This window comes from Rhipicephalus sanguineus, unplaced genomic scaffold (genome assembly GCF_013339695.2).
Source record: "Rhipicephalus sanguineus isolate Rsan-2018 unplaced genomic scaffold, BIME_Rsan_1.4 Seq225, whole genome shotgun sequence".
Classification (NCBI taxonomy): domain Eukaryota; kingdom Metazoa; phylum Arthropoda; class Arachnida; order Ixodida; family Ixodidae; genus Rhipicephalus; species Rhipicephalus sanguineus.
The window spans coordinates 751,779-895,957 of NW_023614810.1; the positions used below are offsets into that span (position 1 = coordinate 751,779).

General features: G+C 47.8%; 1 pseudogene; it reads left to right on the forward strand.

The window, feature by feature from the left end:
- Nucleotides 1–19,951: 19,951 nt before the first annotated feature.
- Nucleotides 19,952–101,313, forward strand: LOC119376788 (cholinephosphotransferase 1-like; annotated as a pseudogene).
- The last annotated feature ends 42,866 nt before the right edge of the window (nucleotides 101,314–144,179 follow it).

A 144,179-nucleotide genomic window follows, 5' to 3' on the forward strand; every position in this document is an offset into this window, starting at 1 on the left:
AGCCGCCTACGTCTGGGCGCTCCCCTGGTCGTCTCCATAACTTCTAATGTACCAAAATTGGCACAGCAGGGGATCAGTGTATGACGAACCCCATTCACTGGTCATGACATGAATAGCGCCAAATACCTGTGGCGTACCACATGAAACCCTTTCTCTCAGTCACGTGTGGTACATACCCGCATACCAGATTTCATGTTATGCGGGTATGTGCCACAGGTGATACAAAGTCTCTGCCAACACCGTACCGCGAACGCACACATTGATACGCAAGGAAAGTGATAATAATTGTTAGGTTTGTGTCCCAAAACCACGAAAGGGCTCCAGAAATTTGGCCACCTGGTATTCTTTAACGTGCACCGAGATCGCACAGTACACGGGCATCTAGCATTCTGCCTCCATAGAAATGTGACCGCCACGGCTGGGATCGAACCCACGACCTTCGTGTCAGCAGCTGAGAACCGTAACCGCTACACCACCGCGGCGGACGCAAGCAAAGTGAGGAAGCTGAAGACATAACACCCCTGGAAGATGCTCAACTACCATGCACTTGTTCACGTGGTCCGCAACGTGGACCACGTTGATTACGCAAAAACTGGGGCCAATGCTTGCTACAATACATGTGCTGAGATAACCAGGCCGCTCATCACTACCAGTGACTTCAACATTGATTTATCAAGACCCAAGAACGCCTGGTCTTTATAGTGCGTGAAAGACGGCTTGAATGTGGACAGGGCATCAAGAAACCTCGCTGCCACGTCCAGGACAGGAGGCATCATAGATCATTTCGTCGTAAGAGGCATCCAGGATTCCACCAGCTGTGCTATATACCTCGCACTTCACTACACTTAGACCCATCGTAGCCGCGATCCCAAACGGATCCGATTAACAAGTCTGGTCCAGCTGCTGGTGCTCACATCCGGTGATGATGAGCTTGTTCAAGAACTGTCCAGGACCCCCTTCTACACATACACACGGGTTCGTGAAACGTGCCTGCGTGTCCGTCATAACGGACAATTAATAAGTATAATCATAACAACTGGAACTGTGTCTGTAACGTACCTGCAGTGCGCCTGCGCGTGCCGCTCGGCTGTGTGTATATCTAGGGAAGCTTTCCTGAATGAAGCTTAGTTGCGAGTAATGGCTGTCCTGTGCACCTCTGTTCCTTCTTTGTCAGCTTACCGCGTCTGGGGTTGTAACACCCATGTTGCATCGTTACGCAACAGTAAACAACTGCTTATATAATACCATGTACTCTTCAACAAATGAGTGTGCGTATACCATTTGTCTAGCGTCATTCCGTAACGTTTCGCTCAACGTGAAAAATTACGCCAGTCACTATCACGCGCATGCTTCGCATAACATCCGATTCCCACGGTACGTGGGATGTGCCAATTTTGCAATTAAAACTGCTTCATTCTTTTGTACGTAAAACTTAATGCAAAAGGTTTGCGTGACCGTGAGATGAAAGTGAAAGCTGGACCAATTCAACCACCAGGCCGGGTATGCATTGCTCTACAAGTGTGTTCCAGATTTGGCATCACGATATATTGAATTATTTTTTACAACACTTAAAACAAACACGCTTTTTTCCCTCGAAAGTATGCATTATCTATTTATGGAAATAACAGTGAGAAACACTTAACGTATCGTCTGTTGCGATGCCAGGTGCGTCTGTCCAAGTGGTCTGTCCCCAACGCATCTCTCGTTTTGTTGTGAAGTCGAGTCAGAGGAGCGTGACGGTCCGTCTACTTAGCTTCGCCGTCGCTTTGCAGCCGATTTGAAGAAAGTTTTGACAAGTAGCACTTATCAAAAAACGTGAACTATATGCAACTTCCTGCCCTGGCACGGGACGCTACATCTATGCGCAGCGGTGAATGCACGGCGCTTTGCTAAAACTGTCAAATACAACCCGTAAAGCTGAAACGTCGCAGGAAACCAAGAGATCTAGCGGTCTTCAGCCTCTTCGAACAACAAAGGCACTGCTTGAGTGCTTTGCAACGCACCCCACTACCCACGCCTCGCGAAGAACGAAACTGAAACCGTAGAAAAATATTCGTAGACAGTTCGCTAGCTAACGCAATCTAATCCGAAGCCCGTACTTTCCATCATTCCATGGGGATTGAACGATCGCAGCGCCAGTTTCCTCTCTAGGTTATTGTATGAAACTCTGTTTCATGCATTAACATGTTTCATACAATAACGTGACGTCACATGATGTCATCATGTGACGTCACGTTGTATGACGCCATAGTGACATGATGACGACGTAAGAAATTTAGCCGATCTGTGATGTCATATGGTGCTGTCATCATCACGTGATGATTTTTTGCGCCACTCGTGTTGACGCCGTTGACGCGGGACGCCGAAGGCAGCGACGCCGATGGTCAATTTTCGTGTTTGAAGGCGTATCTAAGCCTTTAGCCTTTAAAAAAAATTACACCATCCCGCTAAAGGGGACCATGAGGCGATGCGAAGCCGGAGCATTTGCACGATCGCGTTCCGTTGGCGTTCGCTGGGCATGCTACCGACCTCGCGTCGTGGAACGTGAAGAGGAACACTACGCGCGTCGTGTCTTCCCTCTAGCCTGGCCGTTAATTCTCACAGGGCGTGCGGGGAACGTCGACAGGCGCGCGAGAGAGAGGCAGCGTAGGAGAGGAGAGAGGGGGAGGGGACGCGCATGCGCTGGCCCTCATCGCGGCGCTGCGCAGGAGAGAATTTCGGCATGTCGAACCCGCATTTCAGAGGAGCCAACCGAGGCATGCGCTGAACTGAACGCGCTCAGCGCCCTACCACATGAAGGAGAGGAGACTATAGAGGAGGGAGTAGCGTATGCGCCGTGAGAGCAGAAGCGAGAACGCAGGAGAAGCGCAAGCAGGTGCTGGTAGAGAAGTGGAGAGAGTAACGCGCAGCTGTTGGAGAGAGGGAAGGAGGAGAGTCGCGCATGCGTAGTGTGAGTGCGGACCACGAAGCGGCGTGCGGATTACCACGCCGCCTTACATACCCCCGAGCATAGGCGTGCGCACAGGGGGGGGGGGGGGCGGCCGCCCCCCTAATAACCTAAGAGGGGGGCGCTCAGCGCCCTACCACCTAAGAGGGGGGGGGGGCGCAAAATCAGCACCATACATTGACTTAGTAGGGTGGGGGGGACGCTGCGATGAACCTTCGCCCCCCCGCCCCCTGATGCGGAACCCTGCGCACGCCTATGCCCCCGAGCAAGAAATACTTCGCATATAAAAAAACAGGACAAACCAAAGGAAATGGTGCAACATCGTGTATGCCTCGTTTCATATGTTACGAGCGAACGCCCGAAAACAAACGTGATTTTCAGCTGACAGCAGCTGACACACGTCTGCGGGATAAAACAGGCTTACTTGACCCATCTGGTCATCTCTTTATATTTATTTATTTTGTTACGGGGGATTTATTCAGGATTCTACGCGAGCGACGATCGTAGCAGCACGCAGGGCGTAGCCAGAGTGCGAATTGTCGGTGTGTGCACGCCAGCCGATGGCGATGGGCCTCCGTGCTTGCCGATCTTCTTCCTCACAATCAACCCCGGCATGGAGAGGTAGCCATCTTGGCGATCTAGATAGAGGTCAGAGGATGAAGAGGTCAGAAGAATGAAGCTGTGTAGAATAAACGAGGCGACGTCTTTTGCTGTTGAAGCAGGCAAGGCGGCGGTTTCAGCATACCTTGTCAAATGATCTATGGCAACGACAATCCATCGGTTTCCAGCACCAGTGCATGGAAGAGGCCCGTATAAATCGATGCCGACGCGCAGGGGCGTAGCCAGAAATTTTTTCGGGGGGGGGGGGGGTTCAACCATACTTTATGTATGTTCGTGCGCGCGTTTGATGTGTGTGTATATATATACGCAAGCAAAATTGAAAATTCGGCAGATCCCCGTGGGAGTCGATGTTATGCGAAGCATGCGGCGGGTAGGTGACTGTGGCGTAACTTTTTTTACTGAACGACAAGTTACAAAATGGCGCTAGAGATTTGTATAAATTTTATACGCACACATATATATGTTGAAGAGCCGCATATGTCTTATATAAGCAGTTGTTTACGGTTGGGTAACGCTGCGAATGGCAACGTGGGTATTACCTACACCAGAAGCAGTAAGCTGATAGCTGATATGTAGTGCCACGGCCGGTCTGGAGGCGCGCGCTCGCTCCTTCCTTTACGGCCTGCGCACGGGGGCTGTTGCTACCTATGGCCGCAATTTCGTGGGGGCGCTCCGAGCCAACTGTCACTCCCGGCCGTTGCAGAGGCTACTGCGCGCAGGGAGTGCTCGGCTTCCGACTTAGCATGGCGCTTTCTGAAGTTACTCTATATGGTATTCATGGTACCAATGCGATAGAAACATGGTAGCAAGTACATATGATGACTCTGGTAAATTCCGCTTTACAGAAGTGGTGGCGCAGGCCGCTCATAAGCCCGCTTCTGTCGCTCGGCAAAGCATCGACGCGGATACAACAGAGCCTTGTTTTTTTAGGTTTCTGTAACTTCGAGAATAAGTAAGAAGATGAACATTGCATTTGGTTGAGGAAACGGTTTAATCATGGTTTGGGAAATGTTTATTTCAAATGGACGTGCCGGCCGTCGCTGTACTTGAAAATAACAAAATTGCACATTTTTGTTGGAGGCATCTTAATTCGTGCTTTAATATTGAAACAAATACTTCAAAAAAGTGAAAGTCACTGCACAGTGGGGACGGCCACGCTGCAGACGAAGAGGAAACATAAAAAAACTTTCAGAGAATCCTTTCAATGGGAAAAAGAATGTTTTCCTTGGTACTACAACAATATGCGCATGGAGAACTGAAAAAAAAAATCACTGCTGGTAAAACACTGTAGTGACGATCACAGTTTAAAGGAGTCAAGTCTGTCACAGCCTGATATGCTTCCGCGAGGGCTTGTGAATAAAACCGGAAGGCCTGTCATTCTGATCTGTTAACTTTTTTGTGTAGTTCAATAAGAAGAATCCGGAGAAACTTTTCAGAAATAATATGAGCCAGCACTCTCGCGTGACTCTTGTCCACACCTTCAGGACAGTCCAGAAGTGGCGAATCTTCAAGGTATGGCTCAACAGTCAATTGCAAAGTCTCGAGGATTTTCGTTCGAGGAAGATATTTGACTGCTTTCTCGAAGAACGTCACAATTGTGTCCAGCATTGATAGTAATTCCGGCTTTGGGTAGTGTAGATCATAGGCTTCTTGCTGACGGAGAAGATGATACAAAGGACTGCTCGTTTTGTTTGTCGTCACTAGCATGGCGCATGTTTTGCAACCGACATCAGTGATGAGTTTGGCAATGTAACCACCTACATACACCAAGCCTGAATAGGCAACAGAGTTTGGTGGTTTGCGAGGAGGTTCTCGCAGAGCTTCAAGTTCCTCAATAACAACTTCCGGAATAGACACCGCCGCTTCTTCAATGTTTTCGTCGCGAATGCCCATGTCTTTTGAAGGTAGCGCCTTTTCCTTGACAATGTGGGTCAAAGCAGCTGTGGCGGCTCTTGCGTGTAGCACGTCATTGCCCCCGCACATTGCCCTCAATTTTCCAAACAATGCCTCTATAGGATCACTGTTAAATTTCTTCGTGAGCAGGTATATATATATATATATATATATATATATATATATATATATATATATATATATATATATATATATATAGTTTACTCCTTTTCTCAGAAGAAATCGGACTGTCTCCACCGTGGACTTTGTGGTGAAAAGCAGGGCAGTGTACGTCTCGTCTGTAAAGTTTCCAACGCCAGCGGCGACAGAAGAATCCCGGATGCGCTTAATTTAGCCTGAAAATTCATTTTCCAGCCACAGCAATCTATAGCACACGGGCCTCAGGCATTTTCGCCTCCATCGAATATAAGGTGGTCGGGTCTTAAAAAATATTGTTGTTGCTAGTAGCGCTGCGTGTGCGTCTTCTATTGCCAAGTGCCGAGAAAGGCAGACTGTCCCCACACGCACCTGTACTTCCTTCACCGCTTGCTACAACCGATAGAAGTAATTAGCACGAGAAATTGGCCGGGCACAGCTGGTTTACAACACGAAGCGCATGCGGCGAAACGCGCTTTGGGCGGTTGGCTCGCGACGCCCTCACGCGGAGCGCGCCGTCGTGACTGTATAGAAAAAGTTCCATTGTACTCCCGGCAGCTGCACAGGCCGTAAGGGAAGGAGCGAGCGCGCGCCTCTAGACGGCCGTGGTAGTGCTTATACGTGTCCCGAGAACGCACACACGTTTCACGAACCCGTGTACATGTGTGCAGGAAGTTCTTGACAGTTCTTGAACAAGGGCATCATCACCGTGATCAGTGAGCACCAGCAGCTGGTAATGAGTTGTTATAGGATTCGGTCGTAATCGTGATGACGAGGAGTCCATGTGTAGTGAAGTATGTGGTATAGTAAAGCTGTTGGAATTCGTGGATGCCTCGGTCATTTTGTCGACAAATTGTCTGTCGACAGAACCGGCGACATGTCGGAACCTGAAGCCACCCTTCGCGTTGGTGAGGTATAGGCCGTCGAGGCTGGTAGGCCTGGATAGTGCTACGTAGACCAACATCAGTGGATGGTGTTTGTTGTATTCGTAGACTACCTGGGCGCATATGGCCTAAGTAGCCTAGTCTACAAAGCGGTTGTCAATCAATCTGGCATCATCCTCGGTCAGCATGAGGCCATCGCCCCAGCCTCGTAAGAAATGAAGAGGACACAGCGTCGTTCTGGTGGACGAAGTGCACTTTACGGTGCGGTGATGTGGATATCATATGTAACCTTCGTTAATGTATTTCTCCGGTGTCGAGCAATGCTTCAATATAGCTTGCTGAATCATAGGAATACAAACGTAATGTTTATTAGACTGCTATAAAAGCGGAGCCAACACTGGAACTACAGACACTAATCTGATATGACACCTGCATCGTAGGAGTACACATCGTAGGAGTGTCATGTAGCGTTTATTGCTTTCTTGCAAAATTACATAGCCAGCACCACAACCACAATTGGCGTTGCACTGATATTACGCCTGCGTAGGCTGCTTTTTCAAACCAGTTTACAGACCTGGCGTGGCTCAGTGGTAGAATACCTGATTGCCACGCAGAATGCTTGGGTTCGATTCCTGCTGGGATCCTAATTTTCATTCTTTCCATTCGTTGAGTCAATGCTGCCGATGTTGGTTTTCGTTAACGCTCTAACATTTAAGTTAGCACTGTCTGTTCTCGCCGTTGCTGGGTAGATATAAACTGTCAATCACCCGTGGCGCATACCCGTACACCGCAGCCCGTGGTAAACGGGTATGTGCCACACGTGTCTAGTGGAAAGAGTTTGACGACGTACGCGACAATTTTTTAACGTTATTCATATCATGACCCGGCAATCATATTCGTCAAATCTCTTACCTTCCTGTGCAAATTTTGGTCTACACCAAGTTAAGGAGGCGATCATGAGAGCACCCAGACGTAGGCGGCTAGATAGATAGATAGATAGATAGATAGATACGTAGATAGAAACGCTCAAAGTGCCAGGGGTTCGCTAAGAAATGCTTCGCATTTAAAAATTTCGGGGGAGAGGGTTTGAACCCCCCCAACCCCCCTTGGCTACGCCCCTGCCGACGCGGTCAAACGGGAGGGTGGGGCATGCAAGTGGCTGTGCTGCGGAGAGGTGCGAGGCTGGTTTGCATCGTTGGCAGGGGATGCAAGAGCGGACGTACTTGCAGACGGAGTTGTACATGACCCGCCAATAATATCGTCGACTGAGCCGCATGTACGTCGTAGACACTCCACCGTGACCACACACACACTTGGGTCATTTTGAAAAGCGGAGCACAATTCTTGACGAAGATTACGGGGTACGACTAGTAACCATATATGCGGCCGTCGTTGTGGTAGTTGCGGCGGTATAAAAGTCCGTCGCGGATAGCGAAATGCTGTGCCTGCATGGCGTCGCAGTGCGCGAGGTGCCGACGCTGTCGGAGGGCTTGACAAAAAGTTCAAAATGGTGGCGATCCACGGGTCGTTTCGTTGTTCTGAGGCCATGTCCAGGATGTCAAGCGGCGACATATCTTGATCGCGTGTAGAAATGCTGTCGTCTGAGATGAGGGAAAAACGAGAAAGGGCGTCAGCATCAGAGTGTCGGCGGCCAGAGCGATAGACGACGCGGATGTCGTAGTCCTGGATTCGGAGAGCCCAACGAGCGAGGCGGCCTGACGGGTCCTTCACGTTCGACAACCAGCAAAGAGCGTGGTGGTCCGTAACGACGTCAAAGGGACGACCGTAATTTCTAGGGCGAAATTTCTGAAGAGCCCATATGATAGCCAAGCACTTTTTCAGTGACGGAGTAATTGGTCTCAGGTTTCGTGAGCGCACGACTAGCATAGGCGACCATGTATTCGGTGTTGGCGTCCTTGCGTTGTGCGAGCACAGCACCAAGGCCAACACCACTGGCATCATGAATTGTGAATTTCTGTCCGTGCGCTGGGATCGAAGTGGCGCAAGATTGGCGGAGATGTAAGCAGGCGGGGGAGAGTCGTAAACGCGTGATCACAGGCTTCCGACCAGGTAGACAGTTCATTGTCGCCGTGGAGAAGTGCATTCAGGGGTGCGATGACATTAGCGAAATTGCGAAGGAAGCGTCGAAAATAGGAGCATAGGCCAATAAAGCTGCGTATTGCTTTCAGGGTAGTGGGCTTTGGGAAATCGGATACGGCCCGGAGTTTAGCAGAATCGGGGAGAATGTCTTCTTTGGAGGCAACGTGGCCTAATATAGTTAGTTTTCGAGCCGCAAACTGGCACTTCAAGTTAAGCTGGAGGCCAGCATTCTGGAGACAGGTCAAAACTTGATGTAAACGGTGCAGATGAGTCGAAAAATCTGGGGAAAAGACGACAATGTCATCAAGATAGCAGAGATAGGTGCGCCACTTCAGGCCGCGCAGGATGCCGTCCATCATGCGTTCAAAGGTCGCGGGCGCGTTGCAGAGACCGAACGGCATTACAGTGAATTCGTACAATCCGTCTGGTGTTATGAACGCCGTTTTCGAACAGTCAGCGTCAGCCATGGGCACTTGCCAGTAGCCAGAGCGGAGATCCAAGGAAGAAAAGAACTCTGCACTCTGCAAACAGTCCAGCGCGTCATCAATACGGGGCAATGGATACACATCCTTTCGGGTAATCTTGTCAAGCCGTCGATAATCGACGCAAAATCGTATGGTACCATCTTTTTTTCCGAACCAGGACCACAGGCGAGGCCCAGGGACTGTTGGAAGGTTGAATGACACCACGTTGGAGCATGTCTTTCACCTGCTCATCGATAACGCGCCTTTCGCTCACCGATACTTGGTAAGGACGTTGTCGAATGGGCACATGGCTCCCAGTATCGATGGTGTGCGACCATAGGCGTATCTACCGGGGGGGGGGGGGGGCAAGGGGGGCGCTAGCCACCCCCCCCCCCACTTTCGACAATGGTTATTGTCGGCTGCAGACTGGGAAAAACAAGCCATTCAGAGTTTTACTTGGACGCAGCAATGACGTAATTTTGTAATAAAATTTGTCCTACGATTCTGCTCTGACGAATGTTCTCCATGTGTCATGACGACGCAATGTAGGCTACCTGCGGTGCGGGCTGCCTATTCAACGCTTGTGCGTCTTGGGCTCTAGCATTGCAGAGGAGGCTATCGCTCAGCAGGGGCTCTAAAACAATACACCGATCTGTCATGATCTTATTTGTTCTGCCTGGCCTGAAATTTAAGTAATCCGCGACGCAAATATGGCGGGAACCAGTAAACGTTTTATAGCCCGATCAAACGCTCTCCCTTTTCAGGAAATTCAGTTTCTTTGAAAACGAATGGCATTGCCACTGCTCCACATTCAAGCTGCTTGAGTTGATGAGTGTGCAGAAGTGTCCAGTACTTTAGCTGTGGCTAGCCAGGACACAGGCCCGTAGCCAGAAATTTTTTCGGGGGGGGGGGCACTTGCTGAAAGCCTTGACTATTTGAGAAAAACTGCTATTTCATGATTTCTTTTCGATAAAACACCATGTGTCATCAAAATTTCGGGGGGGGGGTGATCCTCTGCCCCCCCTCCCCCCCCACTGGCCACGGGCCTGCCAGGACAGCTGAAATAGATTCCCACTTTAGTATACGATTAGCCTGCTTCACTTGACGTATCATAGCATGCAGCGATCGTAGCGGCTTGTAACAAGGCAGTGGACTCGAGCACATGCAAAAGTCCAGCTTTCAAGTTCGCCCCGTTACTTGATCTATACCTCACCAGGGAGATGATCAGCGTCCACGGTTTTCTGGAATAAGAAGGCTGCCTACTTGAAAAGGATTGTGTCTGTTCCTAATAATGTTTATTTCTCTCTCTACCTCTTTGTCAGCAACGATGAGTTCACAGAGAGTTGTAAACGCGCAAAACAGCTCAGCATCGTTATACAACTGAAAGTATCTATTATACACATATGAATCCATCTTGCCCGCTGCTATAAGCAGCCGCTGCCAATGTGATTGGCGGGCAGCCTTCTTAAATTACGTTCAGAAAGAGACACTGTCTGGCTATTCCGAAAAAAAAATGAGTTATTGCTCAGCACAGTAATGTGCTGCTTATTGTGCACACTTCATTTTAACGCCGCGATTTTTCGCAAACTTGTGACGTCGCGTAATTGGAGGCGATGTTATGGCACATTGAAAAATTTTGACGAATAGCGAAGAACCAATCACAAACAATTCGCCGTATTGAAAAGAGTTCATTATTATTATTTTTTACGCACTCATTCGTGCGTGGTAATTACGCGGTGGATCACTTACGCGTCATTTGCTGCGTCGGTTTACGAGCAGGTGCCGTGAGCATGACCCAGAAAATGTCGACCAATCATTAACAGCTAACGACCTATACGGAAGGAAACAATGCGGGGTAGTTTAACGTTGTAATCGCCCACATTTTTTCAAGGAAAATTTGAGCTTACACTGTTTACGTAGGCTATTTACTTGGAGGAACCGGAGGGGAGGAGTAAAAGGCCACTTCCCCGCTATTCAGTCCCCCCCCCCCCCCCCCCCCCCCCCAAGCTTGGAAAACTAGGAGGGCAAGGAACGACACCTAGGACATAAATTCGTGGTCATTTATAATCTTATAACTATACACAACCAGCTCAATGTGGTTTGCTTAAGTATTAATCGCTGAATTTGGTCTTCTTCTTAAGAAAGACTTTATATTAGAGGGCTCTAACAGTAAAGAAATTGGCACTTGGCTTATCCTGAAGACTTCTGCGAAGTGCCTTGCTTTGTCAGCCACATGTTTTTGTTTAAGAAGGGAGAATTTAAGGTACTAGAGTCATACATAGCAGGTTCTTCGTACTCATCGTATCTACACAACAGAGTAAGACTGGGAAGTTTGCTGATGGAATGCTCAGATGATAAGGTTAAATTTGGGTGTACTTTTTAAACTTCACGGTCATATTTCCAAAATGTTATTAAACACTGCTGTGTCATGGGCAGCCCAGCCTGCACAACCTGTTCGTGCAGATTCTTCCTTGATTTAAAAGGAACAGTTTAGAAAAGCAAGTCATCTGCACCTCTATGAATAAAAAAATCACCTGAAATTACAGTGATATATATATATATATAATATATATATACACAAGGCGGACAGAGTGAGCAACGCCAGCCCCGCCACTCGCGAACGAGTTCGTACGCCACTGTGTGCGACACAGTCGTCGTGCGGCCGAGCGACGTTGCGTGGGAGTCAAACGAGGATGAGAAACCTTCGAGCAAGCGAAGAAGATGGTCGCGCTGCGTCGTCGTAAGGTCGCTGGTGTGAAAGACCGCGGCAGTGACTGAGGAGGCGATGTCTCAAGGGCGGCCAGGTCAGCGGAGTCTTCCATGATGTCGAAAATTGAAGAAGATGGCAGTGGTTCGGCTCTCCCGCTTTCACGGTGGCGCAGGGTGACTGGTGCGGCCGTTGGTTTGACACGTACATCACAGAGGTGCCAGAATTGAACTGAAGGACGGCAAACGGCAGTGGTAGTGATCGGCGGCGAAGTAGAAGGTCAGAGCGTGCGAAAAGCAAGGTGCCGTCGTTGACAGAAGTACAAGAGATTGACAGAGCAGTAGAGCAGGCCGGTATAACGGTGTCTTCGGAAACTGCGATTTTACGACAAGAGTCTGTGTGGTCATTGATAATGTCTGGTGAAAACGGAAACAACTCGATTCGACGCGGGCGCAATTGATGATCGCATGATGCGTGGAGAGAAATCCCAACCTAATATTACGTCGTGAGAACATGACGGCAACACGATGAATTCGATGAGATAGACGACATTCTGTATGACGACACGGCTGTGTAGGCGCCGGACGGCTCGACGTGCTGTGCGTTGGCGGTACGAAGAGATAGTCCAGAATAGTGGTGTCGTCACTTTTACGATTCGGAGGCAAATGCGGGCATCAATTGCTGAAAGAGCAGCGCCAGTGTCGACAAGGGCTAGCGTCCGTATTCCTTCTATGGCGACATCAATAACGTTCTTCGGGAAATTTGAGGCCTTACACATTTCGCTGGCACCGCAGTTCTTGCCTCCTGAACTGCGCTAGTTAGTTTTCCTGGCGCAGAGGGCTCCGCCGTCGTTGCATGGGTGAAAGGGAACGGCGGTGAGGAGAAGGCGAACGGCGGGAGGAGAATGGTGCCTCGGTGACAGATTCGTGGTCGTCCGAATAACTACGGCAGGGCTGACGTGGCGCATATATACGTGACCCATGACGCATATTGTTGGAGACGTTCGAGACGAAAGCGACAGTAACGTGCCACATGCCCAGGAAGACCACAATGAAAACAAATAGGACGGTTGTCTTCTGTGCGCCAAGGATCCTCAGCTCGTGCGTACTGTACTGCTGGTCGGGCGGGTGGAGATACTGGCGGGCGCATATGCGGGCGACGTGGGCCGTAACTTTGTAGCACAGGCCTCGAAGCGACTTCAGCGTACGTCAGGGAGTAGCTATTGGAGCGATGGAGATAAGGTGGAACCTGATCGGCTACCTGATCCCTGATGATGTTCTGGAGAGCGGCGCCAATGGAGAACTCGACTGCCCGTGAACAAGCGGCATCAGCGAAAGCTGACGTGCAACTTCTTCTCGAACAAAATCCTTAACCTGTTGCAGCAGGGACGTATGATCGGGAGCAACAGCCAAGCTTGACATGGAAGTCGCGGGTGGCAGAGATTGGCGGGTGGCTGCACGTTGTTTGCGCAGTTCATCGAAGCTTTGGCAAAGGCTGACTAGGTCAGAGACTGTTGATGGGTTCCTTGACAGCAGCATCTGAAAGGCTCGTCTTCGATTCCTTTCAAGATATGCTGAATCTTCTCGGCATCGGCATTGCTACATCAACGTCTTCTATGTAGCTTGTGAAATTCTCACGCTGTGCTGCGCACGAGCACGCAAACGTTACTCAGCTCGAAGCTTGCGAACGGCGGGGCGCCCGAATACCTCCGTCACGTGAGTTTTGAAGGCAGCCCATGCCGGGAGGTCACGTTGGCGGTTTCGATGCCACACGCTGGCGACACCGCTCAAGTAAAATGACAGGTTAGGCTTTCCTGCGTCGGGGTCCCAGCGCTTTATCGCGGTCGCTCGTTCGTATTCAGCGAGCCAGACTTGCACATCTTGCTCTTCTGCACGTTGAGGGAACGCGCGAATAAAACACGCATGCGCGAATAAAACACGCATGATTGATGAGCTCGCGCATAATGGTTGGGCCATCGAAACATGGTAACCTCGGTGAAGGCTCAACATTAGCTGTAACAAGTACAGCTGTTCAAAAATAGTTTTGTTTTCAGTGCTGCCCAAATAAGCGTTGTTTATCAGAATATTCGCGACTTTTTAAAAGAAAATGACGTAAACTCCGCACAATATCTTCTATTGCAAGGTAAACAAGTCATTTGGGAAGATTGGCTGTTAAAATAGTATGTCTAGCTAAAGGCTTAGCACCGCTAACACGGCAGTCGGCGACGGCATCGGCGATTTCGCTCGTTTGTATCGATGCTAGGAATCATTTAATTTTTCTATCTCTCAAATGAAGAGCAAGCTTTATTGATAAATAAGTGGGCCCACGCGGGTCGCTGTGAAAGCGTGAAACGTTAAACTCGGGGACGGGTTTTTCGAACTTCATAACACATTTTGAACTGTTCCATTGCACTATATGACAGGTTCTGTGAAAGAGCAGTTTTCATCTAATTTTTACGCATGCAGCATTTCTAACAGACGCCTCGTGACGTAACTGCAAGTGCACGAACAGTTCTGCCGGAAATATTAATGCTCCTGCAATTACTTTTTCAGGAAATCGATGAATGAGAGCGTTGCGCCTCCTGAGAAACGTCTTCAACATCTTGCAGCTATGAACACGCTCTCAGCAGCTGTCGATGGTGCTGTTGCACTTCCTGACGTCGGCTGGACAGCATCCATTCGGATAAAACATTGCACTTTTCATTGTCTCTCCTATAATACAGGGAAGCCATCCTATTTTCTGTATTCAACAAAGTTGTTCAATTTATGTGTACACACGATGCTGCAAATTGACACGAGTCGTTGAATAAACTTGGTTGTTTCTTTAGACGTTTTCGTTTTTTTGTCATTAAGCAGACATTTTCGCTGAACGATATAACCAACCGTGTTCTGCACAGTGAGAAGCGAGCAAGTCTGGCACGTCGACGGGAGCATATATGAGAACGTTTATATAACATACATTCATCAAGCGCCCAAATTCGATCGAAACACGCGCGCAGAAAACCAATGCAACGCATTTTACACTTTCATGAACGTGATCACCGAATGGTTGCTTGCGAAACACTGAAGGCTGAAGTCTAATATAAGAATCTTGCTACTTTGACTAACATGGCAGAACGCGCAGCTTCCAGACGGTGCCTGTTCATATATCCCCGGCAATATTCACTCTGCCACATACTGGCGTGTGGTATAGTGGTTAGCGTACGCGACTGCTGATTCAATGGTCACGAGTTCGAATCCTGTGTTTGTTGTGAATTTTCTGTAGTTTACTTCTGAATTTATTTCTGTGTACTAATTCTATATGTCGTCTAATGCGTGTATCAACCTCCAAATTCTCGGTAATTCAACCAGAACTGTAATAAATTGAATTTTTTTTATCGAGAAGGAGCAACTGTTAGTCCCATCAGGGGTAACAGTTCGTCCCTACGCAGCTACCATGCAAAAGAGGAAAAATTCGGCAGATCCCACGTACCGTGGAATCGATGTTATGCGAAGCATGCGCAGAAATTGACTGAGGCGTAATTTTTCACATTGAGCAAAACGTGACGGAATGACGCTAGAGAAATGTGCAAATGGTATAACACACACACACACACACACACATATAAGTTGAAGAGTCGCACATGTGCTATTAACCAGTTGTTTACAGTTGCGCAACGATGCCAACAGCAGCATGGGAAGCTGATATGTAGTGCTTATATTCTTCAATACTGGATAGCACGGATTCGAACAGGACAAAGAAGGAACACAGATGCACAGGACAGGCGCTACGCGCAACTAAGCTTTCTCAGAAAATTTCTCTAAATACATACACAGCCGAGTGGCACGCGCAGGCGCCCTGCACGTACGTTACACCTAGTTACAGTTGTTACAGTTGAGTTTCAGTTGTTATGCTTATACTTGTCCCTTATGACGGACAACACACGCACGTTTCACGACCTCGAGGGCATGTGCGGAAGGGTTTTCGACAGTTCATGAACAAGGTCATCATCACCGTGAGCATGCGCACCAACAGCTCGACAGGACTTGTTATCGAATCCATTCGTGATCGCAGCTACGAGCGGTCTAAGTGTAGTGAAGTGCAAGGTATATAACTGGTGGAAATCGCGGATGCTTCTTACGAAGAAATGATCTATGATACGATGCCTCCTGTCCTGGACCTGGCAAGGAGGTCTTGTGATGCCCTGTTCCCATCTAGCCATCTTTCATGCAGTGTAAGAAGCAGGCGTTGTTAGGTTTTGATAAATCAATGCTCAAGTCCCCGGCAACGATGAGGATTATGGTCCCCTCGTAGAATTATTGTAGAAGCACTGACCCCGATTTTTGCGCATACCACGTGATCCACGTTGCGGACCACGTGAACGAGTCGATGGTAGTCGAGTGTCTTCCAGGACTGTTCGTCTTACGCTCCCTCAATTCATTGCCTCCGCCGCGGTGGTGTAGCGGTTACGGTGCTCGGTTGATGAGCCGAAGGTCGCGGGTTCGATCCAGCCGCGGCGGTTGCATTTCGATGGAGGCGAAATGATAAAGGCCCGTGTGCTGTGCCATGTCATGCACATTAAAGAACACTGGTTAAATTTGGTTATCACTTTCCTCGTGTGTCAGTGTGTATGTTCGTGGTTACTGTGTTGGTGAGACTATCAACTGTGGCACATACCCGCATAACATGAACTCCGGTATTCGGGTATGTACCACATGACAGAGAGAAAGGGTTTCGTGACGTACGCGACAGGTTTTGCGTTATTCATGTCATGACCAGTGAATCGTGTTGTTCATACATTCAGCCTATGCTATGCCAATTTGGTATATTACAACCTGTGGAGACGACCAAGAGAGCGCCCAGGACGTAGGCGGCTAGATAGATAGATACGTAGATAGAAACGGCCAAAGTGCCTGAGGTTCGCTAAGAAATGCTTCGCATTTAATAATCAGTTACTCCCTAACAGGGGTAACTTTTACACCCGATATTTCGTCCCTCAAAACAACTGAGGACTAACAGTTCGTCCCCTGACAGTTACTCCCTAAAGGACGAATCGTTCATCCTTTAGGGAGTAATGGTTGTGGCAGTGCAGTTACCCCCAAAGGACGAACCACAGACCCTTTTCGTCCTTTGCGGCTTAGAGTGAAGATTTGAAAATGCTCTTCACACGCCGTTTCAACACTCCGGAGCTTCAGCACGAAAGCGTGGTGGACGCCATTTTGAGCTCATCCGGAAAAAGCGGGAAGCTGCAGTCGGGTGCCATGTTGACGCGCACTGAATTGCCGAGGAGGAAACAATTGAATTCTATGTAACTACTCGTCTACATTTTTTGTTGTGACGTCTCTGAACCGTGCGGAAGTAACCGCCGAGAACCTTGAAGATATCTGAAGTTGAGAATAGTGGTTTGCATCTGTTTTCATGTCGTATGGTGAAGGCTTGAAGAATTTCATTGAAGCATCTGGCGCAAACGTTTCATGTCGATGTACAGCATCCCTGTAGATAGAACAAGCCCGACGCATGTGGGACCCCAGCTGGCTCCAAAACGTCTAGTCTAGCTCTATAGCTTTTTATTATAATGTTATCTCATGCGACATTTCTCAGGCTAGGGTATAAGAGATCTTTGTATTTGAACAATTTTTTAAAGTGACTGAAACAATACACCTTCACATTAAAATTTCTTACCGTATTTTTGTTCACGCAGCTATTTTTATAACTTTAATGACATCTGCATATTTGTAAAGCATTTTTTAAATATTGCTCCTTTCATGCGCGAAATTGTGGAATAAGGTTTGTTTACCTGGCGTTACTTTTTTTTGAAATGTCTGAATTTAGCACAGTCTTCGCGCCCGTTGAACCTTGTTGCTGTACGCTATCTTAGAAGCGAAATAACAGTACTCTTTCTTTTGTTCCCTTGCGCCTTCTTACCGTGTTCTGTCCACGATAAAGTACTAGTGGAGACTAAAAGTGCTCGAATGAAGACATGCGCATATGGCTCTAAGCCACTGGCGATCGTGAGTGAAAAGCTCGTATAGTGGTGAGCGAAGTGGTCACGTTACACGTAAGTATTGCAGCTGACTGCGCGAATAATTTACGTTTTTTCCGTACTCTTAATTCTTGCATGCATGGTGCTATTGCTGCTTACCCGTGCTAATCAGTTTGTTTTCGTTTTCCTCGTGCATGCTCATTTTGCACGTTTCTGCGCACGCACAGTTCCCCAACTCCAGCACCGGAACTACGCCGCGCGGACACCCATTGACATATGAGTTCATGCATCTCTTGCTGCCCCAAAACTAAAACACTGCTTAACCCTTTGGTGCCCACTGTTGCTCTGGGGCAACAACCCCAAAAATATTTTTTTCAGCAAACGCATCCTGTAGTGTGATACTGCTAGCGCTATCTGTGGAACGAGACAAAGTCTACCAAGCGTCCTAAGCGTAAAACAAATACACACAGATGGTAGCATCGCCTTTTCTTTAGTGCTTTGTTCGAGCGTCTGAGAATTTGCAACGCAAGCTCCGCACACGCGAATAAATTTATCTACTACAACGGAACGGGACGCTACGGCGAGATATTAGACTTAAAATTGCGCATAAGGCGTTGTAGAACATTATGAACAGGCTGAATGGTGTGGCCGCATGTTACGCGTTAGAAATCTTCCCGCCAAAAGCGCTGTCGCTCAGGAGCAACATCGGGCATTTGCGGAGGTCCAAGACGATATAGGGTTTTACGCTTATTGTGTTTCCCTGCTTCACTGAATGTAAAGCCAGGCAATAACGTAATATTTCTACGAAATACGATAAGTTATCGTTATAGGACAATATTCTTGTGTCTCATTGAAGATGACGATGTCAAAAGAAAAAAAATGGGTGACAGATAAATACCGGAGCTACTCTTTCTTCCGGATGGTGAATTGTTCGATGTTGATTTTGAGAGCGACCCGGATGATCCCGAGTATGAAGCTAGAGATGATGACAGACTGATTGATTCCTCTCCGCTCGAAGTTGTGCTAAATCTTTGCGATGAACATCCGCCAGAAGAAGACGACGGAGGAATGCCACAAACCCTGTTGAAGATGTTCCGGAAATATCCCGCCACACGGCTGCACAGCACAGAAAATGAAAGAAAGCGTTCGCAAAAAATGGACAAAAAAAAAAGACTTTATGGTTGATGACAGAGCCTGGAAGGAGGAGCTGCCCCACCGCCCGACAATGTGCTAAGTCCATACCAGTACTCTTGTGCCTTTTCGATGAAGAGATGGTAGACACACTGTGCTATCAATCAAATCTCTATTCTACGAAGAATGGCACCTGTGCAAAGATCACCAAGGAGGAGATGAGGAAAAATCTTTCCATATTAGTGATTCGGGGACAGTCAGGGTGCCTCATTTCCGGATGTTCTTACAGTGTGGAACAAGATGGCAGTGTGAAACAAGTGGACGTGAGGTATGATGGCATGGACCACTGGCCAGAGTACAGCGAAAAAAGAACCGATGCAAGTTCTGCAAGTTCGCCTACACGTTTGTACTGCGCTAAGTGCAACATGCACTCCTGCCTCCTTCCAAGCCGCCGCAACTGCTTCAAGGCATTCCATGTGAATTAGTGTCTCAAGTGCCCAATGTTGCTCAGGAGCAACACCTCATTACTCACCTATAAATACACATAATTTTTTCTGACAACGTAATTGGCATATTACGACATTTCTTTATGCATACCAGAGTTTTCTTTAGGTTGTGCACTGAAATATTGTTTTGGGCATCAAAGGGTTAAAGATGGGTAAGCCCCACGCCGCACCAATTTATTGAAGTTGAATAGACTTCAAGTGCCTTGCGTGGAAACCCAACGCAAGAAACTACAGCGCGCAGCAGACGCCCTCGCTTTCCACGCGCTTCCCGAGCGCGGAAAGTCCACGGGTCCGCGCGGCGCGGCAGTTCACCGCAAAAGACCCACGCGGGAGCCGGCGCTTTGGGCACTCTCCCAGCATTCTAGGTCACTCTAGTTAGTGTAAACCAACGTTTATAGAAACCTGGTTCTACAAACGTTGGGTATATTCTAGCCATTCTAACCAAGTCACAGTCGTAGATTGCCTACGTAAAAAAAAAAAAAAAGAGTCCGAAACCGAAACATAAGGGACCCCGACAGGTGGCTTTGCACACTGCTATCATCATCAGCAAGCACAGCTAATAACGGGAATAACGAGCCTGAGCCTGACCAGCCTGACGTCGTCGGTGTTCCTTGGGGTGCTCGTCGCTAGCTGTTCCGTTCGGGCTGATGCGAATTGCCTGAACGTCTGGAGCACGTCGTTCGCGGGGTGATGGCGCCTGATACTAGGGGCCGTCGAGGCACTCGGTGAGTGCCTGTTGTAGGCGTCGAGTGGCCTGACCGCCACCATGATATTCAGCTCGGCCGACATGCTGAGCCAGCAGCAGCTGAAGCGGCTCTCGGAGCACAAGTACAGCTGCTCGGGCTCGTCGTTCGCGGACCCTTTGATGAACCCTTCTGGAACTGGGTGACCAGCAAGTGCCCGCTCTGGCTGGCACCAAACCTCATGACGCTGTCGGGACTGTTCGTCAACATTGCCACATCGCTGCTGCTCGTGTGGTACAGCCCGACGGCCACGCAAGAGGTGAGCGCTTCTTCCATTCCGTCACCTGGGCTGCAGGGCCCCTCTCTTCCGTTCTCGCTCCCGCCCTTGCATCGGCGACCCGAAATGCTGGTGCCCAAAGCGTATTGCGCAACGGCTCCACCCTTTGCCGCCGCTCTTTCGCAATCTGCGTGCCCCGATATTTCATTTCAGTCCGCTGAATAAACGACGGCCATGTGACGAAGAAGGCTGGCGTGCGCGAGAATGTATGGCCGCGGAAGGTCATCGTTAATCCCCGACCGCTCGCGTGTTGTGCCGAAACACGTGCTCGCCTCTATCGCGGACGGCCTGGCTTCGTGCCGGACTCTGTAATACATGCGTGCGAAAGTAACGTGACTCTGAGAATGTTGTCTGCCAAGGGAACCGGTGAATTGTGATGGCTGAGGAGGCAACGCGGTTGAAACCTTCTAGCCTGAGCTGCATTTTCACCGGAGCCAGAAAGGTCTGGTCAACTGGTCGGCCAATCCTTATTGAAAGCATTCATAGCAGTCAACGACTGCATGGCTGGCTCGCAGTACTTCAATCATTTCTTGGTTTCTCTTCTAAATATGATCAGCCTACTCGTAATGAACCACTCTTTCGATTGTTGCCTTTTTGCGAACTACGGCATCACGTCTGTGTATCGCTTTGTAAGCTGCATAATATGCAGCTTGCATCCACATAAGTACGCCAATATAGATATAAGAATAAAGCAGAAAAAAAAAAACAAGAGCTTGTCATGACCATGCTGTTGAAATGTGCATATAATGTCTTTATCAAAAAGTTTCAACACACTAAAGCAGGCAGTGGCTATGCCACCAATGATGGCCTAGCATTTTGGAGTCGACTACAGCAATAGTTGAAAAAGAAACAAAGCATAAAAGTCAATTTAGAGTTTTGGTGCAAACAGTTTTCATTTATTTGACAACTATGGTTTGTTACTAGGCAAGAAAATTGGGGTGCACATTTTGCCTTCTGTATCTTGCACGCAGGCTGGATGTGCACACGAATATTTTCGCGTATTTTGGTTGCTTAGGTGCAGAGAAGGGTGGTCATTCATGCTGTGAGGTTATTCATGATTGTCGAGAACGTTGCATAAACAAGGCTGGTTTTGTTTGTCAGATGGCATGCATTTATAGCACTGACATCACAAAGAGCACTATTGCAGCCGCAAGTTTTTATTTTTTCTGTGTATGCATTGTTCTAGAAGTGCAGAGAAGCTCATGTCATTCACTTTTGACTTCTCTCGAATGCACTTGCAATCCTTTTCGTTGAACGACTGTGAGCTTGTCCAGAGCAATTTTGCCAACTTGTAGGCATCTAGTTTAGAACGGCATGGCTTCTTTGTTCTAATGGCTTTGCTGGTTTACCAGCTGTTCATGTGTTGGGGAGCCACTTTTTTTGCGTTGTTTTTTTTGTCTGGTGCAGACATGGAATAACCTTGTTTGGCTGCTAAACACTGTAGTGCCGTCACTTGAGGCCTTTTTTTCTTTGGTCATTGTTTGAGTCTCTTGAACTGACTCATCTCATAGTGGCTTATGCGAGCAATTGCGCATAAGCCAGCATGCAATTGAACACACCATGATTGTGAATTGGTCTGCATTTGGTCAATGAAAAACTATGTGGAAGCTGTAAATGGACGTGTGTGCTTTTTTGCATTTCATTTTGGCCAGACCACGCGCCAGTCTTCAGACATTGTGCAGGAATTGCTTGGGCTGCATCTTGAATGATGCAGAAAAATTCACCCGAGCCAGGGAGCGTGACACTGGGCTGGAGTGACCCCTCTTGGGGGTGTCCCCTCCTTCTCATCCTTTGGCATTGCCAGATAGCCCTACTTGTGGCACGAGAAATGACATTTCTCTTCGCAGGAGGTGTGTTCTTTCTGCAGTGGAGGCCTGTTGGGCCCTTGTCAAGAGCTTCCGCCTAGCGTGATCGTCCTTATCTCCGACCACTTGTGCTGCTCACTGGGACCCACGTGGCTTCAGGAAGCGATGCTTGTCTTGGAAGGCAGGGTGTGGCTTGTACGTCAAGCAGCCAAGCAGGACGAGTCTGTGCTGTCAATTTTACATCTCAGCAGCCCCTCGCAATGTACACAAACAGGCACAATATACAGTCTTGGGTCTGCATGAGACCCAGAAAAGCGTTTGGCCAGCTCACCTCGTAGACAAGCTGTAGTAAGCAACAGTCACAGCCTTGGGAAATTGATACCAGTAGGAAACTAATGGACCTACTGCAACACTACCAGTGGCTATTTCTCCACTATGTAATCTCTGCTGCCTGTCAGTGGTTTTATATTTAGATGCACAGCAAACAACTTTGAATGGTTTAAATTAGTATGGGTCTTTTCATTAGTGTGCCTCGTAACCAGATCATCGGTTTGGCAAATAAACCCCCCCCCAAGAAAAAAAATTATTTCAGCTGGAGTTGGGCCGGCAGTAATACTAGAAGTTGCTCGATTATTAATCCCTCTGTACTGTCTGGGCCGCCGAGAGACACGAGCGGCACATCTGGATTCCTCGGCAGCAACTCAGTGGCCGCTCCCATCGTACATATTAGGGCCCACAGTATTCATGGCAGCTATGATAAATGTCCCAGTAGAACGGCATCTGAATATGCTCGTGGCATGTGTCCTCTTCGGTCACCCTGCAAGAATCCTGCATTTCTCTTGTGAGCAGTGTGTGCACTATGATTTGTGTCCATATGATGTGACAGGCAATTTTACAACCATTGTTTAAACATTTTAGCCAATGCTTTCCCCTTACATTCTTGGAGCAGTTCCATAATAACTATGGTGTACTAAAATAATTTTCGTGTCTGGGGACGTGCTTTACGCTCTCTGATGTATGAAGGGTGATTCCACGATAGATAGAACATGCCTGTCCAGTTGATATTCTTGTTTTGCCTGGGTTTTTATATGTTATGTGGGCACATTCAAAGCTCATGGAACCGAAAATTTATTTCTGCGAAACTCTTCCAGCGCGCCAAAAAAAATATTGCAGGTGTCGCGAAGATCCCGAGCCTATGACAGTAGCTTCTGGAGGTAGGCAACAAAAAACAGCAGTGAAAAAAAATTGATGCAACGAAAATGTTTTTCTCAGCAATCTTCTTTTCCTGAACGCCTAAATAATCGGCACAGAATACTCGGACCTAGCCATGGGCCACGCGCATCGCATTAGTGAACAGCTAGATCAAGTCGAAGCATTTATACTGAACAGTACTGCACACGTTCCTCACTTCTGCGCTGCTGTCATGAATGAGTTCCAGAACTGCCCATGGTTTCACATATTATGAGCAGGGGTGCTAAACGCTTTGTGCTGTGATAATTTTGGGCCACTAGTCAAATTCAGGATAATGTTCGTCTTGCGCCACCAGTGACTCTGCTGTTCTCTACGTGGGAAAGCGCTTTAGTAAAGTGCAGACAAAACATCATCAATTGGGCAGCTTCGGCCACTAATGGCTTAAAGGGGTACTGACACAAAATTTCGCGGCCGAGGTAGCCTGCTGGATCGATTCCCATGTACGTGCGTGTACCATCTGCAAAATATCGACAGCGAATAAAGCTTGGAAGGTATTTTATGAATTTTGAAGTTCGCGAGCGTGATCCAGCATTATAGGTCGCACCTGATGCATGACACCCCGGAGGTGACCGAGGTGGACCCCCCTACTTCCCCTACGTAACGTGGAGCCGGTACAAGTTATGATGACGTCGAGCCGCATTTCTGTTTTGACGCGCTTCCCGACGAATCGCTCCTCGCCAGGGGTCAAACCTGAAGTGATTCGCCACATCGAAATTCCTTCCATCCCCGCCGCAAGAAAATCGTTGCCATCAGACGACGATGAGCCCGACGACGACAGACCGTGCGTAAAATGCGTCACTGTTCTGTGTGCTCACGTGACCGAGCGTTTCACTCGCTAGGTGGTGATAGTTGCATCCGGGGCTTGTCGTTTTGGAGCTCTGTCAAACCGAAACTGAGGCTGTGTCGGTAATGAGGAGCTGTAATTAATTATCTGTCGCGCACTGCAGCAACGATGTGCCGTGTTATGACTAACAGGCCCCCAGCAAACACATTGCAGCAAAAAAACGCGGGGCGATGAAATGTTTTGTCAGGACTCCTTTAATCATGCCGCCACCGCACGTTTCCTGGCTGCTGAAACGCTGAGGTAAAGGTCGAGGTGATACAGAAGGACGTATCTGCGAGGTTGAAAACGTGATAGCGGGAAGCGAGATAAACGGTCCGAAATGACTGAGATAACTTTTATCAAATGTTGATTAGGCACTCTGGCATCGATGGGGAAGAGGTTAGAGTGTACAGTACGGTCCATTCTTAGAGGGGAACACGCGAGCGCGTGGCCGGCTGTCGCGGAGCGCTAACTGCTGGCGATTGTAAATGCAGCGCATGCGTATAGATTCATTACGGCGGTTCGTGCCCCGCGTCGTCTGCTGCTTCCATGCGCCAGCGCTCTGCGTGCGCTGATCCTTACCGCTTTTGTTTTCGAAGTTAGAAGCAAGCGATACCAACTCTGCCTTCCGCTTGTTGAATAGGCAGTTACTTTATTGTGAGAAGGGCAAGCTTAGTATATATGTTCGTTGCAGCGTGCTTCAATTGCCTTGTCTTTATCGAAAGTGGCCAGTTGCTGTAGCAGTGTGTGAAAAATGTATAACTGGCTTGAGCAAGCTCTCGGTGCTGTTTTTCTTGAACAAATTGAATTTTTTTTCATTTAAAAGAGTATGGACGTGCACCAATCACACCTTTCCATCCTTCAAAAGTGTTGCTATAGTTCTTGCCCCATATATCCTCTGTCGCAAAAGTATAATAACGAGATGTCTCCTTCAAGTTTACCTCCTGGTATCATTCCGTGCACGCCTTATTTCATTGTGCGCATGTGTTTTGTAACAGAATAATCTTGTTGTAAAAAATAGTCGATCTTAGGAGCTTCTGCGCATGATGCTTCAGCGAGCATAGAAACCAATCCTTTAAACCTTGCGAAAGAGTGCAGCTATAGACAAATGCGGATATTTGTTTTTCTGGGTGTTGAATGCAGAGTGACGGCTAGATAAATAGCACTCCGAAAAACGGAACCGCCTTCTCGCGCTTTCCAGGAATTGCCTGGCGCATGGGCGGAGAAGTAGCAGACGACGCCGGGCGCGCGCCTCCCTTACAAGTGTATGCGCATGCGCCGCATTTACAAATCTCGTCACTAGTCAGCGCCGCGCGAGCTGTCAGCCACACACTCGCGTGTTTCCTCTAAGAGTGGACCGTACTGTACAATGCACGTATTGGAAGGGAAGCAAGCAGGCAGTGAGAAAGCACCTCCATAACAGCACGCCTGCTGGCTGTGGCATTAGTTACAGATTAAGCTGGCCAGTCGCTACACACAGATGCTTTGTTTGGTGTGCAAGGCGAGTTTTGGCAAAGTCCGTTGGTGTCTTGCGTGCTCCTTATTAGCGAATAATGGCTGGGTAAGTTGAGGTTGTAGGCTGCAAACTGCGTATGCATTAGCCCTTCAGAGGGCGTCAGCAGCCCACCCCCACACATGCTAGACACAAATAAAATATGACATTTTTGTTTCCGACAAGACAGCAGAGCAATGTTTTGCTGCAGCAGAATGATTACAATTGTAGATTTACGCACAATGCAAGCTGATAACAACCATCAATCGCACTGAAGTGAGCACACACAGCAAGGGTCCTTTTGGCCTGTTATATCTCGTAAACAAAGCAAATGAGGATGTGTGATATAAGACAGTGTTTTCACTGACATAAGTCTTTTGATAAAAAATTGTTGTCAAAATTGAGACCGGAGTTCTTATTTTACAGGACTAGTGGTGCGCATGTGTTGCTGGAGCGAAGCAGATGAAGAAGAGGACCTTGACTAGTCCTGTCCTCTTGTTACGTTTCTCATTTGTGCATTTCGCTCAGCGCATCTACATTACAATGCCGTACCAACTAGCCCAAATTGAAGCTCGCTATTTTTTCTTCTTTTGTGCTGCCCGTAGGAAATGATCTTCAGGAGAAATGTTGTACAGGTCTTTTCTATATTTGACACTGTTTTGTAGTTTGTGTTTGAAATAGGAGAGGTGCCAAGACGCATCAAACTTGGCAGACTTCTTCGATTTGGGCCGCGTTTGCTATTTTTTCACATTTTTTTTCCTTTTGAGGATGGCATAAAAAAAGCATGGATGTAATTCACAGCAATACGTTTTGTTGGGCTAGTTGGTTCATGACTTTTGAAGGAAAAAAAATTCTAGCGCAAAGCAACACATGGACAGACAGAGAGAATAGCGCCAGCCGTCCTCACTGTCTGTCCGTGTGTTGCTTTGCGCTACAATTTTTTTCCTTCAGAAGTAATTCACAGTAATGCGTATTGCAACCAGCAGAGCAAATTTCGACAGAACCTTTATAGTTCGTGTTAAATTTGGCCGTGAAATCCGAAAATATTGCAGGGAGCAAAAACAGGACGCCCGCGCCGCCACCTTCAAATATTTTTTTTGTTGTGCTAGGAGCGTTTTTTGGTAATAAAATTTCTGGTTCTGTGCACTTTGAATGTGCCCACATTACATATAAAAAATCCAGACAAACAAAAATATCAGCCGGACACGCATGTTCGATCTCTCGTAGAATCACCCTGAAACAGTGAGAGGATGAGACGATGGCATGGTAGCTGTCGTTTGCTGAAGTAAACTAAAATTATGAATGCTCTCGGCTGTGCAAAAATTATCTGCTTCCTTTACAACACCTTTTTTCCATAAAGAAATGGTTGATCCGACCACTTTTCTTTCTACAGCTGTGAATGTCTTTAGAAGATTGCCCAAGGCAGTGGTGAAGTCTTGAATTAAGTGACAGGGGAGACAAAAGCTTGGCTTCACATGTTTGTCTGCGATCGACATGACCTCTTCAGATGCCAATTAAAAATTAATTCAGTTTCTTTGTGTTTCGTAGAGATTTTATTTCCTTTAGTTTTGTTTCATGTATTTTTTCTTGTTTTCTCTCTTTCTTGCCTTCCGGTGACGGGCTAGCAGACGCACGCGCGTAAAGGTCTTCCTTTCTGTCTAGCCTCGCACGTCACTGGAGGGCTCACATTGTTGTGCAAATAAAATTATTATTATTATTATATTATTATAATACAGCATGTTTTGTATTTTTGATATGTTTAACCCACTCCCTCTGTAATGCTTCGGCGATTGAGGGTGACAAAAAACAAATCGATAAATTCTCTCCATTAAAACTTGGTTTACACAATCCCGAACAGTGACTGTGTGCCAATGTCGAACAAGTCAAGAATCGTAATTTCTCCCATGTGTTTCATCAAGTTCAGGCCTTTCCATAGAGTGAAAAATAAAAGTGTAAAGTTTACTTATTGTTCCTGCTCATAGGTTTTTTTTTTTTTCAGAATCAAGTAGCATTATTTTTCAATTCACTGGCATTTCTTTATTTTGTAAATTGTATAGGGTGAAGAAGGCTTCACTGCATGGTCCATCTGCGGAGTCTCTGTCTGTGGAGTCTCTTTTATTCCATGCAAAACTCCACAGAGTCTCTGGAGGATTTGTTGAAATGCTTCCCACTCTTTCAAACAAAGGAGAGGCGCGGACGAGAGGGGTCAGAAATGGTCTTGGGATGTTTATTATAGCTATTTTCACTATACTGCACGTCAGCAGCATAGAAAGGGTTAAGAATGTTTCATCTGAACGAGGGCTCTCTATGGGAAAATGAGAACTTTTCCATGCCTGGCATGTTTAGAAAGCATGATACACTTGAAAAACATGCTAATGTTAACATTTTACGATAAACTGGAAGAGAACCCTTTCAACTGCTTCTACTGAGGTACTGTGTGCAGGTTCGCAGCACACTTTAATCACAGAAGCTCATTTTAAACCTGCTGCAGTTAATCTGTGCCAGCAAAAGTGCCAGAATTGGATATTTTTCGTAATTTCTCTGTCCAAGTCCAGGGACCAAAAGTTGGGTACTCATAGCCGTAAGAAAATCGCGGTGCCGTGTGTTTCGCAGCCACCATCTTGTTTGATATTCGGAAGAGATGATGTCTTGAGAAAAACACTTCATCATGCTTGCAATGCACAGATTCTTGTTATCCATCGGAGAACCCTCTTTTCATGCTTCTTTCTGACATTATGCTCCCTGAAAGCTCATTAATTAAAGGTGCAATCTTGCCAATTTTACTATGACGAGCACAAACATGTGTTTCGATTTTGCATATATGTGATGCTGAGGTTTGTAGAAGCATTTTTTGTAGCTCATGAGATGTGTACTTGCTAATTTAACTTACTTGTTTAGAATGCAGTAGATATTTTGCTGATAAATATCAACCAGGTACCCGAAGGCCCCCTTAGTCATGGCGAGCGGGACGAATGTCACTTTGCCCACTGTCTTTGACTTTTGTGCCTGCATAGGTAATAGTTGTTTGATATCGTGTCAAGGCAATCTGTAACATGGCTCAAATTGCCTTTTTTGGCTAGCACACCTCAGCTAGTTTAACTAGCATTGGGTTGCCTGCAGTTGCCGTTTCCTAGCTGCCAATTTATTTGTTTAGGTCAGGCTCATAGGCATTAGAGAAAAGAAGATACATCCTTCGACGCATCAACACAAAGCACAGTTAGCAGAGCCAATGGGAGCGATGGGAGCAGTAAAGTGGTTGCAGTCGACGTTCGTCTCGTAAAGATGAAAGTATTGCTCGACGAGTTTTCATGGCAAACATGAAGTGTACGTAGGTAGGGAAATGTAAAATGATTTCTCCTCTCAAGACAGAGTTATATGTTGAGTTGGATCTGCATAGTTTTCTCGTGGTGCAAGAGATGTTTGCATATGCAATCGGCGGCTGTGCTGCTTGGCAGCTGTTTGATGACCCACTCTGTCTGCTTTGTAGCGCCATTTTTCCTCGTCATTACAATGGGGATTTTCCCATTGATGGCCTGAGGGACGCCAGAAGCACCACTCATCTTTTTAGGCTTGTAAGGCAATGCTTAATGCTATTCCATGCCACAAGAATACAAGCCAGACATCTGGGATTGAAACCTACTTGGTCCACTTCTGCGTAAAACTGATGCAGAGGGCTAGAAAAAAATTTAACATCCGGTATGTAATTCTTGGATACTGTTGTGAACATTTTTTTGTCTGAGTACTATTACTGACACGAGTGACTTTTGACACCATCCCTGAGGAACATTCAGAATTTTTAAACACATTTTCGCTTCTGCTGCCGTGCTTTTCATGTTTTAAAGGTTGGTAGGTCGGCTCTGTGGTCATGTTTGGCAGAAAGGGGTAATTAGTAATGTACGTAAGGAAGGTTAGATGTCCGTTGCGTATTTGACACCAGTTTTTCACGGTGACGTCTGCAGCTTCCAGCGTGTGATCTTATTGTTGAACTGCTCAGACATGAGAAGGAAGCTTGCTTGATGGAATTGCTGGTTCTCTGTAGTGACATACTTCCCTGATTGCTGACTATGGGCGCCATGGGGTGTAGAAAGAGCCATTGATGGGCGCAGTCCACAGCATAGCTTAATGAATCGTTAGCACCTTTTACACAGCCTGCCAACAGTACCATGACAAATAACACGTTGCCACCTTCTGACTCGCCGGGCGTGTGAAAAAAGCCGTAGAATCACCCTCCTCCCACGAGACACGACCGCACCAATCCCCAAAGAAAAACAGAAGCTGAATTTATCCACATGTCGTCTGAGGTCTTTAGGTGGAGTTGTTAGGAGTTGTTTTACTTGAATGCGCCCGCGCATTGATGATTCGTGACAGCGCGCGGTGTATATATTTACTGTGCTTATTTCGCAATAAACAATTGTTGGAAGTGGCGCTTGTGTCCATTGTTGTCGCGCCTTACACTTAAAAAACTCATAAAAAGGTGTAGCTGTTCCACGTAATAATTTCAGAAAAAAAAAGACATGGCAAAAAAGCATTAGCGAGCTTCCTTCAACAAAAATGGATGCTATTAAAGATCCCTTCCTGATAGGAAATTCCTAAGAAGTCATCAGCTTCATCGGGAGTCCCTCGCTGCTTTGTCAATAGATGTCAAAGATCTGTGTTATTCTCTGCCTACTAATGAACTAATTTTCTTGCATTGAAGGAAGTATCGATTAGTTTGGCCGCACGTCATGTATAAGTGTTGGTGCTTTCTTACTCTATACCTCAGATCCACCTGTGTAAAATGGAACAATGAAATTTTTCTTCAAAAAAAAAAACAGTGTTTCTATAAGTTCATGTATTGCCCCACTTTTGAGTGACCCGTTCCTAGCAAAGCTAGACAGGGCTTTAGTGAGTGCCTTCGTGGAGCAGTGTTAAGAGAACTTTCCGGTCTTTCGATGACTATCTCGTGGTTTTGCAGTGCAACGCTGCAAACTTCCAAAGATCACACACGAAATGCCATGGGACAACACCATTCGATTCTTTGCTCTACGAGCTGCTAGCACAAAAACCATTGTTGCCATACACGCACACAAAGGTAGTCGAGAGAAGCATTGTTCAAACCTGTTTTTCCAACGCTTTGGAAAAATCTTGCAGTCATGCTGTCGCCAAAAGCTTATTGCTCGGTACATAGACTCGCAACAGCAGGGTGTCCGCAAAAGCTGCTCACGCCAGTAGCGGAGACGATCCACAGAAGGAAAAAGCCGCAGGGAAAATGTTCAGCAGGTGGAAATGGAAGCTGGTCAGCGAAACAGGATTTCCGTCATTCCATACATGCATAGAATCTCGCATCGACTTAATAGAGCAACATTGTGGTGTTCAAGTCGTTTTTTTGGCACCACATGAACTGTCATATCATTCACGTATCACCATTCTCGTGCAGAATAGGAAAGGCATCGCAAACAATACGTGGAATGCACCAGCAATGTCGTAAATTGAATCCCACTTTCATGCAGGGGATAGGCCACACGGGAAGGTGTCTAAATGACAGTCTTCATGAGCACAACAATAATGTACGCAATGCTAAAGAAGGCTTTCTAGCTATTCACTGCTGTTACTGTGGATGCACCCCCATGTTTGAAGAAACCATGATCATTGGCAGACATGAAGACCAACGCACTCGCGAAATCATTGAAGCTGCCCAGAAAGTGCATCAAGGCTCATCATGCATCAGCAAGGCCTGCAAGGTCTGTTTGTTGGGAAAAGAATTGTCATTTCTAGAGGAGCACGTGTGATTAAGCCAGGAAATCATGTCACGCTTTTATGTTTCTTTTGTAAAATTTCCCTAACATATATACGTTTTCATGTGCAATAAAATTCAGTTGAAAGTCAGGGCTTGTCTGTGTCATTTACTTTTGTCCCTGTGTGAAAAAAATCACGCTGTTCCATTTCAAAATGCAAAACCAACGAGCCCAAGGCTTTAATTTACTAATTTCGGAATGATGAATTATTCACCTGTGCTCCAGTAGGCATTGATTCTGGGAGATTTGAAATGGCCAGTGGGACATGCACAGACGTTCCTATTGTCGCAGCGCGATTGAGGAGTACACTGAGAAGTGAATTATCCCTTTCCTGCCCTGCCCACACAAACAGGCAGTGGGAGTGGGGTCCGATTACGCTGTGCCTTGTACTCTTGAAGGCAATGCTCAAGTCCTCGTAGCCACAGACTGAGGTGAATCTGGTGTTGGATAACTGACACAGTGATACGATACTGGGTATTGTACTGCCCAACCTTCACTGTCTGTTTGCCCTCTGGCGAGTCGCATACAAGTTCCTGGCAAATGTGGGTCTGTCTAAGTGCGTTTAAAACGGCTGAAGATTGAAACAGCAACTGGCTTGTAGGTTCCACGGTGGGCGTTCCTGCTGTGTGCGCTTGGCCTCTTTGTCTACCAGACGCTTGATGCTTGCGACGGGAAGCAGGCTCGCCGTACAGGCACAACACACCTTTGGGGGAGCTCTTCGACCACGGCTGCGACTCCATATCGACGGGTGAGTGGCATTTGATAAGATGCTGGGATTTAATATTGAAACGAGCTACTGCAACTGATTGGCGAGTAAGTTCTTCAAAATTTCACGAGATTGATGAAATGCTAGAATGTCATCCAAATGACAGATGCTCATAGCTGCTGAGGATACTGAACAAATCGGAGCTCCTGATGCAGTCTCTGGCTCTTGTGTACTCAGTACCTGTAGTATTACCCAACTTTTCATTAAAAAATTCAGATTCAGAATACGGGTTTTTGTTCTAAGCTTTATTCCTCAGAAATGTCTAGTGAAGTTTATCACTATGCATTTTGTAAACAAAAATGGCTGCTTTTTCTTTTTTTTTATTGACAGATTACAAGGCACATAACGCAAAATCTGTGCTGACAACAGGGCTTTTATAAGAAAGAAATGTGACATAGTGTGAAACTATCGTGACAGCTGCTATACATATGTTGCATATTAATTTATTAATTTATTTAGTATCAACAGCACCCAGACAAGCATTACAGTACAGAAAAAGAACAAACATGAAAATGGCAGGTTTACATAAATTTGTGCATGAAAAATGTAGATTATTCTATGCCAACACGCACATGCAGAGCTGTGTCACACATGTCACATGTATTAGAAAATGAGATGAAAAAAAGAGCACAGAGCACACTGATAAAGGTTCATAAAAGGTAAATCACAAAGTGAAGAATAATTACAACAAAGTGTGGTAGTGGTAAATGGTACAGTACAAGGTGCATAGGAAGCACTAAAAGAGAACAATAGACCTTTTTCAAGCGATCCCAGAACCCCTGCGGGCGCGCGAAGCACTATGGGAGAAGTGTGTACGGCGAGCCCGCCGGCTGTTCCGTCGCTCGCTGCTCGTTGGCGCCGTGGGAGCACCAAACGAAAAAAACGCGTCGCCGCTGGTTGCCTATTATTAAATCCTAAATACTACACATGTCTCAACGCAGCTGCATGTATCTCTACGCATGAAATGCGAAAGGAATGATGCAGTCAGTGTAGGTATAACCGAGCGGATGAATACCGGGTGTAGCAGTTAAGCGGCATGCGAGTTATCATGTGCCGATACATGCAGTCAGAACGGGGTATCGTGAGCAGTGTGAGCTGGAACACCGAATGCATATTTATTCAGTGATTACTTGTTCACAAGCCGCTATGACATTTAATGCCATAGCGGCTCGTGATCGCGTTTAACCAAACTGTAGAGAGGTGTTACAGTGGTCAGGTATACAGATGATTATTTGATTTTAATTAACAAGTCACGTGCTGTACAAAGAAGTGAGCACATTCTAAACGTGTTTAAAGAAAAAGGGATGGGACTACAATTCACTTGCGACATGCCTTGTTCTGATAATTTGCAGTTTCTTGATACATGCTTTCAAGTTTCAGTGCGGAGCATGTATGGGGCAGTATAGCCCGCGTTCAGCGAAATCGGTGTTTAATTTCGTGTCGGTGCATTCGAATATTGTTAAACGAGCAATTGTGATGTCATGATTACGCACAGCATTGGAAAAAAGCTTGCGCACATAACATGAGCAGTAGTTTCCAGCTGCAAAGTGATCAAAGAGGCAGGATATCCTGCGTATCGCTGTATCGGTTTGCGAAAATCTGTTTGCATGGCAAAGAAAGTTTAACACGGATGTCCTCCATCCGTAAATAATGAAGAAACTAGAAATATTGCAATTATTCCACATATGTATAAGAAGTCGCGTGGCCTGAAGAACGTAGATAAGCGATGTGGGTTGAAGGTTGTGTTTGCCGCCCCAAATAAGCTTAATCGCATTAAGGTCGCATGGGTCTGCGGTGGACAAAGAAAAATGCGGTCACAGGCATGCCAATTGTTTTGTTGATTGTGTAGGCGTTAATGGCAAATTTCTCTTTCTTGTGTCCACATGTACATTGGGCAGACTGGTCAGTGTATTAATACGCGCCTCAGCAAGCATCGAAATTCATTGAATGGAGCCGTCTCATCTCGCATCGCTATGTCAGTCATGAAAATGTAATCCCATCTTCGAAAGCACAGTAATTTTGTACCATGAACCTAATCGAACAACGCGAGAAATTTCGGAGGTATATCATGTCACAAAAACGCCATACTTTGTGTCAGTCAACCTTCTCAGTCGTTACAAGACAAGGAATTCAGCTTTATTAATCGACTGTAAGCACGCGCCTTGGTTGTTTGACTTTTTGTGCCTCTTTATGAGGCGCGCGACACACTCCCATTTTTGTATACAGTAGAACCCCGCTGTTACGTTCCTCACTGCTGCGTTTTCCCGGCTGTTACGTCGTTTTCCGCCGGTCCCGGCATAGCTCCCATAGGATACAATGTATTGGGAACCCCGCTGTTACGTCGTAACTGTCGGACCGTTCCCGTATGATACGTCGCGAAGTGCGCCCGGAGCCGACCGAGTACTATCGACCGAGTGACTAGAGAGCGGCCATGGTGCATTTTCACGCAGCTCGGCCTCGTTTGACCGTAATATTAGCCGCATGAGAGGGGCAAGCAACAGAATCTTTCAATTGATGCAAACAAAAGCATGGCCTTCGAGATTCGAATTGCAAAGATGGCGTCTATGACGTAACTGCTCGCGAAAGCAAGGCCTTCGAGATTGGCATTTACTATTGACAAAAGCATAGCCTCTGAGATTTGTATTGCACAAACATGGCATGTATGACGTAATTGCTTGCGAAAGCAAGGCCTTCGAGATTGGCATTCACTTCTGCCATCGCGTTGGCGTAGACTCATCATCATCGTTATTTGTCGGAGAACGGGAGGAGTTCGAGCTGGTTGGAGCTCGCATGGTCGTGCGTGCGGTTCGCGTCGGACTCGCCGCGCCGGTCGTGATTGCGTGTGCTTAGTTCTTTCATGCCTACAGCTGTTGGTGTTAAAAAAATCACATACGTTGATTACATTTCTGTGGATGAGGCCGTCCTAAGCTCCGCGTTTCTATCCATCGACTAGATCGCGGCTGAGCGCGCCAATTTTCGTGCTGCTCGTAAGAATTGAAATAAAATTCTGTACCACTAAATATTTTGCCGTTTTTCCTGTTTTTCGGCTCTTACGTTTCGCGTCTCTTACGTTTATTTCCTACGGTCCCTTCAAAAACGTATCAGCGGGGTTCTACTGTATATGTTTTTTTTCACGCGGCAGTAAAGTTTCACGTGTGTGTGAGAGCTGGTTTGTGCATTTCCTTCCTTGTACTGGTCCTTTATTTTTCGCTCTAAGTATTATTCCAACCTGTAGTTATAGCACCAAAGGAGGTTAGTAGGCACTTATCGTTCGTTACATAGAGGGTGCGAGCAACGCAATGACTGTATCTCATTTCCCCAGATGCCGACTACACCTTCTAGTGTACTCTTTAAATATCAAAACCTCACACTGTACTCGTCGACAGTGTCGATGGACGTTGATTCCAAATGCATCCGCGAATCATAGACCGCTCCTGCACTTCATAGGCAACCTAGCTTTTTTTTGCCGTAAAGCGCACTCGCACATAAAAAAAATAAATAAAAGGTGACGTTCTGAGCCGCTCAACTGGTCCAACAGTGGGACAGACGGAAATCGTCGCGAGGCCGTCGCAGCTAAACACTGAAGTTCGTGATTGAATTGCGCAGTAAATTGTTGCACCTTGCCAAATTCACATGTGTCTAAGAAGTCCTAGCACGGCGCAAGCGGAAAGCTGCAGGGCGAGGCCCGCGCGCTCGTCGCGGCGGCTGCTGCGGCGTACACACATTTCCCATGAGCGCTTGCGTGCCCATTGGTGGCGCTCGTGTGCTTGAAAAAGGTCTATACCACTGGGGTACCGTGCACATCTTGGGGATTGCCAGGCGTTAAGCCTTAGTGGTCAAACTATCCTGTCGTTTTTAATGCAGAAGAGATTCGTACAATTGTGGAAGCAGTCCACTGACTGATGGTTCTTGGAAAAAAATAGCTGCTATAGGACGATCTATTACATCTCTTATATTGTGTTCATGATCTTTGCGTGCTGATGTGTAGTGAGGCCGATTAAGGTATACATGATGGGAAATTTGAGTATGAAAATAATATATGCCTTATAATAGCTTCAGCCAGAATGATGCTCTTCAGTGCTGCAGAGATTTCTATTTTAATAGCCTTAGATTTCGTTGCACTAAACTGTCTGTTATACATGGGTACATTAAGTACATATCTTGCCGCCATGGACTGAATTTTTTCTAATCTTTCTCTGTTAGATACTGTTGAAGGGTCCCACACAGTATGTGTATTCCAGCACTGATCTCACGTGTGACTTATATAGTCACTCCCGGGTTTGCTGTGGAAATGCATGTGTATTTTGTCATAAAAATCCCAAACTCAGACAAGCTTTACCTACGGTATAATCCTTATGCCAGTTCCATGATAAAGACTGTCCAAAGTTAACGCCTAGGTATTGGTATTCACATGCCATTTTTACTGGAGAGCAATTCTGTATTCAAATTCACCGGGTCTTTTTTTCTGGAGAACCTCATGCACACCGTTTTCGTAAGAATCAGTTTTCTTTCCCATCGTTCACAGCATCGCGCAAAAGTGGTTTTGGTTCATGGATCAGTCAGTTTTAGAGGGAATTTTACGGTATAAGACGCAGTCGTCGGCAAATAGCCTAATAGGCAGGGTTCCGTTTGGTGTTGCATAAGTATGTTGCCAGACATGGGTCAGTGTGGCCAGACTGCCGCCAAATCCGGCGGCTAAATTTGCCCCCTGCAGTTCCAGCTTTCCTGTAAGGTTCCTGTGTAATCCGCTGTGCATTTCGCAAGGGCCTGTGCGGTATGCTGACATCGGCTGTTTTAGTTAGGCTGAGCATATTGTGTCGACGGTCGCTATAGCCAGTCAGGTGAGAATGCTGGCAATTTACTGTTCTCAGACATTGTGCCGGCAGCAGTTGCTGAAGTTACGTCCAGCCTGTTTTGCCATCAGCTCTCACTGTTTTGCTAGTGTCCGTGGTGTGCCCGTGTCACTGGGGCGCCAGTAACCCATGTGCCGCTTCGCGGTTCTCAGTATTTTGCCAGTGTCCGTGGTGTGCCCGATTCACTGGAGTGGCAGATTCAGCGCAGTACAGCGGAGAGCAGCGCCTGAGAGACAGAGGCCAGTGGGAGCACGCATTTGCGGCTCAAGCTACAGATCTCTGCCTCCCATGTTGCTGAAGCGCAGTGTGCTAGTGTATGCATGAGCACAGGCGTCGGTCACCCATTACTAGAAAGCGCACACCGTGCCATTCTCTCCTTAATTGACGACGTTTTGAAGTGCCACGTTTTCCTCGACACTACTGAATCAGTTTCCCCAGCGACGCGTCGCTGTGCGTAGTTGACATGGCACGCACAGCTACGGAGATATTCTATAATTCGGAGACGAGTCCGATGTATTGCAACGCTGCCCACGCAGTGTCTGCACCTCTGCGACGCCATTCGGTTTCCCCTTTAAACCCATTGTTGCGCGTGGATTTCCTACTTTTGAGACACAATTGAGTCCGAACACGTGAATTCCCTACTTCCGAGACACGGTTGAGTCTGATCTGTTAATGGTAGAATGGAATGTACAGCGAAAGAAAGGGGCTCCGACTTTTGCAACGAACAGGGGCCATTAAGAAAAACAGTTGATGTCAAGAGACCGCACCGGCACTTGTGAAATGCACATAAGATTACACAGGAACCTTACGGGAAAGCTGGAACTGCAGGGGCAAATACCCCCAAGTCTGGCAACAGACTTATGCAACACCAAACGGAACCCTGCCGCCTAATGTTCGTTAATGTCATTAATATAAAGCAAGAAAAGAACTGATCCCTGAGGTACCCCTGGCGTAACATCAGTAATTGCAGATTGTTTGCCATTTAAACTACATGTTTTCGCCTCCCACGTAAATATTCAGCAATCCACACAATAACTTTGGGATTAATATTGCAGCTGGTCAGTTTTTGTAGCCATTAGTAACGGTGTCGGAACGCTTTTTTGAAAGTAGAGGAAAATATGATCAACTGAACATTTGTCGTCCAGTGCTGCTGCCGCTAAAACGTGTGAACTGTGTGACGCACGATAGCGGTGCCTGTCTGTGCTGGTTTGACTATCGATATGGCCAACAATGGCGGTATATAAAATGTGTTCAAGAATTTCACTTCTATGAGTGAAATGGGGCGGTAGTTATTGAAAATGTTGCATGGGCCAGATTTATGCACAGGAGCAACGGATGCCATTTTCCAGTCAGTTGGAAGAGAACTCCGTTTTAAGGACTTTTAAAAAATAACCGAAGTACAGAGGCATGGCTTTTGCACAATCTAAATCACTGAGTAGTAATTCAGTCCCACATTAGGCATGGGTGTAGATTCGTGTGTCAACAATTTCAGATCTTTTTGAGGATTTGTAGGGGCAGAGAACACTGACGTAAAATAAAGATTGAATAACTTGGCTTTTTCTTTCACGTCGTAAACGATAATATCGCTACTAATCAAAAGGGGAACTGAGATGTTGTCTTTTTTATTTCGTTTTTTTACTTCCAAACTACCTTGGGGTTTTTCTTTTTTTATTTACTTTTTCGATTGATTACGAAGGATTTATTTTTGCCATTCAAAGTAGTCCCATGTTTACCACAAGCTCTAAAGAGGGGGTTCAATGTACAGGCTTTTTTAAAGGCACCAACGAGCCCCCTTGCAGAAAGCATTGGCTCCATCATCCTGCAAGTTTCCATCTTGTCTGAACCAATCTTCATTGTCACTGCCTTACCTTATCAATTTGTAATCCGCGAAAGGGAACTTTGCCATCCATCAAACTACTACAAAGACAGCCTAGGCCTTCAAATTGTGGGGTCCCACAGATCATTTGTGTGCTACCCTTATTCAGCACGCTGTAGCAGCATTGGCAAGCATTTGTCCTGCCCTGTTCTTTTCAGTGTTTGTAGCCCTGGCGGTGTGCATAGCTGTCAAGCTGGGCTCGTATCCTGGCTGGATGTTCTTCCAGTGCTTTGTGGCCATCACCCTGTTCTACTGCGCCCTGGCAGACCTACGTTTCGGGGACGCTGCGCTTCGGAAAGTGAGCACCTCGTTGTTTCATTGGGCTCCCTTCCGACCAGTCTCTGACTCTGGCCACACTCACGGAGCCTCATACTAAGAATGTTGGCAGCAGAACTGGCACTTTGTTCATTATTGGACTGTCTAAAGTATTGTGGTTCTGAACAACTCTTTCTTCACAGCCACAACACTTGAGAAACACTGTATTAATGAGAATACAGTGGAAGCCCTTTATGAGAAACTGGGGAGCATTTCTTGTGCCTTCCACGAGGTGTCTCTTCTAAGCAGGGTTTCTGATTGACCCCTGTTTCGATGCAGGTTTCTCTTATTAAGGGCTTCAACTGTACATGGAGGACTTGGGGCATCTGGTACAGTATAACCTCACTACAACAGACCTTTATAGTGAAGAGGATTTTGGTCTGTTGTAAAGGGAGTATGTAAAATCCAAGTACTGTTACAACTTTTATGTAAACGCTGAATGGGTCTGGTATTGGTGGCAAAATCGACCTATATGTGGCAGCACAGTCACCCCATTAGTGTGGATACGGGTTTCGTACGGTGTGTGGAAGTGTAGGGGGCTGCTGTTTCACATCATGATTCTGTGTTTCGTATCCGCAGAAAGCTCTTCGTTTTCGATGGTGAGGTTTTGTTTGGTGCCACAATGCCGTACATACTACGCAGAGCCAGGTATAAGCTTCCATTTCTATCCCACTGACGAGGAATGTCGTCGAATTTGGCCCATTAGGCTTCGTAATGACAACACACTTTCCAAGTACGCGATGTTGTGCAGCAAGCACTTGGACGACATTCAAGCATTCGCGGATGAGAAAGGATGGTGAGTAGTGAGCGATAACTTCGGTAGTGTGTGCGCTTGTCCTTTTTGCTGCTGTGCACTACGAGCTTGAAGACGGTTGCAGTAAGCGATAGCTTGAGGAAACTTCACCAGGGGTGCCAGTCATGATTCCCCTGTGCCTTGAATGTCATACACTTCCGCAAGAAAATTGATGGAGAATCAATTGAGAAAGAAGGGAATCAATTCGTGGAATTTATTCTTTGTCCTTCATGTATTGTCTGCATTGCGAATGCAATGTTAGTTCGCACTCAGCTGCGAGTCCGTTTAAACAAGTGTTCCTGAGCCCTGTTGTAGTTTGCGCATGTTTCGTTGTGTTTACAGAGCTAAGAGAACAGTCCTTAGTGTTCCGCAGGGTGAATACGAGCTCCGGAACTGCAGCAAGTGTGTATGCATGATGTAGTGCATAGTAAAGAGTATCGTTTTGTGGGCCCTGACTCGCCACGTAAACGATGAAAATGCGCGAGCGAGTTTATCGCTACTGCTGATCTTGTTATATATTTTCTCGCTTGCTCTCCTCTCCTTTTAAGGGTTCTCGCGGAAGAGATCGAGGCCTGACGCACTTTCGACACTGTACTTGGGCAGTGAGTGCAGTCAATATATCATACCTTGGGGCAGCATGGTAGTTCAGTTATGGGGGTAGGTCAATATTTATGTTTCACATTGTGCTTTGCATTGTGTCCCCATGATTGGGGCAAATCAGTTTTGATAGAAGGGTTAATTACCCTACTTCGTTGATGTGCAACAGCACAGGAACACAGTGCTTGCACGTGTGAGATGTGCTGAAAGAAAAAGTAAGCAAACTATTGTTTAGTCTACTTTTAATATTTACTAGGTGTCACTGATTCTAAAAAACTCAGGGTCCCTTATGCATTCAACTAAGACGACCCGAAGGCGAAAGCCATCGTATTTTAACACGCAAGTGTTTGATGCCGGGTTCCCCCAAGCACTTCCGTTACCGGATATGGTTGATAAAATGGACGCCAAAGGGTGAGAAAGAAAAAACCAAGAAAAAAATCCGCCGCTGGGAATCGAACCCATGACCCTGCGGCCACAACGGTAAGTGCCTGATGCTAAACTGTCTAAGCTATCTTGGCAAATGCTGGACGCTTCACGAACACGCCCTATATCTCTCACACATTCTTTCTGACACGGTGCTCTCTGTTGGCAGTGTACGAGGGTGGTCCGATAAGTACTTTGCCTTCAAAAGAAAAACAAAACTTTTGGAATGATGTCGATTTATTTATCAACATAGTCCCCTTTCAACTCTACACACTTGACCCAGCGATCCTCCAACTTCTTGATCCCGTCAGAAAATACGTTTTCTCCTGAGCTGCAAAGTAGGCTTCTGCGGCGGCGATAACTTCTTCATTCGACTCAAATTGTTGTCCTGCGAGTGACTTTTTCAAGTTGGGAAACAAGAAGAAATCACTCGGGGGCCAAATCAGGAGAATACGATGGATGGGGCACCACTTCGTAGCCCAGTTCGACCAACTTGGCCGTGGCGACGGCGCAGGTGTGAGCTGGCGTGTTGTCATGGTGGAAGAGCACTTTCTTCGTCACCAAATGTGGCCGTTTTTTTCGCATTTCGGCGTCGAATCGGCCCAGTAATTCGGCGTAGTAGGCTCCTGCCACCGTTTTGCCCTTCTCAGGGTAGTCAACGAAGATAACACCTTGAGAATCCCAGAAAATGGTGGCCATCACCTTTCCGGCCGATGCGACAGTCTTTGCCTTCTTCGGAGCAGGTTCTCTGGGTGCTGTCCACTGTTTCGACTGTTCTCTGGTCTCTGGTGTGTACCAGTGGATTCATGTTTCGTCGACGGTCACAAAACGACGCAGGAACTCCTTCGGATTACGCCTAAACAGCCTCAAATGCTGCTCTGAAGTTGTCTCACGGACGCTCTTGTTGTCCGGAGTGAGAAAACGCGGCACCCATCGCGCCGACAGCTTTCTCATGCCCAAAATTTCTTGCAGGATATGACCCACGCGGTCTTTTGAGATGCCTACTGTCTCAGCTATCTCGCGCACCTTCAGTCGGCGGTCTGCCAATAGGAGGTCATGGACTTTTGCTACGTTATCGGCCGTGGTCGCCGTTTGCGGGGCCCCTGGGCGAGGCTCATCAAAAACCGACGTGCGACCACGTTTAAACTCGTTGAACCAATTTTTGACGGTTGTCATCGAAGGAGAAGACTCACCGTAGACGGCATCTAGTCGCTCTTTGATTTCGCTGCGCGATTTCCCTTCCAAAAACAAAAATCGAATCACCAACCGATATTGCTCTTTTTCCATTTTTAACGGACACACGAAAATCACCTGATTCCTCAAGCGGCCAAAACAAAACCGCGAGCCCGATTCGACTGGACTTTTGCATGTGTCCCTCTAAGAGAGCGTACTCAACGTCAGTATATGTCTCATGCGATAGCGTCGCGCTCTCGCGGTGAGGCTAAGTACTTATCGGACCGCCCTCCATTCCATTAGGTTTTTGGATCTTTGCTTACTTTTAGGGATGATGGACATTTGTGCTGGTGCTTTTCTCCCAGAAGCAAGAAATCCTTGTTACCTACTCGTCCGCGCACTCAAAAATTGTTAAAAGAGGGATCGCGAGTAACTGCTTCCGTAATGCACTGCAGAAGAGTTGCCACCACTGCGTTAAGTCAAGTTTTGACTGTCAGGTTGAGCGCTTGCAAGCAGCGGGTGTTCCCAGGCAGGTCTTGACAGCTGTAGCAGAAACGCTGCTGCAAAAGGTGAAAAGGTCGGCGAATAGACGTCCAGAACCAATTGATTCCCAGCGGAAGAGTGTTGTAGATGCCTTACATACATAAGGTTTCCCACAATGTGAAAAAAGTCGCTTTGAGACAGGGCGTAGATGTTGTCTTTTCGGCGCCTTGCAAACTTTCTGCGCTGTGTGCACGTGTTGCTCGCGGAAACACTAGCACTCCGGTGTGTTCTATTCGGCATAAAACCAAGTACACTACCTGCACGAAACATGTTGTGTATGCGATTCCGCTAACATGCGAAAAAGTATACATCGGCCAAACTGGCCGATGCTTGAATGAACGACTGCGCGAGCACCACAATTCGTTGAACACGTCAGATGGGGCTAATCTTCCCCGCCACTGCCAGATCTGTGGTTGTGCCGCTGTTTTCCAATGTTAAGATTTCAGGTAGAGGTGGGGGCAAGGAGGAACGCGAAATCCTTGAGGCGTATCATATAAACACGCACCGCGATGATTGTGTAAGCAGTACGTCTATTTCATTACTGCAGAAGGAATGCGAGTTCCTGTCACTCTGGCGGTAGATTCTTGGCCGTTATGTAGGCCAATTTCTGCTTTTGCTTTTTCTTGTTTTGGGTTCTGACTTCATGGTTTTACGTGATTAGCGCATGCGCCGTGGTTCTTCTGGGAGGTGCTGTAAGCTAATAAAGCACAGTTGCTAGTCCAGTCCTTGTGTGGTCACTTCTTCCCTTTGTCCGGCGTCTTTTGACTGGTTTTTGCCTCAGCGTCATGTACCAACTGACCCAGACTTCGACGTTATTGCTTACTCATAGATTGCGCGCGATATTGGAGGTCATGGTTAAAGCGTCTCGATACCAGCGAGGGCACTGGCTGCGCTGGCGTCACCAAGGGAACCTAAATGCAGTTACGTTTGTTGCCTTTCGCTTTGTGTTAGCGTGCACTGGCTCATCGGAATAGTGCAGCTTCCACATGCACCAACAGCATTTCTCCGCCGCCGACTACTTCGATTGCGAGAACACCGACTAACAAAACTGCTGCAAAGGACGCAATTTCGACGGGCGAATGTCGTGCTTTGGTGGAGCGAGAGCAGCGCCTGAGAGACAGAGGCCAGTGGGACACACGCATTTGCGACTCAAGCTACAGATCCCTGCCTCCCATGTTGCTGAAGCGCAGTGTGCTAGTGTATGCACGAGCACAGGCGTCGGTCACCCATTACTAGAAAGCGCACACCGTGCCATTTCTCGTTTTAATTGACGACGTTTTGAAGAAATGCATATAGGGTATCATTGTTGATTATGAGCTTGTTGATGTCACCTTTATGCGGGATTCACGATTCGCTGTGTCCAAATATATGTTCACAACTTCTGCTACCTCAACGGTTTAATCATGATCATGGGCGCCAGTCGCGATGGAGACGTGCCACTAGATGTCAACGTGGGTGCATCCACGTCAAGCGGTGCTATAGACGATTTTCCGCAGCGGCGCACGGGCGCTGCCATGTTTGATCACGTGATCGTAACTGGCCTTCCCCCCAGCCATTTGCCCCAGCCAACGCATTGGGCAAGCGATGCGGCCGTGGCCGTACCACACAAGCTGGTTGCAGCAGGGTCTAAACAAGTCACATGCTTGCGCAGCAAAATATAGTTCTACATGTAATCGCCTCAAAGTTGAAAACGTTGAGACATTTGCGTTTGTTTGGTACGTACCACGCCACAACGATAAGAGATATGTTTAATCTACTTCGTATTTATGGTGTATGCCTTTAATTGTTGTATTAGCAACCGCCAGTAGCTGGGGTTACAAGCCAACATGGCAGCATCCATGCAGACGCGACAGCCCGCTTCGATCCGAACTGGCGCTTGCTACTTGCCCGCTGTCCTCCCAGCAATAAATGAATGGCAAAATCGGCCATTGCTTTGAGTCAGCTCACGCTGGAGAAAAAGCGTCAGATATGCTTTGTCTTTATTATTGTGATCAGCTGCGTTTATTTAGCCATGCCTGCTAAGCCTTGCCTCCGACAATATGAGAATGAATCTTGGAAACACTGCAAAATACCGACGAGAACATTGCTCTCGAAGCTTCAGGACGCGAATATAAAGCAAATAAATGCGTAGGTTTTGAACTTACGGGCCACACAGCGCAGGACGACGACGTGATAAATTCGAGGCGGAAGGAAACTGCATCCACAGGTGCCGCCATGTTTACTTTTCCGCAGCTGCCGTCTGCTCGCTTTTACTCGCGTGCGCGCAGACGCTACAGACGCTATGGGAACGCCGAGCAGACGACGCGACGCGGATGGAGACATATTGAGGAGCGCTGCGAAAGGCCACGGCAGGGGGATGGCCATGAAGACGGCCACGGTAGGGGGACGGCCACAGCGCGGTGGCGCCATCTAGTTTCATTGAACAAACCAGCTGCGGAAAATCGTCTATAGCTGCCAAACACCAATAGACATTGTAGAAGCTCTCATATATCACTACACAATAAGCACTACTTCTGTGAAGACACGTTTCACTTTCATGTTATACCGATTCCTATGACGGAGGGATCAGCCATGTTTTTGAAATGCTGTGAGGTTTGCAGGATGAACTGCTTCTCAGTGGCCATAGTCATGAGTCCTTAGCACGGTCAAAATTAGTCTCTCAGATGTGGTCAGTCAACTGTCTCAAAAATGCTACTGTTAGCAGGTGTTCTAGCATTTACGGCTGCTGTTTTCAGGTACCAATTCTTAAGTGGCCCCAGCATAAGCGTCTGCTGTTTGTCATGTTCTGTTGGAACTTCGTGCATTGCTTATTATCCGTGCCCGTTTCTTTCTCTCGGCAGGTTTGATGTGACGGAGGCGCAGTTCTCGGTGATGATGATCCACATCATCTCTGCCATCTTTGGCTCTGACATTTGGGCAACCAAGGTGAGAGACTCAGCTTACACTAGACGCTCTTATTACATTGCTGGCATCTGAGATGTCACTTTTTTCACTGTCTTCATGACGGGAAAACAGTGCGAAAAGCTAGGACCTAGAAAGAAACAGACAGGACCAAGCGGTGACTACCAAATATGTACGCTTCTCACATGAGAGGAGGGGAAGGGGTTTTTGAATGCGTCCTACCCTATACAGAGCATGGACTTAATGGTGGAGAAAGCTAATCTCTTTGTCAGTCAACGCTATCGAAGGTGAACTGACACATGCTGACCCAACCCTGCGCATTACAAAGGCTTCTTAGATTTCTGGAGCTGGGAGTCTCGGTATCTGCGAACGATGCGAGTCTGGTGGAAATCGGGGCTACAGCCGCACCTAGTGCAATGAATCGCCAAATACAGTAGAACCCCGCTGTTACGTTCCTCACTGCTGCGTTTTCCCGGCTGTTACGTCGTTTTCCGCCGGTCCTGGCATAGCTCCCATAGGATACAATGTATTGGGAACCCCGCTGTTACGTCGTAACTGTCGGACCGTTCCCGTATGATACGTCGCGAAGTGCGCCCGGAGCCGACTGAGTGACTACCAAAGAGAGCGGCCATGGTGCATTTTCACGCAGCTTGGCCTCGTTTGACCGTAATATTCCGCATGAGAGGTGCAAGCAACAGAATCTTTCAATTGATGCAAACAAAAGCATGGCCTTCGAGATTCGAATTGCAAAGATGGCGTCTATGACGTAACTGCTCGCGAAAGCAAGGCCTTCGAGATTGGCATTTACTATTGACAAAAGCATAGCCTCTGAGATTTGCATTGCACAAACATGGCGTGTATGACGTAATTGCTTGCGAAAGCAAGGCCTTCGAGATTGGCATTCACTTCTGCCATCGCGTTGGCGTAGACTCATCATCATCGTTATTTGTCGGAGAACGGGAGGAGTTCGAGCTGGTTGGAGCTCGCATGGTCGTGCGTGCGGTTCGCGGTCGGACTCGCCGCGCCGGTCGTGATTGCGTGTGCTTAGTTCTTTCATACCTACAGCTGTTGGTGTTAAAAAAATCACATACGTTGATTACATTTCTGTGGATAAGGCCGTCCTAAGCTCCGCGTTTCTATCCATCGACTAGATCGCGGCTGAGCGCGCCAATTTTCGTGCTGCTTGTAAGAATTGAAATAAAATTCTGTACCACTAATATTTTGCCGTTTTTCCTGTTTTTCGGCTCTTACGTTTCCCGTCTCTTACGTTTGTTTCCTGCGGTCCCTTCAAAAATGTATCAGCGGGGTTCTACTGTAGCTGCTGGTCTTTGCTCTAAGATTGCTGGCATGTTCTCGCAGGCAGTCATTCACCCACCGGGCCGTCTGACCAACGTACAAGCCTCCACAGGATCTCGTACACTGCTCCCGTCTTGCAGGAAACAAAGCGAGTGGCATGCTTCTTCTGGCACGCGAGTTTCTCGCCACTTGCCGCATTCACTCGTTTGCAGAGGGAGCTTAGTTTTACACTCAAACCTCGATATAGCGAACACGGATATAACGAATTATCGGTTATAACGAAGTAAATAAAGAATAGTGTTGTTATAGAGACCGTGTTAAAAATAATTGTTTATAACGAATTTTCGGATATAACGAAGTTATTTTCGTGGCAGATGTGACTTTGTTATAATGAGGTTTGAGTGTATAGGCGCCGAGTGAACCACTATTATTCCCGCACGTGCAGCCACCTTTCTCCCCCAGTGGGAGATGCCATAGAAGCTTTAGCCTTGTCTGGTGGGGCTTCTTTTCTTGGCAACCTGGATTCGATTAGGACCACTTCTGCCAGTCCTGCCAGGAACTGCTCTGGAAAGCCAGCCCTTGTCAACGTGTCCACTTGAAGCAACTTGATGGGGACAGGAACAACTTAAGGCATTCCTCATGGCGGTCAGTGCGATGGTGCGTTTAACGAGCTTCAAGTTATGGGATGAAAATGGTGGAAGGTCTTTCTTCGATCGTGGAGTGTAAATCCAGCAGGTATGCTGGTTGTCTAGGTGAGTCATGAGAGGTTGAGGAAGCGTAATTTGTCGCCTTCAGGTAGCTCCTTGGTGAAGGAGAGTCATGGGAAGTTGGTGCAGAAGCTGCTGTAAATTTTGTCTGCTGTGACACTGGCTTCGTCAGGGTTCGCGTGGAATAAAACAAGGAAGTTATCGACGAAGTGGAAAACTCACCCATTGGATCGCAGTTTCTTCCAAGCGTCTGTCGTACTTTGCCAGGAGCAGGTCGCTCAAGATGGGGTCTATACAAGACCCTATGCACACACCCTCTTTTTGCACGTAAAACCGCTCTTCCTGTCTTACGACCGTGTTGCTGAGGTAAAAGAACAAAATTTCTAAAAACCTGGAGACGCTGGTCCCGACGGCGTTTTGGAAACTAACTGGACCGTGCTTCTCAATCTCTTCTTGTAAGGTATCTGAGAGAGTGGCCTGAGGTAGCGAGTAATAAAGGTCTTAGATGTCCACCTAGAATGCTTGCACTCCTTGAGGGCTTGACTGCTCCAAAATCTTTGACACTTCTGAGGGTCTTCGAAGGATGAACGGGATTTAGGTTGTGGAGATAGGTTTGCGAGACGCTTACCCTACGAGGCGACCGGCAAGGGACGCGACGTTCTCCACTGCCGCAGCGAACAAAGATGCTATGGCCAGGTTTGTCGACTCTCCGGTATGGCGCAGAAAAAGCACTCGAGGCAGGATGTCAACAAACATGGGTTTATTAACCCAAGATGCAGCACAGTGCGACAATCACGGGTTTGCGGGCCGTCGGGGTAACTCCGCAAGACCAATTGAGTACGCTTGCTGGCGGTGCTACGACCATCACACAAAGGGCAGCAGTCGAGCACACGAACGAGAAGCCGCCTGCCAGGGCAGTGCGCCAACCTCTCGTGCGGGCCTGAGAGCATCTGACGCGGGCAAGCCAGCGCCAGACAGAAGCGAGCTCAAGGGGGAAGGGGGTTGTCACTGGTGGCCAATGAGGACAGGTGTTGCGCAGTGACGTAAGCTAGCTTGGTGGCGTGAGCATGTTCAGACGCGTGGCCCATGCGGGGAAGACCAACGTATGGCTCGCACCTAGCAAAAAGACCTGGCGGCGTAGCCACGGTAGCCATGTCGCCGATTAACGGCGGTTCTCGGCGCTCGAGCCGCGTGGGCCAGCACACGCGCTAGCTGGGGAACGAGGCACCAAAGAGGAGGGCGTGCTCGATTCCCACAAGGTGCACGTTAAAGAACACCAGATAGCCAAATTTCCCGAGGACTCCACTACTGCGTCTCTCATAATCAAATCGTGGTTTTGGGACGTTAAACCCCAAAAATTATTATTATTATGAACGATGAACGGGTCATTGACTTGTAACACAGAAAGACCCCTCTGCAGGTCCTGACCTAAGCAACGCTGCCAAGTGCCAGCTTCAGAAACAATCACCCTCTTTGTGTGTTTTCATGGTGAAGAAGGTGAAGCTGACATCTTGGAAAGGCCAGCATCACCGCACAATTTTAGGGCCTCCTTCTTTGCCTTCTATGGGTGGAAGTTTTCGGCCAACTGAAAGTTGCTAAGAAAAGCGCTGTCAGCCTTCTCATTGTAAACACAAGAGGTCATCACGACAAACCCTCCTTCTTTCTCCCTCTGGAGAAGCGTGAAGCTGTCCTTGCGTAGTAAGGCGACCACACTTTAAAGGTCAGGGCACCGGATACCTGTTAATTTAGCTAGGAGTGCTTCGATGCATTCGAGGATGACGCGATCACTTCCAGCCTTGCTGACGGTGCCTCTGACGAAAAGCTCAGCTTTGTCAGGTTTTGGGGCCACCGAATACTTGGGTCTAAGATGTCTATGCCTCCCAACCTCTGAACTGTTTACCTTCTTCGGTACCCTGGTGTTGTCTTGTGCTGAGGAGCTTCGACCTTAAGAATTCTGAAGCGTGGGATGCAACCCTCAACTCTTGACGAAAGCAGAGGTGCAGATGCCCCGGCAACGTTCGTTGCGCTAAAAGCAGCAGATCTCAGAGTACTGTATTTGCTCGCATAATTTGCACACCTTTTTTTTCACAAATTCGCAGCTCCGAAGAGGGGGTGCACAAATTACACGGAGATTTTGCGAACACATTTGAAATAATGCGCAACATATAGTCCTAATGCGCACGGTATAATACATTAAATATATAATAATAAATTATAGTGCAAACGAAGCGTGCTTGTTTAGTTAACAGAATTAGCACGTACTTTAACCAACCAGATCTGGTCATGCACGGTCTAGTCAGAATCACTGGTCAAGAAGTCCGACTGAGAATCATCGCCGCGGCCACTGTCGCCACTCTCCCAAAGCGCATCGTCCTCGGTTTCATCGAGCACGTTCGACTGCCCAGTCTTCTTGAAGATCTTCTCGACAATTCTGGGAGAAACGAGGTTCCACTGCATGGCAACACTGGTGGACGTAAGCTGTCGCACATATTTAAAAAGATATTCTTCAATGGCAGGAAACTTTGCATGCTTCAGTCCTCCGAACGCTCTCCTTCCTGGTCTTCTATTAAAAAATTGACAGTGTATCTGCGTGCTTTGCTGCAAATGTCATCGAAAGATGATAGAGGAGGCGCTGCGTGAGATATGGATGCCATCTGGCAATACGTCGGGAAACGTGAGCTTGTGCAGACCCAGGGCCACTGCCAGGTGGCAGCACCATATCGTCGGCAGGGGGCTTTTTCGTGCATAGCATTGCATTTTCAGTGCAGCCTAAGAAACACTAGGGTTTTAGAATTGCGTATCTATGTATGCATGCGCATTGATATTGCGCCTCAGGTATGTGTAATACAGTCAACTGCCGATTTTCGGATGCCCGATTTTCCGGACATGCTCGAAAATTCGGACGCTTTCGCGGCACCGTCGCCAGCCCCATAGACGTCCATGTATTAGAACATCCGAAATTTCGGACGCTGAAACTCTTCCGCGCCCGATTTTTCGGACTTTCTGCCCAAATTGCAGGTCCGAAAGGCATTATTTGAAGCCCCCACCTCTGCCGCATCTATCATCTCGTAGGCTCGCACCAGCGCTTTTGCGAGTTGATCTGTTTGCGACAGCAGCAGAGTCCGAAAGTCAGCTTTGCTGCAATGCCGAAGCGTTATGGGGTGAAGCAGACCAGAAATTCAAAGGGGCCGCTATCAAGGTGCCGTGCGGCGATGTCTACGGATAAACAGCAGAAATGCAGGGAGGCGTGATGGCGCCTGGGCAAGCGCGCCAGTACGGCCTAATCGCTGACAACCCTACGATAAGAATCTTCAGTTAACTGCTCGGTAGTGCATACGGCCTAGCGCAGTTGCATGCGTACCGCATGCATTTAATACGCGTGAATCCAAACGCGCCGCGCCGCCATTCCTGCTGCCTCTCTCGTGCGAGACCGCCAAGTGCGCCGCACAGACACGTTGCCTTCACGGACAAAGCCAGCTCGCCATTGCCGCGCCCGTGTGCGGTCAGGAAGAAATTGCGCATCACGAACCCTTTCATGATAAATGCATGCGTATTACAGTGAAATCTCGGTATAACGAACTTCAGGGGACCGCGGAAAAATGTTCGTTATTCTGAAAGGTCGTTATAGTGAAAGCCCAGAAATTTACCATAACAATAGAATTTCAGTAACGCAAACGTCCTACCTTTGCAACGGTACGTCCTTGAACTCGTTTCTCACAACAATGCACTCGTGAACGTCAGACAAGGCACGTTTATTTGAAATAGTCCGTGATCGTTTTTTTGACGGGTGCAGCACAAACTCTGCGTCACGAACGATTCTAGACCGTCCGCATTTTTATCCGCCGCTTCGGTCGCTGTTCCGCTTTTTTCTATGAATATGCGGAGTTTCCTCAAGTAGTCCAACGCATCTGTGGCCGACACGGACTCGTCGCGATCTTCGGGTGCTACCGTGACATCGTCGTCCATGTCATCGCTGCAATCCTTTAAGGCCCAACTGCATGCACGCGAGTTTTGAGCGACGGCCGACAGGATTTGCTGTCGCGGAGGGCCATCCATCGCCGTCGCTTGTCGCAGGGGTGCAATCGCGAAACGATGCTATTTCCGATTCCACACGGCTGGCTGATCGCGCTGATAACGCGGACGGACCGTCGTTCTGACCACTGGCCAAGCGCGAAAAGCACGAAAGGCATTGGAATCTGAAATAGAATCGTTCCGCGATAGCATCCCAGGTTTCTGGAAAGCCAGGAAACATCGCTTGTCGCCCGGAAGTGAGCATGACGATATCCAACACATGGCAGCATCTCTGACCCTCGCTTCGGTTGCAATTTGCTCGTGATGCTTCCAATCGGCGCGTACTTCAAGGAATGCAAGTTATAGACTACCTTATTTACAGCCCCATCTCACGCGGAGAACGAGGAGCGGCCGTATTTTGTCGTTATTTCTGATCGACGGTTCGTTTTGATGTTTCGGTGGTAGCTTGCTGCAATGTCAACATCGTCGTCGTGTGAGGTAGCCCTTCTCCCTGCGAAGCAACGACGTGAGGCGCTGCGGCTTTCTTAAACGTTCTATGACAGCAAGAGGAAACGTTGTCGAGATGCGCCTCGTGGACTAACCCCAACATAACGCAGTTTGCAAAGTGCGACGTAGCGTAGGCAGCGTACGCTTCCGGGCGCCCCATGGGATCACAGCAGATACTACTGCCGCGGTTAAACATAAGATTGCGAAAAAAGGAAGTCCCGAAACGCTTTTATGGCATCTTTATCTCAAACAAGACAATAATAAATTTGGCATGTTGTCATTCATTTACTCGTAATCTTTTTCGTAATTTGCCTGCGTGCGCGCAATAGTTTTCAATCGAGCAGCGCGACGGAGCCCGTTTGACGCAGTCGCCTTCGCTCGAAAGTCGCGCGCTATGCATGCGGTTGGGCCTTTACGAAACCTGATGCGTTGTCGCCTCCGCAACGAAGGGAAAAAAAAAAGTTCTCCGCCCGCGTCTTTCTCCTCCCGTGCCATCTCAGGTTTTCGCGGGAGGGCGTCCGCTCTTCGCGCTGCGTCGTCTGCTACCTTACAGCTCCGACTGCCATGACCGATACACTGAAATCTAAGAATCCTCGCATTTCGGGATATAAGTTCGTAGTACTGAGGTGTTGTAAAGATTACACGGGAATTAAATAACGATCGTTATTCTGAATGTTCGTTATTCTGAAGTTCGTAGTAGTGAAATATTTTACTTTGAAACTATAAGCAGTCGGCACGGGATTTCTTAAAAGTTCGTTAATTTGAAATGTTCGTTAATGTGGTGTTCGTTGTAACGAGATTTGACTGTATACAGCAACAGTACAGTGACGGCGTCAGCTTAGTTGGCGATGTGCTGCACACAACTAGAAACAATCGGCTTGACAAGGCAGCAAATGCTGCGTATCGGCGGAGATTCGACGATGTGTGTGCGCATCGTTTACATGCGCACACGCATCGGGGAAAGTCCGACGATTCGTCCACTCGTCCGCCACAGTCTTTGTGTTCCGCGTCATCGTTTTCCAAACGCTTCACGCGAGATAACCGTAATCTATACCGTGCTTTGCTGTTATCAGCGGCGCTCATCACGAGATGCAAAGGTTCGCGGCAGGTACCGATTGTATTTGTGAGAGCCTGGGCGCGCACCAAAATGCCTGATAATTGTACTGGGAGTCATTAAAGCTATTTCGGACGTGGCTGTAGCAATTTGACCGGAATAAAAAAGCATGAATTCGTTTTTTCAGACTGCCTGATTTTTCGGACGATTCCGCGGTCCCTAGAGAGTCTGAAAAATCGGACGTTGACTGTATATTTGCTTTTTGATCGACAGTGGTGTTCACAAGTATGAATGCAGCTACCAGTTCAAGATGGCTGGCATTCAGCAAGTGCCTAAACTTTGGCCAGGTAGCTGAATCATGTGACAGAAAGACCAACAGACAGACCAAAATTTCTGTGTTAAAAGTATCCCAAGAAAGACTATCGTCTTTAAAAGTGAACTCTTCTGCTTTATCCAGTACCAAACTTGACTCATTCACACAGAAGCACTTGGCGGTGGCACGGTTCCCATTTTCTTCGGCCAGCTCTACAACAGTGAGCTTGGATTTCACCGATAGTTATTGTAGCCCAGCGCTGGCTGATGGCGAAACCTAAACTTCCAAAATCAACAAAGGCTGCGTTGCAGCGCGGACATGGCGCGGACGCAGAGAAGGAGGGGCAGCAAGGGGGAAAGTTGGCGCAATTGGCCTTCGCACACCTCCGATGCGGAAAATAGTCCATGCCGTGTCGCGTGCATGCATTCTCGCAGGGGAGAACGCTCTAGCAGTTCTGACAACCCGTGAACAGGTTTGGGTGTTGGGTACGGTCCCTAGAATATAATATTCTAGGGACCATAGTTCGGGGGTTTTTGGAGAATAGAACGAAGTAATTGGAAGAAGAGACTTTGCACTTGCAGCCCATCTTGTGTATGACTGCACTCGCTTGCTTAGTGAGGGGTGCTGGGGTGTGGCAGTCCAAGGTCTCTCCGTGCGCGTGTGCTGGCAGACTGGCTTGGGCGGGGTGTTGAGTGCAAAATATGCGAGTAAATATTCTTTTTTTAGTAAAGCTGGCTAAATATTAGGGGTGCACAAATTATGTGAGGGCACAAAATGCGGGTAAATACGGTAATCCAATTTGCTTTCATGTCTGTGAATGTGGCAAAGACTCATTGCATGGCCTCGAGATGGGTGGAGCAGGCCTATCACTTTGTTGAGGAAGGTTCTTGATGGCGTTTTCTTGTTTTCATATTTCGAAAATGAAACCGAGTCGAAGCGCCCAAGCATGCGTCCTAAAATTGCGAGTGACATCTATCTTCGATACCCATGGGCACACGTTACGCTGCAGGGGCTGTAACCATGCGTAGATCAAGGAAAATGTGCACTCCTGTGCAGTGCTGGTTGGGCTACATGACTATTACAGCATAGACCGCTCATAACGTAAGTCGCCGGAGGAGTGAATATCTGTACTGTAACCAAAACACCATTTTGAAGGGCTGCACATGTGCAAGATGTGATAAATGGGCAGTTGTGCCATTTCGAGAATTGAGTCGTACGACTGGGATGTAAATTAGCATTCACATTCGCTTAAATTTGCAAATGTTGAAAGGTTAATGTATGCAGATCTGTGGTGCTGACAAAATGAACAAAAAAAAAATAAAACCACTGTATCGGAATGTTGCCGACTAACTTTTCAAAGCCTTGTTAATGTGCCGGACTTCCCCGTAGAACGGCAATCAAAGTTCCTCATGCTTTTGATTTTCCAGGCGCGATGTCAAAAGCAGTGGTGACCACGAACCACCACGCGAGTGTTGCACATGCACATGCAACACCGCAGACGTTGAACATTGAGAAGCGCTCTCGCCACCTCACTTCTCAGGGGCTGCGCTATATAAGCTGTATGCGGATACATGGAGTTCTATGGGAGGATAAATGGGATTAAGAACATACTGCATTGTAGGCAGTTACGTTGCAAGTGCATGGAAATGTTATGCAATGCTGCTGACTTCCGCCTTATTTAGCTGTTTTAGTTCTCACTAGTTCAATTTTCCCACTGTGCAATGAGCCTTTAGCTTCTCCACAAGCCCTGCTATGTGATGTGCTTTTGGCTGCTCCAAAATGGCTTCAGCCAATTGCATCACTCGTCTGTGCACTTCAGTACATTGTGTTGTAAGAGTAGCTTAAATAGTTATTTACCAGGTCCTCGAGTTTTATTTGTGGGGACAGAAAAACGGGTTGGAAGGGGTGAAGGCTCGCAAGCAAAGATTGCCTTGGAAATCCACTATAGTTTTGCAATTAACCCACATTATTGGGCACTGTTAAGTAAGGCTGGCCCCCATCAAATACTCTCCGATCACGCCGACTGGAGAGTCACCGTATTTGCTTATGGCTCTTGCCACTGGAGGCGCTGTACCGGTTGTGAAAAAGGTCAATTTGTGTTGTGCAATTTTTAGCTTCGTTCACACTGGTAAATATATTTTTTTGGGGCAGAGTGCGATTTCTACTGAATAGCTTCGATAGGGTGTGGCACCGATAAAAGGCAGCATAGACAGGAGCATTCAAGATGCCCATCCGTAGAGCAACTCAATATAAAGGTAGGCCTTCTTTGGCCCGATTCTTTGGTTATGCTTACAGGTGGGTCGTGAAATACCGAGCTGCAGCTTGATTCTTCTCACAAAAATTTTACCCTGCCTAATGATTGCACCCCCAGTATATATCTGTCTGCCGCTTTTTGTGCCCCTTGTTAACGCCACCTTTGAGACGGTATATTACATTGCCATTGTTCTGCAGTTGTTTAGTAGGGCACAGTGACGATGCCGTAGCCTAGCCTTTTGCAAAGGCTGTGTCCACCAGAGCTGGTGGGCAGAGCAACCAAGAGGCCGGCTGTGCAGGTTCCCTTCATTGAGCTGCCACTCAAGTTTCTGCCTCTCTGCTCGGGGCTGACCGCTGGCAGCATTGCCCTCTTCAGCTACGCGGGGACCATCTTCACCGGCGGAGTCGGCAAGAACGGCTCGACAGTCGCCGTAAGTCGGCCAGTGTCATCGCCAACGGAACGCCCTCGTCAGACTGACCTCTGTGTGCCTGTGCTGCTTCGCAGCTCGGTTCTCTTACTAATCAAACTTGTTTCCTGTGATTGAAGCAGGTGCTGCATGGGTGGTTGGCAAACAGGTTTCTGACCTCGTAACCTTCGTCGGGAACTCTGTTGACAGTGATTACTCTGATATGGAGGGACGGGATGCATTGGCAACAGTCTGAGCTCCCTTTTGACAGTGAAACAAATGGTCTACCTTTTTCTCGCAAATTTAAATCGTGTCACAAGGGCTTGTGCATTTTTTGTGATCACAGACTCCCATTCCTCAGCTTTCCTAAAGAATATGAAAAAGTCAAGCTGGAAGGAAGCAAACAATATGTGGCTCTTTTAGAGCTAAAGCAATCGAGCAAGTGGATTGTATCTGCAGGTTGGTCTAAAGCCATATTGGCTTACTTGGGTGTCCATTGGATATCTAGCAGGTGTTCACGAAATGGAACTTTCCTCGGGGCTCTCCTCTTTCGACTAACAATCTTCCTCTTCTCTCTGTCCACTGCGAATGGATGCCTATGCTTCTTCGCCTTCCTCCTGCCTGGTGCTTGCACGGCCTCTGGCAATGTTGACGGTGGCCACTCAGCTGCCGCTGGTCAATGTGGAACTGCGGCTGCTGCCCGTGGCGACGGCGCTCTCTGTCTCCATCATCATGTGCTACACGGACATTGCCGTCATTCTCTCGGGCGGCGTGGGCAAAAACGGGTCAACCGTTGCCGTAAGTTTATATCCGCCCTTGTGCACACATGCCTAGCCCAGAAAAGCATAGGGAACATTACTTGTTGTTTTTAACTGTAGTGTAATAATTATGACATAGATTGAAATGAATTAAATTGGACAGTCAGTGGGATTTGACCTTCGAACCGTCCACTCTATTTGGTATTTCTGTGTCCCTGGGATGTGTTAGCCTGTGCCGCTCGTATCCCAGGCGGTGAGTGTGGGACACTCTTTGTGCCAGGAGGCATACCTGGCACAGGTTCTCTGCACAAGGTGGTTGCAGGGACAGAAAGGGTCTTTTTTTGTCCATTTCAATTTATTTCATAATTACTACATCGCAGTTACAAACAACCATATGCTTTCCTTGGGTTTGTTGGATGAATTTGAACACAGAAGCGAGACCCCCGAACAGTTCTCCTTCTTCCCGTGTGTGTTGTTCAGGGGTGAGACAGCTGCGCATATTGTGCATTTTTGATAAGATTCCGTTTTCCTGCGCCAAGCTGCTCCAAAAGCATAAAAATTGCAAAAATTGCGCCGAACTGCGCCGAAACGGCCCCACAATCAAGAATTTTCAAGCCCGCGTCACTTTCAGCGTGGGAAAACGTAACTTTAGAAAGCGCCAGGGATACGTTCGCAGAACACGTTAACGCGCCCAAGCGTGTCCTTCTACGCGCCTTTGTAATAGAGGCTTCCATAGTGCTGTGATAATCGCCTCTGAGCGGTTGTAAATATGTGTAGTGTCCGAGCGGTAACGACGTAGTGTCCGAGGGGTAAGGTTTCTCGGCGCTCGCGACGCATTTTTGAAGGCGGTCCCTCACGAGGTGGCAGCAAACGGTGGCGCAGCGCGCTTTTATTATCACCTATTAAAAGCGTGCGGTACACTTGACGCTACGCCACCCGCGCAGCCGAGCAGATAGCTGAAGGCGCTTTATTTTAGGCAGTTTTCGAATAGCGTACGCTAAGTTAGTGTTAGCGTTTGCGGCCCGCTATTTCCGTCACTTAACGGGAGCCCGAAAGCGGTTAGCGTACGACGCATGCGCAGTTGTGGGAAAAGCCAACGCAAAGCTTTGCGTACGCTATTCGAAAGCTTCCTGAGGGTTCGCCCTTCAGGGGGGGCAAATATTAATCGCAGCGCCCCCCTTCCGATTAAGTCAAAGTATGGGCGGTATCGACTTTGCCCCCCCCCCCCCTTCGTGCGCACGCCTATGGGGGTGGTCATACTGGCGCGTTCGTCGGTGGCCATACTGCTTTTGTTCTTTCCTGATGTTACGCGCGAAGGCGTCGCCGCAATCGCGTGCTAGTCGGAATCATTCATTGACCGTTCAAAGACTTACTGCTATGTGACTACACAATTCTTGTGCAATCAGTTTTTATTGCGATAGCAATTATATGGACAGTCTCGAGGGGTTCTTGCCATCGCCGTCATGTCCTTCCGGTATGAAGTCCAAATTGATAAGATCCCCCCGCGAATTGTATGTTATACAGCGGGTAAAAGCCCGCGAGCAGAGGCGACGTACGCGGCCGAAGCAAACGAGCCGGCCCATTGCCGTCGCTCGGAGGCTGCATGCGATAACATCACCACGCTCGGAAGGCCTGCCGTCGAAGCAGACAGGAAACGCCCCGCCCGTTTTTAATAAGCCTTAAAAGACACGGAAGACGCGAGGGGGGGGGGTGTCGCGCGAGGAGCAACTTTGAACTTTGCGCGGTCGCGATCACTGGCGCGCGCGCGCAATCTCGACAGCCATCACAGCGGGATTTTTTTTTTATTATTTGAGAAGTGTGATGTTTTTTTCTTTTCTTATTTTCAAATGTAAAGTGAACCTACTTGGAAAACTTTTTTTTATCTATTTCATATGTTGTTACCAGGGTTATATAAATTGCGTGGTTTGTAAAAAGGTAGTGTAGTTCATACCTGGCAATAATCTGTTAAAAAAAGCTTTCTCCAAAGGCTCTTTGAATGTTATGTGTATTCTAAGCCGATTAAATATGTGCTTGTTCCTCCAAGTTACTACAAATTTTTTTTTCAAGCTCCAAAAACGACATAATAAATGCCACTAACTGCTCCCAAACAAGGTTCTCCTGCTCCTAAATTGAAATTTTGCTGCTTCCAAAACTGCTCCCAAATCGATTTCAGCCGTCTCACCCCTGGTTGTTGCACATGGTGACGGGCGAGCTTTTTCTCTGCTTAGTTGCTGCTTGCTGAAGGAAATGTTTACTCCTAGGGAAGTACAGTGGAACCTCGTTAATGCATACGTGCCGGGAAACGCATAACTACGCACTACATGGTAGTACGCATTAACCACCAAGTAAAATTTGCATCTCCTCGCGTACGCCATCGCCACTAGCAAAGAAATAAGTACAGTGCCACAGCAAATATTGCCCAAAGTACCCATTGCAAAGCCTTTTCTCTCTTTTTTGCCAAAGTGGAGAAAAGATTCTGGTACTCTCACACGACCATTCGATAGTGCCAATAGCGCGCGGTGGCGAAGCCAAGGAGCATTTCGGAACTATTACAGGGTCCGGTATACGCAGCGACCGACATAGCAACAAAACGGACAGTGTCGGCTTTCCGCGATATGTGTGTATGCGTCTGTATCGCGATCTGCTTCTAAACAAAACTGACACAGTTCCGGTGAAACGTGGTACGGCTGCGTGGAGGCGATTGTCTCCTGGCTAGCTGTGTGCAGCGCGTCGCCTTCTCGGCTCACGCCGTCACTGCTGGGCCGCTTGCTGTACCGCACGCGTGCATTGGAGTGGGAGTGGTCTTTGTACCCAGTTCGCTCCAAACCGTGCACAGATGCGGTGAGTAGCTCGTTTGGTTAACGGGGTGATGACGAATTTCCTGCAAGCGATGTGCACTCCGCGATGCTCTATAGCTGTCCTGGCAGCGGACGGAAACGCGTTTGGTTGGTAGCCCAATAAAAGTGTGCAGTACGGATACAACACCGCTACGCTTGCTGTACCATACGCGTGCGTTTAGTATGATAGCGTCAACGCAGAGAGGTTTCTCGTCGCCCGCGACCAACAATGCTCAGCTCCGCAGCAGCGAGCTGCTTTCGTTTCTACAAAGCGGCGCTTGCTTGAACATGGCCCCGCACAACGAGGCGGCAGTGATCGGCGGCCCAGCTCGTTCAGGTTGCCTATTAAAAGCGTGCAGTAGGCTTAAAGTAGTGCTGCGCCGCACGCGTGCCCGAGCAGATATCTGCAAATACTCATTGTGATAAGGTTGTCGGCAATAAGTCATGCTGGCGCGTTCGTCGGTGGCCGCCGCCTCACCTTCGTTCTTCTCGATGCTTACCCAAAGGCGTCGCTGCAATCGCGCGGAAGTCGGAATCAGTGATCGACCGATCTACGCACTTCTCGAAAAGACTGAAAACCTTTGGCGGCAAATTGTGGCGCCAGGAAGTTAGCGGCGTAGTTAAAATGTTATGGAACAAAACGTTATCGCGGTACGTAGGGTACGCGCTAACCGGTAGGCGTAAAGCGAAGCACTACGGCTTAAGGGGAGACGTGGGTCTTAAAAAATGGCTTTTTAAAAGTTGGGTGAATGGTACGAAATTTAATACACTTATTCAGCTTTTTCTGCAGATTCAAAATTTCTAAGTAGATTTTTAATAGCTGCATTAGAACAAAAGATATGCAATTTATAACACATATTTAAGCATATTTCTTACGGGCATTTTTGGCAGCTTTGCTTTGTCAAACACAAAAGCAAAGTATGTGGCAAGATTGCCAGGAAGCTGGTCTAGCCGGTGATGCTATTTTTTTCTTATGTTGTTCACCAAATTATAATTTTCGATTATCAGAAATAGTATGCAGCAAGAAAATTTCACTCACATTTACGTCTATTTATTTTGCATTCAAAGTTTGTTGAAGACAATCGGATTAGCATCACCGGCTAAACCAGCTCTCTGGCAGCCTTGCCACATACTTTGTTCTGTGTTTGACAAAGCAAAGTTGCCAAAAATTCCCGTAAGAAATATGCTTTTAGAGATTGCACATCTTTTGTACTAATGCAGCTACCAAAAATCTAATTAGAGATTCGGAATCTGCAGAAAAAATGGGATAAGTTTGTTAAATTTCATTCAGTTCACCCAGCTAATAAAAGAAATAAAAAAAACCCGCGTCTCCCCTTAAGCGGTCAGCGAATGCATTAGGCTCTATGAGACTCTGTCGGGGATTTGTCGCAACTACATTTTAACCGTTAGTATGCTTAAAGCGGGTACGTATTAACAAGGTTTCACTGTAGTATTGGTGTAAACAGTGAACAGATGTGGATTTTGTAACCTGAAAAAGAAAGCTTGAAAGAAGTGGGGCATGCTTGGAGGTCTTTTTGTCAATGCGTTGTTCTTAATTTAAGGGCACTTTTTTTTTACTTCATCGTAAATTCATAGTGGTAATAAAGAGGGCCATTGAAAACAGAATCTGCTTTTACTGATTTAAAACAACCCTCAACAAATTTGGATTTCAAAGCATACAAAAAAGTGATATAGCTGCATCATATCAAACAAACTTAATTATGGTTTTCTAAATTAGGGAATTGGAAAGATTCTTTGTCAAGATATTAAGCTTAGTCGTAGATGTTAACTGCTTTAATGTTGAAATTAAAAGCAGGGTTTAAGAGGACATACTAGAGTGTCAGGGCTCAGTTGCAGGCCGAGTGAACTACTGCCGAAATAAAGGGAAAAGTGCTGCACCAATCTGAGCTTCTCGTCTTTCAGGGCACGAGTGTTCTGTCTCCGAGCATCCCCATTGCACTGGTGGTGGTTCCGGCGTTCATCATCTACCAGAAGTCTAGCACCAGCATCTACGAGAACCACCCGTGCCTGTACATCATCGCTTTTGGCATGGTGGCTGCCAAGGTCACCAACCGGCTCGTGGTGGGTTCCTCCTGGCTTGTGAAGGGCGCACAAGCGGTGTTCGTGAAACCTTTCCACATAACTAATCTCCCATACTCAGTGGCTGCGAGATGTCAATGAATCCGCCCTCACACTGGGCAACCACCCTTGAAAGGTCCCGGGTTTGAATCTCTTCAACTGAGGAGCCTTCTTTCCGATAAATCTGCTCTGGTTTTCTCGCCATTAGCAGTGGACAACAGTTTCAGCTGACTGGAAAGGACAGCACCAATTGGCCTAGCTGGAGTGAAGCCACAATCCTCCCCCGTTGTCAGTGCTTTCTTTTATGTGGATGTGCAATAACTGGATACGAAACAAAGCACCCTAAGTTTCTGTATGAAGGGAACATTGTGGAAAAACACCCAGATTTGTTCAGGTCTGCATTACCATAGAAATCAGGCCTAAAGTTTACACATCAGGAATTTAGTTTTAGAATAGATGACTGTGGTGCACACTCAAGTTCCACTGACAGCTTGTATTCCTTATTTCATGATGCGTTGTATGCAGAAATGCTTGAGGTTCATATGGTTGATATATTGCCACGTGCACTTTTTGTATTTTCATGTTACTGGGCTGCTACACATGTAACCACCGTTCAGTGCAGGCCGTGCGGGAATGTGTGGGGACAGTAATGATTGTTTGAGACTGTTGTGGTAAGACTGTGCGCATGACACGTCAAGTCGAGTTTATTCTGGAAATAATGCCGTCACCAGCAATAACGCTAAAATGTTCCAGTCGTGCATGTATAAGAACCAACATGCTCAACCCATGATCAGAATACAGTCGAACCCGTTTATAACGAAATCGAAAGTGCCGCGAAAACTGGTCATTATATCGGTAGTTTGTTGTAAATGGACTCGTCCTCAACAACATGCACTTAGCTACCAAGCTTCTTTCTGTGCATTTTCATTGAAAAGTGCTAACAACCCCTCCGGTGACAAGTTAAGCCTCTTCGCTTTGTGAAGTGGTGCCCGTTGCGTGCACGAGTGAATTAAACCGCCTTTGCAGTGAACTGACACCGTTTCACTGAACCACAGTACCGCCACGTGGAGCCAATCATCCCTGGATAGTAGTTGCTTGCAGCGCATCGCCTACTCAGCTCACACCATCACTGCCAAACCCCTTGCTATATTACGCACATTTGTGCGTTCTTCGTGCCCACTTCACTTCGGACCGTGCACGGGTGCGGCGAGTAGCCTGTTCGTTCAATGGGGCGAAGACAACCATTTTGCAAGCAACGCACACTCTACGTCTCCACGATGCTCTGACGGTCCTGCACGACGAGGCGTGGCACACTTGGGTTGTCGCCTGATAAAACACGTAATAAATGCTCCCTCTAAGTGCATCGACGTTTCTTGGTGCCTGTGCCACTCAACACCAGAAAGCTACTTCAGTTTCCACGAAGCGACATGCACGTATCTCGCACGGCGCGGCGGCAGTGAACTTGCGAACGGCAGCATCACCGCTTGTACTGCTTGTACCGCCGTCAATCCGAAGAGTGTACGCCACACATACAGCCGAGCAGATAGCTGCAGATGCCTGTGGTAAGGTTTATGACGATAAGTCATAATGGCACGTTCGTCGCTGGCCACCACATCGCCTTCACTCTCTTCTGATGCTTATCCGTGAAGAATTGCCGCAATCGCGCGGAAGTCATAATCATTGATCGACCAGTCTCTGCCATTACCTAAAAGACGAAAGACATTTTGCGGCACATTGTGGCATCGACGCAGTTAACTTATATGTGCGGAAAAGTTATCGCGGTCATCGCCTATTGCATTTTATGGCTTCTTGCGTTCCACAACATAGGTTCATCGTAGGCGGTCGTAGCTGCAGAGAATGGCAGCAGAAAAGGTTGCCGTGCGAAAGCTAACCGCAAGGCTTCATGCTGCCGCCTGTTTTTTCTTTTTTTATTTCTCACTGCCATCCTGCCACTGAAGAAACGCCCTGGAAATTGAGTGACCTCGCTCGCAGCGTCCGAAATTGGCATGCAGTGCTCGCCGATCTAGGGTATCTTCGTCACGAGTAAACTGGAGCAGGGATGCGTGAGTGCGCGCCTCTCTCATGCTTGAGAAGGCCTCTTTTAGCTTTTTTTGCTTCGTATGCGCCATATTTTTTACTGCGACCATGTCTGAAGTGTTCATTGTAAAAGTAGGAGGCTTTGAAAAATGTTCGCTATATGTGGACGCAGTTTCAATGAGTAGTGTAGGAAAATCGTAAGTGCATCAAATATGGTCGTTCTAACCGATAGATCGTTATAAGTGGGTTTGACTGTATTCGACGATTGATGACCGTACTCGTCACTCTCGTTGCATTGCTCACTTCTACAGTTAGTGTTGCTTGACTTTCTAGGCAACGTTCACCAAATAAAGAGTTTCGTCTTTAACCGTCCCACTGCCGACTTCTTGCCCATCACAACCACGGGACAACATTAAGTGTTTAAGTGTGAATTATGCTTAACATTAGAAGTTGGCATGGCACAATACGGGAAGGGATAGTTCCTATGGTGTGTCTCGTAATCCTATTGTACTTTTGGCTCATGAAACTTCGTATTTTTTGTCAAGTTAAATTGCGTTTCCACATGTTCATGCAGGTGGCGCACATGTGCCGTAGCGAGATGGACTACATGGACTCTGCTTTGCTTGGTCCTGGCATGCTTTTCCTCAACCAGTACTTCAACACTTTCATCAACGAGTACATCATCCTGCTTGTCTGCCTTGTAAGTAACACTGTACCCTGTCACAGCATTGACTGAACAATTGTTTAGACTTCAGTTTGCTCATCTCAGTGGCAGATTAATGCAAAACATGCCCTAAAAAGAGATGAAGCAAACTTATTAGTCAACTGCCAATTTTTCGGACATGCTTGAAAATTTGCACGCTTTCACGGCGCTGTCACAAGCCCCATAGACGTCAGTGTATTAGAACATCTGAAATTTCAGATGTGGAAACTCTTTGGCATGCAATTTTTCCGACTTTCTGCCCAAACTGCAGTTCCAAAACTGCATTACTTGAAGCCTCCACCTCAATTGAATCTATGATCTCGTAGGTTCGAACCAGTGCTTTCATGAGTTGATCTGTTGTGGACATAGCAGTGTCGAAAAGTCAGCTTTGCCACAGTGCCTAAGTGTTTGGGGTGAAGCAGACCGAAAATCCGAAGGGGCCATTATCACGGCACAGTGCGGCGATGTCTTTACCGTAGGTCGGCAAACTCACTCATCTCGACTCGCTCCGACTGAGATCTCACTCACTCGGACTCAGTTAAGCCGTGAGTCAGTCCGAGTGAGTCCGGCTGAGTTATATTTTGGCGAGTCTGAGACCTAGTGAGTCTTGAAGATAATTTTTGTGAGTCTAAGTCCGAGTGAGATTGGTTGACGAAAATATTCGCGAGTCTGAGTTCAAGCGAGACCGGTAGACGAAAATTTTGGTGAGTCTGAGTCCGACTGAGTTCAGTTAATGAAAATATTCGTGAGACTGAGTCCAAGTTATTCCAACCGAGAAAAGTTTTGGTGAGTCCGAGTCCGGTTCAGGAAAATTTATGTGATTCTGAGCCCAAGTCAGTGTGGCTAAGTAAAATTTCGGTGAGGTTGTATATGGGTGAGCCTGATTGGGCAATGAGCCTGGCTGAGAACAATCATGGTGAGTCTGAGTCTGCCTGAGTCACGAGTCTAGCTCACTCAGTGAGTTCGAGTGAGCTCTATTTTTAACAGCGACGACACCACACGGTAAATGCTTAGGCACAACAATAAGGTCAGGCCTGCCAGGTCGGAAGTTGCATCGGTATAGGAAGCACAAAGTGATGGACAGACGGAGGCGTCGTCTGGGGAAGACTTCGTGCGGCCGATGATGTCAAGCAGTAGTAGATCCCTTTTCTATTCTTCCCCAATGTCAATGAAGTCGGACACTGAAAAGATGGAGTGCAGCATATTCGCGTAGGTGTCATCAGGGTGCAGGTGGCCAGATTTGTGCACGACTGAGTAGGAAAATTCTTGCAGGTGCAAAGCCCAGCAACCAAGCCGCCCAGAGGGACCTTTTAGAGAGTTCAGCCAGCAGAGTGTGTGGTGGTCGGTAACTACCGAAAATGGGTGTCCGTATAGGTATGGCCTAAATTTCGCGACCGGCTGAACGAGAGCTGAGCACTCGCGCTCTGTGATGGAGTACTGGGGATCTTCGATTTTCGGACTTCTGGCAGTTCGCTGGCAGCCAGAGATAGCCAGAGGGTCGGCCAGCTAGTTTCGGTCGGGACAGGAAACAGTCTTGGTCACGTGTATGGGAAGCCAGAGACAACCCGAAGCTGCCCGAAGATTACAAAATCGAATGCTGGGACAGCCAGCGTAAACGTAAACAAACGCTACCGCCGTGGCAGGAAACAAAACTTTCCGCCGCGTGCGCGTTGGTTTTTTCTGCATTTCCCGCTTGAAAATATGTGGCTAGGTTTGCTGAATACCTGAAGTGATATTCTCGAGCATACGCATTTGGGATACGATCACGTACGTTCGCAAGATCGTATGCAACTCGCCCCGTCCGCGAAAAAAACAACCAGCTAGCGCACGGTGCCACGAAAGTGATGCAAGGTGAGCTACCGCGCCGCTAACGGCTTAACCGCTTAACCAGCTCACGTCTGCTTAGTACGTGTAACAGTTGCTGCACAACACGATGCGAAAATCTCGTGAAAGTGATCGTGTCCCCAAAAGAGCTCGAGAATCTATCGCGTACTACGTCGCACACACGTGTTGACCAGCTTGCATTTTGTCATAACTTGAGACACGCGGCAGTATCGGTACCACCAGTGCGCATTATATCTAAAATAAACTTCGGTGTGACGCGTCTTCAACTCGTTTTGGCAGATGGTGCCTGAGCCTCTTTTCCAGTTCTAAGTGGCACTCCAAAAATGTCATGTAGCTCAGCTTTTATTTGAGCTACTAGGTGATAACCGCGTACATACTGCAGACATTATTAGTAAGAGGTGGGAAAAGACAAAGCTGACGACGAAATAAGCAACAAAGGATGTATACATTTCTGAATTCATCTCAGTTTCATAATACCATACCTCATATACTGGCCCGTAGATCAAAGTACGCTCGCACGCCGTTCGCGACCAACAAGCATCACACAAAAAACATTGTCGCGATCGCTTTTATTCAATCAGTGCATTTTATCAACATCGAAAACCTAGTTGAAATGGTTAAGTTCTAATGGGGTTCACGCACGCAAACATACGACGGAGCGAAATAGCTAGTTCGATCACAATCACCTCAGCTAAATCCACATAAAGCACACACGACACCACAATCGAATACTACTACGAAAAAATAAACTCAAAAGAGGTCTCCGTGCACGACGCAGTTAGAACGCGACAGTTCGCCACGTTGTTCACGAAAGGAAACTTCATGGGACAGGTAAGGAAAGTGATAAACATTAGCTCCAAATGCTCGCCGCCACTCGTAATCGTGCCATCTCGCACGGCGGAATGGCGCCGAGCATAAGGACAAGCGAAGGTGTAGTTCGCAAGCTTCCACATTGCAATCCATCGAGTCCTCACAAAGATGGCGGCGAGCGTGTATTGTCTCTTTTCAGCGTCTGCTAGCCCGAAACCTTCCAGAGAGCTTCTACGACTAAATTGTCCTGGAAGCTTCTGGCGACCCTCGGGTTCCCCATGGGTCGCCAGAACCGTCCAACCCGAGAAAAATGAACGCCAACCGGAAGTGCGCCGCGGGGGGGTCGGAGCAACCCGGGAAAAACGAGCACGCTCTGGCTGGCTTTGGCAGCCCGCGGGTAGCCAGAAGTGGAAAATCGAAGAGCCCCACTGTTGTTGAGCTAGCACTGCGCCGATGCCATGGCCACTTGCGTCCGTACGGATTTTGGAAGTGGCAGCAGGGTCAAAGTGGGCTAAAATCGGAGGAGTAGTGAAGAGCACGATAAGATGCGAGAACGCAGAAGCCTCTTCTGAGCCCCATGAAAACAGGACGTCTTGCTTGAGGAGCTGCATAAGAGGTCTCGCTATGTCCACAAAGTTTTTCACGAAGCATCGGAAGTAAGAACATAGCCTGAGAAAGCTGCCTTGCAGGTCATGGCACAGGAAAGTTTTTGACTGTGCTGATTTTTGCTGGGTCTGGTTGTACACCGTTAGCGTCCAGTAAATGGCCAAATACTGTAATTTGGTGGTGGCCAAAGTGCCATTTGGACGAGTTCAGCTGCAGGCCAGCGCGACGGAAGATGTCTACGACTGCTGACAGGTGCTACGTATAGTTTCAAATGTTGCGAAAAAAACGACATCGTCCAAGTAACACAAACAGGTGAACCACTTAACCCTTTGAGGGTTGAATTTTCGAGAAATGCAGTCCAAAACTGTGTAATTCTTTTGTTCTTCAGATTATTCTATTTAAGAAAAAAATTGTCTAGAATGTTCTTGGGTGACCGTAAAGTGACCAAAAAAATGATTTTTGTTGTTACATACCCATGGTTTATTTGTAGTAACATCAAGCAAAATGCGAAAAAAACATAAGATTTTTTTTATAAATAAAAATTATGCATTGTACTAAACATAGCTCACAGACATACAAAAATAACCGCACCAGAATACTTTTCCGGCAAAAAATGTCCATGCTCCCCAAAACAGGAAGCGCAACCACAGCAGTGTTGTTTGTATAATGTAGCGCCACACGGAAACAGATGTAATTTACTCGCATAATTTGCGCACTTTTTTTCGCGAATTTGGAGCTCCGAAAAGGGGGTGCGCAAATTACGCGGAGATTTCGCGAGCACATCTGAAATAACGCACAATATATAGTCCTAACACGCGCGATATAATACATTAAAGAAGAAAATAAATTATAGCGCAAACGAAGGGTTTTTAACAGAATTAGCACGTACTTTAACCAGCCAGATTCGGTCATGCGCGGTCTAGTCAGAATCACTGGTTGAGAAGTCCGACTGAGAATCATCGCCGCGGCCGCTGTCACCGCTTTCCCAAAGCGCGTCGTCCTTGGTTCCGTCGAGTGCGTTGAGGCGTCTTCTTGAAGCTCTTCGCGACAATGCTGGGAGTAACGAGGTGCCACGGCACGGCGATACCGGTGGGCCTAAGCTCTCGCACATATTTGAAAAGGTATTCTTCAACGGCAGCAAACTTTCCATGCTTCGGTCCTCGGAACGGTCTCCTTCCCGGTCTTGTATTAAAAAGCGAACTCTTCTGCGGCACGGTTCCCGTTTCCTTAGGCAAATTCTATAACAGTGAGCTTGAATTTTGCCGAATAGTTATTGTAGCTCAGCGCAAGAGAACAGTGAAAACGCAACTGGCTGATCGCGAAACCTAAACTTCCGAATCAACGAAGGCTGCGTCGCAGCGCGGATGGCGCGGACGCAGAGGAGGAGGGTCAGCGCGGGAAAATGTTGGCGCGACTGGCCCTCGCACGCCTCCGATGCAGAAAGTAGTCCGTGCCGTGTCGCGTGCATGCATTCTCACAGCGGGAGAACGCTCGAACAGTTCTGACAACCGGTGAACAGATTAACGGTTGGTACGGTCTCGGCGGTTTCCAGAGAATAGAACGAAGTAATCGAAGAAGGGACTTCGCACTCGCAGCCTGTCTTGTGTATGACTGCGCTCGCCTGCTCGGTGAGGGCCGTGGGCGCGGCGGCGCGGCCGTCCAAAGTTCGCCCCGTGCGCGCGCGCCGGCGAGCTGGCTCGAGCGGGGCGGGGAGCGCAAAATATGCGAGTAAACATTTTTTTTAGCAAAGCTGGCTAAATATTAGGGGTGCGCAAATTATGCGGGTAAATACGTAATTGCACCCCAGGGAGCAATAAACGAGAGTCACTAGCGGTCACCCTTTGAGAGATTAGAAACCAGACAGCCATCAGCTTTGCGGGCACGAGAAGCGTTGACCACCCGAAAGACGATACCAAAACCAGCCGCACCGCGTGCGCGCGTTCTGATGCGCAAGTGAAAGCCGCCGCGCCACTTCAGAAAGAAAGAAAAAAGAAAACGCCAACGCATGTACATTGGCGCATAAAAAAAAATTCCACGTATTCCCGAAGTGTGGCAGCACATTCCAAGCAAGAGAAATGATCGAAAAAGGCACGTGTTTTAAACATACAGGCTATGCCATACATTTACGACGAAATCCCTCAACTCTGAGCAGAGGCTTTAACCGTGGTCCATCATTCATTCAAAGGTGGCTGGAGCATTACAAAGTCCGAAGGCCATGACCTTGAATTGCTATAAGCCATCAGGGGTGATAAATGCAGTATTTTCACAATCCATATCATTCACCTCAATCTGCCAGTACCCGGAACGTAGGTGTATGGAGGAAAATAGCAGGCACCATAGAGCATCATCTATTCGTGGTAGAGGGTACACGTCTTTTACAGCGAAAGCTGTTATGAGATCGTTTCAACGGCCGTTCTTGGCGCCGTAGTTGTCCGCCGCCGCCGGTGTCCGTAACCACTATCGCACGAAATAAGAAAAAAAAGGAAATATTAAAAAATTTCCAGAATGGAACGAGGCTCGAACCTCGGCCCTCTGTGTGGGAGCCCAGTGTTCTACCTCATGGCCATGCTGGTGCTTGAAACTGCGTTGCAAAAACCCTATACAGGGTTCATGTCGGGAAGGAACCACATTAAATATGTAATGTAGAGTGGTAGAAGAGTAAAATAACAACCAGGCGTCACACAAATGCGAATTCTGTAACCGGGCGTCACGCAATGCAAATTGCGCAATGGCTGGGTTGTTGAGTGCTTCCAACCCATTACAAAGGCCTCTGCGATAATTCTTCATCGTCATCAGCCACAGCATCAACAAGTCCACATAATGACTTACAGGTGTTTAGCAAGTACCACGGTTCTCCGCAGGATGAAGAAAAATTGCATAGTGGCTGCTTCCCTACTTCACAAAATTATGATATATCGTAGTGGTTCCTGGCAAGTGCGCTTCTATTGGTTGCCAAGGAAGCCCATAAGGCTCCCATGATCCATTTCCTCAGGCTCTCAATAAAGTTAATTCCTTCTCTCTCTCGCTTTCCGTTTCTCCGGTTAACGTATGTTATAAAGCGTGGTGGGACAGTTAAATAACGGCCGGTCGTCACACAATATGAATTACGTAACTAGTGGGTCGTTTAAAGCTTCCAACCCATTACAAAGGGCTCAGCCATAATTTCATCGTCATCAACCACCGCAATAACAAAGTGCACATAATGCCTTACAGATGGTATCTCACTTCTCCGCAGAATAACGAATGTCGTAGTGGGTGCTTCCCAACTTCCCAAAAATTATGATTTGTGCCATAGTGGGTACGTTGCTAATGTACTTGTATTAGTAGCCACAAGGGAGTTTATAACGGGCTCTAGAAATACCGCTCTTCCAGCTTTCGCTGTGACTGTGCTGCGCTTTCCGCGCAGGCCTGGCTTTTTTTTTTTGCAATTCTGTTTTGGTGTTTATAATCGACACAAACGCCATGTGCAGTCTTTCTTGCAAACTAGCACAACAGGGGATGCCTAAGGACTGCAGGATGGCTAAATGATGTGCTCTGCGAGCATTTTATCGACCTCACTTTGGACAATTTGACGCTCAGTCACCGACACGCAATATGAATAGGAGTCTCATCACCAGTGTTTCTGTGGTAGGTCACACCAGTAGCTTGCCCAAATGGACGGCCGCTGAGATCGAAAACATCAATGTAGGACAGCAGAACCCGGTGATGCTCGTCAGTCTGCTGCAGTGTTAACAAAACTTGATACTTCGTGAGATGGTGCATAGCTTTTGGGAACAAAAGTCCAAAAATATAAAGTCACATAAAATGAGAGACACGGGACGGCATAGCGCCCATCCTGTGACATAGTGGAGCCTGTCCTGTCTCTCGTTCTGTGTGGATTTTTTGCACTTTGATGTTCCCTAACTGTGTGTCTCTTGTAAAGGATTTCACTGTACCAGTTTAACAAGGCGAAACGGCGAAATAAGCTTCGAATAACAGAGAGCTGAGCTAGTTTGTAAGTATTCATTCTAAAATGACTGGGCGTGCAAACAAGAAAGTCCGGACACCACAAACGCGTTTGTGGTGTCCTGGCTTCTTTCTTGTGTCCGTGTTTGCACGCCCCGTCTTTTTAGAATGCAAAATAAGATTACTTAAACCAGGTGGAGCATTCTGGTGCGTGTGCAGAATCCAAGAACGCTGGTGTGCCAATTCACAGCCCTGCAGTGTGGTATCCTGACGAGTGACTCGAATTGTGTGCAGGTATACTCTGTGGCCGACCTTCTTCACTACTCGGTGATAGTGTGCAACCAGATCTGCGCCCACCTCCAGATACCGCTGTTGCGGATCGTGCCCAAGTACGCCGTGGACACTGCCTCCTCGTCGGTCTCCTCCGACAAGCATTCGGCCACCCAGTCACAGGCCGGTGAGTGGTTGATCTCTTCCGGCTTTTAGCTGCCAGGCACACCTTCAGAAAGACATGTGTGGCCATGACTATGTCTTGAGTCAGAGAGAGTGTGCCCAAGTTGCAACTTTCGGCTGCTCTTAAGCTCCATTCACATTGAAGAATTGCTCGACAAATCGTGCGACACAATGCACGACTGGAAAAAGCCCTTGTCGCGCCAATCGGTCGGAGGCTGTTTTTTTGTTGCCAGGAGAAAAGCATCGCTTGTTGCCAGTTGGAACATCAGGTTGTACGCGCGGAACGGAGAGCTGGCATTCCAGCACGGCTGGACACATCTCCCTTCTTCTCGGCTGTCATCGCACGACCGAGTGTTTACACGGCACTTTTGTTACCTCACTCCCACGAAAGAAAGCTTCCTGGTGTGGAGGAGCTGCACATTCCATTGGAAAGGGGAAAGCACAGAACACCTCCGAGCGCCCCGATTAGACCAAGCCAATGTACTCAGTTTCGACGAGCCTGATGCCACCAAAATGCTTGAGAGCAACTTTTTCCTGACTTATGCAACAACAGACTTGTATATGGCTACAGTTGTAAGCAAAGGCATCAGCGTTGTCATTTACTCAGTGCACTGGTTGTCCTGATTGTCAAGGAATGGTATTACAAAAACATTAAGATGTGTTTGTTCCTATAACTTATGCCTTGTGGAGCAGATTGTTTGCCGAAGGGATAACATGATGTTTAGAAACAACGCATTAGTCCTCTGGAGTCTAGCAGTGAACCGATCGCCATCACCAGTGACTGTCTGCATTGCACCCACCGTTAAAATGGGTGGTGTTTGGGAAGAATGCAGAAGCCAGTCCACTAAACATTCAACTTTTCGTCGGGTGAATTTGAGCACAGCAAAGCAAGCAGCCTCGTCAGTACAATGATAGCAGTAGTCAATCATTGAAGTTTGTCGCCAGATGAAATATGTCCACTTTTATTGCGATAGCAATTATATGGACAGTCTCGGCTGACTTTTGCCGTTGCCGTCGCCGCCGTCATGCACCGTATATGTATATGTGTATATATATATAAAGGCCACAAAGAAAAATAATTAAAGAAAACTTTCCGACGCGGAATCGAACGGGCGACCTCTCGTTTTGCAGTGCACGCCGTTAGATGGTTAGGCCACTAACAGGACCATCTTTCAGCCTGCTAACGGCGAGCTATTTATATACACCATTTACTTCAGCATGTTTTCTTGGTCACCACATAGGTGGCGCGATGTGTGCGCGTGGCGCGCTTTAAAGATGGTCGCCCCGCTCCTGCGAATGCCGTTGCTCTTTGCCCTACAGGGCTTGGTCGTCTTCGTGTGCTTATCTCGAGGAAAGAAGGGGGCAGCCGGGGGGGTGGAGTGGGGGGTTGTATGTCTTGTGCTTTCCCCGCGATGTCTGCGCTGAAGTCCAGAGCGTACGAAGATCACTTCGCTCGCTCCAGCGGCCGCGTTTGCGAAAGGAGCGCTGTTCAAACAGAAATAAGTAACAACTGTGACGTTTAGTTCGCGCTCGTCCTGTGTGTACCTGTTCGTTCGTTTCGTGCGTCCTGCTTTATGTTTGAGCAGTGTGCTTCCAGTGTCGAGCTGTGACGCATGATAGTTCACGCTCGTCCTGTGTGCGTTCTTTTCATGCATCCTTTGGGCTCGAGTGTCACACTGGCAATTTCAAGCTGCTTTCCATTCTTTGCGTTACATTCTAATTTATTGCTATCGCATTCATTGCTTCGTCGTTGCGGAGAAACTGTGGCTCTTTTACTCACGTCATCGTACATTGCAACGTAACTGGCAGTGGTCGCGCAAGTTCGACAATGTATGTGGCCACCGAGGATTTTGATGACATGATCACAGTTGGTCCAAAGTTCAAATTATGAATTTTTTATGGCAAAAGCCTTATATGTCTGATGCAAAGGTGGCCTTGAATTGTGGCAAGAGCACAAAACAGCAAAAAAGAATAAGATGTCACGTGGCCTCTTCAAGGGGTAGCTGATTCCAAGTTTCGAAGCTGAGTTTACTCGGCCATACAAATCTCCTGAATACAGAGATCACTCTGAGCAACTGTGAAGCTCAGGAAATGCTGATAAAAAATTTCATTTTGACATAAAGTCAATTTTACGTGGTGCACCTACTGACATTCAAACCAGCATGACGTCGGGTTACATTGTCAGTTCTGGTGACTTCACACACCAATATGGCTAGCTGTGATGACGTCAGGTATCAAACATACAAAATGGCCGCTTTTTTGTCACCAACAGAGCAAAAGGTGTAGCTGCCATGGAAATGTCACAATATATGCATTAGGACACGATGTCAGGGTGCAGTAGGAAAATTTTAAAGACACGTTTTAATGAATTGTTCAGGGTAACTCATGCTTACCAGTACATTTTCTAGGCTCATGAGGGCTTTCATTCAACGCCAAAAAAAGAACTGGAAATGTTGATGTCGGGGCAGTCCTTTCAGCGTAGCTCGAGGTACATGAACTGCACATTCACTTCATCTTTGCGGTGTTCACGTGACTTGGAAAAATTTAAAAAGACAGCTTTGGAGTGACAGAAGATGCTCAGCCAGGGCCTAGTGGGTTGAGGCCGAAGCAGTATGCAATGCCAGAGGAGGCTCAACAAGCACGAAAGGAGACAAAAGCATTCTGATGTGACGTTTCAGCCTTGAATGCACCAAGGCCTCTCCGAGCGTAATCTTAGCGATGGTTAAGTGACTTGGATGGACTACGTCATCTGCAACATCCTCCGATTTGGGCTTATCCAGGCTGTGTTTATGGATCTGCACCGGGTGATGCAAAGGCACGAACTATCGGCACGTCACCTTTGTAGAATTCGCCCTCCTTCAGTTTCAAGAAGCAAGGTGAGGAGGAAAAGAGCACCCATTCCTTTTGCTGTTTGTACGTGCAAAGTCAGTGTGCTTGCATGCACACACATCTGCCATGCCAAAGTTACTTCATCATTGGGCTGGTCAGTAGTGCATCACTGCCAGGCAGTAGTCAACATAAAACAACGGTTTTGTGGCTTTAGCAGGCATGAGTAGCCAGGTTGCCTGTACTTGTTAGTGTTGCAGTGCATCCACGATTTGGTGGTGAAACTTCGCTATCATCTCTGGTGACTACATAGTACAGTCGAACATGGACATATCGAACTCGCATATATAGAATTTTCGGCTGTATCGAACTCGTAAATTATCCCCTTGAAAATCATCTGTAAAAGTATAGATATTTGCACGTTTACATTAGATATAGATATTGCACGTTTACATACATCCAACACTGCGCGAACTGGAACACGCGCTTCGGCACTCGCTGTGCCCCGCGACCTTCGCGGCACCGCGCCCCCGCTGACACCTGACACGCTCGAAAAACGTGAGGGCGAGAGGGCTCAGACTGTACTACTGTTCGTTGCATTTCCAACTTTGCGGAACGGCTTCTTTTTTTCTTTTTTTCTCGCTCTCTCTCTTTCTCATTGCTTTCTCCGCGTTACCGTCGGCTCGGAGAGCAGGAACAAAGGAGCTGGCGGCTTCCTCCTTTCGCCTTTCTCTCTTTTTTTTGTTGCTGTTTTGTCAGTTTTGATCAGCCAACCACAGCCCGCGCCTTTCGTATTTGCTCATCCAATACAGCTCGCACATTGTTCAACCGGCGACTTGTTCAAGTGGATGTTTCCTGACAGCGAGGTGGCCAAATCATTTTCTTGTGGCGAGAAAAAATGTGCGTTTGTTGTGCGTGGACTTAGGCCATTTTTCTTGTTGTGCTTGCAAGAAGAGGTACAGAAGTCCGAATATTACGTCGTGCTTTTTGATGAGTCAGTGAACGACTTCCTGCAAGAAAAGCAAATGGACGTGCATGTGCGGTATTGGGACCCACACACAAGGTGGTCACTAGGTACTACACCTCCGCTTCATGGGGCACTCCACAGCAGAGATATGCAGGAGATACTTCTGAAAACTTTGGAGCCTTTGCCACTTGGCAAGATTCTTCAGATCTCTATGGACGGGCCAAATGTGAACCTAAAGTTTTTCAGGAACATGCAAGCTCTTTCAGGGAAACCATCAGGTCTAGTGTGTCGACTTGGGGACGTGTGGCCTCCATACTGTCCATAATGCCTACAAAGCACGTGTTGCAGCCTCTAAGTGGGGCATCGACATTCTACTGTCAAGCATGAGTGCACTCTTCCATGACTTGCCTGCATGAATTGTGTCCCATCATTCAATGGGTGGAATACACAATTGTGATTGAGAGAGCTTTGCTTCTTTGGAATGATATGAAGAAATATGTGGAGTCCGCAAGAAGCGAGCAGGTGAGCTTACCGAAGTGTGCATCCTTTGAAAATGTGAATAACTTTTGTCGCGACTCGTTGACACTGGCAAAACTGAACTTCGCCCTCTGTGTCGCATCGATTATTCAGCCATTCCTGAAAGACTTTCAACCCGACAAACTCATGATCTTCTTTCTTGGGAGACACCTTGAAAGTATTGTGCGGAAGCTCCTTTCAAAATTCATGAAAGCCTCAGTGTTGTCGTCATTGGGAGGAGGGGTGGAGGTTGATAACCCCATTAACCGCGCTCCACTTGACAAAGTGGATATTGGTCCCAAGTGTGAACAAGCACTGCAGGATTCAAAAGCTAGTGCAAACGATGCATTTCAACTCAGATTGGAGTGCAAACAATTTTCGGCAGCTGTGACCAAGAAAATACTGGAACGAAGTCCCCTGAAGTCATCTTTGGTTAGAAACCTGTCCTCTCTAGACCCACGGCTCATGTGCTGAAAGCCGGATCAGTGCCTGGCGGGCCTAAGGAAGGTGCTAGACACCTTGACCATGGCAGGAAGACTGAGCGACAGCCGGGGAAATGTGTACTTGCAGAGTGCACCGAAATGCTGGAAGAGTTCAAGCATGAGCTTCGCCTCTTTGAGAGGAGCGTTTGCAGGCTGGATGAGTTCTTTCGCGAACCCTTGAGCTTCCATCCCTCCTACAAAGAGCTATGGAAAACAGTCAAGCTCCTCCTTGTTCTTTAGCCATGGACAAGCAAGTGTTGAACGGGGGTTTAGTGTCAACCGCCAAATAATGTCAACCGTAAACCGCCAAAAGAGCTCCGATGGGCTGTGTCCGCAGCGAGGCAGCACTACGGTGCACACTTAGGATCAGAAAAGAAAATGCTAATCAAACAAAAAGATGCTTGATTATGGAGGAACTTGAATGTATGTAGCTGAAGAGGAAGAAACTGGGAGCAGTTGTTGCTGATTTGATAACCTCTGCTGATGGCTTTGCCGAAAAAGCAGAAGTGACCGGGGACATCAGACATGTAATGAAATCCAAGAGCCTGTGGAAGACTGCAAAAGTTAAGACCGATGAACTTGACAGCATCAAGACACAAATAGAAAAAAAAAACTGAAACACCTGCCCAGAGCTTCTAATGTAGTGAAACTGTGCTATAAGTGAAGTGAACATCATTTGTGTTGTGCAATAAAATTTGCCGTTAACTACAATGGTGTTCCTTAAATGTTTTGGAACGTCCTTGAAAAGTCCTCGAATTTTTCTCTTGGAAACCTGTACGAACCCTGCTTACCTCATTTTCGGCGATTTTAATGCTCACAGCAGCCTGTGGGGCAACTCTTGCACCGACGTGTGCCACCTCATTGAGTTTTACAGCGAAAGCTGTTATGAGATCATTTCACCGGCCGTTTTTGGCGCCGTAGTTGTCCGCCGCCGCCATTGTCCGTAACCAGTATCGCTCGAAATAAGAAAAAAAACACGAAATAAGAAAAAAATTCCAGGATGGAACTAGGTTCGAATCTGGGCCCTCTGCGTGGGAGCCCAGTATTCAACCTCTGAGCCATGCCGGTGCTTGAAACTGCTTTGCAAATAGGTCCTATACAGGCTTCATGTCGGGAAGGAACCACATTAGCATATGCAATAGCGTGGTAGAAGAGTAAAATAAGCACCAAGCGTCGCACAACGCGAGTTCTGTAACCAGGCGTCACACAATGCTGATTGCGCAACGAGTAGGTTGTTGATGCTTCCGACCCATTACAAAGGGCTCTGGCATAATTCTTCATCATCATCAGGCACAGCATCAACAAAGTGCGCATAATGCCTTACATGCGTTTAGCAGGTACCACGGCTCTTCGTAGAACGACAAAAAATGGCACAGTGCCTGCTGCCCTACTTCTCAAAAATTACAATGATTTAGGGTAGTGGGTTCCTCGCAAGTGCACTTGTAGTATTGGTTACCAAGCAAGCCCACAAGCGCATGATCCATTTCCTTGGGGTTTTAGTAAAATTACACTGATTTAGAGCGTAGTGGGTTCCTCGCAAGTGCACTTGTATTGGTTGCCAAGGAAGCCCATAAGCGCATGGTCCATTTCCTCGAGGTTTCAGTAAAATTACACTGATTTAGAGCGTAGTGGGTTCCTCGCAAGTGCACGTGTATTTGTTGCCAAAGAAGCCCATAAGCGCATGGTCCATTTACTTGGGGTCTCAGTAAAGTTCTCCCCCCCCCCCCCCCCCCCCCCCGTCTCTCTCCCATGTCAACGTATGTTATGCAGCATGACGGGAGAGGGAAATAGCGACCGGGCGTCACCCAATGCAAATTACATAACTGGTGGGTCGTTTAAAGTTTCCAACCCATTACAAAGGGCTGAGCCAGCCATAATTCTTCCATTGTCATCAGTCGTCGCGTCTACAAAGTGCACATAATGCCTTACAAACGTGCAGCTGATGCCTCGCTTCTCCGCAGAATGACGAATAATGGCTTAGTAGGTGCTTCCCAACTTCACAAAAATTGTAGTGGTTACCTTTCTAGTGTACTTGTATTGTAGCCCCAAGAGAGCTAACAACGGGCTCTAGAAACGCCGCTCTTCCAGCTTTCGCTGTGACTGTGCTGCGGTTTTAGCACAGGCCTGGCGTTTTTTTTGCCACAGGTGCATGTTTTTACTAAACAGAAAGAACCCACATTTTTTTAGCCTCGCGAACAAAACATATTCATCCACAGATCTTAGCATCATCTAAGATGAGGCTAAGGTCTGGAATAGCGTGAAGAAAGTAAAGAAGGCAACAAACGTACTTGGTGGCTAGGAGTAAAGCCTGGAAGAACAAGCTAACTTTCTGGAAGCACATGTCGAATTCATATCCAGTTCGACACACTATTCCGAAACCTTCCAAAGGTACACAACGAGATTGGAACGACAGTGGTTAGAAAGAAAGTCTACAAAGAATGAAGCTTGCTATCAACCATACCACTTAGCAGAGCTACGGGCAGCACTGAACGGTTCCAACAAATCTGCCGCAGGTTCTGATCACATTGTATACAATATGTTAAAACACATATCCTATGAAACACAAAAAACACTGCTTTCCCTGTACAATGCCATATGGTTTTCTGGCAAGATGCCTACTGCTGGGAAAGAGGCTATTGTGGTCCCTATTTTGAAACGGCAAGGATTCAACCTCCGTCACAGGCCTATTACATTGACAAGTTGCCTGTGCATAAGCTCTTCGAAAAAAATGATAAACTGCCGGCCAATACATTTCCTCGAAACAAACAAATGACTTGACCTGTACCAGTACGGATTTCGAGAGGGTCGAGCCACAACTGACCACTTAATACGTATTGAGGCACAAATCCGGAAAGCTTTTATAGGCAAGCACTTTTTCCCCTGTGTTCCTTGACATGGAAAAGGCCTATGTCACAAGATGGCGCTTTGGAATATTGAGAGACATTTTATACTTAGGGGTACGTGGTAGAATGTTAGATATAGTAGAGGGTTGCTTGTTGGATCGTACATTCCGTGTCCGAGTAGGAAATGTTTGATGGAGGCCATTTCTTCAAGAGATTGGAGTGCCACAGGGTGGTGTCCGTAGTTCTACACTTTTGCTTATCACAATGAGAACCTTGTGGCTGTGCATCCCGCATAACATGTTCTATTCCACGTATGTCGATGGTGTGCAGATTTAAGTCTTGTAATCTTGAAATGTGTGAGCGGCAGGTTCAGCTTGGTTTGAACAAGGTCTCTAAATGGGCAGACGAGGATGGGTTCAGACTGAATCCAGAAAAAAGCACTTGCGTCTTATTCTCTAGAAAGAGGGACATTGATCTGCATGGTCAACATCTGTCTGTAAAAACGGAGCATAAATTCTTAGGTCTAATCCTAGACATAAGGCTAACCGTCGTATCACACATCAAGTATTACATACCTGCCAAGTCTCCCGGATTTCGACCATTTCTTACGTTTGGCAGGAAAATCTCCCGGAAATTGAAATTTCTGTGCGGGATCTGGTGAAATTGACAAATATCCAACCCAATCCGATCCAGGTTTTTTGCGAACCCATCGCATATAAGCTCTGTGCAGATATAACTCCGCCGCCGACCAAGGTGCCTCTGGCGGAAGCAAGCACAGGTCTGATAGGAAACTCCAGCCCGCTCGCTCCACAGTCCCATGGTGACGGCGCATGACATTCTCACGAGCTGTTCGCTTCGTGTCAGTTGTGAATAACCGGCGTCGAATGAAGGGTACTGTAATTGTGATAGCGGCACTGGCTGTCTTTTTCCCACTCAAACAAGCTGAGAGTTCGCCGAGTAGAAGCAGGAGCACGTTTTGGAGATTCGGGAGCCGCATCGTCTGCCTCTCCCCCAAGCACATTGTTCAAAGGGCACTCATTACTGCTGTAATGCCTCAGCACGTTGATGCTCTTTGCTCGAACTGTGACTGAAGAAGTTTGCCTCCAGATTATTTGCAATGAAGGTTTGGAGACTAAACTAGTGGTCAATTTTTTTATGTCTATGGAGCGATCAAAGCTAACATGAAAAAAGGAGAAAAAAGAAACTGACTGTCTTGATTTCTGTTGTCTCCACATTTGAGTGTCTTGGGTAGACCGTCCTATGACAACACCCTGACCGTGGTTTGCTAGTCTTTGATGCGCAAGTCATTTCATTCACATACTTTACAAGTGCCGCAACGTGTTACATTTTTCTGCGACCCCGGCACGGATGCCGCAGCTGGCCACGCAAATGCCCCTGCTTTCGTCGATGGGAAAGCATGACATGAACTGTAGCTAAGCAACCAAGAACCGAAACGTAAACATACCTTGACGTTCACAGATCCTGGCGCGCTTTTTCTCAACCGTGGTGGGCACTTCACCGCGATAGTTGAACCGCTGGGCAAAAGCTCTTCACAGCACCATGAACACACCCTGCTTCATAAATTGTCTGACTTTTTCTAAATTATCGCCGTGGAAGAAGCACTCTTTTCCTTATAGTTTTCTGAATTCAAATTTTATTACTATGGGTGTTTTTTGCATTGCCATGCCTAGCTAAACGCATGCCACCAAGCTTGGCAGCTGGTGAACTCACTGTGTACTCACTGACCCTGGTGTTGTTGTTTGCTTCAAGCTGCTGCCAAGTCTGCCTCAGGGTGGCAGGCTGTGTGTATTCTCTGCCACGGTTTCTCTCGTTTAGCGAGCAAGGCGGCGTCCTCTTTCGCTCAGCAAGCTCGTCCCGTCAGTTGTTTCGCCCAGCGCATGCATTTGCTGCCGCCGCGTTCGCCTCAGGGTTTCTTTTTGCATTTGCAAAAAGAAACATACGCGCTAAAATTAAGGGTCTGTGGCGCCTGCTAACATGTCTCTTTAAAGCCAAGGAAGATGAAAACGCTGCACGTGAAATGGCAAAACACCGCACCGCCACTTCTGTTGTCTGCTTCCATATCCTATCAGGCCTGCTGCCGTGGCCGCTGTGGCGCTCGATTGCTGGCGCAACCATGGTGGCTCCTAACGTATGCACAGTGCCTATAGCAATATGTAGACCAATTTAGGAGGCATTGATGTAAACGTACTAGTTGGGAAACCCTACCTGCATTGTTTGTTCGGCCACTCTAAGCCATTATAGAACCGCAATCCCTTCTTTTCCTTGAAGGAGGTGTTTGTATTGTGAAAAAAAAAAAGGGCGGCGGCACGAGGTAAAAATTTGCGCGCGCCTGTTGCCCCCCCACCCCCTCCTGTTTTGGAAATGTCCCAGATTCAGATTCCGTGAACTTGGCAGGCAGGTACGAGTATATAAAGAACAAGTGCATAGCAACAATGAATATTCTAAAAGTGTTTTCACGCACTACATGGGGTAGTGACAAGAAGTGTCTGATGAATCTTTACAAAAGCCTCATGCGCACGTGCCTAGGTTATGGGGCAGTAATCTATCCGTCTGTGACACCAAGCGCCTTGAAGATGCTTGACCCTGTCCACCAGCTATACCTGGCGACAACTTTTTGTGGCAGCACAGCCAAAGCTACGTGGGCAGAGCTTCTGCACATGTTACTATGCCAAGTAGTCTATTTGTGGGCCTTTTCGGTGTTGCTTCTGTGAGCGCGTTCAACATGTGCATTTTTGTATGAACATCCACTGCTTATGATGTTATTTGTGAAATAGTGTTGTCAAAGATATATGTAGCTTTAATCGAAAGTGACAAGCCTTGGTATACTATTTATAGATACAGCACTGAAGGAACAAATACCTGGAATCATTGCTAAGCACTTCTGCAAATCACATTATATAATGCTAATCTGGCAGCAGTTCAAGTGCGTGTGTTTACTTTTTTCTTTTTTTGGAATGCGATAGAATATTCTATATTGCAAAGGAGCACAGGAAGCAACTTTATTGAAGTGGTCAGTTTTATTTTTGAAAAAGGGCATGGCCAAGAGCAGGAATTAGAAATCCTACGCACAGGCAACAAACCATTTCCTAAATTTCGGTGCATGCAGGGTCAGCATTGTTGTCTTTGGAAATGCAATACCTCTCTGGAAAACCATACTTTATGTATGTATGTGTGCGTCTACATATATACACATGCAAAATTTAAAAATTTCGGGAGGCCGGTGTTTGAACCCCCTCACCCCCTGGCTACGCCCCTGCCGTAGATGCTGATGGGCGTGGTGTTACTGTATGTGATCTTCAGCGTGATTGTATCAGCAATAGGAGGCATGTGAAATACCGACCATGTATGCAATGCAGCTTAAGAAGTGGTTAATTTCTTTTATGTATTTCTTCCAATCTCAGTCTCGCTTTCAAGCATCTGGTCTTGCTGAAGACTGGCAGGTCGCTGGTGTCAAGGTAGCTATCGTGATGAGAGTCCCACTTACACTAGTGCACACAACTTCTTTTCCGGTGATATATGCGGGTAACAAAATACTTCACAGCACACCGCTATCTTTCCGTTCAATAAATACAGACCACCGAACGGACACGCGCTCATTGTCGCTTACAAGCTTCGATGTGCATCTGCTGCAACCGAGCTATGCCATCGTCGTTTACAGGGGCAAGAAAACTCGAAATCGACACCAGAAAAAAAAGAAACAGTGAAAAATGGAAATCCTTAAAGGGACACTAAAGGCAAATATGAAGTCGATGTTGATTATTGAAATAGCGGTCCAGAAACCTCGTAGTGCTACTTTTGTGCCAAGGAAGTGCTTATTTTGAAATAAAATCAAGTCTTAGTTGTCTGCATTGCGTTAGTACACTTCAAATCCCCCGCCTTTAAGAGGTCTTTCTCACGTCACTGTTGTCGTGCCCAACGTTGCCCGCCTTTACTGCGCGGTGGCGTGCACTGGCGGCTTGCACCATTCAGGCATCCGGCAACATCACATGCATGCAGCATTTTGTCGAACTTTCTGTCAGAGCAACTTTCACGAGCGCGCAAACACACGCAGCAGTACGCGATACCGAAACTACCACTGAGACGTGATTGCCGTGAGCGAAGCAGGGCGATGGGCAAAGCACAGTTCAGCAAAAACAGAAACTTTGAACCATGCGCGCCATTCCCCATGGCAATGCCAAAGAGGTTCTTTTTTCCATGAGTCAAACAGAAATGAACAAGGAGCATTTTATTACGTTTCTTGATGCATGAAAGGTTCTTTTTTTTATTGCAGCTAGTTTGATTACGAGTGATTAATTGTAGTCGGACTCTCTCACGTCATCGGGATCATATCTAAAATGTTCCGTCGTGGCGCTCATCGTGTAATACATTTAGCTTAATTTCTCGGTAAGTAGGGCACTGCTGTTGATAATATTGCCGTTTTAGACATTGTCATACATTGAGCTTTCACTCTGACATAAATTGCTATTTGCCTTTAGTGTCCCTTTAATGGGATAAGCTTTCTTACTTGCACTGCAAGCAATCTTGAAATAATACCCATTTCTTTCCTTTCTATGTTTTCTTTTATGCTCGTAGTCTAGAAAAGTTATTGTTCGTGGACTACATGCAGAAGTGCAGTAAAAAAGTGTGTGCATCAGTTCCATAGCCTTAGCTGTGCTGCCACAGAAAGTTGTTGCCACGTATAGTGCCTTTCTATGGCGCTTTTCGCACGAGCCCCGTAGAAAGTCTCTGCGTTGAATCCGACATATCTTTTGTATTTTTCTGAAGGTGAACTCAAACGACGAACACCCCTTACACTCTGCTATCAATGATTTGTCCAGTTCTGCCGTTTGACAACTGTCCTGCGGTGAAACGGCCCTGCTCACTTCGTGTGAGGGGCCTATCTGAGGAAATGGGTGTGCCACTTTTTGAACACCGTTTGGGTGGCTTCCACTGTAAACTCCCACCGTGGCAGCAGCAGCTTATAGATTGCGATGTATCTTTCGTTAACACCACATAAAAAAAGATGGTGCTCTGTGGCCATGCATTGCCCTTGTGCCATAAAAGCCCACTAATCATCATCATCACTTTATTAAATCAAGTTTTAACCGTACTGCTATTTGCAAATATCGTACTTTGCCTTTAACGTGGCAAATTCCTCTTTGGGGCAGAGATTTTCAATAAACAAGGAATGTAGGGGTATGCTTGACTGGGCTGGTCGGTGTATATTGAAAGGAAATAAATGTCTTGCGAAAAACATGAAAGAAGAGTTGCCCATAGAACAGTGGTTAGCTTATAATGGAAGTGTCCGCAGTGGTTGTGGTGCAGAAGTTGATGTTGCAGACAATATGATTGACATTGTTTGTGGTGCTAATGAGGATCAGATGGAAGGGAGAACTGCAGAGGAAAAAACAGAAACAGAAAAGAACTGATGCTCTTGGAAGAGAGCTTGATAGGAATATGCAAGAACTTGTGAAAGATGCACAGTTTCAAGTGCTGCAGCGAGAAATCGAGTCTCTGACAGAGTAAAAGTGCTTCCAATGCAAAGGAACTGTTTCTAGATGCACAGGAGTTTTTAATAAGTTTTTTAATGATGAAAGAATCCGCTTAGCCACTGGAACATACTAAGCCGCTATGGTTTGCAGTGAATGCCCCGTCTTTTTCTAATTTTCTTTTTGCCATACAAGGACTCATTTCCAGTTTTCCAAGCAGGCTAAACAGTCAGGGAATATGCTTGGAACCATCAGGAAAGCCTGGAAAAGTTGGAGAATATCGAAAAATCAAATAGTTAGACGAGGGCAAAGGGCACTAGACACGGGACAGTATTAGAATTACAGACAGGGCGCTAATAATAATTGTTGGGGCTTCACGTCCGAAAACCGCAATATGATTATGGGGGATGTCGTAGGGGAGGGCTCGAGAAATTTCGACTACCTGGGGCTCCTTAACATGCACCTAAATCTAAGCACATGGGCCTCAAGCATTTTCCCCTAGATCGAAAATGCGGCTGCCGCGGCCGGAATTTACAGGCAGGGCGCTGACAGAAAGATCGGTGCCCTGTCTGTCGTTCTAACACCGTCCCGTGTCTAGCACTGTTTGTTTTGTCTTAATGATGTACCATCCAACCCAGTTAGGTGCGCTCCTAAAATTGGTAGACACCCTGAACAAAACTAAGAAATAAAAGTCAATTAGTGCGAGTTAAGCCAAGGACGGCATATACAGTACAACCTCGGTGATATGATCACGGCTCGTACGAATTTCGGGGTGATACGAATTTTTCTGTTCTGTAGTCCCGGCCAAGGGCCCTGCACTGTAATGGAGTACGGTTGTTGCGAACCGTTTTTCATCCAGTGACGTTTGGTACGAACGTACACTACCGTGCAGGTTCAAACAGGCACTGCCCGCGCTGCCACGGAAGACACGGCAATCACAAGCGACCACGGGAGCCCAAGCGCGGGCATTCACATTGCGCTGCCAATTTGTCAGAGGAGGCGTTGGTCAGAGTCGGCCATCAGGGGTGCGTGGTATCCTCAGATTGTGCATGCAAATCTTTGAGGCCCTAATGCACCTTCATGTTTAGATTACAGATGGCACTGGCGTCGCCATTTTGTCCCATCCCTAACATACTGAAGCGTGTTGCAGTGCTCGAGGCAGCGATGTGTACTGTGTTTACACGTACCTGCCACCAGTGTTTCTAGAACCAGTTCAGTTTCACAGCTCCCCGCAGATGCTTGCTCTCCAAAGTGGATGCGATGGCCGACGCGAGAACTAGCGGCGCTGCAGTTCCATCTTGTATCATGCCTCATGCATTCGCAAATCACGCACGGTGTACGGAGAAGGCGAGCACGGCGAAACGCGCAACACGCCGCGAGCGGCTACTCCTCACGCGTCTCATTTCGCTGCGGCATGTACGTTGTCTCCGCGATAAGCTTCAGCAACGTGCCATTGAGAGCAACGGTGCGCTGCCTTACCCGATCCCCGGGACACAGCAAGTGAAGCAATATGGAGCAGCAGCGCTGTAAAGTTCACGCGTCAGCCGCGTGTGCCGGCTCGCGAGTGGAGCTGCAAAACTATACTGGTTCTAAGAACGTTGCCTGCCACGTCGATGCAAGCCATGTCCTCGCAATCAGACATCCTATGAAAGGTGGACGAGGACCGAAAGAGGAAACGGATAGTCTTGACAAAGGAGCTGTTACGGGTCGTAATGCATCTGGTTCTGTGCATGCGCCGTATATTTACAAGTATGATCATTGACATCCAGAAACTTTTTAGCAGTTATTATGAGTTGTTCGTGATGTTGCTGTGGCCCTGAGAAACAATAAATGAAGATGCACACCAGCTTTCTTTTGTCGCATACTGACTTTCCATGTTTTCTGGTGATGCGAATTGCAGATGCTATGAATATTTTTCGTTACCCCGTGAGATTCGTATCACTGAGGTTTTACTCTATATGATATATGTATTGTAGAAACATTGGAAGGCAGGCTGCATTGTTGCCAGCTATCCCAAAATCATAAAATTATTCTTAACATTCATTGCATATTTCCTCTTGTCAGCTGTTAACAGTCATGGGCATGTTACCAGCAAAAAGTAAGTGTTACAGTTACCTAAGCCAAAAATTAACTCAGTTACAGTTAGTTTCCAAAAGTAACCTGTTACAGTTACTGTGACAAAGTAACGTTGTTACTTTCCGTTGCTGTATAACATAATAGATCACAAACGAAATGATAGCATTTATTTAATAAAAACATACGAAGGCATACTGGTAGTCACAAATGCTCGTGGTAAAACCCTAGGTAAAGCAAACCCCAAAACTTGGAGGACGCTTAAGCTTCGCCTTCAAGAGTAGAATGCGATAGTGTAAGCGGGCCCCACGCGCATCGCCTTCTCACTTGCTAGCCTGGCTTCGATTTTCAGTGCATGCCTCAACCGTGTCTTAAGGAAACGAACGACTGTGCGCGTAACATTGGCCGTTTTTCAAACTCCTAATATGCCCACTGCAAGTACAGCTAAGTGCCTATTACGCCATAATTCTTCCTTTTGCGAATCAGCGAAGGGCCCACTATGCGTGCGTAAGGCAACATGCGAACCTATGCAGCTGGTCACTTTGTTGATGCTTTTGAAGCTGATGATGATCAAATATGTCTGAGCGCTTATTAACAGGTGGGCCTTTAAGACACCCACACGTTGTGCATTTCACATGTTTTGAAACCTGGCGGGATTCTACGCTTCTGCCACGCAATATTACATGCATTAAGGAGGCTTCTTCTACTACATGACATTAATAGTTTTTTTTTTACGAAGCAGTTTCAAGCAATAGCATGGCTCGTGTTAGAACACCTGCTTGCCACGCAGACGGCCTGGGTTCGATTGTCACTTGCCTCGAGTTTTTTTATTTATGTATTTGCATCTTTCTCGTTTTTGGGTCTGGACAAGATTTATTTTTGCTAACAACCAATGATGCCGACGCCGACACCCGGATTTCTGCGAAACGAGCTCTTTAACACTATTGCATTGAAACGGGGGCCCAACCAAGCATTTGTTGTGTGAGCCTCATTTTGTAGCATGAACTTTTAACGGCAGAGCTCTTTAAGCTGGCCGTAAAGCTTTGTGTCTACAAATGTGTACAAAAAGCTATCATCATCATGAATTGGTATGTGCTACCGATATTGGGCGAATCCCACTACTCACTGCTGGTCCACCAAAAATGAAGAAGGTAACAGAGGGTGACAAACACCAATTAAGTTTTGTAGACAGACGTAACCAGTAATTGAGAAACCTTCAATAACCGTTGATTAACCCAGTGATAAACACCTTGACCGTATGTGTCTGCTCCACTGGAGCATTATCTGTACGGAATGCTTCACCGGTATGTACCAACGAGCGAATAGTAGGGAATGGGAAAGGCAACTATGGCTGCAAGAAGACCCCGAAGCGATGGAAACCGGACGCGAACGACGTGCCCGTAGGTGTATGAGAGCTGTAAACGGTTGGTTTCAGCGCGAGTTTTTGTCTCTGGAGTTTCGTCATCCGGTAGTGTCTATGACTGTCTGTGGTTTAACTTGAACCTCTCTGCGCTGAGAAGCAACCTAGAAACAACCTAGCATCACCTAGGTGAAGCCTAGCAACAACCTAGAAGCAACCAGACTTGACTTCAGAATCGTCCAGCTTGCGGTTTCAAGCCTTGCGCGACTTAGTGCAAGCTTCGCAGCCAGTACACTTTTCTTCTGCTCGAGCCGTACGGCTGACCTCGCAGTTGATTTGAGCTCTGCTGGCGCTTAGTTCGGTTTATATCTGGGGTCGTATTCTAAGACGATCACCTTTGAGATATCTATCACTTTTAAAGGGATCGACAACCAATTTTTATGGTGCCCATTTTCTTTCGTGCAACGGAAAGCTTACCGGTGAGAGCGTCTAATCACGGAACGATAACGTGGAAAACGCCGTGAAACATTTGTAATCAGAATTTTCTATCTGCGGCGAATATGAAGCCGTAAACACAAGTGACAACCCATGCTGCAAACAGTGAGCGCGAGAGCGGTTCGTGTTCGTGCGCGCCAGTTTGCTGCGCATGCGTGCACTCCGCGTGCATGCGCCCCGGCTCGACATGTTCCACTGGCTACCGCGAAGGCAGCGCCGCTTCTCACCGTGCAACTCCTTTTACCTCATAAGCAGCACAAAATAGAGCGGGGATAGATAATAATATACATACTCTAAATTTTCAGGACTAATTATGGCGCGCATGACAGCATCAGACTACGTGACTAGGACAGCAAAAAGTGATCGACTCCATAATTCTACTGCAAGGCTCTTCCGCTAGGCTGCGCGACATACCAGTTTTGGTACATTTAAACATGATTTAAAAATATAAATCCTACTCACAACGTGAAAAGGATGCTGGAATCTGTCACTAAATTTCACTGTCTTTTCATTTTACCAAGATCCAATCACACGTCGTGACTAGTTGTCGGTCCCTTTAATGCGCGCTGATTGGCAGGTTGCAGAGTAGTGGGTAAGTTGTCACTTTAATCATTGCACACGCAGGATTCTGCAGCCGGCAAAGTGGCGTTGTCACCGAATGCGTTTGTCTCAGAACACAGCCCGCGTTTGAACACAGATTTTAAGGTCAAGATGCGAACCAAGAGAAGGAAACATAATGTGCAGCAGTGCATTGTGCACTGTCGGTACCTGTTATCCACAAAAGAAAGAAAACTACTGATCGTATGCGTTTAATAGTTTAGGTACGGTGAGCGTCTTAGAGGCGAGACAGCGACGGGACAGCAGTGAGTTCCCCGAAACGGAGCAGCCATCCTGGCGACCTATGGCACAGGTAATACTGGTGGGTCGTAGTGAGGTTTCAATCGATCGACATGAACAGTCTCGCGCCCGCGGCGGCGTTGATCCGTAGGTGGCTGAAGAGGCTCAATAACGTAGTTGACCGGTGAAGTCTGGCGTAGGACCCAGTAAGGATCGTCATACTTAGGGACGAGCTTTGCGGAAAGGCCGGGGCCAGATGAGGGCACGCGAAGCCACACGATTGTTCCAGGTGAATATGACGAAGCAGATAAGTTTCGGTCATGAGAGTGTTTCTGGCGGGCCTGGTCGTGCGTGGTAAGCGAGCGTGCGAGCTGCCGACATTCTTCGGCATAAGTGGCGGCTTCGGCTAGAGTCGTAGTTTCTGAGGGGTCCGGTCGGTACAGAAGAATAGTATCCAAGAACGAGGAAGGTTCCCGACCATAAAGCAGGAAGAACGGAGAAAACCGCGTAGTAGACTGAATGGCGCTGTTGTAAGCATACGTGACAAACGGCAGTATGCGGTCCCAATTCGTGTGGTCATCGGAAACATACACGGAGAGCATGTCGCCGAGTGTGCGATTGAAGCGCTCGGTCATCCCGTTTGTTTGCGGGTGATATGCGGTAGTAGTTCGATGGACAACGTTGCATTTGCGAAGGAGGGCTTCTACGGCTTCGGATAAGAAGGAACGTCCGCGGTCACTGAGTAGCTCATGAGGTGCACCATGCCGAAGAACGAGCTTTCGAAGGATGAACAAGCCGACCTCACGCGCTGTGACCTCTGGAAGCGCGGAAGTTTCAGCGTAGCGCGTGAGGTGGTCCACAGCGACGATCACCCAGCGGTTGCCATCTGGTGTGTACGGTAGGGGACCGTACAAATCGATCCCGATGCGGTCGAACGGCCGAGAGGGACAAGGCAGTGGCTGGAGTGGACCTGTGGTCGTGTGCACAGGGCTCTTCCGGCGTTGGCACTTGGAGCATGAACGGACGTACTGCCGAACAGAGCGGTACATTCCGCGCCAGTAGTATCGAATCCGGAGGCGTGCATATGTCTTCACCACACCAGCATGGGCGCATTGCGGATCCGCGTGAAAGGAGGCACAGACGTCGGAACGTAGATGGCGAGGAATTACCAGCAACCATTTGCGGCCATCAGACAGGTAGTTTCGGCGGTACAGGAGGCCATCACGGATTTTAAAGTGGCGAGCAGTTGGTTGTACGTGGAGACGCCTGAGACAGATACTCTAGGACAGAGGCTATCCATGGATCCTGGCGTTGCTCAGATGACATGTCGGCATGTTCAAGAGATGAACAATCGCAGCTCGAAATACGCAACGCCATACTCATGGGGAAGTGGCGAACGAGAAAGAGCGTCGGCATCCGAATGCTTACGGCCTGACCGATAGATGACATGGATGTCATAATCTTGAAGACGGAGTGCCGAACGAGCTAGGCGACCAGATGGTCTTTTAATGAAGATAACAAGCACAAAGCGTGGTGATCAGTCACGACGTCGAATGGGTGGCCATACGTAAGGTCGAAATTTCATGATTGCCCAAACGATGGCAAGGCATTCTTTTTCCGTGACTGAGTCGTTCTTTTCTGCTTTATGTGAGAGTGCGACTGGCGTGGGAAAAGACATACTCGTCGAAGCCAGAATTTACGCTGGGCAATAACAGCGCCGAGGCCTACTGCACTGAGCGTCCGTTGGATTTCGGTTGGAGCATCCGGGTCAAGTAGCGTAGGATAGGTGGGGATGTCAGAAGATGGCGTAAAGAGGCGAATGCTTTGTTGGAAGCGGAAGACCACGCCGAAATGTCTTGGTTGTCGGCAAGTAGCTGTGTGAGTGGGGCGATTATCGTCCCCCTCGTTGATTCCCGACGACATGGCCCAGCAAGCTGCTACCCAGCACCTCCACCAATTGATAGTATGCGTTTAATAGTTTAGGTACGGTGAGCGTCTTAGAGGCGAGACAGCGACGGGACAGCAGTCAGTTCCCCGAAACGGAGCCAGCACGAGCACCAACCACGACAACAGTCTTCTTCATCGTTCTCTATGGTAACCGTATTTATCACTACACTACTGATATTGGCGCATTACTGTATCCTCCCTTCGTATGCGGGGCCCCCCGCGCAACTGCAGCGCGGTCAGTCTTCAGCAGCTCTCTGTAAAGCAGATTTTTCTTCCCAACCAGCCATTCCGCCAACAACACAGTTTTCACCGAAGCAAATCAAAGTCCTCGACAATGCTTGAGACGACTGAACAGACATTCAGCCGGCGTACTGGACGGAATTCCCGATTCCCGGTTTGATGGTTAAATGATGGAAGGCTTCTTTGCAACCATCGCTGTCCCACACTTCGATCATTCCACTACTACGCTCGTCAGAGCAGACAAGAGTTGACATCAACTTGACCAACTGTCCGCCACGGTGCTCCAGCGGTTACGGTGCTCGGCTGCTGACCCGAAGGTCACGGGTTCGATCCCGGCTGCGGCGGTCGCATTTCGATGGAGGCAAAATGCTAGAGGCCTGGTGCTGTGCGATGTCAGTCTTTGTTAAAGAACACCAGATGGTGAAAAACTTCCGGAGCCCTCCACTACTGCATCTCTCATAATCATATCGTGGTTTCGAGTCAGCGCTCGTCCTGTGTGTGTTATTCTTCGTCTACGTCTTTCAGCGCTGCTTCTATAAAGCACATAAAATGTTTGATATTTCAGAAACTACATATTGTACTAGAGAAATTATTGCATATTTGAAATTAGCACACAGCAAGATTAACCAATATCGCTCGTGAAAAAAAAAAAAAAATGTTAAGTGCAGGGTTCCCCTTAAGCAAGCAGAGTTCAAATTACTGGATCATTTCATGTTTAAGAAGCGCGAAAAAGAAACAGGGACGAAGCCCTTTTTGTCATTTGTAGCTGGGGCTGCGGGTCATGTGCAGGGGTGGGCTACACGTGAGAAACTGTAGTATGATGATTCCCTGCTGTTTTACCTGCCGCTCATACTCTGTCTGTGCATTCTTTCCCTCAGGCCTTCTGGCTTCTATTGTGTTTAAAGATGCCAACGCTTCTCTCAGTGCTACTGTGGCTGCCGTTTTGTTTACCGCTTCTTTGTTTCTGTTCTGCAACAGTGCACGTAGCTCTGTTAGGCCTTTGTTTGCAGTGCCTGCACTTGCCTGCACATTTAGAGCCTCCCCTAATGCTTGCTTTGTGTTTTCGCACTTCTAGGTCACTGACATGTTTGGTGAGTTGGTGCCTCATTTTTTCTCCACTTTGCACATTTGCCTGCTGCATCTGGTCTGCAGTGCAATCGCCATGCTTATTCGAAGAAAACTAGGATTTTTTTTAAGTGGGGCATACCATGCTTTTAAACTTCTTTTTTTTTTTTACATTCTTGATCAATTTTGATAAAACTTGCTGAATTTATATATTTGTGTGCTGATTGCAAACATGCGATTATTTTTTAGCACTATATGTAGTTTTCAAAATTCAAATTTTTTGTGTCGTTTCGGAGGAATGTTTGTATCTGTCAGTTTAGGAAAAAAGTAAATCAGCATATCACAATAATCTGGAATGGAAAGTGTACGCAATAAAAAGGAAAAAAAATAGGCGAAAATGCTCGAGACCCATGCACTTAGATTTATGTGAACGTTAAAGAACCCCAGGTGGTCAAAATTTCTGGAGCCTCCACTACGGCGTCTCTCAAAATCATATCATGGTTTTGCGACATTAAACCCCATCAATTATTGCACAATAAAATAATGGATCTTCTCCATCCACTTGACGAAAAGTTTGTGAACTAATTCCCAGCTTGACTCACTCACTAAGGCTCAACAAGTTGTGTTCAGAACAGTCGTTCTTCTTTTACTGCATTCCAGCTCATTCTGATGTGCTGGTTTACTCTCCAAGTTTAGGAAAAATCCAAAAGCAGGACATGAAATGTTTGATATTTTAAGAGCTACATATACTGCTAAAAAAATCAATTGCATGTTTGAAATTAGTGCACAAATATACATAAACACTGTTGGTTTCATCAAAATCTATAAACAATTAGACGAAAATTTTAAAGTCCCACCTCCCCCTTAAAATACATTGCCTAAGAATAATGGGTGGCTTTATACGCATCACAGCCAGGTTCAGTTAAGGCCTCAAGACACTAGCGGAAAAGCGCGCACGGCGCTCCAATGGCGGCAAAGCGTGAGCCTCAACAGGTGCCACGCAGCAGCATTCTCGTGGGGTGAGAGGGATGGGTCCATGCCCAATTTCTGGCGATGTGCCACATGCCGCTTTCAGAGGAGACCAATCAGAATGGCATCTGCAGTGACAGATGCGCTCGGTAGTGGTGTCACGCGGACCACCCGAACACTCATTCCACACTCACATCAGCGCTTGTTCCGCTTGACTGCATTCATTCTGTCACATAGCTGTGAACCAAGGGTCAGTAATAGAAAGGCCTTTAGAACTGTGCGCGAGTTCTCTGCAACGAGTGAGCTTTGTCTCTGATGAGGAACCGAGACAGCAAAGCGCTGGCCCGTCCTCCGACGCTTCTGTTGCACCGGCATGGTAGTACACGGTGCCACCTTTTCATCACCTTAACACGACATTGCTGCAGCAGAAGCCGGCACACATGCATGCGCATACAGGTATGACTGCAATGGTAGCAATGTTGTTGTCTTCAGCTGACGTGACTTCCTTTAGAAGCATCGTAAACAAGGTGCTTGCGGGATTCCGCAGAACTGATTTGCAACAATAGCGCCGTAAACATAATTACGCAGCATCCATTTGCGAGCACACGAAAGCAAGAGTGCGTAGACTTGACAGGATGCGGGATTTCCACGCTGCAGCATTTCTCCATCGCTGCTAGTGTGTTTGGGCCTGTACTATGCGAGTATGCCAGCACCATATTTTCGTGTATGTATGTCATTTTTAGATGGCAACAGAAATTATAGTGACTACTGCATATAAACAGGCGAGACAAGTGCTGCATTAACACTTGTGATTCTGCTTTTTATGTAACTTGTCCATTACACGTATAACCACTGTGTTGCGCGTATGGCACCTGAATGTCTGGAAACCTTCCAGATTATTTCAGAATCTTCTGGTAGGCTTGAGTGCGCAAACGCGAACAGTTGAGTTCATTCTAGAGCTAACGCAGCCACCGGCAATAAGGCTCGAATGTTCGATGCCGCATGTATAATACCGACTCGCCTTACTGCAGATCAGATTATCAACGGTTGACACTCTGTTCGCCGCTATCAATGTACAGCTTGTATTGCTTGTGTAGTTTGACTTTTCGTTTCCCGGGCACAGGTTCGCCCAAATAAAGAGTTACGTCTTTCATAGCCCAACTGCCGTCTTCCTTGCCGTCACGACTACGCGACATCTGGTGGAGGTGCTGTTCGTTCATGTTCTGGACAGCCCTGTGAAGCCGTGAACCCAGCCCAATTTGTGAAGAAGACACCGACACCATCAGAGACAGTTCAGCCAGCTGCAGACTAGAAGAACTACCCCCTCGATACAAACTCCTACTGGACAAGCCAAAAGCCACGGCAACGAAGACAGCAGACATGGTGACGGCCGCAGTGTGCCCTGCAGCTGTCGTGACGCAGCCGTCCAGAGAGCTGCCGACCTTCCTTGGATCGTCAAGCGATGACCCCAAAACCTGGCTCAAGACGTTCAAAAGGGTCTCAACATTCAACTACTGGAACTCCGAGAACAAGCTGTGCCGTGTGTACTTTTACCTGGAAGACGCAGCAAGGATCTGGTTCAAGAATCGGGAATCCACTCTTCGAACCTGGGACATCTTTCACAGCGCTTTCTTGGAAATGTTCAGGAGCATCGTCCAAAGGGAAAGGGCTGCCGCCTTGCTGGAGACAAGGGTGCAACTCCCGAATGAAAGCGTAGCAGTCATTGCGGATTAAATGACCTGTCTGTTTTGCCACGCTGACCCGAGGAAAAGAAAGTCTGTTTCCTCATGCGAGGAGTAAAGCGAGAGCTCTTTGCAGGGCTCATGCGGAACCCAACCGAGACAGGTAAAGAATTTGTCTCGGAAGTGACGGCGATTGAGAAGACGCTGGAAATGCACACCTGGCCAGTACAATCGCCGATTGGTTCAAGACAGCGCAGCTGTTCACGCCCTCGGCACCGACGACCTGTGCGAAACGATCCGAGCGCTCGTACGGGAGGAGCTGCGCAAAGTGTTACCCTCACCACAGCCTGAAGTAGACACTCGATTGCGGAAATTGTACAGGAAGGAATCCAGCGGTCACTTGGGGTTCCTGAGACAGCGCAGCCTCAGCCCGAAGCCATAACCTACACTGCTGCTGTCCGCTGCCGCTACCCGCCCCCGCGACAGCATCAAGACGTCGCACCACAGCAGTTCTGTCGCAACTCCCTCTGCCACCACCGGCGCCATCTCACCCGCCTGTCGGCCAGCGCCACACACCCAGCCAGACCGACGTATGGCGAGCAGCCGACCACTGCCCACTATGCTACCACTGCGAAGAAGCCGGCCACACGTACTGCCTCTGTTAGTACCGTGACATGGGACTGCGCGGTTTCGCCGTGAATGCGCTGCGTTCACAGCCAGGTGAACGACCACGCGACATCGCAGACTACATTGCAGGAGCCTATTGGACGCCCCGACGACCTTCCCGTTCGCCGTTGCCAGGCCACGATATCTCACTGCAGCGCCGGCAGTACACCGTCCCTACTCGGGGCCGATCCACGCGCGACAGCAGCGAGGTCAGTCTTCAGCTGCTCTCTCTGTAAAGCAGATTTTTCTTCCCATCGAGCCATTCCGCCAACAACACAGTTTTCACAGAAGCAAATTACAGTCCTCAACAATGCTTGACAAAGCTCGGCGAGCTTCGCATTCTGTCGGCCTCCATGTTTCTGAATACTCTCAAACCGGTCTGCTGGCAGCGGGCACAGGTGAGCGCAGAGGCTGCGGTCGAAAGTAATCTGGCTGACTAATGCTAGGACACAGTCCGTCGTGCGGATGCGCCTGCTGGTGGATGATCCACGAATTAGCTGTCCGCGTCCACGACAACTCCAGATTCATTCCATCGTCTGAATGCACTGTAACACGCAGAATTTTTTTTAATCGGCCATTTATCGTAATCCTTGTCCACATCTTTCGTCCCATGACCTGGCGCTCTTTGGCCATGAAATGGCCCTTGCGTCATAAAACACTATATAATGTACCATCATCATCATCATCGTCACACAAATGAGTTTGAACAGCACAAGTCGTGCAACCACAAAAAAAAAATGTTCAAAGAATAATTGAGGTAATGAAAGCTATAATGCTCACATACTCTTCCAAACATTATGTGAACTGTGCAGCTTAAGAACGGCCAACTCATCCACTTGATTTCTTGAGAAATAGTGTTCTTCCATGTCTCTTGTCGCACGGCTCTACCACTGTGCTGGAAAACAATGCCTTTTGAATGGCAAGCAGTTGTAGCTAGCACAGTGATCAGCCAAATGGATTTTGGATTTGTTGCTGATAAGTTTTTATGCTTGAAGGACGGACATCTTAATTTTTACAGTACCTCTTTTCCTTTGCTGCAATGGAAAGCTAACCTTCAAATGCAGAAAAAAATAGAGGCAAGCAAAAGAGTCGTGCATCATTACCAACCTGCCCAACTTTCCACACTTGGAACGCTTACTGGTCAGAGTGTCCAATCAATAATTATCGTGGAATTGTAACGTGGAAAACACGGTGAAACATTTTTTGATCAGAATGTTTTATTGCAGCGTTAGTCGTACATGCAACACATGCTGCTTGATAGCGATCGTAGCCAGCAAACAAGCGAAGCCCTATCTATAAGTAACTTTGTGTATTGAAAGAAAGCCTGTGTTGCTGCAGTTTGTGTGCTGTGGCTCAACACAGCTTTTCTGTTCCATTAGTTGCTGCGAAGGCAGCACTGTTTCCAAGTTTTAACTCCTTTTACATCATAATAAGCAAGGAGTAAAGTGGGAGTGTGACTCTAAGAACAAATTGTGGTGTGCCTAAACAACAGCAGACTATGTACAGCAATCCCAACGACCTTTTCACAATACCAAGGCTTTCCACCGATGTAAATCCTATTCCAATTGCAAAAAGAAAGCGCGAATCTGTTCCACTATGATCGTTGTAGCCGGTTGTCAGTCCTTGCCACACTGCAGCAATGCCAGAAGGAAGTCTCTTCTTCATATTTGCATAGCTGCACGTACAGCTCTGATGGCTAGAAACACAGTGTCACTACTAGTATTGTGGACCATTGATGTTAAGTACCTTGCGTTGCATTGCATGTTGTACTGTATAGCCCATTGGCATTGTATTATGTTATAATTATGTTTATCTGCTTTTGCCATTGTATACAGGATTTCATCTTTTTTAATCGAAACTTTTTGACAGGGGCTACTTGTGGCATAACTGAAGTTGTATTGACAGACATTTTTGTACAGATCCGTTTCTCCTCTTCGGTTACGTTCTTGGAGTGTAGTTTAATGTTGTAATTTAGAAAGGTTTGTTGGTTTCACACATTTACGTGCAAAACAAATAAGGCGTATCATCCACTGCCCCTAACGTTAATGAAAACCAAAAGACAAACCAAGGAGGATACAGAGGACGTTATTTGTAGTCTTTTAACTGTATTGTAGTAATTTGTAGTGGACAAAGCGACAACTTGCCGCCGACTGAACATTGGATAACGCGTCCAATGCTCTACCACTTGAGCTACAGCAGCAGTCCCAGACACGTCATCAGGTGTAACTGTGCATGTAAACCTGGGCCGCTTGTAGCCATGATGGCAAGTGTGGAACACTTTTAGATGTGAAGCATCTTATAGCGGAGTTCAAACCAGTGGTGGTGGTGGTGTGTGGCGTGACCACCTTTACTGTGCATGCGCAAACCCTCACCACTTGCCCTCTCCACTCCCTCTCTCCCCCTTCCCCGTTCCCCTCTCCACTCCCCTCTGAAGCGCGGGCTCGACATCCCTAAATGCTGCTTCGCATCGCCTCATGGTCCCCTTTAGCTGGAGATGGTGTGATTTTTTTTTGCCAGCTGGCATCACGTAGCACGCGATATTTAATTAACGAGGTGGCAGCTGACCAATAAGCCCTTGTGTCTTACCTGTCTGCTGGGATGAGATCCTCATTGTGAATGAATTAAAGAATGCAAATTTAAGGGCTTCATTGTCTGTTGGTTTTCATTATGGTTGTGTCTGACAAAGGAAAAACGAGCCATAATTCCCCACTTTCATTCATGGCCCCTAACAAGCACGTTAACTTTTATGCTGACAGTAGCACCAGGTCTCCACAACTGTTTCGGCTAACGTCGGGCTCACGTGCAGCCAAATTCAGCACCGACGTATCTTGAACGGTTAATCAGGCTAATTTCACATGTATTGCTCTCACCAAGAACAAAATGGCATGTGGGAAATAATTGAAACAGATAGTGGCACCATGTTGGGGCAGTATGTGGTGTGCTACGATTGCAGTTTTGACTTCACTTTGTCATCTAGTTGCACCGAAACGCAACAAGCTTACTATGGTGTGATGTTTTGAGATTGCAGTGAAAAGCTGTCACCTTTCTGTTCCTGCGAAATATGCACTTCCTTCATGTCACTGCTGACAAAGTTTGCTTCTAATTCCTTTTGAATGATACGAGGTAAGTACTGCATTAACACTTGTGATTCCACTTGAAAACTCCATGCACCATTGAATGTTTCCATGAATTTGCAGCTCAGGTAAGTGAACAGTTTAGTTGGAAGAGTTGCCCTTAACCCTTCAAGTTAAGCACTCCGACTTTCGCTTGTCAGATGGAGTGCAGTGTCTACATGCAATCATTTCAACTGAACTGTTCACTTGCTTGAGCTGGAATTTTGGGGAAATATTCAATGGTGTGGTGTTTTTAAGCAGAATTGCCAGTTTTAATGCAGTACTTGTATCATTCAAAAGGAATTGGAGGCAAACTTTGTGAGCAGTGACGTGATGGAAGTGCATATCTTGCAGGAACAGGAAGTTTAGTTTTTCACTAGGTAGTTTCCATTGCGTGCCAATCTGTGGCAGGGCCTGCTGACAGATGGCCTGCTGTATCCCCATCTCTCTCTTGCCCTGTAGATCTTCGGCGGCCTGCAATGCACGTTCAGCCACATCGCCTGCGCTCCTGACAAGGAACAGAGCATTGCATGTGCCACCACGCCCCCTCTAGTGACCTCCACCGACGCCCGCCAAAGTAGCTCAAGATGGATGGTGACACTTTGTGAAGCGATGCCCAGGAGTGCCCGTCGGTTCAACCGTGCGTTGGCTGGCCAAACTGTCCAATGCACGTGAGCGGCACGGAGGAACTTTGCCAAAGAGCTTGTCACTGCACCGGCTTGTGTGACACCGGGAAAGTCGTGCTACCTTGTGCGTGGCGGGCAAATAAGAGCTTTTAAGTTTGTTTTTAATTGGACTGATAATGACATGCTCCATCAAGCAGCCAGGAAAGTGCATGTAGAACTTGTTGGTAGATGTCGCGGGTGTGTGTGAGACTCCTCTTCAATGGCTGATGTTCTGCACAGTCACTGTATGTGCAGTGGGTGGCCGCCACACCTCTAGCATAGAATGATTGTGCCATGGTGTTTTCTAATTGTGTTGTCATCCAGAAAAGGTCCCTTGCTGTTGCATTATAAGGTCCACTATTACAGAATTCTATTTCGGAAGGTTTATCATTAAATAGTTTGATGCTATTGGCATTGTTGTACCCTTACTGTGTGCAATTGAATTTGAACTTTTTCTTTCTCAGATAATTTTAGTTTTTGTTCTGCTCTGCTGTCGTTCGCTTCCTTTACAAACAGCCCCTTTTGCCTTGTACAAGCGTCCACTTCACCCAAAGATGTTTGTCATTCACTGCTTTGTTGTTAGCCAGTAGGAAAATACTGACAGCATTTTTGTGTGTCCTGACATCATCCCTACCAGGGCAGTAGAGATTTTGTAGATGAATAAAGATGCCTACAGTTGTTGCACCATGTCTTGTGTTGCTTCTCTGCTGTGAACCATGCGTGTTTCTGTGCATGCATGCATAGAGCAACCACCAAAGTATATAGTGAAACAGCATGATATTTTGATGCATTTGATGTTTTACTAGTGAAGAACTACTAAGTAGCTGCTACGTTACTACAATCATCATAATGTTCATTTCTAGTGTTTTGTCCTGTGGGACTGCTCACACCACGACCGGACATTGTGTTCTTCAAGCTGCACCATCATCGCATTGCTTATCCTTTATTTTCTCTTTACAGATTTCTCACATAGATTTCTGGCCAGAATAAAATGCCTCAAGTCGCATCTGTTGTTTATAATAATGTGAATTTTGTCAGCAAGTTTGTGGAGGAAGCCTGCTCCTTGTTATTCAGTGCAATAGTGTTGAGGAGCTAGTGCTGCAGAAAGTCTAGTGTAGTTGGTGTCGGTGTTCAGTGTGACAGACAAGTATTTTACCACGCAGCCACTCCAATATTTGAAACTGCTTTGGAAAAAGACCATATAGAAGTGTCATGATGAGTGAGGAGTCCTGTTAGCAGCTATGTAGATGCGTAGTAGAACCCACCAGGTGTGCCAATTGCATGACGAGTAGGTGGTTTTAAAGCTGCCAACCCATTATCACAATTCAGCATGAAAGGTGCAGTGTGCAGCTACGTAGGTGTGCAACTGTACTGGCAGTCAGTGCCCTAGGCGAGTTTGCCACAGTTCCTTCTCTTACGGCATGGCAAGTGAATGAGCAGGAAAAGGGGCCCCATATGGCTTTAGGCAGAGCTTAAATGCCCTCTAAGTTTAAGCATCTTCAAGTATAAGTTAGAGTTACTGTATATGCTACCTTTAGGTAGCAGAGTTGCGCATCTGTTTTCCAAACGCCGCTAGCAACCATGCATTGGGAGAAGCTGACGCTCGGGCCAATTTTTGTATTTCTCGACGCCGCCGCTCCAGCTCACTCAATTAACACTAGTCATCGACAGCCAATGTTTATCGCGGCCTTCGACACGCCAGACATGTTTATCGACGACGCGGTAGGCATGTCGCCTGCAAAAACGGAGTGCGACTTCACCGCATAGCTGTGGTTGCTAGCCGGACCTATGCGCTACTCTGCTACCTAAAGGTAGCATATACAGTGACTCTAGTATAAGTGTGTAGTACATGCACCCACTGCCTGTGGCAATAACTTGTGAAGACTGCCACTGTCTTCAGCAGTACACTCAGTACCATGTTTTTGAAGCACAGATTGCAGTTTTAAAACCACATCAAATGAGAAGACTATCTTCATCTGTGCATGTATGACATTTAACCTGGAGTGTGCGACATGAACTGGCACAACAGGTGTGCTCCTAGACCTTGATATGTAACTGAATAAATTTTTTCAGCAAAGCACCCGTGAAAGGGAAAGTTGTGACCTACCACACATGCACATTGATGTACTCTTGCACACACCTCATGCGGTTTAGTTTTACTCGTTGCCATAGCTTAAGCTAAAGGTTCTCAACATTTCTGGCCTTGCCTTGTGGTGCTTTCCTTTTTTTCGCTGATGTGCTTACACACCTGGTTCATTAAAGCATACAGCAAGGCAATGGAAAGTGGGGTGGGCCAGCATGACTCAGCAAAAGGGGCACAGTCACTACATATGTGGCACTGTGACGTGTTGAAATTCCTAGACTGTATGCTTTAACAGAGTTCCCACTCGTGTAAATGCAGCCGACAAAAGAAAACCTGCACTTTGAGTGTGCGTGGAAAGCTGTTAGCCCCTCGGCCTACATACTATGTGCAAAAGGACCACTCGCATCTTCTCTAGCTTGTCCTTTTGCTCATGGTAGAATAATTTTCCATGTATGTGTGTGCCATGGTGTGCGGCTGCTGACGCTCGGAAGGGCTCCATCCTCTCATTTCAGATGCAGAGGAGGCGTGCGCCCTGCTAACGCCCGAGGAGCCTCCACCGTACCACGAGTCCCTAATGGAGCTGGACTGCGAGACAGTCCATGCCTGAGCCAGTGGACTAGCTGAAAGCAAGACTCCAGCATGACAACACACGTGCACTGTCTCTCTTTCCTCCCTCTCCACGCAGATGACAACTGACCAGTGCGTGTGTGGTTGTGCGTCCTTTGACATTCACCCGTTGTTTTCACAAGATCTGTGTGCATCCTACACCGAGACCAAGATGAGATGTGTATGAGCACCTGGCTTGCGTTTTTCTTTATCATGTCGGCGAGCTGCAGCAATCAACAAGATTATACCAAAATGCTAAATGCAGCTACAGATGGTGCTTTGTCAGGCACAAGTTTGGTAAGAAAATATTTAACATCATTTGGACTGCCAAAGATATGTTGCTTGTGAACTGGCTGTGGTAGTGCCAGACTCATCGCACACTACTGGGCTAATGCTTAGGACGTTGTGAGGCCATGCCGTAACGGCCGAGAAATGTGCACTTTAAATGCTTCCTTCTGCATTATGTGTTTAACACAGTTGTTCACTCAGTGAAGGAGCTTTGTTATACTCGGTAAGCCATCTCCACAAGTGCGTGACATTGAAAAGTCTAATGGATGTGGTGAGGGCTGCAGACAGGTGTCCAGGGTAAAGCAAGTAGGAAGCTGTCGTTTCGTTCTCCAACAAAGGCTTTGATGTGCAGATTAACTGAGGGCAGTGTCTTTCGCAGGTACTGGCATGGCAGCCAAATAGAGCCTTGCAGTTGCATCAATAATTTGTGTAACAGAATGGGTAAGAAAGACAGCGATGCGTGTAGTTCACCTCGTGCTTTTCAAAAGAAAGCTTGGGACACCACGTAATCTCAATACAGGTAGTTCCCAAACCTTTGGCACGTTGCCTGTCAAGGTTGCTGTTCAGCACTTGTTTCTCCGCAAACAAACTGGAAGGTCTCATGCGAAGCCTGCATTCGAAAGTTATCCTTGCAGCTTACTGCTAAGCCAGGCGATATGTGCATTGACCACTTGTGCACTGTCTGGTGCAGTGTGGGGGAGCAAGGGTATGTGACTGTGCTCTCTTGACATTTTAACCTCTGTTACCCAGATATGCAGTACTACTGTACTAACATCACATCGTTATGTACTCAAGCACCCTGCTGCATTACTGATGAGTGCATGTCACTTATGGCCATCACTCTTCAAGGTTCAACTGTGCCCCACTTTCCTTTTCACAATTCTAGCTTTACTGTGGAAACTTCACTTGCCTTCAGTGATTGCACAGTGCTTGCATATTGCCGGATTTAGAAGAGACTTCGTAGCAACTGCTACTGCACTATATGTTCTGGCACTTCAACATTGACTGTGTTCAACATTGACTGTTTGGTATCCTGCCTGTACAAACAGTTGTGCTTGTGTACAAGGCAGCGCATCACACCCAACTTAGTGTTTAAGCTGTGGGGACTGTAAAGCGACGCTGAGTGCCAGCTAAGTGTTGCTTTGTACCAAATGTCATGCAATCCACATTAAATAGTACCATTTGTGAGTTGAATTAGTAGTGCTTATCATGGTACAACAGAAAGTATGGTGAGGTACCAACTAAAGTAGATGCTTGGGTGTGTTGGTACAACACAGCGGAAGGAAAACACGCAAAGACTGGACACAAGTACATATTGCGCAGTGCTGACAAAATAACCTTTGTTGTAAGTCTGTGCCAGTTGTTTGTTTCTTCCTTTTTCTGGTGGCCCGTCTTTTAGCGCCATTTTCTCTCCACTATGAGGTACCAACCATATCAGTGGTATTTAGGCACTCTGACTCTACATCTTTGACCTGGAAGATATTTATGCTCAATGACAGCAGTGTTTCTTATGCACTCTGTTGATTTGGTGCAGCACCGAGACAGCTGGGGTGTGGTCACGGCGTTGCAGTATTTATAAAACGGTAACGTAGAAGAAACCGAACTAGGAAAGGAGTGGCATACAAAACAGCTACTCTATGAATTGCTGTGATAGTCTCCTAAGAACTCTTACCGCAGCTGAAATAAGCCTCTCTTTTTCTCTGGAGTGTGGGGACATGGACAGCATATTAGAAAAAGTTTTTGACCTTCTTTTGTAGAAATGCGATAAAAAGGCACCTTTTAATGTACTTGTGCATCCCATAAAATGGAAATTTTTTTCTGGTGTCCATTTACAAAACAGCAGTGGAAATTTCATCTATGCTTACGTTAATTCTCTTAACCGGTGACACTACTGATGATGCTACACACGAGTATTGGTTGAGATGGTCCAGAAAAGCTTTTCTAGCATGAAATGTTTTTTTTCAGGCACTCATCCCATCGCATACCAACTTTTGCAGTGTTGCGAAGGTTTAACAGAGCACATTTACTTTTTTTCACCTACTGTGTGGTTGCAAATAGAAGCCCTGGAGCAAATCTGTAGATTTGACAACAACTTGTTGGCATCTACTTGTTGGCATCTACTTGTTGCATCTACTTGTTGGCATTTACTCGACCGTCATTCTGTGGGGCGCGTCAATATCCTAGTTGACATTGAGGTAAGCCAATGAGCTGGGATAGCCACGTAAGGTGTAGGGCAGACAAACTGTGTTCAGTGGGGTGGGCTAATGAAATGGGATGTTTGCAGGCACAAAATGGGAGTGGCATTTGTTGTGCCATGGGCATACAAATATTCTTTCCACTGAAGGCGAGCATTTTTTTTTTATGGAGCAGTCTTCACTGCAATAGTACAAACTTGCAGTGCTCGCGCAAGCGAGAATTCCGTTTCACTCTGAACAAAATTGACTTTTATGTAAGAGTTAATTACTTTCCTGTGTCTTAGCTCTTCAATCTGTATGAGATTTCAGGTTTGAGCATTTGGATGGACATAGTAGACATGTACCACTGTATCATTAAAATGGGATCATAAACCTTTTGTTTGGGACATTACTTTTATAACAATGCTGCGCTGCTGCCAGTAAAATGAAAAATCTATTGAGCCAATTACAGGGCCTGTGACCTTATCAGATTGTTCTTCAAGATAACTTTAGGAGCCTCATCACTCAGTGCATCGAAGTACAGCACCGGAAATGCTGTCTGGCCAAGAACTCAAGTCACTAAACACAAAATATATCTTTGAAAGTGGCTGCCCAGGAATATTGCCCCAGTTCCATGCCGCATCACTCAGTAGCGTAGTCAGGGGGTGGCACACCGGGCCAGTGCCCCCCCCCCCCTCCCGAAATTTTTTCTCCCGTAGGATACAGAGCACAAAATGACACTAGATCACACTCACCTGCTCCGAGACAAATTTTTGCCTATGCCACTGGCGTCGCTGTTTGAAGAACATTTCTAACTTGCGTCAGATGGCGTTCCTTAGACAAAGTGGACACCAGGGTGATACAGTTCAGTTGTGGAGTGCCAAAAAGACTGATTATTGCGGGAATTAAAATGAACACAAAGTAATGAATATTTGATATTATAGGCCACTACGTGCCAAAAGCATCGGGCCATGTACGTGTAATGGTAATGTTGTGCCGTGGTCGGATTGTACAATTCACACAGCCCGCATTACTACTGAAAGAATAAGCGCTAAAAATTGATGAGCACAGAAAGAACAGACAAAGGTCTGGCGCTACTAGCGACCGTTTATTTTCGTCACACCCACCGGGTTTAAAAACATATAATCATGGTGTTGCGCGTGCGCAACATCGCATTGGAGACATAGAGCAAAAAAATCAAGTATAATAAAAAATGCGATAACGCCTGCCGTATAACAAGGTGCGAGTTACAGCTGCGCATGTCAAAAGGAGCCTTGCAGAAATTCGGAAGCATGCAAGGGTACCGAAGCCTCACTTTTAGACCGTTTTCACGGAGAGGAGGAGCGTAGCCTCGAACCGGTGCATTTTCACCGCTCTCTCTCCACCGCGTGTCCGGCCACTGCCGCTGGTGTGTGCGGATTCCCGCGTTTTGCATTGCGTGGCGCGTGAGAGGTCAGTGTGTGTCCATTTTTAGGAGCGGAGCTCCTTATAGCATCACCTTGTCGGTCGTCGCTCCATCCGGCGTGCCCCCGCCGTCGCGTCTCCCGTATCATTCAATAGATAGCGCTGTCCCATAGAGATAGAAAAAAATAAAATAAAAATGAAATACAAAATAAAATAAAAAATAAAAATTAAAAAAAGATAATAAAAACATGAAAAAATAAAAATAATAAAAAAACAGAAAATTGAAAAAAATTAAAATAAGAAAATAAAGAGAACAAAGAAAGGAAAAATAAAGCGGCGTATCGCTTTGATTACTGCTGGGCGAAACCACTGAACATTTCACGGTGTAACCATGATTGCTTCAGGAGCTTCGCCCAAGCTCTTCATCATTCACCCATGGATATGCTGTAATTTTTTTTCGACGTGCTAAGGCAATTGCCCTGCCGAAAATCGAAATGTTGGACGATAACACGTCGACACGTCACCACTGCGCTGTGTTTGGCTGCGACAAGGGCTATCGGAAGCGTAAAAGACTGGCAGGCGAGGCATGCAAAGTGCACCATGCTTTTAAATGACTTTGCTTTTCTTATGTCGCAGGGTAGCTTGTAATGAGGAAAACAACCAGGGGGACTCTTTGACAGGCAGTATAGCGAAAAACAAGAGAAAAGGTAAAAGAAGGGAGAAGGCGCGTGTTGCAATTAGTTACATAAACATGCAGGGTGGCAGAAAAAAGGCAAAATGGTTAGAGATTGAGGAGCAGTTAAGCAAGTGATGTGATCAGGGTTCTGCCCAGAGGACCGGAGCCAGCCAGAGTACCGGGGAGATGTCGAGGAGAGGAGCCCGGAGCTGTTAACAGTAACGTTTATTTACAGGTAGCGTGTTGCTACATGATGGGGTTAGCATCATGGAAGCTCTCGGAGCTCGTGAGAGCTTGAGAGAACTTGTGAGAGCTCGTCGGGAGCGCATCGGCGCTCGCATTTTATGTCCTGGTCTTCCCAGGGTTCCCCGTAGGAAAAAACAATGGAGGCCAGGACAGTCCAATGAAAATTTCCATCTTCACCTCCGCCCCCAAAAGGGGAAGGTGAAACGCCGCCTCCTTCCCAACCCACGAAAGGAGAAAGAGGCACGTCCAGTTCGTCCCATGGCGAGGGAAAAACACTGCCCACCGCGCACACACGGCACAGCACGAAGACGTTGAGTCTTACGTGGAAGTCAATTTCGTAGTCTGTTGCAATGATGGGTATGCGCGAGGCAGACCACGAATTCTGGAAACAGCGGCAACAAGGCGCCACGGAGAACGTGGGAAATGCATCCGCAGACGGTTCTCAGCTGGGTCCTTTGTCCAGGGCACCTTGACGACAAAGCAAGCCGCCTCGACGGCCAACAACTCTTCCTAATCTGTCAGTCGGTCAGGCGTGCCCAAAGGGTTTTACGAGGGGCGCAGACAACCTGAGAATTTTAGACGAACGACTTTCGTGTTGTCGCCGCTCTTGGGGCATCTCCGGAACCGCTGACCCGGAAGAAATCAGGGTAGCCTTAGCCGCAACGTCTCATGAGTCAAAGCGGCGCCAAGCCAGGCAGGCCGATCATAACAGCCCGTCCACCGTCACAGGAGGTCTCGAAGGGGTTGCAGCACCAAAGCACTCCGCAGAGACCGTAGATCTGCTCCCTTGTAGACGTTGACGCAGGCTGCACCAATCTCTGGACCTGAGCCATGGCCAGCAAACGCCAGAAACGAACCACGCAAGACCCGAGGCACAACAAACATAGAGCACTCAACTGACCTCGAGAAATGCCAGGTTACAGTTTCGGTAAAACTCCCTAGAAATTTACAATTGGTGCGCTCACTCGTGAAAATCAAGAATCAGATAACGAAGCCATAACAAACTCAGACCTACTACGTGCGAAGCAAATCAACAGCCTAACGTTTTGTATCATTTCCCAGAGAGATTCACAGCGTTCAAGGCACGCAGGTGCTACGGGCGAAACAAAACGAAAGGAGGTAGTTAATGAATTACGCCTCTCACAGTATAAGTAAAACTCAAAATCAAACTCGCGCGTATGAAAATAAAACAAACAGAGAAACAAAAAACCTACACTACACTGATGCGCATACTAACAAGTGTGCTGCAATTTACACAAGGTTTACACAGAGGCTTTTACCCTCAGCCTACTTCTCTGTTAAAAATCAACTTGCGCAAAACACTCTGCTCGGGTGTTAGGTTTCGCTAAATGTAAGCAAACACTCAGTACAACAAGTATCTTAATGTCTGCAGTTATCATGAGGAAGAAAATAAAAGTTACAAAAATCGACATATTCCTTGCTCATCTGCAGACACGTGAACATTAAAAGCAAAACAATTCAAAACTGGATACAAGAGAAATTCTTGGTAGCCTTACACTGTCCGAACATTGTGCGGATAAAATAAAATCAACAAAAGCAAAAACCTACACTACACTGCAAAAACATAAGGTTTAAACAGAAGCTTTTTACCTTCAGCCTACTTCTCTGTTAAGATAAACTTGCGCGTAAAACATAAAACAGAGAAACAAAACCTACACTTCACTGCAAGAACAGAAGGTTTAAACAGAGGCTTTTACCTTCAGCCTACTTCTCTGTTAAAATCGGCGCAAAACCCTCTACTCGGGTGCTAGCTTTTGCAGAATGTAAGCAAACAAGCAGTTTAGCAAATATCTCAATGTCTGCAGTTAAGATGAGGAGGAAAATAAAACTTTCAAATATCGACACAGTCCTTGCTCATCGGCAGACATGCAAACGTTAGACAACTAAACAAATAATAAAACTGGATACAAGACAAATTCTTAGTATCCTTCGTGACACTGCGTAAATTCATGCGGCACCCTTTCAGACGTGCTCTGGGGGGACGCGCATACCACAGTTGTCGATGGGCCAGATCGCGACGGAGAGACAAAAAGCCAACCTGTCCGAAGCACACAGTGGCGGTGACCTTTGTACCGCGGGCCCCGAACTCCGACAAAGACGCACCCGGACGCCTAAGCTTCCTCATTGTGAGCCTTCCAGAGCAGCGGTCACCCTCTCGCAAACCTGGGGGAGGACCTTTGTCGTTACAGTCGCGTACGCACCACCTCGCTTTGCTCCACCGTTTAGCCTTCCAAAAAGATGATGAAACCAGGCGACCACTTCGGCGTCTCTTTTTCCTGGCCCTCGCGACACGCTTCATGCCTAATCTCGATTTGTGCGAGACCCGCAACTTTTGGCTTTTAGAGAACTTATTAGGGGTTTCCAGCCTCCGCTCAAGGCAACTTGGACCTTTCCCCTTTTTCCGAAGTTTTCGCTGGCGCCTTTTTCTTTCTGAGCGGCACGGAACGCTCCCCGACTCGGCAATAATACTCGGAAGTACATTGCTCAAAACTCCAGGCGGCTCAACTGGCTTATCCTCGGCGTTATTTCTAGCTGTCTGCTCTTCAGAAACAACGCTACAATCGACACTTGCTAAACCAGCCGGCTCGCCATCAGATGTCTCTCCTTGATGAGAGTCATCACCTCGCGCTAATCTAAGCGCTTCATCACCTCGCGCTATGTTGAGCGCCTCTCCCTCTCGTAGTAAGCTAAGCGCCTCATCATCTGTACTTTTACAGTCTGCTTCGTTAGCGCTTTCTGCTTCCGGAACCTCATGAGCAGACTCACAGGCCATCGGATCCGTCATAGCTGCCGCCAATTCGTCACCAAAACAAAGGCCTTTCGAAAGCATATCCACATCATTCTGAGAGGGATAATGCTCGGGCAGGTTTTGGGACACCAAAGTTTCCGGGGCGAGCAGTCTGAACCAACGTTACTAGAACAAACTCAGTTTAATAGCTCCGCCGGAGAGGCGGTCCGCGTGGCGGTCGTGAAAGTAGTGGCGCTGCAGTCACGTCTAGCTCCCGCGGCTCGCGCTTGTTGTGATCGGCGCCGCCGATGTACGAACGCACGTGGGTGCGTGGGTTACAGCGACGTCTGCGCTTTGTTGGCTCGTCATTTTTGCGACTGTTCTTGACCAGGTTAAGCGTCTTGTACGAAACACGTGCATGATGTACGAAGCGTAACGAGGGCGAACACATTCACAGTGCGGTATGCCGACTTGCTGTGCGTCGGGCTGCAAGAGCGGCTACCGCAACGATGACTCCCGCTTCACGACACTTCTTCGGACCTCCAAAAGACCCTGCGCCATTCAAGCTTTTCATCGCAAAGATAGAAAGCTTACTGCTAAATGCAAGGTCTGTGGCGTTCATTTTGAGAGTGACAACATTGTAAAGCACTATCGTCGTGTCGTTGCGGGACAAGAAGTTTTGATCTCACGTGGAAAGTGGGAACTCGCGCCCGATGCCGTGCCGCGCTTGTTCCCAGCACTTCCGCCCCACATTTCAAAGCTAAAATGTTCGGGACCAACGCATAAATCCCCACGAAAACGCACGGCCTCCCGCGAAAGCCCAGTGTCCAGTTTGGAGGAGCCGCCAGAAATAGTACAGCAGAACGAAAAGCAGGCGATTACCTATATACGCTATCAAGACTGAGAGTTGCATCACACTGACATTCGATCAGTTGTCAGCTGTCGCTATGCCTTCAAAGCAGTGGATTTTCGAGAGATTTTACGACGAGGTATCGAACAAGATGTGCGGAAGATTTTACACTCGCCGGCTCAGGAACGGACTGCTCAGCGCAAAAATTTGACACGGTACACATAGAAAGATCAAGACCCAGCGCTGGTCCTCGTCTTTTCTATGTGTACCGTGTCAAATTTTTTGCGCTGAGCAGTTTATTAATGGCATACCAACTAGCCCAATCCCACACTTTGCTTCGGGAACGGAGACTTACATGTGCAAAAGATTAATGTAGTTGACGAGCAGTTTAACTGCGTTGTGAACGGCTACAGCACGCACCGCAAACGGCTGTCGTACAATATAAGAAGTGCTGCGGACATGGAACATCTGCTGGGTAAAGTTGAAAAACTGAAGTTGTGCGAAGGAGTCAATACTGACTACTCTTCTAGCGACAGAGTACGCGCGAATAACTGCTCGGTGCTCACATCACACGGCCGATCTGTTCGAATTGTTTAAGGCACCGTAGAAGGATGCGACATAGAAGGATGCGACGTAGAAAGATGCGACGCCGAAAATACAACTATCCGCTGAAAAATTGCTCAGAGGCGACATCTATTCGATGCAATCGCACACTGAGGTTTCATTTACAGAGTTCTCGTAAAATTTTTCAATTTTGGGTCAGTATATCTTTAACCGTCGCGAAAACGTGTCTTGTAAACATTGCGAAGCATTGTGGTGTTTTTCGAGAAAGTGTTTTTCAATAAATTGTAGACAACATGAGTACTGTTCTGCTAGAACGTTTTTATCTCGAGTAAGTACGCTTCCTTGTACACTATAAAGGCTTTTACAAACGTGTTGGGTTGTTCTTGGTCTAGATAAAACGGCAGCGGCTAAAATTGTGGTGGTAGTTATAAAATTTACGCTGAAAACCCTCATTCGCTTAGACACTCCTATGCTTGGAAGTTAAGCGCAATGTAGACAGCTGAAATATAGACCGAACATCGATTCTTAGCCAATCAATGAAAACGCACGCAGGCCAATTCACACAGACAACCTTATGCATATCCACCTAAGTAGTCCGCAAAGAGATGCGCGAACGTCGAATGAATGAATGATAAATGCTTCAGTTTGCCACTAGTACAATAAGAAAGTTGCCGCGCTGTTGCCGCGAGCAACTGCGCGGTGGACCGCAGCGTTATGCCGTGGCAGCAGACGCGCGCCGATAGTGGCGCAAGACGGGACTGCAGCGCCGCTAGTTCTCGCGACCCGCCGTTCGGACCACCCTCCTCCGCTGGCGGAGATACGGAGCTTTGAAACTGAGTTTGTTCTAGTAACGTTGGTCTGAACGGTCCCTCACTTTCAACGCGGGCTAATGGCAAACACACACTTTCATTTTCAACTACTTGCCATGCGCACGGGCGTTCCCCTGTGGTCACCTCATTTGTCGAAGAGTACGGATGTACACTATCAAACGTTGCGGCAGAGTCCCGCGGTACGTTTTCCTTAACTAATTCCTGAATGGGGGTTTCAATTGTTCCAGATCATTGTCGCTGCTGTCCCGAAAACAGAGAACATTCCTAGGCTTGCGGCAGCCGATTGCGATGTGACCTAGCTCTTTGCAACGGTGGCATACAACCGGCTTCCTAGCCTTAAACGCCTTTTCTTTCTTTCGATCTTCTGAGTGGCTCACTGTAGACGTGGACTTAGCAGGACTGCCTTTCTTTTTCTTATCTGAGGGTGCTATCTCGTTATTCGGGTTACTTGATGCCTGATAAAGTGCTAAAGCCAATCGCCTTTTCTCATTTATCCTGTCTTCTTCAGCCCATCTTTTGTTCTTCTCAACTTCCTCCCAGCACTCCTCAATTTCATCATCCTCCGCCCCGCATTCCTGAATAGCCTTAATCAGCTGTGACTCTCTCTTCTCTCCCAACCTTAATTCCCAGCTCTTCACAGTAGTAAGAGGTCTGGTCTCTCTAGCTTCTTTACCAACTCCATGGTCTTCACGAGTGAGGACTTTCTACCCGCCGTGACGTTAGGTAGCGAACAAGCGAAGCCTAGACGCACGGTAAAACACTGCCAGTTTTAGAACATGAAAACTAAAATGGTGAATAGCTGTGACGTATGGTAGCGGTACAACGAAGCCTATACGCACAGAAGATTACACACAGATTAGAAAACTTCAAAAGCTAAAACCTGGCAAAACTCAAAGTAAGTCAAGCACTCACCATATCGTTGAGGCCCGAGTCAAGCATGGGTCATCCCGTTGCTGCTAACCAGTTGATGTGTTCCAGTTGTCAGCAGCATCACACCGCTGCCATCCAGTTGATGTAGTCGGTGTTCTGCCCAGAGGACCGGAGCCAGCCAGAGTACCGGGGAGATGTCGAGGAGAGGAGCCCGGAGCTGTTAACAGTAACGTTTATTTACAGGTAGCGTGTTGCTACATGATGGGGTTAGCATCATGGAAGCTCTCGGAGCTCGTGAGAGCTTGAGAGAACTTGTGAGAGCTCGTCGGGAGCGCATCGGCGCTCGCATTTTATGTCCTGGTCCCAGGGTTCCCCGTAGGAAAAAACAATGGAGGCCAGGACAGTCCAATGAAAATTTCCATCTTCACCTCCGCCCCCAAAAGGGGAAGGTGAAACGCCGCCTCCTTCCCAACCCACGAAAGGAGAAAGAGGCACGTCCAGTTCGTCCCATGGCGAGGGAAAAACACTGCCCACCGCGCACACACGGCACAGCACGAAGACGTTGAGTCTTACGTGGAAGTCAATTTCGTAGTCTGTTGCAATGATGGGTATGCGCGAGGCAGACCACGAATTCTGGAAACAGCGGCAACAAGGCGCCACGGAGAACGTGGGAAATGCATCCGCAGACGGTTCTCAGACGCTGGGTCCTTTGTCCAGGGCACCTTGACGACAAAGCAAGCCGCCTCGACGGCCAACAACTCTTCCTAATCTGTCAGTCGGTCAGGCGTGCCCAAAGGGTTTTACGAGGGGCGCAGACAACCTGAGAATTTTAGACGAACGACTTTCGTGTTGTCGCCGCTCTTGGGGCATCTCCGGAACCGCTGACCCGGAAGAAATCAGGGTAGCCTTAGCCGCAACGTCTCATGAGTCAAAGCGGCGCCAAGCCAGGCAGGCCGATCATAACACAAGGAACAGATAGGTGTTTATGCGGTTACAGAAACACACCTTAGAGACTTGGAAGAGCCACCACATATTCACAATTATATTGGGAAGGATGTAACAGGATCACATCAGAAAGGAGAGGTGGGGGTGTTGGAATGCTAATTCATAGCAGAACAAAATGGGATAGAGTGAAACAAACGTGTTCAGAGCACATATGGGTTTCGGGCACATTAGGTGGAAACAAAACGTGGCTAGGTGTAGCTTACTTGTGGACGGGGAGTAACTGCAGAGAAAGAATCTGGAGATAGTGAAATGCATAAGCACCCATATTAAAGAATTTGGTCATGATGCCGAAATAATCCTTCTAGGGTACATGAACGCTCACATTCATGACCTTGACGGGTATTCAGACACCAATGGCAAGTTATTGCTAGATCTCTGAGAGCAACATAATCTTGAGATAGTTAACGTGGGGCCTAAGTGTGAGGGGCAGATCACGTGGGAAGTCGGAAACAGGCAATCGAGCATTGATTATTGTCTCATGACAGAAGGAATATATGACAAACTTAGAGAGAAGAGAATAGACGAGGAAGGCATTAACAGCCTGGGTAGTGATCAAACGCATAATATTACAAATGGGATATAAAACTGAAAATAAGAACATAGAATCAAAGTCTGGCAGCTTGTGTCTAAATGACAAACAAATAACAAATAAACCGCACAGGCACGTAGCCAGAATTTTTTTTCGGGGGGGGGGGGGGGGGGCAAGGCCTAATATTCGAAAGAAAGTCTTTTCATGGTAAAAAGAAAAAAAAAGTTGCCCGGGAATATAAAGGCTGGACGAATTTCGGGGGGGGGCCCGGGCCCCCCCCCGCCCCCCCCCTTGCCTACGTGCCTGTAGCCGCAGAGTCGAGGAAAAACTAGACGAACTACAGGCAAAGACTGGAAGTATAGTGAGCTGCTACATATATCACAAAAGAAATGGAAAAAGAGAAGAAAACTATTTGTTGGAAAGGAAAGAGAAAGCCAAAAAGTTGGTGGAACAAAGAAATCCGGGAGGCGATCGAGAAGCGACGTGAGGCATCACGGGAGCACAGACAGGAAAAAGGAGAAGCGGCCACAGGACGAAGTCAACCAAATATAAGAAATATATTTAGAGCAAAAATCCATTGTGCAGAAATTAGTCGAGGCAAAATTAAAAGTGAAAGTGAACGCTGGATGACAGAGATTCGCGAAAAGAAGGCCGCGCCTAGGATATTTGGAGCCGTCTAAAAGCGCTGGGTAGGAAGTCTGTCACAATGCAACAACATATGGTAGATGAAGGAGGAAATCATTGGAAGGGTATGAAGCGCTAGGTTACATTCGAAAGGTAACAGCCGATTCGTTTAAAAAGGTCGCCCAGGGGATTCCCCGGTGAGTAAAAGTACGCAAAGGAGTGCAACCGACGAAGATGTAGTACTAGCGAATTTCAATCGGAAGAAGGCCGAAGGAAAAATTCCTAAGCGCACTACTCCGGGCTCAGGTGGGGGTTCTCGTCAGCCTTATTAACGAACTCGGACATAACACTAAAGAAGCACTGCTGAAAGCGTAGAAAAGTGCTTACAAGGAGAGGGAAATACCGACAATTGGCGGAAAAAGTAGAATGAACCTAATCTATAAAGGCAAGGGAGAAAAGGATAACATTCGCTCGTATAGACCGCATAGACCGCTAACCATTATCGGGTGCTATACAGGTTGGCGGTGTGCAGGCAGTAAAATTAAAAATAGAAGCGTGGGTAGAACAAAATGATATTTTGGGAGAAACTTCAGAATTGATTCGAATCGACAGGCGGTTAGACGATAATCTGTTTGTTCTTACCCAGTGTATAGAAATATCGAAAATAGAAAACAGGCCCTTATACGTAGCTATCTAGATATCACCGGGGCGTATGACAACGTTAATCAGGAAATTTGTGGGATATTGAAAGAAGTGGCATGGGTGACGACTGTATACAGCTTTTGAGGAAATATACCGAGAAATACAGTTTGTATAGAATGGGAAGGAATAAGTAGCAAGGACAGCGTTGAAATTAAGGGGCTGAGACAGGGATGTCCTTTGTCCCGCTGTTAATCATGCTGTACATAGTGAGGATGGAAAAAGCGCTAGAAGGTAGCACATTGGATTTAATTGTCACACAAAAGGCGGCACGATGCAGTGCTGGGCAGATCGAAGCTACAGTATCTTAGATAATCTCAGAACTCTTGTGGGTATGTATGTATCGCGATACGCTCGCAAAACGAGTACTGTACTGTATTTCCGTTACATCAATAATGTATCGTGTATCTTAGAACAAGATACTGCATCGCAACACCACCGTGCGAAACAATTATTGCTGGCTGAATCCGCTTGGAAGTGGTACTGGCGCACTAAGCCACCTTAATAAAACTAAGGACAACGACAAATTATCTTTCTGCCAGAGTCCTCTAGGAGGGCAGGTGATGAGGTCTGCGCGTCCCTCTTGGTGGAACAGAGTAAAGTGGCAGCGCTGCCACAGTCTCGACACCAAACACGCGCGCGAATGTTACACCCAGCCACTAGTTCTGTTTCTCGATTTTTGTTTTATTTGTGTCAGTTCCATGACACTTTCTCTTAGCCACGGCCCTGCGCCGCGCACTCTAATGAGCGCAGCGTCAGTCATGGAAATTCTTATGCCGCTTTCGTGTCGTTATTGAAGATTCTCTTGCGTGATGCTTCGTTACAAAGTCTGAAGAATGCAGAACGGAGTCGCTTCGCGTCTCGTGGCTTTCACACACCGGCGACTTGAAGGACTTCGTGGATGTAAGTTTGCCTTACATACGATGACATTGGCTTATATGCAGATAATGTTCTAAGAGCTGTAGCTCCACCGATACCGATGCTCGGTCTATTAGAACAAGCCTTTACCTAGCAAAAGATATCTCAGTGTACCGTATGTCTTTCTTCCTGCTATCTTTTTTCAAAGAGTTTTTGAAATCATAATTTGATTGTTAGCACAAACGCTTTCTTATGTGCGCTTTTTTTGGATATGATACATTACCTAAGTCTCTATTGTTTTTTCCGGTGTTGTCGCTGCAATATCCTTTTGTAAAGGGCTACCAAGAGAAGCTCTGCTTTGTTGCTACTTTTAAATGTCTGCGTTATATTTGCTACTGTTTACACATTTATACTTCACTTGAATTTACTGTTCTGACAAGGAGATTTTGAAAACAAATATATAGTTATGTGTGCGTTCCTTGAGTATACAATAATAATAATTGAGGTTTAACGTCCCCAAACCACCATGATATGAGAGACGCCGTGGTGGAGGGCGTCAGAAATTTCGACCACCTGGGGTTTTTCAACGTGCACCTCAACCTAAATACACTGGCCTCAAGGATTTTTGCCTCCATCGAAAATTCGTCCGCCGCGGCCAGAATTCGTTCCTGTGACCTTCGGGTCAGTAGTCGAGCACCATAGCCACTAGGCCACCGCGGGGGCTTTGAGTATACAGTACAAACCATTCTACTTTACCTGTTAATAAAATAGTGAAATTGAGTTTGCATTATAATCATGGAAGTTATGGGGATTCGAGAAACATTTATACCAAATACACCGTTTTTCTCATGAGCGCCCCAACTAGTATTTTCAGGCAATTTTGCATAGGCAATTAGTTTTCTATTTCCTTACCTTAACAGGCAAGCTGACGATACTTCATCCTTAATTGGCATAGCTAATAGTGGTCCTGCCTGCATCGGGTTTCTATACTTATTCGCTGTGAATGTTTGATACAGAACCCCTGTCTATTTTACTTATAATTTCTTTTTTTTCCTTTTTTAGGCCTCCCTGACTTTTTTTACTATTACTAGTCGCCAGATCATCGGAGCTGTAAGGGGCAATAGCGCGAATAGCGGCGGCGTCCTGCATTTATTTCTTTATTTTGGTGTGATTGGGTTTAAACCGCAAAGAAAAAAAAATAACTGTTAGCACCACTCAGCGCAAGCCGCGCCGCACTGTTTCGGAAGCTTCGCAATTTTTTACAATTGTTCTGTTAAAATTACGCGCACGATGCGAGTTGCGCGAGTAGTCTAGTTTAATCGGGAGCTTGCGCGAGCTCCAGTGGTAATGCTGGAAGGTTTGATCGCTGATGTATGAAAGACGACGCGTTCCGCCGATGATCAGATTACCGACGACCGACGAATGTGATCGCCGCTATCACCGTGCAGCGTGCTTTGCTTGTACGTTCAGTTACTTAGTTTTCTTGGCGCATGTTAGCTCAGTAAAGAGTTTCGTTTCTACAATTTGACTGCCGCCTTCATATAAGACACTATACCAAGTGACAATACAATATGTCTGAGACGTTTCCTGATTGCACATGTTCTTTCGTTGAAGAAAATTTTCAAAAATTGCAAGTTAGTGAGTATATTGATAACGAATGTTTTACATTAGTAGATGCGTAGAATATGAACAGCCATTTCTGTTTTATGTCCTCTACGTATACACTATGGGTCATAAAAATGTCGCTACCAGCTTTGTTGCTGCTGTACACCTGTCCGGGGATCCAGTAATGCGTAATGGTGGCTTACGGACAAGGTAAATGTCCACGCCGGTATTTGCGCCATCGTGACAAGGCTTCTTATTGAAGTTCTTGTGATTAGATGGCAACCCGCCCGCTGGTCGGCAAGCTGAGCAGCTATTCTCATCAATTACAAAAAAACAAAAAACAAAACAAGAAAACATGCAAGAACCGCTGTCAGCGAAGTTTATAAAGAGGTGTCCTGTTAAGGAGCTTAAACAAACCCCAGTAAGTTATTTCGGAATTGAGCTAATGTACTTTGAGCAAGAAGGACAAAACTTTTAAGATACTAACAGAAATTTTATTCAAATGAAACAAGGTTGGTCACAGTTAATAAATTTCAAGCAGACATTTTAGTGCATTGGCGTTTGCTGCTACATTATATGGATCTATAATAACAAATTTGCTTATGTATCGAAGTATCTTAAGATACAATTGGCAAGTATCGTATCGGATACAATTATTGCGGTAGTATCTGTATCTGTATTTCAAATACTTTTTGCCTGAGTATCTTGTATCGTATCGCGATACAATTTCAAAGTCTTTGCCCAGCCCTGGCACGATGGTTGAGCAGAAGCTTCCAGGTATATTTTATGCTGATGATATTGTCTTATTTGCGGACAGTCAAGATGATATACAGCGACTGGCAGATATATGCGGAAGGGAATGTGAGGCTCTAGGACTAGGATTTACTGCAAAAATTGTGGATTGATGGTATTCAGTGATCACGAAGACCATGCGGTCTTAATACAGGGCCAAAAAATACCGAGGGTAAGCGAGTACAAGTACCTCGGAGTATGGGTAAATGAGGCAGGCACGTAGGCAAGGGGGGGGGGGGCGCCCCCCCCCCGAAATTCGTCCGGCCTTCTATATTCCCGGGCAACTTTTGTTTTATTTTTGCCATGGAAATACTTTCGAACAATTAGGCCTTGCCCCCCCCCCCCCGAAAAAAAATCCTGGCTACGTGCCTGAAATGAGGGGGATACACATATGGAGGTACAAGAAAAGCATCGGTGGCAAAGGGAAAGAGGAATGCTGCAATTATGAAGCACAGAGCTTTATGGGGATACAATAGGTACAGGGGCGTAGCCAAGGGGGGGTTGGGGGGTTCAACACCCCCCCCCCGAAATTTTCAATTTGCTTGCGTATATATACACGCACACATACAAACACACGCACTAACATACATAATGTATGGTTAAACCCCCCCCCCCCCCCGAAAAAAATTTCTGGCTACGCCCCTGAATATGTACGAGGTGCTTGGAGGGCTGTGGAAGGGTGTGATGGTCCCGGGGCTTGCGTTTGGGAACATTGGTGTGCATGAAGTCAGAGGTACAATCAGGAATGGATGTAAATCAAAGGACGGGGCCGCCTCGCATTGGGCGCTCATGGGAAGACGACAAATGAGGCTGTAAAGGGTGATATTGGATGGACAGGTTTTGAAGTGAGGGAAGCTCAGAGCAAAATGAGATTCGAAGAGAGGCTGAGGAAAAAGAAGAGTAGATGGGCAGAGAAGGTTTCAGGTATTTGTATAGAAAAAGCGTTGACACGCAGTGAAGAAAAAGAACTAGGAGGCTCACCAGTAAATATTCGGCTAGCAGTGCGGGCGATATGGCAACAAGGAGCATTAAGCGGAAGGTCAGAGAGGCGGAGAGGACTTATTGGATGGCAGCGATGGAAAAGAAGCCGGCTCTGAGTACCTACCGAAAGGGAAAAAAAAAAAAAAAAACGAAAGGAGGAGGGAAAGGTTTTATGGTAATTCAAGGGGAAGCGCTTTACTGTTTGAAGCAAGGTCGGGCTGCCTTAACACGCGTAGTTATAAAGCGACATTCAGTAACGAAGAAGAACAATGTACATGCTGGGGGGAACTAAGGAAACGATTGAACATGCACTGATTGAATGTGGCGATATTCACCAGGTATACGCGTGGGCACGAGTCTGCAGGAAGCCTTGGGTTTTAGGGACAACAATGGAAAGCTGAACACGTCCGCGATAAAAATAAGTAAGAGACGGTTAGAGTATTGGTGGCAGAAAAGTAGAGATAAAGTACAAAAATAAATAATGGGGAAAAATAAGGTCATTCTGCCTTAAGAGGCAGAGAGATGGACCGTGAATTTATATTTTTTTGGTATAATAACATAGATTTAATCAATGGACATAAGGTATTAGGCCAACATGAAAAAAGAAAGGTTTTTTCTTCTTTTTTTTTTTCTCGAGCCTGTTGGCAGACATGTCACCGCCCCGTTGTAAAGGGGACGCTCAACTGCATCCATCTTCCAATGTTGTGACACTCCTCCCCTCTTAAAGGGACACTAAAGGCAAATAACAATTTATGTCAGAGTGAAAGCTCAATGTATGACAACTTCTGAAACGGCAATATTATCAACAGCAGTGCCTTACTTACGAGAAATTAAGCTAAATGTGTCACATGATGAGCGCCATGAGTGGGACATTTTCGAAGTGACCCGATGACGTGAGAGAGTCTGACTACAATTAAGCACTCGTAATCAAACTAGCTGCAATAAAAAAAAGAACCTTTCATTCATCAAGAGACGTAATAAAATGCTGCTTGGTCGTTTCTCTTTGAACACATGGAAAAAAGAACCTCTTTGGCGTTGCCATGGGGAACGGCGCGTGGTTCAAAGGTTCCGTTTTCGCCGAACTGCGCTTCCCGGCGCCCTGCTTCTCTCACGCGGTCGCGTCTCAGTGGTAGTTTCGGGATCGCGTACTGCCGCGTGTGTTTTGCGCGCTCGTGAAAGTCGCTTTGACAGAAAGTTCGACAAAATGCCGCTGCACGTGATATTGCCGGATGCCCGAATGGTGCACAACGCCAGTGCGCAAGGAAACCGATGTGTCTTTTCACTGGGTGCCGCGGATGAACCCTTACACTCGAAGTGGCTTAGTGTCATGCCATTGTCAAGTTCTCTGTCCACATCCATTGCGACGATTGCGGCAATCTTCGATGGCTTCGATGGCCGTTGTTGCTGCTGTGGCTCCGCTACTTTCGCTCTGGCTACTAGTGTCGGCGGCCGCGCAGTAAGGAAGGCGGGAAACGTTGGGCACGGCAGCAGTGACGTATGAAAGTCTGATTTCAGGCGGATGATTTGAAGTGCGCTAACGCGATGCGGACCACTAAAACGTGATTTTATTTCAAAATAAGCACTTTCTTGGCATAAAAGTAGCACTACGAGGTTTCTGAACCGCTATTTCAACAATCAACGTCGACTTAATATTTGCCTTTAGTGTCCTTTATTCCATATATGCCCACGTGTCCTACATATAGGACGCTTCTTTGATGCACTCTAACATCGCTATTTCTTTAGCTGATGACTAGCGCCACCTACAGCACATCAAGCAGGCCTCGTTCTCAACGTATGGAAGCCTGACATTGCTTGCTTTTCATGCTGCCACGTGCCGACCTCTTGTCCGGGCAAACGCTTGCTTTGTATGAAATACATCATTGAGAGGGAGAAGGCAATGTCGGTGTGCACGTGGAATATTTGAAGGCCTACCACGCCCGCACATAGCACCCCTAATGGCCAGTGTCCTATATGTTGGGCGGCTTGAAAAACAGTTACGTTTACCTGGTAGTAAATAAAAAAACTTGTGCTTTCTTTTGAGGGAAGAAGTACACTTTTTGTTAAAAAAAATATTTTTTTTGTCATTTTTTCTGAGTTTGGGCATTATGGGTTAAGGAGTGTCCTGTTGTCGAGGGGTGGAGGAAGACCGAGAAACGTCAGGTTTCAAACGAGAGAAACGACGATACGTTGTATTGTTCCGCCATGTTTTTTCCCCAGCCCCCGATGCATAGAGTTCTACCATACTTACTAGAGGGAACTCTGGCGCTAGGGTCTATGGGAGCTGCAACCGCATGGCGCTTCAGCCAGCAGGGAAGGGGTAGTACACGGATTTGTCTAAACTTCGTACTTTCGGCTCCGTTTGGCTGGCGTCGCCTGCATCCGCTTTGTCGCAAGATGAAGTTCAGCAAACGTTCAACAGTTCCACTTCCCACTTAAGTTTATTAGGCTCACCAATCCAAATCTGGTCACGTAGTTCACAAACGATCCATCTTTTATCTGAAAGAAAACCAAAACACAGCAATAAACAAAGCCACAAGGGCGTTCGAAGCCCGCAAGTACAAAGACTAGGCAAATCCGTGTATACCCATCATTCCCATGGTCTGAACGATCGCAGCGCCAGAGTTCCCTAGTTAATTTTAGGAAACTCTATGCCCCGAAGCCCTGTCACCGTCCCAGCCTCCTAGCGGCGGGGTCCCACAGGTATGTGGCGCCCTCTCTGGAGAGTGTCGAGTGTTCTCATGACACGACACCTTTCCCTTCTGAAAAGGCAGGCCCTCAGTGCTTACAGGTTCAGGCGTGGCGGTGGTTTAATGGCTCGGCCACTGCGGGTGGTGTGGTTGGCTTCTTGGACAACCGTCCTGCTTGATTCGGTGGTGCATCTTCTGGCACCTCTTGCAGATGCTTTTGTGCGACGAACGCTTCCTTTGGCGTTTGCACAACATAAGAGCTCGGTGCATTTGACTCTCCAACAATGGTTCCTGTTGGCTCCCATGTTGATTGGACAACTGTACCTGGATTTAGCGTGGCCTGTCTTTGTTTTACGCCTCCTATTGTTAGTTTTAAGTGCGAATGCACTTTATAAGCGACCTGAATCCGCCGTCCCATAGCAACGGCGCGAGGAACGGAGAGGAGCGTCTGTAGCAACGGCGCAGCGACGTCACGCCCCACGTGACTGCGCGCGCTCCGCCTCGCTCCGTGGCTGCGCGCGCCGCGCATTGCTTGTGGCGATGAAGGCCCGGCGAGACGCCGAACGAAAGCGTGCGAAGCGAGCCGAGCACCCCGAAGCCGATCTGGCGCGGGGACGCGCGATGCGTGAGCGAGCGCGGGCCCTCGAATTCGATCGGGCGGACGCGCGCTTCAAGCGAGACTTCCTGGACCGCAGCTTCGGATATAGCTGCGCGGTGTGCGATCGACTGTGGTTCGACAACAACCTGAGCCCCATCTCGGGCGTGCGCAACGCCGCCAACAAGATGAACGCGTTGCGGGTTCTTTGGAACGAGCTCGGAAGACAGATCATCATCAATAAAAGTGCTTTGCACTTAAAAACGGCCAGACCTCCGTGGGTCGGCTGGCGCGTGCTCTCTCGCTGCCGTCTCCTTCGCTCGGCTCTGCAGTTTAGTCGCGCGCCCCCTCATAGCATCACCCCGTGCTTCGCACTTCCTCATACTCCCCTTTGGGGAAATGCGGGTTTTTTTGGCTTCTCGCTCACGAATGACTGCATTGTTTTGCCGGAACTGATGCAGGTAATCTCACTTGGGCTCAAGTGTTCCCGGCAGAGTAGGGACGTTTGTTTTGAGCTTGCGGCCCGTGAGAAGCTCAGCTGGCGAGTAACCCTCGGGTCCAGGCGTAGCTCTGTGCCAAGAAGGCCTTCTGCAACATTCGTGAATTTTCGGATGATGTTCTTGGCAGTCTGTACAGCTCTCTCAGCTTCGCCATTGCTTTGCGCGTAATGTGGGCTGGAGGTCACATGTCTTACACGCCAACTGCTCGTAAATTGCAGGAACTCGAGTGAGCTGTACTGTGGGCCATTGTCGGACCTCAAGATGTCCGGAATGCCATAGCGGTGAACAAATCACAAAGGAACTGCACATGTTTGGTTTGAGTTGCACTAAGCTCTTCCTGTTCAAAAAATCTTGAGTAGTAGTCAACAGCTACCGTGTAGTTCCTCCCTTCCTGGTGGAACAAGTCTGCGCCGACCACCTGCCATGGGCGTTCTGGGAGCGGTGTCTGAAGCAACTGGTCACTTGCCACAGGACGGTGCATTGTGCACGTTGGGCATACTCACTTACGGTTCAACGTCGTGGCTGATTGCTGGCCACCACGAAGGCTCCCGTGCTCTTGCTCGGCATCTCACAACGCCTTGGTGCCGTGTGTGTCGTCGCTGCAGAACTTCTTCACGTAATGAAGGGGGAAAGACTATCCTTGCCCCACGAAGTAGAAGTCCCTGTACGACAGACAGTTCATCGGCCACACTTCGCTACTTGCGCACCTCAGGTGCCAGCATTTCTGTTTTTGGCCATTTGGTCATGCAGTAGTGTATGACCAGTGATGTTGATGCATCTTTTTGCAGCTCGACCATGGTCCTGTTCAACATCTCAGTTGATGCTGGCAGCTGCTCAATGGTCAGAAGTTCATACTCTTCTATGGCGGATGCAAGATGTTTGCCGGAGCACTGCAACGGTTTGCGCGACAAGACATCAGCTGTGTGCATGTCCTTTCCTGGTATGTGTGAAATCGTGAAGTCATACTCAAGCACACTCATGCCAAAACGCTGCAAACGAGGTGTCATTTCGTCAATGCGTTTTGTTGAGAACAAGGGCACCAAGGGTTTGTTATCAGTCTCTATGCTGAACTGCAGACCGAGCACATACATCCTGAAACGTTTACACGCCCATGTTATGGCAAGTGCCTCCTTCTCCACCTGAGCATACTTTTGCTCTGTCGGTGTCATTGCCCTGGAAGCGTATGCCACTGACTGCCGCTTGCCGTCGTCATTTGTTTGGAGCAGAACAGCCCCCAAGCCATAGGAGGAGGCATCAGCCGATATCGTCAGAGGCCTTTGTGGATCATAGTAGCTCAACACTGGTGTTCTCGTCAGGTCATCCTTGACTCGGTCGAAGGCTTCTTGTTGAGTCTGGTGCCAAACACAAACTGCCTTATCCAGTAGTAGCTCTCGCAACGGTTTCGTCTCCTCGGCCAGTCCCGAGAGAAATTTTGCCAGCTTGTTGACCATGCCCAGGAACGACCTGAGCTCGGTGGTGTTTTCTGGCGGTGGCATCTTTCTGATGGCTTCAGTTTTCTCCTGGTCCGCAGCGATGCCCGCTTCATTCAAGATGTGCCCGAGAAACTTGACGCTTCTTTTGCTAAATTCACACTTGTGTAGATTTAGAGTCATTTCTGCGTCCTTGAGCCTCTGAAGCACTGCTGTGAGATTTGCGTTGTGCTCCGCCTGGTTCTTCCCCAAAACAACGACGTCGTCCTGGTGGCATGCTATTCCAGGCAGTCCTTCGAGAATGCTAAGCATTTCTCGCTGAAAGAACTCTGGCGCTGCCGCAATGCCAAAAGGTAATCGCAGGAACCGAAATCTCCCAGACGGCGTGATAAATGTGGTCAAGTCCTGGGACTCGGGTGCGAGGGGTGTCTGCCAGTAGCCAGAATTTGCATCGAGCTTGCTGAAAACTTTTGCATTGGCCAGCTTCGCCAAGTTTTCTTCAACTGTAGGCATGATGACCCTTTTCCGGATCAGCTGGCGGTTCCACTCAGTGTAGTCATTGCAGATTCGGATCTCTCCATTCTGTTTCAATGCAATGATCATAGGTGCACACCATGGTGTCGCATGGTAAACATGCTGAATCACCCCGAGATCCTTCATTCTCTGTAGTCCTTGTTCGACTTTTGGCTGGAGTTGGACAGCCACTCGTCGAGGCGTTGGTTTGCTTTGAGTGTCACCTTATAGACAGTTTTCATTTGACCAAGTCCTGTGAAGGGTTGGCAGAACTCTGGTCTTGCCTCGGGGGACACCATGTTACTTGCTGCTGTTTGTCTGTTGGCCACAACTGCGTCCAGGTGTGACAGTATGTCGAGAGCACGTAAGGCTGGTCGTCCCAGTAGAGCTGTTTGCAAGCCTTCCACTACAAAAACTGACTTGTCTCGCCATGCGATTGTTGCACTGAACATTCCCTTTGGTTTTAAGGGTGTTCTGCTCGGTCCGAAAAGTCTTTTGTCGGGAGTTTTCAGAGTCTGCATGTGACTGCTGTCATACTGCGAAGCAGGGATTACACTCACGTCTGCTGTTTGTCGACTTTGAAGAGAACAGTACGACTGTTCACAAGTGCAATAATGAACCTAGGTTCCATGGTGTCTGCCTCGCTGACCTCACCCAGAAACACTTCCTCCGTGTTTGCTGTCCCTAATTTCATGGGACAGCAAAGACGGAGACGCCCTTTGCCCTGTCGGTTGCTGGCGTCCCGACAAGCACACTGTTGCGTAGTGACCAGTTTTTCCACAGTTGTTGCACAGCTTTCCGAAGGCAGGACACTGCTTCTTGGAATGCTGCTGTGTACTGCCGCACCACTTGCACAAATTTCGTCCCGTGAAGTGCACCGCTGGAGGTCTGGCTGGTTTCCGCAGCGCGCCTCCATGGTTCCGATGTTCTTTTGACCGTCGCAGCTCCTCGACCGCAGCGTTGTGTTCAGTTTTGTTGCGTAGCTCGTTTTGTTGCTTTTTGATGACTGCGGATTTCCGTGCAATTCTCATTGCATGGCCAAGAGTAAGAAGACGCCGACCAAAAACTTAAAAAATAATAACAAAGACGTTTCGGCTCCCGTACGGGGGCCTTGTTCACAAATGAAGCAACGAAAGAACGCGGGTTGACTATGTACGTGCAAATAGATGGCGCAAACAGCGTGCGTAAACAGAAGGAAGGGTGCCGTCATTGCGATTTAGAGTGGTATCAGTGGTTTGGATTAGTAATGACTCGATATGAAGTCGCGAGGTTAGATTTCTTTCAGTGGCTAGCACATGCGCACTGGCCCAGTCAATGTCATGTCCCTTTGACACAGAATGCTCGGCTAGTGCATTTGAAGCCACTTTTTCTTTTTTAACGTCGTAACAGTGTTCCCTCAGGCGCCTTTGAAAATCGCCTGTCTCGCCGATGTACACATGGTCACAGTCTGCACAGGGAATATTGTATACGACGCCTGGGAACTTGTCTTTAGGAAGCTTGTCCTTCACGTTTGTCAGCACACTTTTCAGCTTTTTCACCGGCGCATGCGACACGTGTACGTCAAAGGAACGGAGCACGCGTGCTAAGGCCTCGATACCGTATGCTCCCGGAACCAGCGAGGCCTTAGCACGCCTGCTCCTTCCTTTGACGTACACGTGTCGCATGTGCCGGTGAAAAAGCTGAAAAGTGTGCTGACAAACGTGAAGGACAAGCTTCCTAAAGACAAGTTCCCAGGCGTCGTATACAATATTCCCTGTGCAGACTGAGACCATGTGTACATCGGCGAGACAGGCGATTTTCAAAGGCGCCTGAGGGAACACTGTTACGACGTTAAAAAAGAAAAAGTGGCTTCAAATGCACTCGCCGAGCATTCTGTGTCAAAGGGACATGACATTGACTGGGCCAGTGCGCATGTGCTAGCCACTGAAAGAAATCTAACCTCGCGACTTCATCTCGAGTCATTACTAATCCAAACCACTGATACCACTCTAAATCGCAATGACGGCACCCTTCCTTCGGTTTACGCACGCTGTTTGCGCCATCTATTTCCACGTACATAGTCAACCCGCGTTCTTTCGTTGCTTCATTTGTGAACAAGGCCCCCGTGCGGGAGCTGAAACGTCTTTGTTATTATTTTTTAAGTTTTTGGTCGGCGTCTTCTTACTTTTGACCATGATTGTTCCCGACCAGACGAGTTTTCGTCGAACTCTTGATTTCAATTCTCATTGCAGACTGAAGTGTGAGTTTCGAGTCTAGTTGCAGCTTTTCACTTAGACCGAGGTCCAAAAGTCCTACTACCAACCGGTCACGGATGAGGTCGTCTTTTAGTGAACCGTATTCACGCGTTTCAGCGAGCTTGTGCAGGTCTGTAATAAACGACTCGACCGATTCGTTCCCTTCCTGCTTTCGTCGATTGAACTTGGCCCTCTCGAAAATGACGTTTGTGCGCAGCATGAAGTGTCTCTCGAACCTGCTTTTCACTGTTGCGTAATCGGCGAGGTCGGCGGTTGTCAGGCTTAGTGACACCAATACGTCTTAGGCTTCCTTCCCCATCGCGTACACGAACGTGTTCACCTGTGTTTCTGCACCACGAAGGTGAATTCCTGGCACAATGCGATAGCATTCCCACCTTGCGATCCAACGTTTCCAGTCATTTGGGTCGGAAGTCCAACTTCTCTGGCAGTTCGACGGGGAACGGGTTGAAAAAGTTCCCGCCATTTTGCTGGCCCGCTGCCGCTGCTTGTGGAGCGTCGTTTTCCCTTCCGTCTGGCATGTTGGTCGTTCCGTGGCTCTCACTGGGTGCTGGGCGACCTCTTGTTCACCGCTGCCACCATGTCGTGTTGCCGAGGGGTTGGAGGAACACCGAGAGACGTCAGGTTTCAAACGAGAGAACGAACGATACGTTTATTGTTTCGCCATGTTTTGTCCTCTCTACACCCGAACATAGAGTTTCCTAAAATTAACTAGAGGGGACTCTGGCGCTGCGATCGTTCAGCTACCATGGGAATGATGGGTAGTACACATTTGCCTAGTCTTCGTGCTTGCGGCTTCAAACGCACTTGTGGCTTTGTTTATTGCTGTGTTTTGGCGTTCGTTTCGGATAAAAGAATAGACCGTTGTGAAGTTCGTGACCAGGTTTGCTTTGGTGAGCCTAAAAAAGTTAAAGTGGTGACGTGGAACTGCTGACTTTTGCTGAACTTTGTTTTGTGACAAAGCGGATGCAGGCGACGCGCAGCCAAACGGAGCCGAAAGAACGAAGTTTAGACAAATTTGTGTACTACCCATCATTCCCATGCTGGCTGAAGCGTCATGCGTTGCAGCTCCCATAGACATTAGCGCCAGAGTTCCCTCTAGTAAGTATTGTAGGAAACTCTATGCCCCCGAAGGCCCTGTCGCCGTCCCAGCCTTCCTAGCGGCGGGGTCCCAACAGGTATGTGGCGCCCTCTCTGGAGAGTGTCGAGAGTTCTCATGACACGACAATGCTTGCAGGCAGTGAAAGCATCTTGCTGGTCCTTTCCCCACTGCCACTTCTTTCCATCACCAAGAAGCAGGTGCAACGGACGGAGAAATGCAGAAAGGTTGGGCAAGAAACGCCGATAGAAATTGACGAGTCCCAAGAAGCTTTGAAGTTCCTTGACATCTTGTGGCACAGGAGCGTGCAGAATGGCAGACACGTTGTCCATGTTCGGGGAGAGGTCTTCCTTACTAATAGTGCCCGAGATACTCAACTTAGGGCATGAAGAAGTGGCACTTCTCGAGTTTCAACTTGAGGCCAGATTCTTGAAGTTTGCCTAGTACCGCACGGAGGTTGCGACAGTGCTCGGCATCATTCGCACCAGTTATGAGAATGTCGTCAAAATAAACCGCTACACATGGCAGACCCCTGAGGAAGTTCTCCACCTCGCGTTGAAAAATAGCTGGAGGAGATGCGACCCCAAAAGGTAAGCGGGTGTATTGAAACAGCTCCATGTGCGTCGAAATCCTGACGTACTCTCTAGAGGCCTCAACCAGGACGACTTGCTGGTATCCGTCACGCAAGTGCAACTTTGTAAATTTCTCACCTTCAGCCAGCACAGTCCACAAGTCCTCAATCCTTGGAATAGGGTAGCGTTCCACCGTTGCGACTGGGCTAATGGTGACACCAAAGTCCCCACAGATTCTATGCGCCCATTCCTTTTTGTCACGGGAACAATTGGAGCAGCCATTTAGCTGTCTTCACCGGAACAATGATCGAATTTCTTATTAATCGCTGAATTTCTTGCGTGACTCCGTCTGTCAAGGCATACAGCAGTGGGCGTGGCTTGAAGAACCGTGGTGGAGCATCCGAAGGTACCCTTGAACGTACCCAAGCCTTCTGCAAACACTTCAGTGTATTCTTGCACTACGTGTTTGACATCATCAATTGCATAAATGTTCACTTGAACGTCGGAGACGCCGATGCCCGGTTCCTGCATCCAGTTGCATCCGAGCAGAGTGGGTGATCCGTGCCCGGTCAGAAAAAAAATTGGTAAGTCAACCTGTTTGCCATGAAACTTTACATGGACATCAGCTTTGCCTTGTATCTTCTTTAAATCCCCGGAATAGCTTCGCAGAAATACTTGAGACGGCTGCACAGGAATTGAAGGTAGAAGCTGTAGCAAACGCGACTTGGCGATGACTGAGACGCTCGCCCCCGTGTCCACTTCCATGCGGAGCGGCTTGCCACAAACTTCAACATTGACGGTAAAAGGTGGAGGCGTCTTGGAGTAGTCAACTTGCCATATGTCGCAAACTTCAGCGGGTGCAGTTGTGGCGGAGGCTTCATCCTGGACAGTATTTACGCGATAAGGTTGCTCGCCGACAGTGGGAGACGCGCGACACGTTCGAGAAGCAAGACGTGCCCCACATCTGCTCCGGGCAATACCTTCTTTTCGTGTGAACACAACGCTCCAGTGCCTCACCAGGCATGTCAAACGCTTACTAAAAGTGAGCGTCTTGAACCCGTTGCAGATATTTTTCAGTACCAACATCTTCAGGAGCGCAGCGACGCTGGAAAAAATCACAGCATATCCACGGGGTGAATGATGATGAGTGGGGCGAAGCTACGGAGGGAATCATCTGTAAACCGTGAAACTCTTCCGTGAAATGCGCCCAATACATAATATAAGAGTGTGAAACATCGTGTATATATTAAACATCAAACTTTTATTGTACTGTTGGTTTACGTGGTCCCTTCATTATCACTTGTGATCGGTGAAATGCAAGGAAGAAGTCCGCTCCCGAGCGAAAGAGCGCCAAGAGCGACTGCATTCCCCGCTCGCCCTGTGCGAATTAAAGGCAAGGCTAGAGGGAAGACAGGACGCGCGTTCCACGACGCGAGGTCGGTAGCATGCCCAACGAAAGCCAACGGAACGCGATCGTGCAAGTGCTCCGGCTTCGCATCGCCTCATGGTTCCATTTAGCGTCCCAACACCAAACATATTGCTCAAGGTGTGCCTTGCGTTTTTCGTAGAAATAATTTCTTTATCATGTACATTAAGACGAAAAGTTGAAAGCTCACTAGAGTGTATCGCCCGCAAAGTATGTCTTTTAGTGTGATTTAACTCTCGTACGGCAGGGTCCTCGCGCCGTTGCCGGTCCACCTCGCCCGTTGACCATCGGGCGAGGTGGCTACATGCAACTACTACTACTACACTTTAAGAAAAACATCTGGCGTTCTTTCGTTCTGCTTTTACAAAACATCTGGCGTCTTTCGTTGGTTTATTTCATCAATCAACGGCGTTTTGAACAAAATTTTTATTGTTTAATCACGCACAGGAGAAATCTCACCAGGCACTACCTTGGAGGTAAACAATGGCTGCTAATGGCAATGAGAGACAGAAGAAGTCGGCTTTTAGCTAACACTTACACTTCTACTTTACTAACGTTTCCTACTGGAACATGCCAATGGCTGCTAATGGGGAATGAGAGACAGAAGAATTCGGCTTTTAGTTAACGCGCACGCTGCGAATTTTTTATTGTTCAACAACGCACAGGAGAAATCTCCCACCGGCACCACCTTGGAGGTCAAAGCGTAAGACTTGTTACTCACTACTACGACCACGACGACTACGAGGGACGAACGGGTGCCGCCTTAAGGAGCTTCGCCCCTAAAATTTGCTTCTCGGCAACCGCCCCAACGCGCGGGGTCTCGCCTCGCTAGAGGCTAGCCCTATCACCGACAGCACCCAAACCCAACAGCCATGGATGTGCAAACGTAAGGCGAAGACAGCGAGAAATCCCACCCAGCAACTTACAAACCCAGCGAATGTACTCCGATAATCCGTGCGTACAAAAGTGGATAGCCAAGCCCAAAAACGCAGGTTATACCTTCCAAATCTGTCCCTGTTTCCGCTAAGCCAACCGCGTCTGCAGTCGGCGCTCCGGCCGACGCTGCCCCTGCGTCTTTCAAGCCGTCCTACCGCGCTCAACTACAACATTTGCGCGTGGCACATGCTGTCGCGCTGCGAGGTAAACGACTTCCTTTACTCCCGCCCGGCACCATAAGAGTCGTTTTCCGACGAAGAGGAGCCGTCGCCTTGAACGGAGCCGTGGCGCAGCCACTCATGCGCGCTTTGCAAGTCACCGCTGCTGGCAGAGAACTTGGAAGGCTTCGCCTCCGAATACATCCTACGAATAACACCTTCACGGTCGCTACCTCTCACGAGACAACCGCCTTACATCTCGTGCAGCTCAAGGAATTGGTTCTCCAAACGACCACCTGCCCAGTCGCCGCCTACATCGCACCGCCGCCCGCTGCTGTGCGCGGCGTCATCTCGCAAGCCTACTTACTGGGAGGAAACTTTGGAGCATATGCTACAGGACCTCCAGACCCGCAACCCAGATGCTGATATCATCGCAGCCCGCAGAATGGGTAGGACCCTCTCCATATTGATCACGTTTGCGCACGGATCAGTACCTCACACCATACGCTACATGAGCGTAGTGCATAGATGCACCCAGTACAAGGGAAGCCTAGATGCGTGCACGAACTGTCGCCGACCGGGCCACAGATAGGACGTGTACCCCCACCCCAAAAGTGGCCTCTGCTCACGGTGCGGAGACAAGCATGAACGGCAAGATGTTCCCTCCTGTATCCCACGCTGCATTCTCTGTGGGGGCCAGCACCTCACGGGCACCGGATCGTGCAAGGCGAGAAATCCCACCGCCAAACGACACATCCCACCGCCCCAGGAGACAAAGTTCTTTACCAAGGAGGACTTTCCCCGCTCGACAAGACCCACCCATCTACGTCTGCATGGTCCTCCGGGGCCACCAGGCCGAACGGCACGACATCCCAAGACTGGGCTCTACGGGAAGAGTTAAAACAGCTCAGGGCAGCCTTCTCTACCTCCACCCCAACTCTCCCTCAAATTTCACCACCCCCATCTTTACCAACCCTATTCGACCAGCCTCTCCAGAAAAAAAAAGCAGGCCTGATGAGAGCCCAGCCCAACTATAGATTTCAGTGAAATTTCAGGACCTCGCCAAAAACTTAGAAGCCAGGTTCACAGAGCGCATCACGGCGCAAGTCACCGCACATGTCAAATTATGATGGAAGCTACTATTACCTGTATTATGGATAATGTCCTCTCCAGCATCATGACTAAGGAAGAGCGTTTAGCGAATCTCTGTCAGCTGGTCTCTCAGCAGGCTCTCCTCCCGGCCCCACGGCCCCGCCTCCTCAACCCCTCCTTCGCCCCTCCACCTTACAACATGGCTCCTCTGACAGGCCCTAATTCGTTACAAATTATCCACTGGAACAGCAGGGGCTTTGGCGTAAGCGCAACCACCTGCAGCAAATTATTACCAATTCTTCGTTACCACCAGACATTTCGCTATTCAGGATGCTAATCTTTGCAGGCAACTGCCAGGGTACGGTGTTATTCCATCAGACTCAACGGATGTTCCTCGCGTGATAACATATGTCCGTAACTCTTTACCTTTCGTGCAGCATGATATCACTTCCCCTATCGCTCACACCTTCATTGAAATTTTACCACCCAACCCTGCACGATCCCGCCTGTTCATTCTTAACTGCTATCTTCTTCCACGACAGTCGATTCAGTTACTCCCTCCTCTCCTCAAGTCCGCCGTACGATTGGCCGCACCAAACCCCCTACATCGGCGACTTTAATTGCGCTCACGTGGACCGGGGCTATCGGCGCACCAACCACAGGGGCACAGTCCTATACAATGAAGCGCTCATGCTCCACCCAACGTTGGCTCCACCTGACCATTTTTAATGATTTTAGCCTGCCTGCTCGTATTGGTAATAGTGTCACTGCCGATACTAGTCCAGACCTCACGCTTGGAAGAAATATCGCCGACCTGCAATGGGAAAGAACGCAAACCAGACTGGGTAGTGACCACTACCTAATTCGCATGGCAGTGAATTATCAACGACCTCGGCGCAAATTTACCGTTAGGCGCGTTAAGTGGGACCAACTCCGCAAATTCAGGCAAGCGTGGCCAACACAGGCCCCCTTCGACTTTGACTGCTGGGTTAGGCAGTTGCAGGAGGACATCCGCCAGTATACCAAAACGCTCGATACAACCCCAAAAATCCCGTTATCGACAGTAAGCTCGCCCATCTCCTGGAAGCTCATGACAACATTACGCAAAGGTGGAAAACTCAAAAGCACAACAGGAAACTAGAACTCAAGCTCTCTTAGTTGCAAACCCAAATAGAACAACACAGCGCCGCCCTTTGCAAAGCTAACTGGGATCAGATCTGTGAGGACCTCCGTGGCAATCTCTCTACAACCCGCGCTTGGCACCTGTTGCGCCACATGCTAGACCCCACGCGCAATCTGAAAACCAGACGCACCTTAGCCTTCGCCGTCTCACTCATAACCATCGGCAAGACACCGATGCCTTCCTTCTTACGCAGGTAAAATGCATCTATACGACACCTGGTCTTCCTAGCAACTGCCGTGTCTAGGACACCGGAGATTGCCATGTCTACGAGGACACCTGAGACAACCGCGAATACCCGCTTCACAGCCAGCTGCAAAGATCCATGCTCTGGGAGACGCTTCAGCTGGAAGAAGCTGGCTAACGTCTAGCCAGGCACAGCAGCAACCTGGGGTTCAACCGGCTGCTGCGACTCCCTACCGACCCTGGCACAACCGGGACGGACGCGGCGACAAGTGCGCCGTAGGTGACATCGAGCCGTCGCGACCCTCAACGTCGGGTCACGCAGCGATACTGCCGTGACGACGACCACCACGGTGACCACGACGACAGCCCTGAAGAAGGTGAACGCATGAGTGCTAGGCACGTCGCGGAAATAGATGGTCGGGTGCGGAACATTTAGTTTCTGTAAATATTGTGTGACTTGTAGTGTGTAGATAAAGATGTCTGCGTTGCATGTTGAAGGCCGACTGCTGTGTCATTGTATTAACGGATCCTGGGCCCAAACTAAGAGCGTTTCCATCACAACGAAGCAAACCAGACTTAGCCCTGACGCGAAACCTCGGTGCCCGAAGACCTGTCGACGCGAAGTAGAAGCAGCGGGACAAGCCGACCTAGCGGTGACCCGACGCCGCGGCTTAACCGCAATGCAAGACGATGGATTAGCGACCTCGACGTACTATTCGACGGCCACAACGTCACTGCTCTCGTCGACACTGGAGCCGACTATTCCGTCGTCAGTGGACCATTCGCCACGAGGTTGAAGAAAGTTAGGACTGCTTGGCAAGGCCCCGATATCCGGACCGCTGGGGGCCATCTATTAACTCCGGCTGGACTCTGCACCGCAAGAGTCGCTATCAATAACCGGACTTATCGTGCGAGCTTTGTAATCTTACAGAATTGCTCCAGGGATGTGATACTTGTGATCAGACTTAGCCCTGACGCTAAACCTAGGTGCCTGAAGACCTGTCGATGCGAAGTAGAAGCAGCGGGACAAGCCGACCTAGCCGTGACCCGACGCCGCGGCTTAACCGCAAGCAAGGAATGCTTTCGCCCTAAGCTACCACGGCGTCGTCATCGATCTGAGGTCTGAGTCAATAACACTAACATCAGAAAAGCGCTGCCACGACAGACGACGCTAGGGAACCCGCATTGAATGTGATAGAGAAGCACGTCACCATTCCGCCTTTCTCCAGCATCATCATTTCCGTCGGCACCGAAGAACCTGCAGACCTTGAAGGCGTCGTCGAGGGTGATCAGCACCTGCTTCTGAACCGTCAGATTTGCGTCGCAAGAGGCATAGCCGACCTGTTTGATGGCAAAGCAAAGGTAGTGTTGACAAACTTCAGCCACGAATAGCACCTCAACATTGGTACGACGGTCGCCTACATCCAAGAATTCGTGGACTCCAGCAATGCTTAAGCCCACTTCGATGCCACTGAACCTGCTTCGACGGATCAAGGAACCCAACCAGATTCCGACGTCAACCCGAGCCTCCTGAAGCACAAGCAAGACCAGCTGAAAGCCCTGCTCCTGCAATTCAAAGACTGCTTCTCGTCGTCGTCAATAATTCGATAGACTCCAGTCGCGAAACATCGCATCATAACAGAAGAAAGTGCACGACCAATCCGTCAGAGCCCGTATCGAGTTTCGCCGTGAGAACGCGAGGCTGTGAAGAAACAGGTCGACCAAATGCTCCGCGACGACATAATCCAGCCGTCCAAGAGTCCGTGGGCGTTACCTGTGGTGTTAGTGAGAAAGAAGGATGGAACGCTACGCTTATTGCTTCGACTATCGTCGTCTGAACAAGGTCACAAAGAAGACGTATACACTCCCACGAATAGACAACGCCCTAGATCGACTGCACAACGCCAAGTACTTTTCGTCGATGGACCTCAAGACCGGCTACTGGCACATCGAAGTCGACGAGAGAGACCTAGAAAAGACTGCCTTCATAACACCAGGACGGCGTGTTCAAGTCAAGGTCATGCCCCTTGGTCTTTGCTCGGCACCTGCGACTTTCAACGTGTCATGGATACAGTATTGACTGGCTTGAAGTGGCAGACTTGCCTCTTGCGTTTGGAAGACGTCGTTGTGTTTGCCTCAAACTTCGATGAACACTTACGGTGGCTTGAAGCTACCGTAGGCTTCAAGCAATCAAGAGCTCCGGACTCACCCTGAAGCTAGAAAAGTGTCGCTTTGCGTACGAGGAGCTCTTGCTCTTGGGACACGTGATAAGCAAGTCCGGAGTACACCCTGACCCCCAGAAGACAGTCGCCATCGCTACATTCCGCCACATGCCGACAAGAAGGGCGTGCATCGATTTCTCGGCCTATGCGCCTATTATAGGCGGTTCGTCAAAAAACGCATCGCCAAGCACTTATAACTTACCAGGACGACGTCGAGTTCAAGTGGAAAGCCGCAGGAGGAAGCATTTCAAGAACTAAACGACGCCTGCAGACGCCTCCGTTACTCGCGCATTTCGATGAATACGCCCAAACAGAAGTACACACGACGCAAGCAGTGTAGGACTCGGCGCCGTTCTTGTGCAGAGGACTGACGGATGGGAAAGGGTAAACCAGCTATGCTAGCCGGTCGCTATAAAAGGCGGAAGCAACTATTCTACAAAAGAAAAGGAGTGCCTTGCCATATATGGACTACATCAAAGTTTCGCCCTACATTACGGCAGGCCCTTCAAAGTTGTGAGCGCCACACCACGCCCTGGTGTTGGCTAGCTAAATTGAAGGACCTTCAGGTCGTCTCGCACGATGGAGCTTGAGACTTCAAGAATTCAACATTACCGTCAGTTACAAGTCCGGAAGAAAACATTCTGACACAGACTGCCTGTCTCGTGCCCCCGTGGACCCGCCACTGCAAGACGACCAGGATGATGACTGCTTCTTGGGAACCATACGAGGTCTTTAGAAAAGATCCGACCTGGTGGAAGAAAAAGAACTGGCATAATTGGAGCGTTGGAAACCTAATCCCCTCAAAGTAGTCCCTTGGGAACACACATTTTCTCCCAGCGGTGCTGCCATTGTTGGAAGCATTCTGAGAAGGCCTCTTTCGGAATGGAGTTTAGCTCAGCTGTCGTTGCAGCCATAATGTCCTCCCTTGTCTGAAATCGCTCTATTCAATGTCCTCTTGAGTTGGGAAAACAGCCAGAAGTCGCAGGGGGCATATCAGGAGAGTAAGGAGCCTGTTGAACTACAGGAGTCTGACTTTTCGCCAAAGAAGTCTGAACCAAGCGTGAGGAATGTGCAGGAGCATTGTCGTGATGGATGCGCCAGTTTCCTGTTGACCAAATCAGGTCTCTTGCGCCGCACAGCCACGTAGGCGAGGAGGACATCCCTGGTATCTTTGGTGATTGTTTGACCCTTTGGTGCGTACTCGTGGTGTACCACACGCGGGAGTCAAAGAAAGCACTCATCATTTGACGTTGCTGCGCACTTGGCGGGCCTTCTTGGTTTGGTGACGTGGGAATGCTTCCACTGTGACGACTGGGATTTGGTTTCCGGGTCGTACCCATACACCCAAGACTCGTCACCAGTGATAATGGTGTTCATGAAGTTAGGGTCACTGCTTGTGAAATCCAGCATGTCCTGTGAGACTTCAACACGAAGTTGCTTTTGCTCCACCGTGAGCAGTTTCGGCACGAATTTCGCCGCAACTCTCTTCATGGCCAAATCTTCGGCCATAATGGAATGTGCAGAGAACGTGCTGATGCCCACCTCTTCCGCAATTTCCCGGATAGTCACACGAGGTCCCGCATCACCACAGCGTTCACTTCGGCAATGACCTGGTCATTTCGGCATGTTGATGGCCGACCGGAGCGTGGCTCGCTCTCCACCGATGTGCGGCCGTCTTTAAACCGGTTGTACCACTCTATAATCTGTGTGCGGTCATAGCGTCGTCACCGAAAGCCGTCTTGATCTCCCAATGATTTCCACTTGGCTGTCGCCCAGTTTCTGGCAAAATTTGATGCAGTAGCGCTGCTCCAGCCGCTCCGTCATTTTTGCAATGAAAAACCGACGAGAGCATTGCCCACGACCTCACTCAAACGCTGCGTCCCAGCGACCGACGCTATTGGCAGGCGGGAAAAAAATTCACGCATGCGCACGAAGGTTCAAGGTCGGCTGATGTAGGCGCGCTTGTTTCAAATCCATCAGGTGCTCGCAAAAAAATAAGCTTAGAATAACAGAGAGCTGAGCTAGTTGGTACGTATCATTCTAAAAAGAGACAGGGCGTGCAAACACGGACACAAGAAAGAGATCAGGACACCACAAACGCCGACTAAAACTGAAGAGACGCACAACGGCTGAAAAGAAAGAAGGCACGAAAACTTATCTGCGCATGCCCATGCAACCGGCGAACCTATCTATCAATCCGGCACGCGTGGCGGTCTACGTGGAAGATAACTGTTAAGGCATTTGATTTCATCTTTATGCAAGTTAATCGACGGTTGGCTCACGCATGCGCTACCACGATTCTCAATATGTCATACTGCAAACCCTAGCCTTAGGTCCTAAATACTGTTTTAAGCCGAACCTGAAACCAATAGACGTTTTAAGTTTGCCGCGTTCAATCACTAGACTGTTCTGAAGAAGAGCGTTCCCACTGCATTTCAGACTGCGTTGCTAGCATCAAGGCTCTAATATGCATCTCAAGTGTTCTGATCCTATCCGGCCTTTCGTTAATTACTGTGTCGAGAAGAAACTCAGGCCAGTAATTTCAGATAAGGAAGGGTACTTTGTAATTTGCCGGACAGTTTGTTTTCAGAAAAAGCATTAACAGCCATAGAAAAGAATTTTAGGACGGTAAAACTTAAGCCATCGGTAGTTAGGCAACGTGCTCTCGACCTTTTGTTAAGACATAATCTTGAAAGAATAGCTTGTAATGTCAAGAAGGCTAAATTTAGAATTTTTTTTCAGCCAAAACACATAAGAACGAGATTCCGTTTCGAGCAATCGTTTCAGAGCAAGGCACCTGGCAAGTCGCTGTGTCTAGTTATTTGCAGAACTGCTTAACCTCTTTGAGTTTTTCAGACCCTTTTGGTATGCGTAATTCTCAGGCGCTAGTTCAGTTCCTCTCAGAGGAGAACCCTGGCTGTTGTAAAGCTTTTAGTATGGATATTGAAGACCTGTATTATTCTTTGCCGCATAAGGACTTGTTAAAATGGTTAATGAATATATTAACGAACAAGGGCACCAGACGGTTTTCACCGATAAATGTGGTGTTCTACCGGGGCATTTCTAGAAATCCTTTCTATGTATTTAAAGTCGACGCTGGTAGGTTGGAAGGAAGGCGTTTATGTGCAGAAATCAGGGATATGTATTGGTTCTAAGGTGGTGCTCCGGTCTTAGTGATTATACCTTAGCAAGATTGACAATCTTTTGCAAGGGCCTTAGGTAATTCGGTTATTAAGGTTTTTCGTTATGTGGACGATTACTTGGTTTTTTGTAGTGATGAGACTTTGAAAAGGTGGTAACTTCAGTGAGCGAAAAATTTGAATTAAATGGAGGAGGGCTGAGCTTTACTAAAGAGGTGCCTCAGAATAATGGAATACAATTTCTAGACATTTCCTTAACGTTCCAGAAGAACACGTGTGCTGGCAGTATTCTCCTAGATCTTCCAAACCGCTGTTAAATTTTTCGTCGAAGCACTCGAAGGTTGTAAAAAACGGCATCGCCATGTCTTGCCTTAAGTCAGCCCTCACCAAGTCGTGTGAGCACAAAACGAGTGATAGCTTTAGCGCACAGGTTACGCGTCTTTTAGATGTAGGGTATCCTCGTGATGCACTGGCCACGGTCGCTGAGCGTTTAAAGAAGTCTATTGTGTTAAGTCCGAGCATTGTTGCAGAAAGCGATCGGAAGAAACGCGTCGTAGGTATTCCGTACATTCATTGCATATCTCACAGGCTAAAGAAAGTAGGAAGTAGATACGGCGTTAATGTTGTTTTCACGGCTGCCAATAAGCTAGGCAAGATTTGTGCCGCTGTGCAGAGGAAGAATGAGCGAGTAAAAGACAAGAAGCAGACCGAAAATTGTTTCGTAAAACGCACCAACAAATTCACTGATTGCCGTACGAGTGTGGTGTATAAGGTCCCTTTCAGCTGCGGCCGCTTCTACGTAGGACAGACGGGTCGAACCCATTGGCCAGAGATTGTTGGAACATAAGAGATCGCTAACAGGGGGCTCACCTTCTAATCTATTTACACTGTCGAGACTGTAAGTGCACGCCAAAATTCGATGAATGCGCAGTGTTGTACCGGCATAGAAATGAAGAAACGCGCCTGATGATTGAAGCATGGCATATTGAGAATAGTGGTAGCGCATGCGTGAGCCAACCGTCGATTAACTTGCATAAAGATGAAATCAAATGCCTTAACAGTTATCTTCCACGTAGACCGCCACGCTTGCCGGATTGATAGATAGGTTCGCCGGTTGCATGGGCATGCGCAGATAAGTTTTCGTGCCTTCTTTCTTTTCAGCCGTTGTGCGTCTCTTCAGTTGTTAGTCGGCGTTTGTGGTGTCCTGATCTCTTTCTTGTGTCCGTGTTTGCACGCCCTGTCTCTTTTTAGAAAAAAAATAAGGTAGGATACTTTTCTAACAGACCTCGTAAGTGCCGACGACTTCGCTAAACAACAGCGATCCGACCCGGAACTCAGGGGCCCTATGGCATACCTCGAGGGCAAGACCGCCGTCGTTCCGAAAGTGTTCAAGCGAGCACTGGCGTCGTTTTTCTTACGCAGCGGCGTTCTCTAAAAGAAGAACTTCTGACCACTTCGAGCCAAGTACTTTCTCGTGGTGCCTTCTGCATTGCGACCAGAAGTCCTCCAGGCCCTACACGACGACCCCACAGCTGGACAACTCGGTGTTTCCCGAACGCTGGCAAGAATAGAGGAAAAGTACTACTGGCCGCGCCTTGCCACCGACGTCACTCGCTACGTAAGGACATGCCGAGACTGTCGGCGACCGTTCCAGCAGATCGGGATGGACCTCCTGGGGTCATTCCCAACGTCGACTAGTGGTAATAAGTGGATCGTCGTAGCCACCGACTACCTGACCCGCTACGCCGAAACACGGGCCCTGCCCAAAGGCAGTGCCGCCGAGGTAGCCAGGTTCTTCGTTGAGAACGTCGTCCTACGTCATGGCGCCCCAGAGGTCCTCATCACGGACATAGGTACCGCCTTTACTATAGACCTAACTCAGGCGATTCTGAGATACAGCCCTACAAGCCACCGCCTACCACCCACAGACCAAAGGCCTCACCGAGCGCCTAAATTAGACCATCGCTGACATGCTGGCCATGTACGCGGACGTCGAACACAGGACCTGGGATGCCAACTTTCCGTACGTGACCTTCACATACGACACGGCCGTGCAAGAAACGACGCAGGTGACGCCCTACAAGTTGGTCTACGGAAGGAGCCCCGCAACGACGCTCGATGCCATGTTACCCAACGTCTCCGATAAAGAAAACTTCGACGTCAACGTCTACCTTGAGCGCGCCGAAGAAGCCCGACAACTCGCCCGTCTGCGCGTCCAGAGCCAGCAAGACCGACAGCCGTCGTTACAACCTTCGACGCCGCCACGGGGAATACCAGCCTGGCGACCGTGTCTGGGTCTGGAGGGCAATGCGCCGACGCGGACTTAGCGAGAAGCTTCTTCGACGATACTTCGGACCATACAGGGTACTTCGACGTCTCGGCGAACTGGACTACAAGGTTATCGCAGACGGCATGACGAACTCTCAGCGGAGCCGGGCACGCCCCGAAGTCGTGCATGTGGTACGCCTGAAGCCTTTCTATGCGCGTTAAGAAACCTGTGGACTCCACTTTTTGCTGGCTTTTTATGTTTCTTTTGTATTGTATGCATGTTTTCAATTCTATGTTCTATGTTAAGCATCGGGGCGATGCTTTTTCAGAGAGGGGCAATGCCAAGCGCGCTTCTTTGGCTGTGTTTGTGTAACTGGTCCGTGGCACGTGTGATCGCTGTCTTGCGCGGGCCGCGCCAGAATGTCTGGGAACATTCCAGATTGCCTACTCCCTCCCCTCCCACCAATCCTTCGATCCACCCGTACCCCAGAGCAGTGGGAAGGCAACCTTCGCGAAGGCGCCGCCGAGGTCTATCGGGCGCTCGTCCAGCGGGCCCGGGCTATCGCAGAGGTTGCCATAGGAGTCCCGGAATAGGGACCCTCCCCGTTTTCTTGAATTTTAATAAAGGAATGTTTTCATCATCACCATCCAGATTGTAGTAGACCATTTTGTCAAGATTGCGCACATGACGCGAATAGTCAAGATTATGCCAGAGCTTGCACAACCACCAGTGATAAGGCTAGAAAGTTCGATGCATGACGTATAAAAGACGGCGCGTCCCAGCCATGATCAGTTTTATCGATGGCCGACGCTCTGTTCGCCGCTATCAGTGTACATTGTGTATTCCTATAGTTTGAC